Source organism: Liolophura sinensis, chromosome 7 (genome assembly GCF_032854445.1).
Source record: "Liolophura sinensis isolate JHLJ2023 chromosome 7, CUHK_Ljap_v2, whole genome shotgun sequence".
In the NCBI taxonomy this organism is placed as follows: domain Eukaryota; kingdom Metazoa; phylum Mollusca; class Polyplacophora; order Chitonida; family Chitonidae; genus Liolophura; species Liolophura sinensis.
Genome location: NC_088301.1, coordinates 22606743 through 22713850, shown reverse-complemented (window position 1 = coordinate 22713850; position 107108 = coordinate 22606743). Strand labels below are relative to the sequence as shown.

Sequence of the window (107108 nt, the reverse complement as noted above, 5' to 3'; positions counted from 1 at the left end):
ACTTGTATGCACCAATAAATCTGCAGGGTTCTCGAAACCAACAAAATCTGGATATGACTGCACTTTAGCCTTCTGATAAAACAAAAAATATGAATCATATCTTACCAAGTTTTCCCAGGCCTGGTGTATATTAATCTATAATTAAGTGACTTTCGGTGTATTTCTCTACAATAAACACGACACCACACTATATGCATGCACTGCACTACCGTGAGACGATTTCCCATCTGGTTACAACATGCCTTTTACGTACAGCGTACGGATGTGCTGTAAATGTAATTAAACATCAATTAATAACGGATCCTTAACAATTTCTGAGTCACACATATATGACGAAGAGGAGTGATTTGGTGTGTGTACATATACATGTGGTGTGTCTTGGTAGTAAGAGCCCATTCCGCCAAAGCGCTGCCGCCACTGATGTATCATGTCGATGACACCAAACATAACACCCCCCCCCACCCTTCCCCCGTCACATTACACTGACACTGGGCCAACCAATCATGTTGTCTTCTTGATCTAACCTGTGAGAGCTGAGTTCCAAGCATACCAAGCGAGGCAAGCAAACAGCTACCATTTTTTAAAGTCTTGACCCGACCAGGGTGTCATCCCAGGTTTCCCGACGTGCGGGGGGGTGGGGGTGCTCTAACCATTGGTCTTAAGGATACATATACACTGTATTGAATCACGGTTACAGCTAAAAGGGGTGTACATAATTCGAAGGTAATTCAATACTTCAAACACAGACAAGGTGTTCGCATGCTTGCAGGCTTGTACGTACCGCTATTGTTCTCCGTGTAGATCTACATTTATCTTTGTACAGTATGCTCCTACATGTATTTTTTTTTATCTACACCATTCACGTGTCTTTGTAAAGTCAATACTTACTACATGTTTCTCTGTGGTAAAATTTTAGTACAACAAAATACTGAGTATATGTACAAAATAGAGTATGGACAAAAAGATCAAAGTCATTACATATAGTGAAACGAAGCTCATGCAGGCTCATATTTATACACACGTGCCGGTACAGCGAAAAAAATCTTCATGACGTTATAATGGGATCACCATTAAATGTTGGCGATATCATCAGCCATTTATAATTTATGGCTAACGATCACAACAGAAAAGGTGCATGGTATCAGGCACAATTCTGGACGTGGTGACTCTTCCTATCACATGGCCACATAATAAGTCGCCAGGAAAAAACAAACTGTGGTAACTCCCACATCCAGCAAGGAAGAACTTGAACTTTGATCTAAAAAACACAAAGGAAAATGAAATACGCCATGAAAGACAGTTTTAAATCGCACGTCTATAAGGACGGCTACAATAAGAAGAGCAGAGGTCTAATAATGAAGTGAGTTTTAAAGAGAAAATAAAGTTGATAACTATTGTATTTTGTCGCTCGAAAAAAAAAAGTATCAAATTCAGTATGCAACACAAACAACTACGATATAACAGACTGGGTCAATTTAAAAATTAATTATTTTCTCTGTATCTATGTACATCTCTCACAGGTACGAACGCAAATTATGTAAAAACAATGAGAAACCAATCCGCAGTATATGCAGCATAAATTATTTTTTTTTATACTGTTATGAAAAATTTATTCGGAACGTAAAAAAAACTTGAATATATAATCTTTTTAAAACACCATTGTTTTCACCCGACACACATTGCTCTGGTGACCATATAACGTTACAAACACAAATACGTGGTATAGACCCCGAGAGGATATGTCAAAATTTGTATGCAAATCACGAGTGAAGTTAATTACACGTTCTCGGTGAAAGGCTTTACCGTTATATGTAGTGGTATACCATATCTAACAGTTAATATTAAGGTTTTCAAACTGATACTATACATATCAATACTGTTAATCGAACTCCGATGGTCGAAAAAGGCATGGAAAAACGCTTAGACAAATTGTAAGGGGATATCGTATATTTTATTTATGTATTTATTTATTTATTTGATGGTTGTTTTACGCAGTACTCAAGAATATTTCACTTATGCGAGGGCGGCCAGCATTATGGCGGAAGGAAACCTGGCCGAGCCCGGGGGAAACCCACGACCATCCGCAGGTTGCTGCTAGACCTTCGGGTATCGTATAAAGTGGTATCATAACTCAATGGGAAGGAATTCTGCAAAGGTAAACTGCAAAGATGCCTTAATGTTCTTCCCAGCAAAGATGATTTTATGCCTTTATTGTATAAAATGCACTTTACTGCAAATTCTATACCCCCATCAACTGCCCATGTAGGAAATTTGCTGTACACAACTGAGAAATATCAAAGCGTTCATTAATTCAACGGCGTTCACTGCATGCTTTTTGCAACTCGTTCAATACATGAGCCAAGAAGATTGTATACTTAGCCGGCGTTTATTTGTTTGTCTGCCTGTCGGTCAATAATTTTTAAGAGAAAAAGTTTTGGATGGATTAGATAAAAAAAGAAATGTGGACATAAAAAAAGGTTGCTTGTTCTAAGTCAAGCATCAGTCCATTGCATCTTGAAAGAGATCTATTTCAGAGCTCAGGAAATTTTTACACAATTCTTCACCATTTTGGTGAGGAAATATATGATGGCCTTGTAGTTTTTGTGCTAAATGTGACCGTACAACTATTTATAAAACAGTCATAATGTAGCAATTTTATATAAAGACTGCTCTCCAGTGAACAGCTGCATGTCACTGCTAACTGCGAACTGATAACATGGAATGTTCAATCACTTGTGGCGGAGGTTTTCGTTCTCTGAAAGCATCTAGTTTGTCTAATTACAGATAAGAAAAACAACTAACCGGTAAGAAAGACTCGTGTTGGTTCTGTTTGTGGATCTGTCAAATAAACAGAAAAAATATGTCGGCAAACGTTTTTATACGGCAACGGAAAATGACATCACTTGCACTAAAGTACTGTGTAGTATGGTACACTCAAAAAAATTAATCTCTTAATTTTAACAGAAAGCCTGTTGTCTGAGTGATGCTAGAATGTATTCTGTTATTATAACACAATATTTTGTCACATTTAACACAATATCCTGTTAGTCTAATAGAATCTTTATCCTGAATAATTTTGTTATATTTAACAGAACAATCTGCTGCAATATAGGAATACATTCTAGCATCACTCAGACAACAGAATTTTCTGTTAAATTTAACAGATTATTTTTTTTTGAGTGTATATAATGAATTGTCTTTTATGCATCTTAGTTGGCTTACTACTTGTTGAGAAGAGTTTGTTTGGGTTTAGGTTGATTCCAAATGGTCAGTACATAATAAGTACATTGAATTAGTAAAAAATATTCAATGTTACAAAAGGAATTTCTAGCGTACCAGCGTGAAGCAACGATCCACGAGCCTCTCACCAAAGCGATCACCTTGAGTTCAACTCCCCTTCGGCCCTACGTGTTTGTGGGATGGTTTTAAAGCGAACTGCGAATGGTCGTGGGATTGCCCCGGGCTCTGTCCGATTTCCTCCCACCATGATTATGGCCGCCTTTTAGTGAAATATTCTTTAGTAGAGGGCGTAAAACATCAATCAAATAAATCAAATAAATAAACAAAGCTTAAGCTTAAGTCGAATATACAAACATCATATTAGCTAAGATGATTTTCAAATATTTTGTTTTGCGCAGAAGATTAAAAGCATGGACTTGTGAAACAGCCCCAAGAAAATCTCGTCTTGTTAAAACGTTAAAACATGTATAACTAACCCCCATGTGTCACTGTATCTGCCTTGGTTTGAGGCTCATCTGGCTTTGCCGTAGTTACGTTTTCACAACTGTAACTTCCTTCATTGTTCTGGCAAACCTGGTCATCATTGCAAGGCCTTTGCTCAGTGCACTCATCAACGTCTAGATTGCGAAAAAGGGGAAATCAAAATTCACATCCGTTAATTTATTATGTTTGTGTTTAAACAATGATACTATCAGCTGAAAAGAGCACATTTTCTTCTATCTGTTGGTGCCTGCTGCATAATTTTGTGGTTTTTGAGCGCCATACATGTAATGCCAGAAAACCGCAAAGCTAGCATAAATTGGTGGGTAATGGCGTCCTCCGTCTTTAAAACCCTGTAATTTATGCTGGAGGTGTGTTGCCACTCAGCCGACGAGAGTCGTTTAAACTGCCGGGGTGTCCGTGTAAACTCGGAACTAGGTCCAACGTTCCAGTTTCCCGATCGTCAAGCGGAAATCGAACTGTACTGTTCGCTACCTTCTGGGAAGAAGAGTTCTACCAGAAACGTTCGCCGGCAATTCTCCTCATAACACAGAAGACTTCAGGACTAGTTCTTAGGCAAAATGGAGTCGCCAACAGCGGATTTTGGCGCTGACTTTATTTGTAATTTATCAACTTGAGGTAGGAATTTTTTATGGTATGCACCTGCGAGAAAATGCATACCCTTTTCAATGGTATTTGTTTGAGATTCAAATTTTCTTCTCTTTAAGAGAAACTACATAAACATCTACCAATCACATACAACAAAGATAAAGAAAGTATTAAGCAACCGGGAAGCATGTGGTCAGTGCATGAGGGATGTCATTGTAAATTCCGTGATCCGGCTCTCATTCTCCATGATTCATGTGAGATATGAAAGGATTGATTACTCCTTTGTGCAAAAAAAAAAAAATGTTCGATTACACTAATCAAAAAAGGCGGAAAATCATACCTCCAGATTGTTTTAATGTATGTGTGGCCTAAACGTATTATAGCATTTTAGTTATAATAACAACCGGTAAAGCATCAACCGACTGGTAAATTAACCGAATGGATAACAAGGCACATGGTAAATGAGAGTATTTTGTGGATGTGTGGATCTCTTTCTCACCACATTATCCCCTCCATGAAGGGTACGTTTATGCCGGCGTTTATTTGTCTGTTCGTCTGTCGACAAATCCACCGCAGAAGCTATGCACCTGGAATGAAAATTAAGTCCAAATTCTTCGCTCTTCCAGTCCAAATACTCCACTCTTCAATTCCAGATAATACTTCACTCTTTATTTCCAAATACATCACCCTTCAATCCCACATAATATATTCCACCCTTCAATTCCAAATACTTCAATTCCAAATAACACTTCACCCTTCAACTTAAAATACTTCACTCCACAATCACAAACATTACCTTGACAGGCATGTGTATACGAGGCATGGATCTATACCTTGACAGGTGTGTGTATCTGGAGAGTTGATCCTTACCTTGACAGGTGTGTGTATCTGAGGTGTGGATCTTTACCTTGACAGGTCTCTGTATCTGAAGAGTGGATCTTAATCTTGACAGGTGTGTGTATCAGGAGACTTGATCCTTACCTTGACAGGTGTGCGTATCTGGAGAGTGGATTATTATCTTGACAGGTGTGTGTATCTGGAGAATTGATCCTTACCATAACAGGTGTTGGTGTATCTGGAGAGTGGATCTTTACCTTGACCTGTGTGTGTATTTGGGGAGTGGGTCTTTACACTGACACATTTATGTATCTGTGGAGTGGATTCTTACCTTGACAAATCCCTTGGGCGTTCAGTGTGTATCCAGGCTTACATTCACACTTGTAGGATCCCACTGTGTTGATGCAATCGAAATTTCTCCCACAAGGTGGTGGTGTTGCAGCACACTCATTATTATCTGATACATAAACAAGCACGATAGCTTTTAAATCATAAATCTACGACAAAATAATGTATACATGTAAAATACGTGGTTTAACACATAGACATTTTCGCTCTACACTAAAAAAAAATGAATGTTAAAATTAACAGAAAGTAAGTTGTCTGAGTGATGTTAGAATGTATTCTACTATTGCCAGAGATTATTCTGTTAAATTTAACACACATATTTTTGTAATTCAACATAAAGATTCCACCAGACTAACAGAATATTATGTTGAATATGACTCAGTATTATGTTATAATAACAGAGTACATTCTAACATCATTCAGACAACAGACTTTCTGTTAAAATAAACAGATTTTTTGAGTGTATATTTTCGTCATTTATAGATTAACAGATCACCAGCTGGAAATCTTCAATGGAGTCGGCGGTACCTGGAGCTGGCTTTAAACGCGCGACCTTGATCGTATTGATCAAAGACGTGTGTATATTTCGTGATTTATTACATCGACATTTTCGCTCTATATTTTCATCATTTGCAGAGAAAAGGTTGATTTCATGTTGAAACAACCAGCTGTACATCTTCAGTTTCATCTTCAGTTTCAGTTTCATGGAATGAGATGAGCAAGGTTTTGTGTTGTGATTTCTTACATAAATAAATGACTGTTCGCATGGGCAAAAATTTCTACATATAAAGCATGACGAATATAAACGTCCGCTGGATTATCACAACATACTTTGACGGTAGTACTACTGTAAACTAACGAATATGTAATGCCATAACTTCTTCCACATAGCTTGCGTATTACAAACCACAGATGCATAATCTACACTAACAGGGGACCAACGTTCGCTGCAATTATAGAGGGAGTTATTTTCTAAAATAGAAAACAGGAAACATATACCGGTACCGATAGATTACTCATGTATATACAGTACTGCCCGAGCCTAACGACGTACTCTACGCGTATCATCCGCCCATCCTACGCGCTTCTTAATCGAATGCGGCGCGGATCAAACGGCCATGATGGGCGGCCCATGCGCAGATGATGGCACCATCCTGATAGCATCTTGATCTTGACTGGTATGGCCTGTACATCGTGGTGACGAGAAAGTTATTAGTGAAAGGTTTATCGTTTGCCTAACTTTCACTTATTCAAGCCAGTAAAAGGTGAGCTAGCCCAATGCATGACTTTCGAGTTTCGCTTTCCTGTTTCTCGACGAAGTCTATAAGTGTCAGTGGGAAGGTAAAACCGGTTCCAGGACAACCGATGACGTAAGTTTTCGCCAAACGCTCTACTAATAATACAAATTAGCCATTTGTGGTACTAAATTACAATGTATAATTTCTTTTATTTAACAGTGAATAATTGCGGAAACAATCAAATCTCGATCTGCGTATTATTATGATAATATGCAAATTAGTAACCGCGCCGGGAACTAGACCGTTTCCGAATGTTCTATAACAAGGTTGGATGTATGATCAGCGTATGAATATCTTCCTGTGATACTACACCCTTCCTACGTGGTTGTTCCGACCCACATCTGTGCCCGATATAGCGTTAGGATCGAACAGTACTGTAAAAGTGTGTGTGTCCATGCAAGTGTTTAAAATAAGTGTTATGTAACAATTTATGTGCCGTATTCGTCGATCATCAGTCTACATCCCGTCGCATGACTGAAAAATTATTAAGTACGACGTACAACCCCAAGCATAGATACATGATATACATGATACAAAACAAATTAGTACAGATGCAAAAATCCATGACTCGTTTTACAGAATATATAGATGCAGTCTTACGCCAGGTTTTGTTGTTGTTGTTGTTGTATATTTACGTCATGGTTTCTGTAACGTTGCTTTACACCGCTATACTGTACATACACAGTCATTTTCACTGAACAATTTCAAAATTACAAGCACTTTATAATTTAGCAGTTTTACAGTGTTAATATTTTACAAAATAAACAGTGATTTAGTGCACCACTTATAGATCCGATTTAGTCTACTATCAATTTACCTTCACAATTCAGCTCTTCTCCGGTCTGTTGCTCTATAGGAATGAACCCTTTTGCACAGACACAACCTCCCAGTTTGTCTTTACAATAGCTGGAGTTTAGACCGCAAGGAACTTTGAAATCACATTCTGAAAAGCAAACAATTTAACTTATTTTACTTCACAAGAACCTTAGGGGATGGAACGCAGGTCAAACCTGCTTCCATCGGGTCCAAAAGAGAAGTTTAAACGGTGGTAAGGTTTTGGATTAACGGCTTGTTTGAATGCGTAGAAAATTGGGAAAATAGAAAAAAATAGTTGACAAAACTGGACGAGAGTGTATTGGACCATATCCCTGCACAAAACAGTTTTACATAACGCTTGCATTAAAAGAAGGTATGGAATTTTTTGGAACAAAACTGGTAAATGGAATAATAAAAAGAGATGAAAGAAGGAAAGCAATCGTACATTTGCCAATAAACACGAATAACACGAAGTACTTGGTGGCGCGTTAACTTTCCCCTTGACGATTCTTTCACCTTTTCCATTGCCACTTATTTAACGCAATGAACTGAATTTTCTCTCTACTGACATAACTTCCCTTTTCAATTCAGCTCAAAATTTCATTTCATCTAATTCGATTCTGCAAATACAACAAAAGACTTTAAATTAGGTGCTGGCCCACAGAAAAAAGAAGGAAAGGGAACTGAGTTTTTGTTGGAACATCTTTTCTGTCTAACTATAAGGATGGGCATGGTTAAAATCATCACCACGCATGTGCACGGCTTATGCGTCCTATTAACGCAGATTTCTGATTAAGGCAGTTTCCGGAAACTTTTGAATCTTGACTTCCAGGATAACCCGGGATAGTGGAAAATGAGCAGGCGGGTTGTCGACGTGATAGTTTGTAATTGATGATCCGCATTCGATAAGAACCAAAATGTTTGTGTATGACTCATGTAGTCCACATAGGTGGTGTAATCTTACTGTGTCACCAGTAAACTGTGAAACACAGATGCACCAATCACACGACAGGCCTTCTATTACTGTTATACGACGAGGGCAAAAAATTTCCATACGTTGCTTTTGGAATTAATTAAGTTACTACTCTGACATTCTCATTAATCAAATTCTGAATAAATCATGCGCGAAGTTTCACAGTGATTCAAATATTCCATCAATCAAATGAATAAATCCAGTACAAAACCTTTATTTGTAATGGAACGCATTTCACATATCTCTCAATCAAAAATGCAAATTAGTAACAGAACCATTATTTGGAAGGAAAACTGAATTTCCCACTCTCTCACATCGTTCATCTATCAAATATACAAACCAGAAGCAAATCCAGCTCAAAATCTTCAGTTGTAGTGGAAAGAATGTAAACTTATCATACTGACTCACGCCTACATCTTCCGTCAATCACATTTACACACCAGAGTAGAACTCTTAATTGGAATGGAAAGAAAACAAAACTTGGCGTAGTGACTTAATGATTCACTTAGTACATTGTCCATCAATCAAATATGCAAATCAGCAACTCAGCCCTTAGTTGCCGTGGGAATGAAAACTAAATTTTCCACATTTACTTACTCTCAGATTTTCCACGTTTACTTACTCTCACATGTTCCATAAATTTCCATGCTGCCCTCAGCGCAGACACATGTGTACGAGCCATTTGTGTTTACACAGTCAAAGGATGGTTTACAAGTTCTAGTCCAGGTGGTGCATTCATCAATATCTAAAAAAAATACACGGCATTTATCTTTTTTTTACGTCTTCATAGTTGTCAACGAAGATTTCGGAAGAGAGCTAAGGGGATAAGTAAAAGGAGTTTCCATACTCCTTACAGCGCACGTGCCACTCTCTACGCTCGCTTCATATCACTGTCATCACTAGATAAGCTTGACCTTAGGAGCCTTTGTGACGCACGTATGTTTGTTTAGAGTTAGCCTCACCACTGGTGTTCTCGCGCAGAACTATTTAATCAGCATTCGGCAATAAAATTGTTTCAGGTGTTGATTAGAATCATGTTGCGCATGCTTTAGATAAAGAGAAGGAATGTGTTTAAAGTATTATTCGAAACAAAAATAGAGACAGAGTTTCTGTGTTTTCTGACATCACTTTCTGCCGCATCACCATGATCCAAGTGACCTCGGCGTTGTTAAAGATTTTTGTACAAAATTGGCTAGTGGTGGCGGTGATGTAAAGCGAACGTAGGTAGTGGTGCATACGCTGTTAGGAGTTTGTGGAGTTTCTCGCTTTTATATTGAAACGAGGCTACTTGCAATTTAAAGCTTACAACTGTATATCTGTATTTATGCAATTTCAAAAACACATTTTTACCGGCACCGATAGCTCAGTTGGTAAAGCGCCCACTTCGGGACGGTAGATCCACGCTCAATCCTGGGTCGGGTCACACTTAAGACCTTAAAAGAGGAAGCTGCAGGAATCCATCCTGCAACAAGGAGGCACATTACATGCACTCTAAGGATTCTTTCGTCGTCATATGACTGAAAAATTGTTAAGTACGACTTTAAACCCCAACACTCACTCACTCACTAACTCAAAAACACATCTGAAATACAGCTGTCTGTGTTTTTGACTTTAACCTCGTGCACTCGTACCTTTACACTTTATGCCGTTATTTCCGGATTTTTCATACTCCTCGTATCCCTTCCTGCAGACACACAATGTCGGATGTACCGACCCATGTGGGTTGCAAAACTCGGAATTCACATCACAAGGGTACGTTGGATAACTGTAATCACAACCTGGAACATTCAAATACTGTATGCATTAATGCATAATTGTAAAGTTATACAGACACACCACATACAATCTGCCTGACTTTAACTTCCGTTCTTTTGCCGGTGTTTTTTTTTATTATTATCTGTCTGTCTGTCGATTTTAATGTGATTGTATGTTAAATGTGATGACAACACAGTATTTTGAGTAATTCTAGACCAATGACATCTAATAATTTGCAGTTATCATCACTGCAATTTTTGTACTTAATTCTGCTTAAGCCATGGTGTTAATAGACGGCGTGTCAATTGCTACTATTTATGAATTTACGTGAACAATTAGAATAAAACCCTGACTGAGGTAAACTGACAAGAGATTATGTATCACTGGTTACGTGTGACCATTTGCCAGATATATTACACTGTCATCGCTGCTCTGGTTTTACTCTCTATACGTATGTATGTAGGCACATTTAAACTGAGATGAAATTTCGTAAATTAAGCGTCAGTCCATAAAGTTGATCTGCACTCGGAGAAACGAATTTTGAAACGACGCTTTTGGAAACATTTCGTGTATCCATCCACTGGCAAATGGACAACAACCTCTTGGTATGATTCACCGTGAGGACGCGCTGAAGCTTTTCTCAGATTTCATTTTCAGTTTGAGCACAAAAATAAACTCAAATATTAGTCAAGCTTTAGCTGCATGCCTCCGTTTGTCGAGTGTAAGTTTGAAATTTAAGCTGAGCACAAAATCGTTGTCAGAATTTTTTTTTCATAATTCCACGTCCATGGTGTGAATAGCTTTCCACCGCTCTGACTGTTTGTGAGGCCATGGTAAAACTAGGTGGTCGACAACGCTTGTATGACCGTCTTGGATAGTCTAACGTTGGTTGACTGTTGCTCAGCGCCATACACACGAATTATCATTTATACAATGGTAATCACTTAGAGGGTATAGGACAGCCGAGTATCTGGGGTAAACTACCGCCTTTGGTAAGTTATATAAGGCGAACTTCCATACATGTAACGTGCGGATATGCAGGCTATTGCCACACATGGGTCAAAAACCAAGCTCTAAAGGTTTAAAAGCTCTAAAGGTTTATACATTTTGCAAACTACATGAAGTCACGTGCTTCAAAAATCTCATTACATAAATATAATTAACATACTGTATTCGACAGATATCTCTTAAATACTTCGATTCCCTACACTTGCGATAGAAAACACTCAAATATATAGCTTACCTGGCAAGCAATACACGGTGTTCAAGAACAGAGAGAAGAGGAGAGCTTGTACAGTCTTCATCATGAACAAAAGTTCACAAGTCTTTGCTGGAATGTAGGTGTCAAATATTTACACTCTATATATCAAAAGGATATGCGATCTGCATCTCCAAAATTTAACGCGTGGAGGTAGGAACTGTTGACTTGTTATCCTGAAACACCACTCCAGTTAGCTTTTTGCCTTATTATAGGCCTATCTCGAATAGCTTTAGAGCTGCACGAAATTTAAGAAGATAAGATTGGCTGCTAGCTAGTGCAGTTTTGTATATCGTTCTGACGTACCACATGCGCACATGCACCCGATACAAATCACGTCTACATTTGTAAGTCGCGACCCTCTTCGCGAGACACGCATCCTGACTTGCATATGAACTGTTCACTTTCAATTAGCGGGGCGTGTCCAATATTGAAGGAAAATAAGCACACATGACCTAAATTTTTACTGTAGGTTGACATGGAAATTAAGCGAATTTTGCGCTTGCATTGTAGAACGAACCCAGCGCACATGACTGAATCCAAAAGTAAAATAACACATCTAAAATTTGTGGCGATTAGCCCATTTTCATGTTTTCGCTTTTCTATGACTTTAAGACTCCACAAAGCCATATCTGGCTTAAATTAAAAATTAAATCCTCTCAGTTTTGCTTATATTTAGTCTTTGTTTCTGTGAGTAAAAATTTGGGCACATTTGTATTGGCTTATACTAATGACGTGGACAAAATTTTAATTTCTAAAGCCGAAAAATATACTTTATGATCGTATTTCAATTTTCGACATAAGTCAGAAATGGCTTTATGGAATCGGCCCCAAGTCCTGGGATCACAAAATTGTCTTTTCCATAGGTTGGCACGAACTTGATCTTTACTTGTGTCCTTCTTCCTGACTTATATTTGACGGTCAAGGTTAACACTTATTTCCATCTCTGCATGATATGACGGTTTACACTTACTCATTTAGGATCTTTTAGAGTACAGTTTAACCTTAACGGCAAACTTATTCGACTAGAGCATTATTATTCTCAATCCCAAACGGATCGATGGACTCCGGGGTTATGGGGTCGCTAGTTCAAATCCAGGTAGGAACGGGCCTTGGCTTATAGTGGTTCAGGGTCTTGTCTTTCAGTTGTCAAGACACACAAGGTGCGCCTTCAAAACAGCCTTTTGTAGTGAATTTTTTCGTTCTCCCACTCCCACTGCTTGTTTCGTGTTCCTTTTGACAGCCTAACGTTCGTTGAAAACCATCTATCTACAACTAGTGTGATGCACAAATCTGTACGTCACATGTTCGAAAGTTCATCAGTATAATGCCAAATGTCACGGACTCCCACCATAACGCTGGCCGCCGTCGTATAAGTAAAATACATGTACTCTTGAATACGGCGTAAAACGCAAACAAATAAATAATAAATTAAATTTTATTAAATAAAATAAATAAATAAATACATTTTAAGGAATAAATGTTATGCTATTTCTTCATTTTTTCTGTGATTTCAGTCTAGCCTCCATACTGGAGAGCGCTGCATTTATTTTCCTTCATACACTTTAACTGGTAAACTGCCAAAGTTTTAAAATTGAGGAAGTTTTTTCTGTTAACTATTACCGGGAAACTTAATAATTAAAGTTCATTCTTCATTATTTCTCTGAAAAGTCATTTTTCCGGGTTTCAAAAATAAACTAATATGATGCAATTATCATTATGTTAATCAAAAAATCTGGGCCGTTCTTGTAACCATGTCACTGGGATGCATACTCATCATTATTATTATCATGATCATTTTATCGTAATGAACCCACATCCCGTGTAACCCACATGTACTGCATGCCAGATGTCTTAACCGTTCAGTCATTACCTGTTGTCCTTTCATTATTGCTTACCATGGTAATTGTAAAGACCTATAATGTTGCTGCGGTGAAACATTTTACTCAAGGAAGTACAAGAGGGGCGACCCGTTATAAAATTTACAGGGGCTGGGGCAGCGGAAGTTATATCCCAGCCCATGAGATGAGGGTTCAGGGGTCGCCTAGGCCTAGGATGCTCTCGCCATTTATATTGCTGGAGACCCAAAACCCGACCACCCACAGGTTCCACTGCCTATCGAGTACCTTAGGGTTTACCTGTATGGTCTCAGACCCGCATTAATTTTCCATAAACTACAGTGTTAAGGTTTAAGTGTAGTAACTCAGGCTCAAACGTTCCGTGGCCAATAAATATTGGTGCATACCTGGCACAGCCTGTGAGAAATCAGCTATAAGAATCTTGATATAGGATGGCCATCAAAATCTGTACCTTTCTAGGCACTCGCAGCCTTATCGCCACCTGTCTCCTTGTGTTCTCTCGACCTGTGTTTCAAACTTTCATCATTAATTTATTACAGGAATTCACGCAGGTTATCGCGAGATTTTGGGCTGTCTGAAAAAATTCTTGCAACCACTTTCTGGTCTTGGAATAGGGGGACCCAAACGTTCCGTGGCCCATAAATATTGGTGCATACCTGGCACAGCCTGTGAGAAATCAGCTATAAGAATCTTGATATAGGATGGCCATCAAAATCTGTACCTTTCTAGGCACTCGCAGCCTTATCGCCACCTGTCTCCTTGTGTTCTCTCGACCTGTGTTTCAAACTTTCATCATTAATTTATTACAGGAATTCACGCAGGTTATCGCGAGATTTTGGGCTGTCTGAAAAAATTCTTGCAACCACTTTCTGGTCTTGGAATAGGGGGACCCAAACGTTCCGTGGCCCATAAATATTGGTGCATACCTGGCACAGCCTGTGAGAAATCAGCTATAAGAATCTTGATATAGGATGGCCATCAAAATCTGTACCTTTCTAGGCACTCGCAGCCTTATCGCCACCTGTCTCCTTGTGTTCTCTCGACCTGTGTTTCAAACTTTCATCATTAATTTATTACAGGAATTCACGCAGGTTATCGCGAGATTTTGGGCTGTCTGAAAAAATTCTTGCAACCACTTTCTGGTCTTGGAATAGGGGGACCCAAACGTTCCGTGGCCCATAAATATTGGTGCATACCTGGTACAGCCTGTGAGAAAGCAGTCATAAGAATCTTGATATAGGGTGACCGTCAAAATCTGTACCTTTCTAGGCACTCGCAGCCTTATCGCCACCTGTCTCCTTGTGTTCTCTCGACCTGAATTTCAAACTTTCATCATTAAAACTCATACCTGTCCAAGTAACTCGCGCCTTTCCCACATTGAGACAGTTTCCATCATTTTGATACCAAGAAAGTCCCTGTACACCAAAAATGACAGGATGACAGCGAAAAATGACTTTACCCCCTAAAATACACAGAATTTCCGTACGAAATACGTGAGTGCTAATAGAGTACTGATAACGTATGATGAGGAGGGGGGGGGGGGGGAGGGAGTCACTTAGATGGTAATGACAGATATTGCCTGCATAAATGAAACTGACTATAGCTGTCACAGCCAGACAGACACACAGACTACTGCAGTGAGGTAAATCTACTATGATTACTACTGCAATGTACACCCTCCTCTACGGTGGCCCATACACGACATTTTCCTTTTTCCTTAACTTTTGTAACTTTTTCAAGGGGTTTCACCTTCACCCAGGTGGAAAATCACGTGATGACCGTCGTCGTCTAAGTGAAATATTCTTGAGTGCGGCGTAAAACAACCAAGTAAATAAATAATGAAACGAAATTATCTGCTATCTGTTGCCACAAGGCGAACCTGATGAAGACGATTTTCCGCCATTTTGGACCAGAACGAGGCATTTGGTATCACTTCAGTTTCCATCTTTGTGGAAAGGTTTCCACCCGGATGAAAACCTTCTCACCTGAATGGAAACCTTACAAAAAGTTACAAAGGTTTAGAAAAAAGGAAAATGTCGTATATGGGCCACCGTAGTCCTCAGAATATAAATCGTTGGAACTGGAATCCCTGCACTAAATTTTTATTACATGAGAGGCACACAATTAAGCACCGCCGATTTACAACAGAACACGATGAATGTTTACTTCGATTTGGACCTCTTTGTGTAGCGCATGCACCGAGTAAGGTGCACGACGCCAAACCGGGTTCAATCCCGGCCTTGGACAGGAATTTGTACATAGACAGGGGTGGTTGTGACTTTATAAAGCCATCGATGGAAGCCATTTGTGCACTCTTACATTTGTTGAAGATCACCGGGTTTCTCACAAGTACGTCACATGAAGCAGAATTAGGTAAAAAAAAAATTGCATTGATCTTATATAGTTGCAATTTAATAGACGTTAGTGGCCTAGAATTACTCAAAATGCTGTGTTGTCGTCACATTTAATATACAGTCGCATTAAAACAATGCTGTGACATGGCCTTGGGGATGCTTAGTGCAATGATCCTCGTTTATGCAATATGCAATACAATATATAAAGTACGGCCGAGTGTGCGTTTACTGTGACTGGGTGTAAGGTGTCTTGTTTGTTGTCCTTGGTCTGCCGTTCCAGTGAGACAGCACTGACATTGACCTTTTATAAAAGGAGGTATATGAAAAAAAAAATTGAAAGCCACATTAAATTCTAAATCAATAACCATGCTTACTCCCTAAAGAGTATACACATGAAAACATCTTTGGTATTCACGCCAGTATATACATGACATTTTTAAAACTTTCAAGAACGTGGAAGCTGTCTTTTCCCCTAGCTTATGTGATATCCTACTGCGTATTGCACTTTATGCGTCATCAGTATGGCCATCTGGTAAATTCATGCATCTTTAAACCCGTTTCAGCCACAAAGTTTCACTGGAAGGATTTTACAGCTGTGTCAGTTCCGCTTTAACATGGGATCAGTTTTTACATTTAACGTTTATTAAATTTAACAGAAAGTTTGTTGTCTGCATGATGCAAAATTTATTTATATATTTGATTGGTGTTTTACGACGTACTCAAGAATATTTCACTTATTCGACTGCTGCCAGCATTATGGTGGAAGGAAACCGCGAATGTCAGCCAGGTCATTGTCATCAAGCCCCAAGAGACCAATGACGGCCAGAGTTATCTCCCATTACCAGTGCCTAAACTATATTGTTTCTGGTAACATGTCGGGTGCTGCTTTTTGGTTTGTTGTGTTTCTGAGATGCATGTCGGTTTGTCGTGTTCTGGATTGAGATACTGGTTTGTCGTGTTCCTGAGATATTGGTTCGCCGTGTTTGTTCCTGAGATGTTAGTTTGGTTTGGCATCAGTATTTCTCACTGAGATACTGGTTTGCAGTTTTCGTTGCTGAGATGCTGGTTTATCGTGTTACTAGTCATGAGATGCTGCATTGTGGGTCATGTTTGTTCCTGAGATACGGGTTTATCAAGTTTCCGATCTGCTGGTTTGTCGTGTTCCTGAGGTACTGGTTTGTCGCGTTCTGGACGATGCTGCCTTGTCGTTGGTCCGGAATGCCTCTTGGATTCTAGAATGCTGCTCTCCTGAGATGTTGGTTTGTCAAGTCCAGTTAGGGCCTGTAAGTCTTAATTCTTATGCTTTTCTCTACCCAGAACCCTGCAGTAATTATCGCATCTGGGCTTCCATGGTTGCAAAGCTGTCTTTGTGTCATGTTTTAATTATCAAAGTTTCAATGATGATTTACATATCGGCCTATACTTTGTGTTAACATGAAATGTGTTTATTTGTTGTGACACCAAGACATCATTCCATTTATTTTTGACCAGTAACGACTATAAAACTGGATTTTTCATTTTACCTAATTCTGTTTCTGCTCTGGTGTTAGATACACTCTGAGTTGTTACTGTTTTTAGCATTTATATAAAGATTTACAATTAAGCCATAAGTGAAGTAAAGTGGCAAGAGGCAGGATTTAATGTCATTTACCTAATCATTACCAGATGGTCATCGTAGCATGCTCTTTACACCACATGTGAGAAAGCGTCACCATCTTGCCAAAGATCGGCGGTTTTCCATGGGCACTCCAAGAAGGAATTTTTCAGTAGGTCGTCAAACAACAATGAAATAAATAAATAAATAGCTTCGTTGTGACTCTTTACTTCGGCATTTCATTATACCTTCATCGCTCCTATTCAGAGGGAAATGAATATCTCTGAGTAAATCAAATAAACTTTGCCCCGTAAAAATAAAAATGGGGTTCAGTAAAGCCAGTTTATCTTACAAATATCTTCATCTTTCCTTATAGACGTGCCCCTCCTAAGCCATACTTTAACGCACCTGTTCATTCTTTATCCTATAAAAAGCATATATGACAAGATAGGCAAAAAACATAACCTTGCATTTCATACCTCTTGGCATCTCGTCTTCAAGAAGTTGAGGGTGGGCACATTCGTTTTAGCGGCATATATCAGAGGCATTTTACTGCAAAGCAAGCCTTTACTTCTTAGTTTATTTTTGTCTGGCAGAGTCCAAATTAAAAGTCATTCGTCTAGATTACAAAGATTATTATTAGAGAGTATCGCAATTAACAGTTAACTTTACACAAAACTGTCATATCATTTGCACCTCAATATAAATGTACACATGGAGGTGTTTGTCAGCCGAGGCAAGAGAACAAAATTACCCCAATCAAATAAGTAAATATAAATAGGAATAAAATGTTTAAAAATGTTCTTTCAATTACATAATTCAGTGAGATATCATATACAAGAATATTAATAAACGCTATATGTATATAGGCCCTACTAGTACATTGTGGCCATCCACAAAACCCCACAAAGGAGATTTCATGACTGCATGCGTCAAATTCTGTTTAACTTTATAGGGAAGCATGTAGTGGTTATATTTATTTAAAACATTATTTTTTTTATAAAACATATCACTGGTTTTACATGTGTATGGTGTTTATATGACAAAATGTAATATCTTCTCTACAATTTAAAAAAAAAATTGAAAAACAGACGTGCGTTCATTTCATTTACTACATTTATAGCAAACTATATCTTGCTTTTTAGGTATTTACCTCTAAGATGACCAAGGAGATATGCGGTCGCGCGTACTCTTTTGGAGAAATAGCTCAAATAACAATAGAAACCTACAAACAAGGCAGTAGAGATCAGTACATATTGCATAAATGTAAGCTACATGTAATTCTTCATATCCGACTAAGTCAAGGGAAGTAACCCGACCATGTGCTGAACCTAGACTGGGCGTTAACCAATTGAGGAAAAAGCGGAAAAATTATTGACGTGCCAATCGGATCTGGCGAAGATCTACATCCAGTTTCGGTTGACTATTACTACTTATTCCATATTTTAATTAAAATCGTTTACACACTTTTCCTAAAAAAAAATTGAAAGATATGGGTTTTTTTAATGAAATAAGAAATTGGACAATATGATTTTTTTAATGAAAAAAGAATAATGTTTAAACCTACATGTATGTTTAGCTTTAAGTGTCCGTCAAGAATACAGCCCTATATCTCTAGAATCTTCGCCGAGTGGTGACGATCGAATCAAATTACCTGTATGTACCTGGTGTTGGTCTAAATATACACTGTTAAGGCTAACCCTAGAATTGGGCTAGTCTATATGATTTATAGCCTTTATAGTCTATAGTAGATACATTTATAGAAAAAAAACGAAGGCTTGAAAATTAACTCTAAATAACAAAAACATTCGCGCCTGAAGAACTGTACACATTTTGAGACACATTTATCTATGTCAAACCCAGTGAATAATACTCTCAGTGCTGCGCTGTAGAGTTGTACTGGGTGACCGTTGGCACATTCACAGTTTACGTTTCCCCGCCGTTTGACGCCAGGCAAGGATGAAGTTTCAAGGAAAGGTACGAGTGTAATTTATTCCAGGAATTCACGCAGGTTATCGCGAGATTTTGGGCTGTCTGAAAAAATTCTTGCAACCACTTCCTGGTCTTTGAATAGGGGGCAGATGTAAAGGCTGTCAGACCGTCTGTTTTCCTGAGGAAACACAAAGAGCAGCTGAAACGTCCAGAGAGAGAGGCGGCTTCGAAACTAGACCTGTACAGGTAAGGACATTTTGCGCGACATTTCTGGAAAATTAGAGCTTTCCGAGTTTGTTGATTCGCATGGGGTTTCTAGCTATTGACGTCGTCCGCGTGGAATCGTCTGCGATCAGCTGATTCGGTTGCCGATGGCTGACACTGACAGAGATGCAGAGGCAACTAATGGCTCAGTACATATGGATTGTGTATTTCTACAGTCCAGCTTGCTGAATTACAACACTCGTGTCTGTACCAAGTCCAAATTCTCTTATTCATGAACACTGGAACTGGTTTTGGCCAATGTATCCAGTATTTATCGTTATATTAAAGCTACATACCGTAGACATGTAGTACACTGTACAGTGCGGTAGCACTGACAGAGTCTAAGAATGAGAATGACTGTGCCGTCCAGAAGCCTGTTCTAGCTTCATTAACACACAAAAGACACAGGCAAAATATGAAAGCAAAAGTTTAGGTTAAGATATTGTCATCTAGTTTTCAAATTGGTTCACTCAGGGGAATAAAGCAGCTAAACACATATACTTTGAATCTTTAGTGCCTTTTTTTGGCCAAACCAAGAAAATGTTGTTAGAGATTTACTATCAGGTGGAGTGAGCAGAGCTATATGTAAATAATGTGCTATTGAGTATTGTGTAAATTTTATATTGGTCACCATGAACATATTCAGAGATGCCTTGCACCTTATGGGTACAAGTAATATATTTAATTTGAGTAAGATAGGGAAGAAGACAGAAATTTGAGACCAAAAAGACAAAATGAGACAATTTTCCAGTGTCATTAAACTAAACTAGAACTGAAGTTTAATATAGAACTGAAACACAATCATGACTCAAAAACAATGATAGAGAATCATAGCACAATGGTTCTGAGACAATCATAGCACTGTAATACTAAGACACAGTCATAAGACTGAGACACAATCATAGCACTGTAATACTAAGACACAGTCATAAGACTGAGACACAATCAGAGCACAGTAATACTGAGACACAGAGCACAGTAATACTGAGACACAGAGCACAGTAATACTGAGACACAATCATATCACAGTAATACAGAGACACAGTCATAGCACTGTAAGACTGAGACAATCAGAGTACAGTAAGACAGAGACACAATCATAGCACAGTAATACCGAGACACAATCATAGCACTGTAAGACTGAGTCACAATCATAGCACTGTAAGACTGAGTCACAGTCATAGCACAGTAATACCGAGACACAATCATAGCACTGTAAGACTGAGTCACAATCATAGCATTGTAAGACTGAGTCACAATCATAGCACAGTAATACCGAGACACAATCATAGCACTGTAAGACTGAGTCACAATCATAGCACAGTATTATCGAGACACAATCATAGCACTGTAAGACTGAGTCACAATCATAGCACTGTAAGACTGAGTCACAATCATAGCACAGTAATACCGAGACACAATCATAGCATTGTAAGACTGAGTCACAATCATAGCATTGTAAGACTGAGTCACAATCATAGCACAGTAATACCGAGACACAATCATAGCACTGTAAGACTGAGTCACAATCATAGCACTGTAAGACTGAGTCACAATCATCACTTAGTATAAGTACTGAGAACGTCATAATATAGTAACACTGACACAATTCTTAATAAATCAGTTACACAGAGGCACAACTGTAGCGTCATAATACTGAGACACAATCATGTCACAATAACATTGAGACAAGCCTTTTACAATAACGAGACGAAGTTGGCACAATAACGCGGAGACAGAAATATGCACAATCATGTCACAATATTTAGCTCTTAGACATAACCAACTCACAATTGTACTGAGACACAGTGCTTGGGCCAGACATGTTTCAGAAGCCGTCACCTGTCCCAAATGACAGGTGAATAGAATTGCCACCTGTTCAGTCTGTTTACTTTTACCTGTGTCCATTCTGTAGTGATAGGTAATGCAATAAATACTTTTAACATACATGAGTAACAACATCTAAATATTTTTTGATTTCCTTTTGTTTAATTCGTACTCAGCTTTGATAGCATAGGACTTTGTGGTTGAAGGTACTTCAGAAAATTTGTGCTTTCCCAGCGTTCACCTCTTGTAGGGACTTGTAATAAGTTGTTGACTATGCTCATGTGGCTGTTTGCACAGTCTATTAAAAATGTTTGTCTTTCACATCTTTGATATATTTGTATGTCACATCCATCCTGGGTACATGTATCTTTCATGGCGCCATCTCTTTGAACTTAGATTTTAATTTGATTTATTTATTTATTTGATTGGTGTTTTGAGCCGTACCCAAGAATATTTCACTTCTACGGCTACGGCCACCTTTAGGGTGGAAGGAAACCGAGCGGAGTCTGGGGGAAACCCGCTTAGATTTTAAGGTGTGGTTACTAATCTGTCTTAATAGACACATATTAGGGGGCCAACGTGGTCGAGGTGGTTAGTGTGCCAGTGAGGCACAATGACCCAGCAGCCTCTCACAATTGCGGTTGCTATTAGTTCAGCTCCAGCTCATGCTGCCTTCCTATCCAGCCATGCATGGAAAGGTCTTCCAGCACCATGTGAATGGTGGTGGATTTTCCTGGGCCCAGCATATATTTCAATAAAAATGAAATTTATACAATAAATAAATGATGTTCATGTGTATGGCCTGGCACTTTTGTCATGTATAATATGTACGTGAACACCTGTTGTGTAGTCAGGCTTTTTTTCTGAACATTACATCTCCCTTGATGCCTTCAGTCTTGGATTACTGTACTTCACCTAAAATTTAACTTTTTCAAGTGACACAATCTGGTTGATTCTAATTGAATTATCTACGTTATAGGGGCCACTTTTCATGGAGTTTGATTAATTTCTTATCAGTATAACGTAAGTGTTAACATCAGCAGTATCATTTCAAGGCCTTAATGTGCTTCTGAAGGGCCGGGTTTTAGTGTATATACAGTAGTCGTTGGTTGTATACAGAAAAGTCAATTTTATTAAATATTACACAAGAGAATCTGCATTTACATGAGAGGCCACTGGCAACCTCATCTTCTGCACAGAAGGGTGCTTGGAATGAAATAAATTCAGATTTACATGTACATGTATAGAGTCTGTCAAAGAAAAGGAATTTGTGTGAAATCTAAACTTATATTGGTAAGCCATCATATTTTTGTCCAAGTTATATCATCATGTTTGTTTAAATACATCTTGATTAATTTGCATGCCGAACAATTTAGGAACCTAAATGTAAATAGATACATTTACATTGTACATTATGGACACATAAGTATGTATTTACATTATTTGTGTATTGGACATTTGTCATGTGGTATCAGATTGCTTCAGATAGAAGTACATCAGATGGATATTCAGTTGTGGTTAAACTTCATTTATTGTCCATTTGATGTATGAATACTTGAACAATTAGTGAATACATTTGATTATGAAGAATACTTTTGCATGTGCATAAGCTCAGTACCAAGTTAGCTCTTAATTCATACATGTACCACCAGAAACTGGGTGATGGCAGCAGGGCTGTAGCTTGCTTCATTCTTCATTGTTCATCGTTCGAGGGGGATAATTTTGCTTTTGCCTCGTCTGCGCTAAAAAAAATCAATATTTGGCATTGATCATAAGCAGCTCTCGCCTCCGCATAGCTGTATCATTAGGGGATTCCCCCATTTCCATCAGAGCTATTTTTAGATCTGATGAAAGCAGAAATGGTAATTCCTTAGAGTCTGGTGGACAATGAGAGTTGTGAAATCACCATATGGTTGTTGTGTTTCAACGCTTACCGTTTACGGGGATTATTAACCATCATTTTGGACATGTTGCTGTCTGGTCACCATTGGGAAGATTAGCATTTAAACTATACTCAGGGAGCACAGGTAACACTTTTTTGATAACTTTTTGGAAAAAATGGCAGTTTTGCTGCTAAATCCTTGTTTTTTGCACTCCATATGGGGAATGAATTGTAAGGCTTTAAAGTAAAGCGTACTACATGTAGTCAGCCATTTCTAAAATGCCAAACGGAATCTTACTGTTGGCTAAATTTGTATTGTCGATGTATTTTCTTTTTTGAAGAAAAGAAATCAGATCTGTTCAAAAGTTTGCATAATGTGTTGAACAGTCATGAATGTTTTACAATTTTTTTTTCTTCCTATTTCTTTGCTTAGAGTGAGTATAGCATTGTTTTTAACAGCACATTGTTTCAGTCATGTTTCACTGTCAATTTGTTTTTTTAGCAGGCTGGTATGTGGAACATTATGTTGGCACCTATACATATCTATATGTATGTATAGTGCTGCAGAGCCCCTCTGGGATATTTAGAGCAGGTACTTCTATCCAAACGGTCCAAATATCCAAGTGTCCAAGTAACAGGCCTCGATGTGGTGGTAATCATATATGCATTTATAAGGTGTGTAAAACTTGTTATAATTAAATTTTCAACAGAATAATGTTGAAAGTTTACAGTTGATCACTGCAATTAAACTTCTGACAAAACATCAGTATGTGCAAATCCAATAAAAGTTTTGCTCCTAAGTGTATTTTAGAATAGCCCAAATAATTACTTTTGGAAAATACCAGCCTTGTATGAGCATGCATGACCATTCAAAACTGGTAATAAAGTTCCAAAAATTTATGGTACAGGTTGCTTTACAGCTCTTTTTTTTTTTTTTAAATTTTAGAATTGTTTTAACCAGTTGGAAGTGTGATATTGTCTGAACGGCAATTGTGGTATTCTTGGAAAATAGAGAAAATTTGATTTGATCAGTGAATAAGGATTTCTTGGCCCAAATTTACGGTTTAGGTGTTTTTAGTTTCAAAATACACAAAGGTTTTTTTTGGGCATAATGAGCAAATTCATGAAAGTAAATGAATAAAATACACATGTATGATGACAGCCTTTTTATGGTACAAGAAAAAAAAATTGCATTTTATTTCCCGTACAAAATGTTTTAAAAAATCATATTTGGAAGCAAATTGTCATCCAAATCATGCATAGTTTGGTGGTCTGCACTTTTACTGATATCAGGTCTGAATTGTCAGATTCATATATCATGCATATTACTGGAGAATTTGCATTTTGGCATGCATTACTTCGGTTCGTGAGAACCCAAAGAAGGTTTTCAATGAATTTTGTTTAAAACACAATAAATTTCTTCACTTGAAGAAGAGAAAATTAAGAATCTAAGTGAAACACTTTCGTAGTGAGGAAGTCGTATGCAAAAGTGTCTCTCTCGGAAACCGTGTATGTCAGGGATTTGCAGCTTATCTTTTAGATAAATGGGTATGGTATCAAAATACACAGGTACATACATTCAAGTGTACAAAACATGTAGTAACCAAGTATTACAGCATAACCAACCATATATGTCAGGCACAGGGAGTGTATAGATTATATTTATTCGTGTTATTTGAAATGTTTGTAGATTAAACTGAATTTGGATTGCATGCTTTGCATACATACAATCAAGCACATTTTTGTGTGGATGTGTAGAGCTAAGCCCAGCTGTATACCCAACCCTTTATCCTCACGCATGCCCTGGATCATCCACAATCACAGTGTACACAGGAGAAATAGCAGCTTTGACAGGCTTTATATATACCATGTTAGCCCTAAAAATTTGCTAAAATTTGTAGATCTATACTAATGAATCATAAAATATTACTGTACTTTACTTAAAGCTTTGTATATAAAAATGCACTTTTCTTAAAAGTCCTTAAAATGTCACTCCTTTTTCTGATAAGAAATCAATCAAACTTTATAAAACATCTTAAGTGGTGCCATATTAGGTGAATCAGTCAATCAGAATTAAGCCTAATGTTCCATTTGAAATATGCTAAGCTTTAGGTCAAATAAAGTACTTTTAGTTGAAACTTGTATTTTTTCTGTAGGATACATGTTCTTCATCTTAGCTTTTATAAAACTGCCTCTGCAATCAATATTCTAAACCATTCTGACAGGTCTGTGGTGTAGAGAAATAATTTGCACAGTTTTATGAAGATTACATCTTTAGACACAAACATATCAGTTTAGTGCCATTTTCATAATGATTGTATGCCTAATTTCCACTGAAAAAAGGGCTTGAAAAAGTTGAAGATTTACAGTACTTGTACATGTATCGCTCCTAAGAAACAAATCTAACAACAGTTGCCCTCCTAGGATCTCTAGTCCTAAGGAAAGATAAGTATGTTAGCCCGGTACAAAATTTTAGGTCAAGTTACCAGACAGGTAACCCAGGGTATTGTGTGAACTTCCTTGTAGGGGTGTAATATGTTCACATTGCATGAGCAAATCTATGCCAGCTTGGGGCTACACCCTCTGATATTGGACAGGAAAGAATGCACACAGGTGAGGATTGCTTGTGTCAATCTGCACTTTTAAATCCAGTTGAACTATCATTACTGCATGTATATGCATATGAACTTGCAGAATATTAATCATGGGGCGAATTAATTCATATAATGTGACATGAACTAATCACCTTGCTGTACTATGGCAGTGCACATTCACACCAAGTAAATCTAGAGTATTTTTTAAAATCGTTCTGCACACATTTTTTTTTCACCAGCTATAAATCACTGTTCTGTTGATGCTGTGCAAGTTATAAAAAGGAAAATTTGTGGGTGAAAGCTTCAGTCAAATTGTACATGTACATGTAGGTGTATGTCGGCGTAGTGATAATAGAACATGTAAGTACATGTACAATGTACAACATACATGTACATGTACACAGTGTTACTGAATACAGATTATCAATGAGGGGGTTGAAAGAAATAAAGAGCCAAAGTTAAGCTGCACTTACAATTTTCCTGTCTGCTGTTAAAATTTAAGGCATGTCAGGTTAGGTCGGGGTGTGACCCCCTACCCACCCACCCCCTTTTCTTATGGGTCCATGACCGTAACCGACACTCATGCGCATGATCATTTTTGCAACCAGTGTAATGATGAAGATCACTTTCCACTAGTACTATGGTGTGCTGCTGGTCGCTGGGAGTTCAAGTCCAGCTTATGCTGGCTTCCTCCCCTGCCGTAAGTGGGAAGGTCTGTCAGCAACCTGCGGATGGTCGTGTGTTTGGCCCAGGGTCGGCCCAGTTTCTTCCCACCATAATGCAGGCAGCCGTCATATAAGTGAAATATTCTTGAGTACGGCATAAAACACCTGTCAAATAAAATTAAATAAACAAGATGTGTGCTGCAGTGCATATCTTCATGTTACATCGTACCTTTTAGAAAATGTATAAGTAGCTTGCTAAAAGTCAGAGGTTTACTCCATACACTTCAGTTTCCTTCATCCATGACAATGATTGCCTTTATAGAAGTTTTAAAAACTTTTTGAGCAACCATCAAGTAAATAAATAAAATTAATAAAAAGAAGAATGTGTGTATGTTACTCCATAAAGAGAGACTAGCTTGTGGAAGTAAAAGGCTTCTATTAAAATAATATGTGATTTACGTTCATGATTGAATATAGGACATTGTGATGATGATGATTGCTACATGTATATGTATGATACTATCTTATCTGATAAGGATGTACACATTGTACGTCGGTATTTGTGCAGGAGGTTTACACTCAAACATTTAAATGTATGTGCAGTGTATGTTGTCCCAAAACAGTGGAATTTTTAATATGCACAAGTACATGTAATTGCTGTAAACCCAAATTGCATGGTTTGATCATTCTGATACTGTATATATGTGTTATTGTAGTGTGAATCATCAATAAGATACTTGTATCATTATATTTTTAACTTTAATGTGTGGTTACCCAATAACCACATTATTGTTTTGAAGAATTTAACATTTTTAAAAAAAAATTTTGAAGATAAGTTAAATATGCCATACATACAGTATATGTACATGACTTTCATATGGCCTCTGTATCAAAGGCCCACAGATTGAGGATAATACTATCTTTTAGACTAGTATACTTTCCCTGTCCACTTGAGATTATATAAGTTGTGAGTCAGAACTTTTATGGAGTTAATTAAAAATGATGTCATTTTGAATGCATGTGATGGAAATAGAAAATTGACAGCCTGAAAGATTCATGTCCACAGTGATGCGGGAAGAGATGACTTCAAACTATTGCGATTTTAATTAAGCAGTAAAAATTACCCTAATTCTTTGGGACCGAAATTTGGGACCGATATTAGCAGTGTTGAAAGTAGAATCTTATATTTCTTTACAAGCCTTTTGGAAAAGGAAAGATGTGAGTACCAGTATGTTGTTCACTAGATGGTCTAACCATGTGAGAAAAAGGAAACTCAATATTTCTGCTTAAATTACATACATGTTGGCTAAAACAAGCAGACCATGTGTCCCAAAAATTAGAAGAAATAGGGTATGAACAGATATTGTTAAGATAGTTATAAATTGTTTCAAAAGGTGAGAGGAGAAAACTTTCATATGGTGGTCAGTGGTTTTACAGGCTTTCACATATTGCCAGGTGTTTCTTCTTCGCATACAAGTTGGAATAACTCTGGCGCATACATTGTGCAGATGTAAAATCCTTCCATGTGATGAATGTGTGCATTGTTTCTGCCAGCGGTATCAAAGCATACATTGGATAATCAGTACCTGGCCTGCCTGGGCTGTGTCCCATGTCCTATCTACATGTAATATACTCAGCGTTCCATGGGTATTGAATTAGAAATAAGGTGATCATGTTGATTGACACAGATTTTCACTTCCTGGTCCGTTGTTATATACATGTAGACATGGTAGATGAAAGCACAATGTATATGTTAAGATAGCTATTTACATACTATGATTTTTTTTCTGTATAGGCTTGGATTTGTTTTGCGTATTTTACATGCACTTTATATAAATATATGTGTAGGCTTTGTTGAAATAATTGTCAAACTGTGTCGTAAAATGATTTTGCCTCTGGAAATGTTATATACCCTGGTATTATTAGTTATGATGTGTGGTGTGTGTGAGATTTTTGGGGACTAGAACTCAATAAACTGGATACATTGTCTCTGAGAGACTCTTTATTAATTTCTATCTCTTCTTGTATGCATGCAATTTATAATGCTATAAAGAGAAATAAACAACTTGAATGCACGTAGATACGGTATCTGAATGTCATGAGGAGTAACTATAGCTTTAACGAATTTTAATGTGTTTATTTATGCACATTTAATAACTCATTTTTAATGAATACAGTGAACAGTGCTGTTGATGGGAGAATACTTTATCTATACCTACCCTCACAGTGTTACACCTGTAAAAACAGTCTTTTTCAGCATTTGAATAAATACATACATGTATGTGGCCTTCGTACATATACATTTCAGCTAACTGAAACGTCTGAGTAGGTTATTGTGACTAACACATTTGAAAGTAGGTATAAAGATTTTTTGCAACAACCAGAAACCAGGCATTCACTCCACAAGTAAAGGTTAACATCATTTAAAAAACTGTACGAAAATTTTTGATCGTAGTTCAAATCTGTTGACATACACAGCTTACATGTACCTGAAAGATGAAAGATGAAAGACCAGATCATTGGCTACAATTTGGTACATACAAGTCCTTTCATTCTATCTTTTATAGCTATCATTCTACATGGTTAAAGGGGATTTCTTTAAAATGATGGATGTTTAGAAATATAAGGACTGGAGAAAATTAATAATAACCAGAACTGCAAAGCAGTTTCAGTCGGGTCCATGTCGTTCGTTGTCATAGTTATCGCTGTATTCTGTCATATAGCAGACAACATAAATATGTCTAAACCAACAGTCACTTCTGAAAATCAAGGACAGTGCAGTAGAAATCAGCCAGTTAGAAGACATGTATCAGTTCAGTTGCCATCTAAATCAATCTTAAAGCAGTGGGCTGAAATACGTACTTCTGAAAAAACGGTGGTGTCATTTAAACGTTTCTAGTGAGAAAACTATTGATCATGGCTAAAATCAACATGCACTTCACAGAAAAGGACTACAATTTGCAAATTTCAGATTTCTAGCTCCAATAGCTTTTGAGTTAATGTCAATTAAAAATTATGTAACTAAACTAGTTTTTTGACTATATCTCAAAAAGTTACAAAGATAGGTAAAAAAATAAAAGCAGATTCAGAATGAGCAGCCCAAAATACACCAGAATATGTTTAAAAATTTGAAATTTCTAAACAAGGGGTGATGTCAAAAGTTCAACCAGCGAGCTTCCACGGTTTTTACCAGAAATCAATGCTTTTTTCAAAATTATTAAAGCTAGGATGAGTCTACCGGCATATCAGATTTTAGAACAATCCGTTCAGTGGTTCTTGAGATGAAGATGTTTAAACGATTTTCTACAAATCCCACAAATGAACCATAGTGTCCATTCTTATATCGGAAATGAATTTGGTAAAATTGGTAATCACCATCCTGCTTCATTTAATTACAGTAAGATTACAACATTAACATGCACCAGCTTTTATACGGTCCATGTCATTTGTCATTCTGGATTATGTTAATTAACAATATTTGATTTGTGACTTATTACTGAGACTGCTGAATATTATGTAACCAAAAACCAAAAAAAAAATGGATTTGAACCCCAGGCTGCTAGGACTGGTAGTCTGGGGTCTAATAATTTCAAGATAATTGAAGGAAAAAAAGGGAACAAAGATTGGCAGGAATGAACTGGATTTGAACCATTGACTGCTAGAGGCAATGTTCATTGGGGCTATGGTGAAAGACAGAAAAGCAGAAAAAACGTTGCTGTCAAATGGCAGTGCTGGACCACATGTATAGAGAGTGAGTGATTGCTTGGGGTTAAACTTCGTGCTCAACAATTTTTTAGTCATACGACGACGAAGGAATCCTTAGGGTGTGTGTAATGCACCTCCTTGTTGAGACGACTTACCAAAGGCAAGTAAGGTGCCCCGCCAGAGCCATTATACTGGTACGGGTCAACCAGTCGTTGCACTATCCCCTTCATGCTGAACGCCAAGCAAGGAAGTTACAATTTCCTCTTTTAAAGTCTTAGGTGCATGTATACAGAGATTGTCCCTTTAATCTACTGCTCCTGTTGCCAAACAGAATTAGAATGCATGCCCTGTAGCCAACACTCTACAGTGAACAAGTTTCATCGAAACTTTCGCGTTATTTGAAGGGGAGGTTTTATCAATTTTTGAATGTATGTACACTGGGGGGTTTTACGTCATACTTCATACTTTTGATGGTTTTTTGGTCATAACCTGAAAACTATACCAAGCACAAAAATAATTCTTACAGATTTGTAATCTTGACATAAAGCAGTACTAAGCAGCGTGGTTATTTAATCATTTTAAGCAGTATTTAGACGACCTACAATTTCATTGGCCAGTTACAGCACAACTTGCACACCAAACAAAAAGTTTTTTTTACAATATAGGTATGGCAATCCACATAAAACTTGCAAATGAAATTTCATCTAAGATTATTAGCCGTTTTACAGAAAAATGTGGTGTAAACTTACCAATAAAATTCAAAATGGCTGCTAAATCATGTGACTGGGCAAGCAACTTAAAACGTTAAAAGATACTTTATATGTTCGTTATTAGAAATTCCAAGTTTGGTTTTTCTGGCTTTACCGGTTTTGGAGATATTGCAACTTTACAAGCTGACTATGAATAAAAATGAAGTCAAAAGAGAAGATCTGTAGTTGATCTATCTACTGACCAATTTTCAGCTTCATAGCTATTACGGTATCAGATCACATTATATTTGAAAAATGACACTAATAATGGACCCTAATAATTTTAATGAAACTAACATACATGTAGGATTTCATGTCTGTTTAGCAGACCATCATACATGTGACCATCAGACATGTACATGTACTTGACATGATTTACCCATAATTGTAAAATAGTCAGTTATCATGATAATCTATGAGGGGTTTTCTAATTGCGGCTTTTAAAGTGCAACAGGTGAATTAATTCTGACAGACGTTTAAGGCATGAATACTATTCTAGGTGCATTATGGGTATACGTTTAGAATTGTTTGGCAGTGTGAATTTTATTAAATGCATACATGCACATTTCTTTATCCCACATCAGACAAAATACTCTGCTTTTACAGTGGTCATCTAGGGAACAGATATATGAATTCTCGAGCCCTGCAGACGACATCAAGTATCTTCTGAGTAGGTTATCTCCATTTGTTGGGCTGTGAATGCAATGGTCACATCGCTGAATCAATTCACCTATACATTGGTCCTTTGCACTGAATTGATGGATCTTTGCAGGATAAATTCATTACATAGTTACTCAGTGATGGGATACTGAAATATATGGTGTCAGTAACCTTCATATATGGCTCGGTTGATACCTCGCCAAATATGAGAATTACGGACACCATATATTTACGTATCTTATCACTGAGTAACCCTGTAACTAATGATACATAATCCTTTGAGGTTTGTGTTTGCAAATTATCAACAGTTAATTGACCACAAGTTGTGATTTGGAATATTTTATTGTCAACCGTACTTTAAAGTTTTGAATATGAAATAGTAAGTTTCGATATGATTTATCTACATGTACCTTTTTAATTTGATTTTGGATACACTGGTCAGGGAGGTCAGTATCCAAGCCTCACAAAAATTAATAAACCGGTAATTGTTTCAGCCTACACAGGATAATGCTCTCAGAAAATGCCTGAATATAGACACCTTTGCAAACATGCGGAAAGGTTTTAGAATTACACTGTCACTTTGTATTTCATAATCATTGTGTTCTCTTGCCCTCTGACTTTTATATCGAGTGCTGTCCTACATATGCTTTATAACCTTGATCAGTCTCATGAAAAATGCAATGGGGACCTTTGCCCCATTGCTCTCAGGGGCAGGACCGATACGCCAGTTAATTGACGTGAAATGTTCCTTTCCCCGAGCTTATCCAGATCACATTAAAGACAGTATGACGTTACAATATAAACTGATACAATACATTCTTGAGGTAACAATAGCTCTGGGTCCTGCTTCACACTAGCGCCACCTAGGGGTATTAAAAAATATCCTGCCTCGCGATCAGATCTCAGTTATCTGTTTTATTTTTGTTCTGAATAAAATCAGTACCAGTTGGTAAGCTCTAGTATGGCTGACATGTACTTAGTAATAATGCTTGTGTACATTATGTGTAGAAAACACAACCCTAAGTCTTCAACTTTTTCAGCTGCCTCTTCAACCGATAATTCGAACCATTCTGAGAGAACTGCGGGACATAGAGAAACAATTTGCAATGACACAAACATATCATTTTTAGCGTCATTTTCATGATAGTTGTATGCATAAATTTCACTGAAAAAAGGACTTTAGTGGTTGAAAAGGTTGAAGATTTACAGTAGTGATGTATGCATGAATAGCCTTGGTAATAAATACTGTGATATCCTTTACATGCACGGTCATGTAGGATAGGTTTATGTTGCCGATACATTACTGGTAGTATTTGACACATGTGTACCGTACATTTTACAACAGTCACCTTTTGTACACGCTGTACATGTACATGTGTGTGTATATAGTGAGTAGAGAATTTTTCGATTTCATATATTTATATATACATACATGCAAATGGGATACTATCAAAGTTAATTACAGTCATCATGAGGATATATGCATCATATAGACATGATTTCCTATATTGACAAATTAAGGTAATTATACAGGAAAATCCCTGGCTGGAGTGAGACTCAAACTCCTATTACTTTATGTTGTCGATTACTGCAGCCAGATTCCCAAATGATACATGTACTATGATATAGTATATAGTGAGGGTTCGTGGCCAAATGTTTGAAGATCCAGCGTGTAAGACTTGTTTATTTCAGTCACTATAATAGAACAGATGAGCTCTGCGTTCAATCCAGACCTTGGGAACAGAATTTGTGAATCATTTGGCGGTATGTTCAGTCTAACATTGACTGAAAACCACTTTTTTTCCACCAGTATCACCAGTGCCGTCACCAGTTCAAGTCCAGCTCATTCCCAGCAACGTTAACCTGCAGATAGTAGTGGGTTTCCCCCTGGCTCTGTCTCATTTCCTTTCACAATATAATGCTGGCTGTCGTTGTATACATGAAATATTCTTGCGTACGTCGTAAAACACAAATGGAATAAATAAATAAATCTTCCACTATTAGATGGAGAAGTTGATTATTCACACATGTGTGTCAAATTGGCATTACATAAATTTAAGTGCAAAATTCTTTAGTATTGTGGTAAACAACAATCAAATAAATAAATCATTTACCAGCTGTTAATCTATATTAATCAAACTTTTCAGTCTAATATTAATTTGTAAAACAGGTGTGAACCCATTAGGGTATAATTGTTATGAACCACAGATCATTTTTAAAGCGTGAAACTAGAATCCCAAAATATTAGCCTATATCAGAGATTCTTGATCGGGATCCTTGTGAAGAAGCATAAAAAAAATTGATTCTATAAATGATAAGTAAGGTAGATGTCTGTGTCTGACAGAAGATTAAGCATTTATATCTTATACTGCTTAATAGATTTTATTACCTGAATTATTTGCCCTAAAAAAAATTGAATATTCAGATAGTTATTTTTATTCTGGCAATGCAGTATTTCACAGAAATGAGCTGACATGTAACTGTAAACATATCCTTGTACATGTTGTCGGATGAGAATAGGGGAGTTCGAGTTGTCATCAGAGGTTAAAAAACAGTCCTACGGTGCCATGTAAATGGTGAAAAATGTTAGGCAACCTTGTTGAAATTGATTTACTGATCACCTGTCTCACCCTTTTCCAGATGCCCTAATGACACCTCATTCGTTTAGTTCACAAAACAGTCAGATTCTCAATTTTCTTTCATCGTCTACTCTAAATTACTTTTCATGACACTTTTTACAGATGCCCATGTTACAGTGAGTAGGGTCAAAATTAGTGGCCTGACATTTTGGACAGGTCACGACACTTTTTCCTACCTTCAACGGTAAAAGAGTTCGAATTTGAAACTCCCATATAAGGTTAGGATTCAGTCTGCCTTCAGTACTTGATAGGTGTAGTTGCACGTGCACATAGGTATACATACATACATACATGTACATGTATATGTACATATTATATGTATTTATCTCTTATAAGTGATAAGAGACAAATTTGAAAGTGATTTGAAGTCACAGTAAATTACCTTGAATAACAATCTGCTTTGTGCCTCATTTGCAGGTGATGAATCATGAGCAGCTTTCTGATTGGTTCCTAGATGTCCCGATGTTTGTGTTGACCTTTGTGTGAGTGTCCAGGCTGAAGTGTAGCCATGGGTAACACGTTCTGTAAGTGCCTAGAGCGGCGGGACTCGAACATCAAGAAGTCTCCACCCTCCATACGGGACATTGACCGCAACGGGGCTGCTGGGGTGGAAGATGTCGGTATACGTCTTCAAGATGTCAATCCCGGCTCAAGCCCATCTCATACTGATAGTTTGGTGCGCCCACTGCCGGCCTTGCCAAGTACCGATTCAAGTAAGCATTTTGTTTTGTTCTCAGCTAAAGTCAAATTTGTGTCAGTGATTTGTTGTATCTGGCCATAAAATAGATTTTTTGTTGTAAATATATGTGCTTTAAAACATTTTCTCTGTCTACCTATTGCTGGCCTAAAATGGAAAGAAATTAATTTCTTGAAAAAAATCTTAGGAAGTACATGTAGTTGACCAGTGGTTAAGGTGTTTGCTTTTCAGTTGTTAGGTTATACCTGATTTGTATTTATTCCATGCCATTTTTGGATGGGATTTTTGTAGTTTTTTTTTTTTTTTTGTGCTATTGCATGAAGTTTGCTCAAGACTACTTGACTTCCACCAATGTGACAACTATCCGAATTTGTCAAAGAATTTGCCAATGACTCACTAAAGTCAATGGTTAACTCTAGCCACTCTGGTTCCCTCTTACCATAAATTTGGAGACCATCGTATATTTGAAAATTCTTGAGCCTTGCATAAAACAAAAGTTGAATATTTATTTGATTTATTTATTTTATTGGTGATTTACGCCGTACTCAAGAATATTTCATTTATACGTCAACGGCCAGCATTATGGTGGGAAGAAACCGGGCAGTACCCGGGGGGAACCCACAACCATCCGCAGGTTGCTGGCAGACTTTCCCACGTACAAATATTTGAATAAATAAATTAAAAAAATGATCTTTTGTTAGAAAAGGAACTTTTCAGCGCAGAATGTTCTTGTTGAGAGGCCATACATGTTGATTTTTGTTGCCCTTATCACATTAATAAAGAGTAGAAAACAGTTATTAGAATTAGGTCTGTATTGAAAATAGTTCTTGCATAAAATATAAATGATTATGTTTACATCCCAAGCAAAATCTGATCAAATTTCATGCCTTTCAAATTGTGGCATTGTTTAAGTTGGTTATGGCCTGGAACTATCTAATGTCCAGATAAAACAAATGCATTGGACCCAAAAACAAAGCCAACTTCCGCTATTGTCTGAAAGATTGAAGTTTGAAGCAACATGATTGGCCAGAGATAAGACATCAACTGAGGCATGGATGTGCACATATAAACATCTCCAGTTACACTGTCATAGCATGATCAGCAACAAAGCCACCCTTGTTTTTTGTCAAATGTAACAAAAAATCTGTGTTACAGAGGTTTGTTACCTTTGACAAGAAACGATTGTGACTTTTTTGCTGATCATTTTCACACCACAGTAATTTCTATCAGCAACAATCAAAATATGTTTTCTTGTACAGTCCAAGCAAATGCTTGTAAAAAAGCCTATATTTATATGTGCATTTATGTCCTTGTTAGATTACATGCAAGTTGGTTTAAGTGGAGCATTACAGGAAACCTACCATTTTTCAGTAAATTTAGATCTACCCTAATTCCTCAAGCTTTTCGCACATGATAGAGCAACTTCAAGTGCAGTTAATTCATGCACATTTTAAGTTGATTTTGGAAACAAAACTACATTGGTGGGGTTGGCCAACTTTAGAAAAAGCATAATTTTATCAATCATCACAGAATAATGTCTTCAGAATATGCTTGAATAATTAAACATCTTGCAGTGATGCGAGAGGTTGAAGAATTGCTGTGTAATTTTATACTAGTGGTGAGATGATAGTGGTGAGGCTTGGTGAGATGAAGTGAACTGTACCTATACATGTAGAATAGACCATGATTGTGAAAGACTACCACAACATTGCTGCTAGGAGAGACAGGATATCATCAGTGATCACGGGCTAGACTGTGTTGCACATATTATAATTTTGGAGAAACAAATTATCAAATTCACCATAACCCGGAGAAAAACAAAGAACTTTCATAGACCATGGGTACTGTAATGACTGATTGATTACAACAGGAAAAAAGATGGCATGTGCTGTAAATATATCTGTATCTAGCTACTCCACCATCAAAGAGACCATTTTCAGCTCTACACACTGTGTAAATAATTATAAACATACAGTCATATACATGTACTAATGTATTTACACTATATATTTATGTAGATCTATACATGTATACATGCACATGTACTTCCTGGTTGTCAGTTTAAACATCTAGTACATGCCTGGATTGAATAACAATCTTTGTGTACACAGTTTCAAGTTGATTTGCGTTGAAGTCTGGGTCATGGGAAATTTGATTGTATAAAAGCTGTGTGTTTTTGAGTGTGGTGGTAATGCATTTAATCATGAGGAACCTGATGTGGTTTACTAGATTGTGCATGGTTTAATCTGTGCTCAGCCTCCTCTCATCCAACCGTAAATCTTAGTCTTGTTTTTCAGTCTATTAGGTATATAGAGTCTAAGAAAATAAGTGTTAATAAAATGTCCAGTCTACTTTATACACCTAAACATATAGCTTCTGGAGCTGACATAAATCATAACAGGGTTTAAGTGTAGTTCCATTATCGCCATGAGGGAATACTGTACATGAGTATTTAAAGATGTATTGCCCGAGGGTAATGACAGTTGCTTTCAAAACACTGATTGGGCTAATATTTAAAAAAACAATTATACCTCAGAAAGGTTTTAGGTGTAGGTGTGTAGTTAATATTCATGGCACGTGTTGGTCTTTGACATCTGATGAGCCATTCCCATCCAGCTGGGTATATGTAGATAGAACAGTGAGGTAGACATGCCTGGATTCGGGAGTTCAAATCTTATCTGAGACAGTAGCTTTGCTAGTCTCCGCATAGTTATATTTCCCTCTGTCAGAAATTCAGTATTAAAGTGTAATTCTGTTTATACATACAAGTTTCCTTGTTATATGCCAGACTTTAAATAGATGTTGTGTATTATAAAGGAATTACATGGAAGCTTCAAGCATCACACTATTCTTGGAATCTTGCTCTACAGTTAACAATGTTGAATTATAATACTTGCATGTAGTTGGTAAAAGTCTTGTCAGCCTGATTTATCAGAGTTTTGAATGATATAGTAGATGCCAACCCTATTACATGCAGATGTGTATGTTTATTGTTATTGTTCCTGATAGCTCAGTTACATGAAGTTGCTCTAAATTAATCACCGGCCCGGATAGCACCGTTGGTAGAGCGTCCGCTTCGGGACCGGTAGATCCAGGATCAATCCTTGATCGAGTCACACCTAAGACTTTAAAAGAGGAAGTTGTAACTTCCTCTCTTGGCGTTCAGCATGAAGGGGATAGTGCAACGACTGGTTGACCCGTATCAGTATAATGGCTCGGGCGGGGCGGCTTACTTGCCTTCGGTAAGTCGTCTCAGTGAAGCAGCACTAAATAAAAGAGCGGTGGAAATCCGTCCTGCAACAAGGAGGCACATTACACGTTTCCTTCGTCGTCATATGACTGAAAAATTGTTGAGTACGACGTTAAACCCCAAGCACTCACTCACTCTAAATTAATCAGATTAGTGGCTATTTAGTCTTCCATTTAGGTACACATGTTTAAGCTGGCTAATTTATTGTACAACTTGGTATTTACAGTTTGTATTAAAGTATTTGCTGTTCAAACAGTTTATTTGACCACAATTTGGCTTTATCTTGGGTTTTCACCAGGCAGGCTGTCAGATTGGCTCATCCCACTATTGTACATATACTAGCTCCTTCACCAGTTTGGGTTTGTGGTCTGAATAATCAGATCCTCCAGTAAACTGGAAGTGAAATGTGTTCTGTTAGTGCCATTAACAAAACCGCATTTGTAATAATTAGAAGTAAATAAATGAATTTGGTTTGTGATATTAAAGCATTAAAGCAATGTATTTTCTTGCATCATTCATCCACACTTGGCCGCTCAGCACTAAGAGATTAGAGCAAGGAAACAGGACTGGTTGGCTCAGTGTCAGTATAATGTAACTGGGTGGGGTGTCATGTCTGGTGTCTTCAGCATGGTACTTCACTGGCTGCACCACTTTGGCCACATGGACTAGCCCTGCCGCAAGAAGACACAGTATATGTACAGACGCCTAATTTGTCGCCTTCGTATGACTGAAAAGTCGTTAATATTTATATAATTGACTGAAAGTACAATTTAAAACCCTAGTCATACATGCATATATGTACATGCATGGTTCATCTCATCAGGTTTAAGTTATCAATAACTCTTTAATAGAAGAAGGTATTTATACACATACACCATGTACGCTAAATTTCAGTGACTGACCTAGCTAAGCTTCACTGTGGGAGTTTGTCAGTAAAAGCATTGGGTGCTTTATTAATTCTTTAAAGGATAGATATGCTTTATGAACCACATTTAATTAATTCTGGATTAATTCTGTCATTGGCTACATGTACATCATTAGGTCACACAAGGCCTTGGTCATCCAATGCCATTCTTGGACAGAGAAGTTTCTAGATTCCCATACTTGTATTTTTTCTTAGGGACTTGCAAGTAGGTGGCAATAAGCAGAACTTTACTCTTGTTTGGTCTTGCATGAAGTTTACAGCGCCAGCTTGTTCAAAGCTGTTATAAGATGTAGTACCAGATTTAACTTTAAGCTGTGTTTTTACTTTTGTACTTGGCCCAGAAATAATTGTGAAATAGTATATTAAATATTTACTAAATGTGCACTCTTATACTCTGATTTGAACAGGTGCATTGGAGGCTAAATTTTGCTAAAATCTTAAATATAAAATATGACTTAATACCAGTATAAGTTAATACAGTTTCGAATACCTGGGCTCTGTAGACTACTATACATGCACCATCCACCTATATGTATAAAGGGTAGTGACTATCTCAAGCACTCTGGTTTTTTCCAGCTATGAAACTGACTGCTATCCTAAAAGTAAACAATTCTTGAGTATGCATGGTGTTATTAAACAACTATCAAATAAATAAACAAATAAATATGAATTCTTTTCATGCTTTAATATTCAAGATACATTATTCAGCTGTGACAAAGTTGGCAGTGGCTCTAAAGGTGTTTGCTTTTCACTCGCCTGACACCTGAGATGCAGGTCTAAACCTGGCTTTGTACAGGGAATTAGTGGATAAGCAGATGACGCTTCACAGGTTCATTCAGAAGACCATTTGTATTCCATTATTGATACGGTATGCATATTTGTTTTGTCACATGTAGGAAAGTTCATCACTAACTTGCCAGAGGTCATTGGATTATGCTGGGCACTCCAGTTTACTCGACCCGTAAAATTAGCTGCAGAGGTATAGGTGTAAAATTCTTGAGTGTGTGAGACATTAAGACAGCAATGGAAATGAATAAATTGTTGTTTGTTTGTTTCAGGGAGGAGGATGATAGTGAAGGCCATATATGATTACGAGGCACGCTCAGATGATGATTTGTCGTTTAAGAAAGGAGACCGCATGGAAGTCATCGGAGACAGGTACAATTTTTTTTAGTGCTATGGTAAAAGATTTAGGCCTACCACTTTCAGTGTATATGTCGAATTTTAAGGAGAATCCGTGCACAAATATATATCTTAAATATTCAGTTGAATGTACACTGTACTTGGATTTTTCGAGGAACTTCTTTTTTGTTAGGTTAATGCTTTACCATTTTCAATGTTTTACTTGTATATGAATGTATAGTGTACATGTACTTGGAATTTCAAGGAGCTTAGCAATTTTTTTTGTTAGGACTCGGAATGGTTAATGCTGTACCATTTTCAATGTTTTACTTGTATATGAATGTATAATGTACATGTACTTGGAATTTCAAGGAAGTTAGCAATTTTTTTTGTTAGGACTTGGAATAATTAATGATGTACCATTTTCAATGTTTTATATCAATGTATGTTGATTTTTACACTGATTTTAAGCAGAATCTGCATGTATTCAACAGGTATGCAATGTTTATCGGATGTAATTTACAGGTGCATTTGTAAGCATTTCTTGGCAAGACTTATTTATTATTATGAATTTAAAGCAAAGATAATTGACATGTAATTTCAGTGAGAACTGTGATTGGTGGTTGGCTCATCACAAGAGGACATTGGAAGAGGGTTACATTCCAAGTAACTATGTGGTAATAGACGATGACTCTCCAATGGCCCAAGAGTAAGTGAAGAGATAATGAATGTACAATATAAGTATATAGACAATATACCTGATCTCTTCACCTAAATACCTGCCTAAAAAATAAGGACATGGGGAAAAAAATGAAAATTTTGTTATTATATGTTTTATAATTGCTATCAGTCTGATTAAAAAAATAAACAAAAAAAGAATGTTTTGTTCATCTAATTACATGTGTATGGGGGTGAATGGCATTATGGGTGAATGAAAACCAAGCTACCCCAAGGAAAAGAAAGTGCCCTTAGTCAGTGTAGAATTAAAATGAAGTAAGGAGAACATCTAGTACACATAGTAAACTGGTAGATTTAACCTTGTATTTCTTGAGGGTTACCACTGTTACATTGAACAGATTTTCCTCTGTGTAAAATTTGCCATTTCAGAATTAAGTCAAAATTTCTATACAATACTTAGTTTTTGGAAAGTACCGAAAGTTGAAATTTGGACACGTTTATCTTAAGATCACATTGATGAGGTGGACAAAATTTCAATTTCCTAAACCCCAAGATAAGTTTTAACATCATACTTGATATTTTGACTTTGTGGAATCAGTCTCGTGTGAGAACAAAAAAGCACTTCTGAGAACTAAAAGCCACTTCTGAGAACTGAAAGCCAATTTTGAGAACTGAAAGTCATATTTGGTTGCCACCTTTATACTTTATATCCTGATGTGCATGTATTACAATACACAATGTTTTTGTTTTATTTTGTGACACTTCAGTCTGAGCCCTGTCAGTCCAGTATGTCATTTCCTTGTTATCAGTTGACTGTAATTTACAGTATCTCATCCCTGTAAAACACTGAGATAAACAATACAACAACATGTGGTTGAGCTACATAATACTCATGTATAATCATGCACTTTGTAATTTAGTTTACATATTACGTGTATTTTTTTATAAACTGAGACTCATGATCTTTTATAAAACTTTGTCATTCTGCATATATACATTGTATGTGACTGTTAATAAAAGGTCGTGGTGTTCTTTGGTATCCCACCTTAATGCTGACCGCTGTCGCATAAGTGAAATATTCTTGAGTATGGCGTAAAACACAAATCAGATAAAGAAATAAATATTTTTTGGTATTATGTTAACTGTGAAATAAATAAAATAAAGATGGTGATATGGCAGTGTTCAGTACGCCCACATTTCGGCAGCTATTAGTACCTGTAAAACCCAGTATTATGAAGTATAAATGTCCAAGGATCTTTGCCAGGAAGACCCCTGGATCGTCCTTGGATCATCTATGGTTGAGGCCTGAAGTTATTGCAAATCTTCAACCTTTTCAACCACTAAATCACTTTTTTCCAGTGAAATTTATGCTTACAATTATTATAAATATGATGCTAAAATATTTTTTGTGTGTCACTGAAGATGGCAGCTTCATAAAACTGTGTTAATTATTTCTGGACATTTAGAATGTTTCAAAATATTGGTTGCAAACGTAGTTGACAAGGTTGAAAAATTAGGCTGTGTTAGTTCCTTATATGATATGATATGATATGAACTAAAGAAGGTCCGAGGACAATCGAGGTGGTTAGCAGTGCTTTCTAGAACAAAGCTTGGATAGTCCTGAAACTCTGAAAGCAGGTAGTGGAAGCTGGATTGCGGTCATATGTTCTGTACAAGACGTGCATGTATATTGATGGTCTTTTTCTACCCTGTGTAGATGGTGGTTTGTCGCAGACAGAAAAGAGGCAGATAAAACGTTATTGCTGGCTGGAAATCCACGAGGGACTTTCTTAGTGCGTGAAAGTACAGGTAGGCATGAAGCCTTGAAAAAGCACATAGATTTGCACAATTCTAGACAGAGTGCTCCTACCATTGGACATAACATTCGTGTAAAGATTACATTTAAACCTACGTTTATTAAGAATCAGTATTATTTGATGTGTAGATATTTACTTTATATAATGCATATATGTGCATGTTCAAGACTGTTGCCATTTTACTCACCCCAGCATGCTTTACTCCCGCAGACACAGTGGAGAAAACTCTTGTCTAAATCACACAGGAGTCAGTAGAAAACTCTGTGTGCCACAGTTCTCAGAATATCGTCCATTTTTTTCATCTTTCTATACCATCCCATGTTGTCTTTCACCTCATCATGAGCTTGCTGTGGCCGCATGCAAGGGAAATCCCCAGATATCTACGGTCTCAAATACAAAGTGTTGCATTGTCCATAGATACTTAGAGATATAAAGGGAGATAACTTTTATGTTACCTACAGAAAGAGTCCTGGGTCAGCTCACACATAAGACCTTAAAAGAGGAAGTCCTTACTTCCTCACTTGGCGTTCAGCATGAAGCGGATAGTGCAACAACTGGTTGACCCGTATCAGTATAAAGGCATCTCAGTGAAGTGGACCTAGATAAAAGAGCGGTAAAAATCCGTCCTGCAACAAGGAGGCACATTACATGCACTCAAAGGATTCCTTTGTCATCATAGGACTGAAAAATTGTTGAGTACTGCGCTAAACCCTAATCACTCACTCTCTCAAATCCAGCTACAGATGGTTCATAACCAGGTCTTTATATTTGTCTGGAATCTGGTGGCTGCTTTAAGTTGGCTAATGTGTCATCCTCATTTACCTGATGAGATTCGTAAAGCTGTCACATGAAGTGATAAATTTCTGATGTTTTTTTTTTTCAACCCAAGTCACCAAAATGGTGGTGATTGGCATTATGAGTGGATCAAAACCATGCCCATGTACCTGATGAAATTCAGTGGTTTCCCCTAGACTCTTGAAGCTGTCACATGAAGTGATAAATTTCTGATGCGTTTTTAGACCCCATCAGAAGAAATGAATATAAATACTGGTAGCCTCTTCTGCTTGCCTTCTCTACCTATATACCACTGAGCCCACAGAAGTAGATGTTGACTGAGTCTGATGGCCTGTGGGCCCACAGAAATAGATGTTGACTGAGTCTGATGGCCTGTGGGCCCACAGAAATGGATGTTGACTGTCTGATGGCCTCTGAGCCTAGTTTCTTCTCCTGTTGAACTGTACTAAACATTTATGTGCCCTTTGACTCACATATTGTGTGATGTGTGTGGCTGTAATAGTAAAACGTCATAATACCTCGGGACATAAATGTAAAACCAATTGTATTAAGACTTCAGCAGCGTTCAGAGGAAATTGCCAGTGAGCTAAAACGTTGAGTTGTTGTTTCAGATAAAGCCTCCTACGCCTTGTCTGTGCGAGACTTTGATGAGGTCAAGAAGGAATACTGCGTAAAACATTACCGTGTTCGTAAACTGGATAACGGAGGCTGCTGGATCAGTCCCCGGAGAACCTTCACCAGCTTAATCGAGCTCATCGATCATTACTCAGGTGAGAGGAGCATTAAACCATGATGTGGATGATATTAAACAGGAGAAATAATTAGGTGACACAGGAGAAATACTGACATTACACTGAAGAAGTAGTGACGTTTCACAGAAGAAATAGTGACATTACACAGAAGAAATAGTGACATTACACTGAAGAAATAATGAGGTGACACAGGAGAAATAGTGACATTGCACAGAGGAAATAGTGACATTACACAGAAAAAATGAGGTTACACAGGAAAACCAGTGGCATTACACTGAAAAAAATGATGAGATTACACAGGAGAAATACTGACATTACACTGATGAAATAGTGATGTTTCCAGAAGAAAAGTGACGTTACATGGAAGAAATAATGAGGTGACACAGGAGAAATAGTGTCATTACACTGAAGAAATAGTGACGTTGCACAGAAGAAATAGTGACATTAAACAGAAGAAATAATGAGGTTACACAGGAAAAATAGTGACATTACACTGAAGAAATAGTGACGTTGCACAGAAGAAACAGTGACATTACACATGAAATAATGAGGATACACAGGAGGAATAGTGATATTACACAGAAGAAATAAGGAGGTTACACAGAAGCGACATGACACAGGGGATGTTGAATAAATAGGAGTTACAGTTAAAATACAGTTACACAGGAGAAATAATGAGGCTAAAGAAGAAAGAAAGATGTCACACGTGACAAATGCATCCAGTAAGGTTTTCAAGTAAAATAATGCAAATTTAGGAAGTTCTGCCTGAAACCTGCGGATGGTGGTTTGTTTTCTCCAGGCTCTGCCCCGTTTCCTCCCACCACAATGCTGGCCACTGTTGTATAATTGAAATGTTCTTGATTATGGCATAAAACACTAATGAAATAAATGTAATATGAAAAATAATCAGTTTGAACATCTCAAAGGATGGGTTAATTTACATGTGCCAAATAATGGGTTTACAGATAATACCTGGATATTTTCTGTTTTTGAACTCCAAACAGGCTCTGCAGATGGGCTGTGTTGCCGTTTGACTCAGGCATGTCCAAAATCTCGTCCAGTTGTCCAGTTCAGAGAGATGGAGGTGAACAGAGACGCCATTAAACTGGTCAAACGTCTTGGTAATGGTCATTTTGGAGAGGTGTGGGCAGGTGGGTAGTGGACCAGCTGTGGATTAGTTTTCTATTGAATCAAATACAACAGACTAAATAGGGGATTTCAGTTTATAATCCATCAGATGCACGTAACATGTCATCATCATCAGTATGTACATTGACATTTCAGTTTATAATCCATCAGATGCACGTAACATGTCATCATCATCAGTATGTATGTTGACATTTCAGTTTATAATCCATCAGATGCACGTAACATGTCATCATCATCAGTATGTATGTTGACATACATGAAATCTTGTAACATGAGAACTGTGTTTTATTTAAGGCAATAAACGTTGGTACATATAGATGTTAGTATTAAAAGTGAGCATAAATTATGATGGAGCTTGATCATTATTCTAGCTGATTCAGCTGGCTTTGTATATGTAAATTGATCGACAGAGTCCCTTAACCAATGAAAGAGATGTTTCGAATTCAGCTCTTTTGACTGCGGGTTGTCTTCATGACATGAGGGTTGTAATTCACTTGGTGAAATTGTTGATCTTTCTCAGGAATCTGCCTGGTTTCCTCCACCTACTTGTAGCAAGGCATGGTAGATCACCACAGTATATTGTATACTACAGGCCCAGGCGGCTTTCCCACACTGTTTAATCATGTATGAGTGAAATATTCTTGATTTGTAAAAATAAAATTGATAAATAAACGAATGAATTGTACATGTTCTATAAATGTCATGAACAAGTATCCTTGTTGAATAATCTGCCTGATTAAGCAACCCACTAGATTTACCTCCTAACAGGAAAAAAAAAAAAAAGAGTGTCATATTATCAGGGGAGCTAACTGCTAAATTAGTAACTTGGTTAGTCTGTGTATGAACAAGCTACTTGTGAGAGAAGTGAGCTTAATATGTTGAACTATAGCCACTTTAGCAGTTACTACATGGAATTACTGTATGACTACTGTGTGATATCAAGTTCCACATTGTTAAAGTATTTACAAAAAATAACTCAAACAAAAATTATGGCTTTTTGAAAAATGAATATTTTGCCCCCAAAAATTAAAAAATTGGCATGTTCAGTTTTATTGTTTTTAATTACCTTAGTATTTTATACATATTTCCTGTCAAAGAGTGGGAAAATTTTGGACCTTATGTCAACTGTTATCTGAGTGGCATCAGTTAATGACCAAGGTGTAGAAGCTTTGTTTGCACATTTACATTTCGAGAAATTAAAACAAAGTGTGTTTCAGGAAAATGTTGTGGAACTTAATTGACATTAATTAATTGGCATTTATAGAAAAAACAAACGCACCTATTAGAAATGCTTGACATTATTGACTCCATGTTGCAGCTACTTGCCCAGAGATATTACTTAGCGACCACGATTATGATAAGGCATTTTTGCGCTGTGGGATCTGTGTCAAAGAGCTTACCCTTCTCAAACTTAAATACTCAGGTAGTGCCAGTGTTGTGACTTGATGAGAGCCTAGTGCATGATTGTTGTAATATGTGTACGTGTCAAATCGTTTGGTGGTTTTTAAACATCAGTTTGTGTGCTCTTATCCTTTGAATAAGTGCCATGATGTTATTTTCCTCTACATATGGGTAGATTGTTTATATATTTACATTATATATTATAAACTGTACTTTTCACTTTTTGTTAATTATTTGAGCAGGTGCCTGATATTTTTTCTTGTACATGTAGGTGGACTGTATTTTTTTATCATGTACTGCTGTTTTATATCTATTCTTTGTTCTTTATTTTGACTAGCATGAAATGTTTATTTCTAGTGTGGTATTTATTGGATTTTATTTCAGTCAGTGCAATAAATTTGTTAATATTGTCTCTAATTTTTATTTTATTTTGGGGCTTTTGTGCTTTGCGATATCATTTGCAATCTTTTCCTTTTCCTAAATAATTTATCACATTTACTTGGACATTTACATGAGTTGTCATTTGACATTCATTGGACAGTGCTTTTATGCATATATAGTTTATTCATTTACTTTCTGCATTATCTTCTTGCAATGATTGTTGCATAATTTGAGAAACATTTTGTTTTTTTGAATAGATATTGTACTTGATACATTTAAAACTTTGTAAAATACATAGATCATAAGTTTGTTCTTCTAATTTTTAAGTTTTGTTTCCATTTTTGTTTGATATATGGTAAAGTTTCAAACATTAATTCAAACTTATATGACTGAATTCTTCAACAAATTATCTGAAAAAATATTTTTTTTCATTTTCATAATCTTGATTTTTTAATCTATGTACATGTATCAAGACTTTTTATAAATTTTAGGTTTTCTTTTAATAAACATAAGTAAAAGCATGACCCAAAAAATTGAACACCAAAAAAAATCCTAAAATGATCATACACTTCCTTATACTTTCTAGGAAAATGGAAAAATTCAGTTGATGTCGCTGTGAAAACGTTAAAGCAGGACACGATGTCAACAGAATCCTTTTTAGAGGAGGCCAAGATTATGCACCGGCTCCGTCACAACAAGTTAGTCCAGCTGCTGGCCGTGTGTACGAAGACAGAACCGATCTGGATCATCACCGAATTGATGACAAAAGGGGCGTTACTGGAGTACCTGCGAGAGGATGAAGGAAAGACGCTGCGTGTGCCACAGCTCGTTGATATGATGTCACAGGTTCGTGTGTGCCCTAAATGACATAAACATTTGACCACAAAAGACCATTTTTTGGAGGCAAATAAATGTCATGAGGTATTACCTCTGGCAATACAATTTACCTACTCCCAGTAGAGTGTCATCCTACCCTCCAAATACCTTTCTAAAATTAATGGAACTTCCAGAGTCTGGAAAAATGAGCAACTATGCATTTATGAACTTTTAGGTAATTTAAGGTAGTTACAGTTACGTGCTAAAGGTCGGTCTCTTACCCAAGGAACTGATTTAGGGTAGTTACAGTTACGTGCTAAAGGTCAGTCTCTTACCCAAGGAACTGGTTTAGGGTAGTTACAGTTACTTGCTAAAGGTCAGTCTCTTACCCAAGGAACTGATTTAGGGTAGTTGCAGTTACTTGCTAAAGGTCAGTCTCTTACCCATGGAACTGATTTAGGGTAGTTACAGTTACGTGCTAAAGGTCAATCTCTTACCCAAGGAAATGATTTAGGGTAGTTACAGTTACGTGCTAAAGGTCAATCTCTTACCCAAGGAAATGGTTTAGGGTAGTTACAGTTATGTGCTAAAGGTCAATCTCTTACCCAAGGAAATGATTTAGGGTAGTTACAGTTACACGCTAAAGGTCGGTCTCTCACCCAAGGAATAGATTTAGGGTAGTTACAGTTACGTGCTAAAGGTCGGTCTCTTACCTAAGGAACTGATTTAGGGTAGTTACAGTTACATGCTAAAGGTCGGTCTCTCACCCAAGGAAATGATTTAGGGTAGTTACAGTTACGTGCTAAAGGTCAATCTCTTACCCAAGGAAATGATTTAGGGTAGTTACAGTTATGTGCTAAAGGTCGGTCTCTTACCCAAGGAAATGATTTAGGGTAGTTACAGTTACGTGCTAAAGGTCAATCTCTTACCCAAGGAACAGATTTAGGGTAGTTACAGTTACGCGCTAAAGGTCGGTCTCTTACCCAAGGAACTGATTTAGGGTAGTTACAGTTACACGCTGAAGGTCGGTCTCTCACCCAAGGAACTATGGTTTCCTGCACCCATAAAACTGGACACAGTGTTATAACAGAAAAATTCTTCAGAATGTGCTAAACAACATTGAATTAAATAAATGTTTTGTGAAAGGTGATTATTTTGACAAAAAATGGGATATGCTGTCTCTTGAAATAATTATGCAATTCAATTCAGTCAGCAGAATGTGTGATTTGCATTTTTTATGGCACCTGGCTACCTTAAAGGACTGCCTGCTTACCTCCATGCACAAACTAGATCACCATTTTACAGCCCGCAAAATTAGTGGCAGCGTTCAGCAATGCCGTCGTAAAAGCTGACCTGAGCTGAACTCAAGATGGCAACTTCTTGCTGTTGCAGTTTGACAGGAGCCAGTTAGGCCGCAATGATATGAATACATCAATAGGTAAAACAGAAAAAGAAAATTCAGTTTAATGTGCATGATCTGTCCCAGATAGAGTGGTGATACCAATTAACGTACAGCTACCAGGGTCGATAGATGTATAGGCCTACCAACGAAACAGTGGGTTTTAGATCCTCATACACTCATCTGCGTGCTATCCGGTTCGTCACTAATTCTTAAACCAGCACAGGTTATGTTCTTGTTCAAATAAACATTTTATTAATATTTCTTTAAGATGGTTTTTATGGTATATGCCTGTGAAGATGGAAAAATCGCAAACAGTTAAATATTTACCAATGCGGCAGGGCTGTAATATATCAACATGAGTCGTGCTCATCACAACAGAAATCTATGCACACGGCCCCAAAAGCCTCCTCGTTTCTTGTCTTGTCATTGACTGATGTCGTGGCAAAACTCTTCAGGTTTGGAGGCCTCATTCATAAATCTAAAGTAATAGCTATGTAAGGTAAACTGGGCAGTAGTGTATGTCTGTATGGCTTTATACTGATAAGGTTGAAATATTCACTCCAGTTTTTTTTTAGCGGGAAAACAATGTGTATTAATTTGAGTTGTGATTTGTTCTGTAACAGAGCAAGTGTGATGGGAGACTGATTTGTGGAATTATGCAATTCTCTGTTGTGTCCTTTGTTGCTTGATAATGGTTAAAAAAAATGGTTGACAAATGGAAACTGGACACTGTAATTGGGTAGGATGTGGACGGAAATGGCGATGCAATAAGACTTTACTGTAACTGTGCAGGGAAATTTACGGAGTAAATGAACTACTTTTATTTGGTGTCTTAAGCATTTTTAAAAACACCGCAATTTATTGCCATCGCAAAGTTTTGCAAATTTGAAGGCTGATTTTATAAATAGTCTTACTTATACAGTCAGATTTTCCACTTTCTCATACTGGTCAAATACAAGTGCAGATAAAACTAGACTGTCCAATCTTTATAAATTTGTAACCAGAAAATGTACAAATTATTAATAGATCATACTAACTTCTGTATGTACATGTATCTTCAACCAATTGGCCAATTTCAGGGTGTCATAAAAAGTATCACTTTATCAGTCTACACAGAAAAATGCCCTCAGAATACGCATGAATGAACATGCGAAAAAGTTGAGGAATAACAGTACTCCAACTTTCAGTATGACACAATGTATCACATTTTTTTTGTGGGCAATGGAAATCATTCTTAGTTTTTTTTTTCAAAATCTTTTTTACTCCTCATTGTAACAACCTTTTTGATACCAAGAAAAGGATAATATTTTTAATATTGTGTTTTGAATTGTTCTGAAGTACTGCACTTCTATAAAGACAGAGTGTACATGTTGCTCTTTTTTGATTTGTAGGTCGCCTGTGGTATGGAATATTTAGAGACTCAGAATTTTGTCCATCGAGACCTTAGAGCGGCAAACATTTTAGTAGGAGAAAACAATGATGTGAAAGTTGCCGATTTTGGACTGGCAAGACTGATCAAGGATGACGTTTACGAGGCTTCAGAGAGTAAGTCAAAGATAAGAGACACTTTTTTTTCAGGTTTTCATCATGGTTATGTGCTAGTGACATGTACCTTTAAAAGACAAGACAACAATAAATATAATGTTAGTTTTTTCTGAAGAGGGGAGGAAACATACCCAATCGACTACAGCCATCTTAGTCTTGTCGTGCATGGTGACTTTATAAATCAGCTTTTAGGCTGGAATTCTTACAAGGCCATGGGATATACCATGGTAAAGAAACTGGAAATACAGTAGTGCTTTACTTTTAGCTCACGGTCATTTGGCTTAAAGGCAAAGCACAGCTCGGATGACATCAGTGAAAACCGCTTAGAAAACAGTCTTAGAAAACCGTCATATCCTAATGCGGTCACTGTCAGTTCATGCTCCAGCTCATGCTGGCTTCCTCTCCAGCCATACATGGGAAGGTCTGCAGCAACCTGCAGATAGTCTGCCCGGTTTTCTCCTATTATAATGCTGGCTGCCGTAGCACCATCATATAAGTGAAATATTCTCGAGTCAAACAAACAAATTATTGTGTGTGATTTTGCTTACTTTGATCTGTTATATCTAGGTTATACAACATCACAAAAATAAAACTTTATGCTTTGTAAACATTATGTGAGATACATGTATTACACATTTGGTCTAGTGTGGTTTTGTGTTTAATTATTATACTTGGTGTATAATATCAGTCATCAGCTTAATGTACATGGCATACCTGTTAAAACTTGCTTCCTCTCCAGCCATATGTGGGAAGGTCTGTCAGCAACCCGCAAATGGTTGTGGGTTTCCCCCGGGCTCTGCTCAGTTTCCACCCTCCATCATGTCAGTAATGCTGGTCGCCGCCACATAAGTGAAATATTCTTGATTACAGCGTAAAACACCTGTAAAGTAAATAAATTAGGACTTGCAACCATGATAATTAAATTATGTTCCTTATCATATTTGACATCATGCTTTCAGCTGCCAAATTCCCCATCAAGTGGACAGCACCTGAGGCTGCTTTTCATCGTATGTTCAGTGTCAAGTCGGATGTGTGGTCGTACGGTGTGCTGTTGTATGAAATCATCACATTTGGCAGAGTCCCATATCCAGGTGTGTATCCAACTCCATAAGTGTTTATATAGTCGGGCCTGTACATCTGAATTCAGCCAGGGAATTTGTAGATTACTTAGCCCTCGCTGTTTGTGGGGCCCTGGTGACAATATAAAGCAATTGACAGTGCTTGTGGGCCCTGTTGACGATATAAAGCAATTGACAGTGCTTGTGGGGCCCTGGTGACGGTATAAAGCATTTGACAGTGTGTGGGGCCCTGGTGACGATATAAAACATTTGACAGTGCTAGTGGGGCCCTGTTGACGATGTAAAACAATTGACAGTGCTTGTGGGGACCAGGTGACGATATAAAGCATTTGAGAGTGCTTGTGGGGCCCTAGTGATGGTATAAAGCATTTGAAAGTGCTTGTGGGGCCCTGGTAACAATATATAAAGAATTTGACAGTGCTTGTGGGGCCCTGGTGATGATATAAAGCATTTGACAGTGCTTGTGGGGCCCTGGTGACGATAGATAAAGCATTTGACAGTGCTTTTGTTGCTAATTATGTAGTGTAGCATTCATGGAAGATCACTTGTGTTCCACCAGTGTGGTGCATATATTTGTAGGTCACGTATGAGAAAGTTTGTTAGTAACTTGCCAAAGGTCAGTGATTTTATTCGTGAGCGCTTCAGTCTCCACCACCCATAAAACTGATCATCATTGTATAATTTGAAAATTCATGGGAGTATGTTGTTTAGCAACAATCAGATAAATGTAACTGTAACAATACTATCAATTCCTCAACCTTTTGGCACATTGGCAAAGTGTTCATTCAAGCATATTCTGAAGGCATTATTCTGTGTAGACTGATAAAATTGTATTTGTTATGAAGCCTGAAAAGTGGCAAATCCAACAAATGTAGTTCTTTTACATGCCAAAAGGTTGAGGAATTCAGGTAAATCAGTGTACAACTGTGTTATTTATTTGTTTATTTATTTGATTATTTATTTGATTGGTGTGTTACGCCGTACTCATGAGTATTTCGCTTATACGACAACGGCCATCATTATGGTTGGGGGAAACCCGAGCAGATCCCGAGGGAAACCCACAAACATCAGCAGGTTGCTGGCAGACTTTCCCACTTACGGTCGGGAGGAAGACAGCATGAGCTGGACTTGAACTCACAGCAACCGCATTAGTGAGAGGCTCCCGGGTCATTACGTTGCGCTAGCATTGTGCAACCAACTGAGCCACTGAAGCCCCTACAACTGTTTTAAAGTACATTTGTGCTGTGCAAGGCTTGTGACAAGACTGGGATTTGATATTTTCAGGCATGGGAGGCAATGAGGTCCTAAAGAGGCTAGAGCAGGGGTACAGAATGGAGAAACCAAAAGGTAGACTGACCTGTCCAGATGCACTCTACGAAGTGATGCTCAAGTGCTGGGATAAGAGTCCCGAGAGCAGGCCCACTTTCTCTTTCCTCTACTCATTCTTCGATGACTACTTTGTTGCTGCAGAAAGCACCTACAGGGACGTTGACAACCAGTGATAATGTTGCATTATTGCAAGCCGTTTGCAGAGATGGTCAAAAAGTTTGTTACGGACAGTCGACCTTTGCAACTTTGACTGGCATATCTGTGACATCTAGATGTACATGTACATGCCCAGCCAAAATGTAGCTGCCTATCAAACAACTGTTGACACAATGCAATAATGCCAACAGACCTACGTGTTCAAGTAGCAACAAATTGCAATGGTGTGGCCACAAATTGCTACCACAGATTGAGGAGGAGGAGGATCGCAATTTTGTCTCTGGAAGCAAAGCCTTGTCTGAGATGAGTGATTTACCTCAAGTGCTGAATTTGTATTTTGAGAAACTTTGAGTGAATTACATTTAATAATAGCACTATTTGCCAGTTCAATTGATGCATAATTTATGGTGCAAGGAGATGAAAAAATGGCAGGTACATGGATGTCCTCTGGATTAAACAAACTTCATGTTTTAAAGAATGCCGCATCATTTTAAATAAGGAGAATATCTGTATTTTCTTGAGGAAAAAAAAAACAATTTTGGTAGACAAACTACAATTTTGAGATAACTTTTTTTTTCTTGTTGCATGTAATTGGTATTGAAGTTACATATGTTGATGCTGAAGTTTATTTGGAGCGTCCCATTTTTGGATGGACCTACTGTATACATGTACAGCTAGAACTGAAATGCCTTATGCTACAATAATAGCTAGAAAAGAATCAGTCGATCTGAAATTTTGACAGTGTCAATAAGTACTGGGCATTTTGATAAAACTGTCGCACATTATGACATGTTCACTTGTCATACAAAAAAAAAAGACAGTACAGACAAAATTGTCATTTTGTTTCCTTTAATATGTCAGGAACTGTTACTTATACATGTGTAATTTGAGCAGTGAATTTGGGAAGAATGTACCAGTTCTGAACAATATTTTGTTGCGATTGATCAAACTTTTGTCTTCTCAAGAAGTACCGGTAATTTTTGATATTTTGGTTTCAAGTTAAGATGTGGTTAATTTTATGACACCAAATTTTTTGATAGTGTAAATTGTGTTTTCTGATTTACTGAATTTTCAGAACTCGTCATATATTTGTATGTTTATTTCAACACCAGGAACACTGAAGGGTAACAAACACATGGGCAATAATATGACAAGCTGTCTTTACATGTTAACTAACTTCTCACGCCACATGCGAGTGCTGAATAAGCTATCCCAACACTATGTACATAATCGACAAATTGTTCAGGTGATCTCTCTGTTACTTGGGACCATCTTTGTTGTTCGATTTTTTTTGTTTTTTTTTTCTAAAACAAAATTTTAACACTTTCACTTTTTTAATGTTGTGGGACACAGAAGACATTCCCTCCAGGCCTTCTTTGTGCCTGGCTCCTAAACAAACGCAACAAATGAACTATTGTTAAGGGAAATAACCCTGTTGACAATGTGTAACTTGTGGACAGGCTGCTGGTAAATAACACCACTTTGTTAAATGTTTCTGTAATACTGTACAAGCTAAATGACCATACCGTAATAACAATGAATATGCATGTGCAGATTATGAAAGCCATTCCAAACATCGCTGCCAGAACTGAAATGTTTTCCCTGAACGCGAATAATGTCTTAGCTCTGAAACCTGTATTGTTGCTAGAAAATTCTTTGGTTGACTGTTCACGTGTCTGAAAGTATTTTTTTATGAAAATGATATTCAGAAGAAGGTAATTAGGCTATGGTATGGTAAATTTGATGTGTAAAATAATTTTACATCACCAGAAATTTATCACCGGCTGCTGCAAAAACAGTTCAGTTAAAACATTAGGTAATGCTGAGCTGTTTCAATCTGAGTTTACTTTTTTGAAATTTGAGAGAGAGAAAATGTCAATATGACAAATATCATATGTATAAAATATGTATATTGTAGCTTATGTTTAGTTTACATAAGAATAGATTTTTTTTCTTCATGATAAATTGTTGTGAGTTTAGGATTTAACTAGAAAAATTTGTGATGCATGGGAGTACGAACAGAGGAGGTGAATCTGAAGCCATTTTGCTACTGTATTTCTGGAGAGGGTGATTGTGAGGTGAAATTTGTATATACTTGTAAAATGGTTGGGTGACATTGAAATGGACTTTTCCTTTTACCTTGTAACCTATCACCTCCACTCAGTATTCAGGTGTTAAACCTATATGTGATACGACTTCCCTACCAACCATCTCTTCTCTGTGATGCTTAGAACGCTTAGCCAATGGCCACTCCCAGCACAGCCGCAGTAACAGTGTACAGTGAGAGATACCTCTTTATTCTCATGAACACAGGCCCAGCAAACAATGAGAGAGCCCTTTGTTCTCTTGAGTACAGGCCCATTGATGATGAAGAGTTAGAGAGAGCTTTTGTTCATTAACAGTGAACAGTGTCTGTGAGAAAGCTCTGTTCTTATGAGTACAGAAACAGTAGACAGTGAGAGAACTCTGTTCTCATAAGAACAAGCACAGTTAACAGTGAGAGAGCATGCTTTTGTTCTCATGAGTATGGACATTTCTAACAGTGAGAGAGAGCTCTTAGTTCTTGCGAGTACAGTAACGATGAACAGAAAGAGAGAACTCTGTTCTCATGAGTACAGGTATAGTTAGAGCTCTTTGTTCTCATGAGTACAGGCATAGGGCTTTTTGTTCTCATGAGCATAGGCACAGTAAATGGTGAGTGATATAGAGACAGCTCTCTTTTCTCCTGAGTGCGGTATGGATGAGCAGTGAGAGCTGTTTGCTGTCATGAGTACAGTAATGAACCGCGAGAAGGAGCTCCATGTAGCTAGTAATATATCATCTTTAAGGTTGAACATTGAGAGTATGGTGTAAATCACAACGACTGAAGGATTTTGATCATTTATTTTTTTGCCAACTGTACATAGCCAAAATAATGCCAGTGGAATACTACATATTTCATAACACAAATATGAACCATAGCTTTTTCTTTTTTTTTTTTTTTGTGACACCAGTTTTACATACTGTAGTCCAGGCCTGCCATCTGCTTTTCCATGCATCTGTAGTTTATGTAATTCACATTATTTCAGATTTGCCCATAATACAGTATGGACATTTTTAACTGACTTACACACACTTGCAGTTTGATTTTCATTTTTTTTTTTCATAACTATTTTTGGTCTTTATTAGCATATTTAGAGCATCAGTGTGGTGCTTATCTCATTAGGTGTGTAATTGCAGCTTTGTTGTAATTCGGGAACAAATGTGCTGGCGTACAAATTATTTTATTACGCATGATACTTTTAGTACATGAGCATTTAATATTACAGTGCTCTGTGGGATAAAGTTTCTTTCATATACCCTGATTGTTCTTACTTTTGGGACGTGATCTGCTCTTTGCAACCAGTATACATGTAATTGTAGCAGCAATATTTAGTTGTTGTTTATTTGGACAAGGTTTATAGTCCATCTCGTGAATAACATATTCAGAGAAATGTGATTCTTTGCTTTTAGCACTACTAATACTAAAAGTTAGAAGAAGTAGGGCACATCTTTGCGCATCTTGAATGTTTCCATAACACTCTTTCTGCTTGTGCGTTGCTATGTAATAACCAACAAGGAACCCATTTTAACTATATTTTAACTGTATTACATGTACAAACAATATTGTGTGCAAATATGATCTTTTTATCAGCAAATATTTTTAGCTGTTTCAATCTTTTGTTTATGTAGATAACTGATAGGTAAAAAAAAAAAGTAGAAACAGGTCCATGAATCTGCAGGCTTTGTTTATATGTAAGTACCTGTAGGCATATTATATTTTGGAGTAAATCATTTGTGCTTACATTGTAATTTGTTTATTGTGCAAATTTTACAAATGCATAGTCTTAATCTTCACTGTTTCCGAACAGGGGACAATGAATAGTTTCCAGTAAATAGTTCTACAATTCATGTACATTCCATTTTGTTATCTGTTTTCCTGTTTTTTTTTTTTTTTTGGTGCTTATATGTGTAGTAAGTCCTTTAATCTTACTCTTTTTCAGACCATTTAATCAAATTTTGCATTCCTTCTATTGTTAAATTTCATGTAGAATTTTAGATCTTGAGTTTAAATTTTATAATTGATTATAATTTTAATTGCCGCTTTAGTTGGAGGTGCTTTGTAAAAGTTTTTTTTCCAGTGTGGCTGTTTCTTGTATCTTTTGATCTGTTTGTGATAAAAGATTCCCACCAGGAGCAGAGTTTAGATATGGTTTGCAATGAAGAACTGTCATCTGTGGAAAAGAAATAAAACAGGCAACAGTTACATTTTAGAAATGAATTTTTTAAAAAGATGATGACCTATTGTGAGCTGGACAACTGAATTCTTGGGAAATGGTAAATCAGTTCATGAAAAATGTCAACCAAAAAAAAGAAAAAATGCCTCATTTTTAAAGAGTATCTTGTCCTTAATAGTTTGCCATTTAGTGTTAGATTTCCTGATGTTCCCTCGCTTTTTGTCTGAGGAGTACAGTATTTCAAAGTTTTTGAAAGTTTCTTGACTGAACTAAGATATTTTTTGAAATCACATCTGCAGTTTGAAAACCTAGTGGAATGAAGACAGAATTTTTAAGGTTTCTGCCCTGGTTCCAAAGTCTTCGGATTGTTGGAGTAGCACGGAGACTGGTGACTTGAAATTTGTAATTTGTGAACTCTGACAAATCTGTTTAAGTAGTTTTATGTTTGACTATATTGCAGCCACATTGTTTTGAGAAAACAAAAAAATCTTCACAATTTGCCTTTTGATTCAGTGTTTTGAAGTAACCAACCACAGTTGTATTGTTTGAGGGAAAGATATGACTTTTTACAATTTTGTGGCAAACAAATTGAAGTTGGATAGAATTATTTCGCTTGTCTAGACCGAGAGAAAACTGCAATGGTCAGAATTGAAATGAAGAGGAAGAAATTGAGAGTGGAATACAGGGGTGAAAATGTGACGGATATCATTGTGGATTGGATTATCTGTACGAGAGTTAAACGTTGATTAATTTATATTGGTTTGCTTATCTGAGATTTCTGTCATCTTGGGAAATTATTTGCAGACATTGTTGTTTATAAAAACCAGCCTCCAGATCAAAATAGGAACTCAGAAAGGCATAGGTTAAGTCAGAGATTGTCAAGAGGTCGCAGTGTTTGTGGTTATTTGAAATGTGTACAGAAAAATGTTTGAACTGAACACACTCTTTGACACTGGATGCTCTTAAGGATCAGAGGATGTGTACACGTCAAACACAGATGAAATGGCGCTGTCGGGTTAAGTTGGGATTTGAAATAAATTGTCAAGATTTGTTTTATGCAAAAAAAAAAAAACAAGACATGAATTTTGATGAAATATATACAGCACCTGATTTAAGTTGTTTTTGTAAGTCTGTTTTCTTCCAAATTACATAAATCGGGCCTTAGGCAGACTTTGTGATATCACTCACTTCCAGTGTTCTCTGCAATAGAATGTGGTACATTGCGCTTGTTAGGATGCTTATGTGGTCCAGTATGAATTTCGATGGAGCTCACTGGTACCTAATTCCACCTGTATGAGGTACTGGTTGAGCCCCATCTGGGAATGGAAATATGTGAAGGGTATTTCAGTGACAGTCCGTGCAGAGGTGAATGGCTTTCTCAGGGCTTTCTTCCACCCATGCATGAAACTTGCATGACTCTTATAAGTGAATATTCTTTTGCAAATTAATCATACCAAAGCACAAAAGAATGGTCGAGTGGTAAAGGCTAGAGTTCAAGCCTACGACTTTAACATTGGCAGTCTCGATACAACATGTAAAAATATGGCAAGGCGTTCAGCCTTCTGGAGTTGGTCATACACTGTACCGTTATACTGCATTATAAAGGCATCACCGTGATGTCGATAAACGGACAATCTGCTACAATTACCCTAATTCCTCAACCTTTTCGGATGTGAAAGAGTAATTTTCAGTGCAATTTATGCACATTTTTAAGGTAATGGTTGGATTGCCATTTCAGGGCTTTTGCATAGAATAACGTCTTCAGATTATGCTTAAATAAACACCCTGCAAACGTGCGAAAATGTTGAAGAATCACAGAAGTTATCGTCATGATATAACCGAAACGAAGTTGAAAGTGACGTAAACCCTCAGTTTCTGAGTATAACTGCCAGACTAGTGCCGAAATGTCGCTTAGAGTAAGCCCAAAATTTGTTAAAGATATATAAACAGTATATTGTTATTAGGTGTGTTTTACGTAATATCGTCTATACAAACGACAGTTAGTCAAAAGAAATCACACAAAGAATTAATCAGTTAATTAAAAGTATGTTGTCTGGGTGAATCTAGAATGCATTCAAGAAATTGCAGCAGATCTTAAATATAACACACTCATTCTGTGAATTCAACATAAAGATTCTTTTAGATAATTATAGATATTATGTTGAATATGATGTTACAGTAACAGAATACATTCTAGCATCACCCAGACAACAGACTTACTGTTAAAATTAACAGATTAATGCATGCACAGGGTGTCATGTCTGGTGTCCCGGCTTGGTACTTAAGTAACAGGAGCACTTTTATGGCACGGATACGCCCTGCCACAATAAGACACAGTATATGTACACACACCCGAAGGCTTCTCGTTATCATATGACCGAAACATTGTTGCGTTTGATGGATGTTCCCATCCAGATACGTCAATCACGCGTCTTTGATTACAAGCATGATACTAACGGTATGTACATTGTATACATAAATCATGTCAGACTATTACATCTAGACTACAAGTCACAGAAGCAAACATTGCTCATCACGATGGGTACTCTGATTTGATTTACGCAGGTCAAATCTGCAGACCCTGGGTCGCACATCATTGTGATTAAGTCGGCGTTTTTGTGCTACCTTATTATCGCCACGATTTGACTAAAGTATTTCCAGTGCCCCGTCAGACTCACTATCGTGCATGCACGGGTGAAAAAAAATAATGCCTCAAAACAAAGGACAAGGGTTAAGCAACCCACTGTAGTTACCAGTAGGCTACTTTATGCCCGACAAATCTATGTACTGCTGTATCATGCGACACAATATACCCAAATAATGTATCACAAGTATGTTTATGCTAGACGACTGTAAATGTAATCAGTCTTATCACGGTGCTTTTGGGTGCATCGTCCGTCCCGGCGGCGACCAGGATTCATTAAAGAATCCTGTCAAATACTGGAATTTCTAGATTTCCCGCCTCTCACTGTTTAATCTTCAGTACGGCGTGAAACACCACTCAAATCAAATCAAAATCTCACTGTTAGCAAGGCCTCGTTGACAATAAGCTGTCTTCGACATTCGTATGGCCATTTTCGTAGTCCTATCGTTCGCGGGAGACCACTTGTCTTTCACTGATATGGTGTGCATATCTGTACGCCACTTGTGGAAAAGACCATAGGACCTTGCCAAACGTCGCTCGTTTGGTACAGTCAGGTTTCCTCCACTCATAAAACTGACCGCTATCGTATAAGTGAAATATCTTGAATGTGCTGTCCAACAAAAATGAAATAAATTGACAAGCTGTGGCAAATTCGCCCAGACAAGGGAATATATGAAGAAGTGCTTGGTCAGCTGAAGAGTGTCGTATCTGGCGTTGTCGACATGACGTTTCGGTGAGCTAGCACCGACCATGTTCTATGAGACAAAGTCGAAATATTATGAAAATCGCGTTGAAAGCCCAAGAAAACAAGGAGAGAAAGATAACCATGTTATCCTAAAAAAAGTAAAGACTAGTTTTCGATCTTATCATGGCACAGAAATAACCCAGTTTAATTTGCACCACGAATAACCAACGACCAAATATTATCTCTCGATAACTCCCCACATTAGCTCAAGCTGGTTTGGAAGCCTCTACATTCATTCTTAGACAGCCTTACTGGAGGACCTTTGTATAAACTCTGCGAACCCTCGTCGACCGTGTATCAGGTGGGGTATACATACATCTTTTCTTGTTTGAATAAGTACAGCACGATCACTGAGTATATAACATTCAGTTGAAACCTTATCTACAGTGAGTCAGTCATATACTTTGTATATACCGGTAGTTCACTTGACCTACTTCGTGGTTTTAAATCATTAAACCGCTGTGTAATGTATCACTCCGTCTCTAAGCTACGGAAACCTAGAAGGGACAATCAAGCAAATTTGAAAAATTCCAACGCAAAAAGACCATTTTTTCCCTATCATTTGTTACTATTACGGAGATTTTTACCATTTTCTTACTTCAGGCAGAAAGAATAGTTGTACACGTGGTTGTTATCCCTGCATATAAGAAGAAAATATAGCTATTTCTTTTTGAAGTAAATTTTTTGTTGAACGTGCCTTCCACGATTCCCTAGCGTCTCTAAACCTTTCATCTCTGATTCATTTGTACACCATTCACTGTGAGCTATGACCCTATACCCAAGTCTCTCTTTGAGCTTTTGTATGCATGTGGAAAAAGGTTATAATTTCTTGTGCAATATATTCTCACCCATGCAGCCAGCTTTTATTTCGTCGTGGATTTGATACCATTACATTTTTACATCAGCGTATTAGTGGAGTTTCATGGGAAAGGATCACGTAGAAGCCATTATTGACAACTCCTATATACATTTTTCGGAATTTGTTTCCGTGTATAATTATTTCGTTTTATTTCATCCTATATTCTCGATACCAGTTAATACTCTAATACTGCTGTTTTGTAGTGGATATATGTTGGTGCAAGGAATGGTTGATTAAATGACTGATTGCGTTTTACGCCATACTCTAGAATAGTTCACTCTAGACGGCCCTCTGATTAAGTAGTGCTTGCATGTATACATCATTGAATAAGGAACCAAATATTCGACTGTATGGGTTGGCTAGGAGGTATAGTTTAAATAGGGGGTGTTGTTTAATCTATCAGTGATAGAACGAGGAGCCTTTGGAACATTGAATAGCTGTGAATAATACTATCATCTGCTTTTAATTGTTACCGAACATGATTTATAAGAGACTCTTTCATGCAGATTTCGGGAAGATAGTTTCGTAATAAATCTGACCTTGATAACAGGAAATGATGCAAAGTCACAATTATATTTTTCTTCAAGCAATGACTCTCCCAAGGCGGTTTTCTTGCCAGCTCACCCTGACAAGTTACTGCAATCTCTTGCCCAACATGTACGTTTTGTGACAAGGGCAGCCGTTCTCAGCTCCCTGTTCATAAATGTTCGATCCAAAATGCACACTGAAACCACACTGACAATCGAGAGCTTATAGGTTTTTTGGCGTGACAGCCAATTATCAGGTGACGCTTCCAGCGTTAGGGATTGGCCTAGCTCAGGAGGGCTTTCCGTCAATGCCATATATCCCCAATGCCGAATTTAACTTCTCGCCTTTCAAAACTTTATAGAATTTTTTTACATATTTTTCTGTGATAACTGTGTCCTATATCCCTTTTTCTAATGTATATATAGTGGCAGACTTCATGTTATCTTTAACAGAATAATCTGCTGCAACAGCAGAATATATCCTAGCATCACTCAGCTACAGACTTTCTGTTAAAATTAACATATTATTTTTTTGAGTGTAGTCTTTTAACTGTTCCTTCTCGCTTTTCCGATTACGATTTGTGGGTAAAGGCCTTAGTATGGCAAGAGAACAGTGGTCAATAGTTCTTGGGCCGGAGGGACAACTGCGCGGGAAAATATACCCAGTAATATATTTGTGTTTTAGAAAAACTGGATTTTATTATTACTTTTTTTTTCTTTCTTTCTTTTTCAGGCCCTGCTCAAGAGTAGGTGGCCAAACCACAGTCCTTTGGCATGTTACTGACGAACTTTCCCACATGCATGTGGCGTACAGACATGCACACCGCATTAGTGGAAGACAAATGGTTTTCCACGAAGTTTAGACTGCGTAAACGGCCTCATGAGGTGTCGTCCGCTGCTCATTGTCATCTTTTAATTTAATTTAATTCTTTATTTGTTTACTGAGGATAACCCACAACCCATGGGTCACTAGGGGGTCTCCTCAAACTTATATACATCATACATTTATATAATCAAAACTTGATAGTGAAGAATAACATATTTACAATACACATAGGCGTCCAATACTGCACACACTCATATACTTCATTAAGTACCGATTATATAACAGATTTAAGAATGGGTTTCAGTCTTAGCACTTTGTATCTTAAAAGGAGCTTGTTTGAACTACTTGGTGAGTACGATGGATAAATCTTCGAGTATCTTGAATGAATTTGTGCACAGAACAAAATATGGTTTTATTGTCTTCAAGAGATAGGTCATTTGATCCAAAAAGTAAAATATTTGAGATATGTTTTGAGCAATGCGGAAGGAAAATAGATAAGTGAGCATTTGGAGAAATCGTTTTAGTAAACCTGTCGAACATGTGCTTCCTTTGAGCGGCATATGCGGGACATTCAATAAGAAAATGATGAGAATTTTCACATTTGTAATTACATTTATGACAAGACTGGTCATCTGAAAGGCCATTGGTAAATAAGTCTGCGTGAAGAGCGCTCAGTCCCATCCGCATCCTACAATGCAGTATCGAGGAAAATGTTACAAAAGAATCGTACAGTACGGAAATAGTAATGCTGTCAACAAAACTAGGTTTGAGATAGGATTTAAGCTTTTCTAAAGAGTCGTGACGAAAGTGGAGAGGTATTGAATTCCAAACTTTAATTGTTTGGGGAATAAATGACGACATGTACAACTGGATACGACCTTTAGGAAGACGGATGTTGTGCTTATTTCGTAGATTGTATGTACTGGCGACAGCTTCATTTCTTCAATAAGGAGGCGAAAGCCCATTTATAATTTTATGGAAGAGAAGAATTCTGTGGGATCTACGTCTCACATAAAGCGGTTCCCATCTTAGTTCATTTAATAATTTACTATACGATGTCCGACCTAGGCCCCCAGAACAGAGAAGAGCAGCTCTTCGCAGAATTGTTTCAAGTTTTTGAGACAACACTATACCGCAATTGTCAAACAGGATGTCACCATAATCGATGGTAGATCTTATTTGACTGAAGTATAGAGTTTTCAAACATTTTCGGGTAAGGCATTTCTTACATCGGTTGAGAATACTCAGTTTTTTGTTACATTTATTAACTAAGTTTCTAATGTGTTCGTCCCATTTCCCATTGTCCTGTAAAAAGATCTCAAGGTGTTTGTGGGACTGAACGCTCTTCACCTCCGTGCCATTAAGATACAGTTTGGGATAGGAAGGATTTCCCTTTAATGATACAAGTAAATAAACTGTCTTAAGAACATTGAATGTGACACACCATTGATTTGCCCACAATGCTAACTTGTTAAGGTCACGGTACCAGTTTCTGAGACTGGTAGTTCTTTAATTTCTTCTAACAAGGATGTGTCGTCAGCAAATATATTTATGTCACATTCAGTATTAGTATCTATATCATTTATGAAGATAAGAAACAACAAAGGACCAAGTACAGAGCCCTGGGGAACTCCTGAGTACGTAGGATTCGAGCTTGATTCTTTACCATTGAGGCAAACAGAGATTGATCGATCAGATAAGTAATCATTTATCCACGCCGGTAACATTCCTCCAATACCCATCTGCCTCAACTTAAATAGTAAACCTGTGTGCCAAACCTTGTCAAAGGCTTTGCTCACATCCAAGAATACCAAACACATATCATTACCGTTGTCTAAACCTTTATAAATATTATGGACGATTTTAGTTAGTTGACAGATAGTTGAATCACCACTTTTGAATCCTGCGTTGTGAGGAATAAGAATATTGTTTATCGTAAGATATTGATATAAATGTTTATGGACGATTTTTTCAAATACTTTGGATATCGATGGTTGAAGACATACTGGTCTGTAGTTAGAAATACAATGTCGATCACCTTTTTTAAATACTGGGCAAACGCGGCACCTTTTCCACGCGGACGGAAAGACGCCGTTTTGTAATGAAGTGTTAAATAGTTTAGTAAGCGAGGGTACTATACTTCCCGCTGCACTCTGCAACATAAAATCACTGATCCCATCCGGACCTGATGCCTTCATCAATGATCGACAAACAGTGACAGCGGGAGAGTGTACAAATTCCCCCAAGGCAGATTTTGAACTAGCAGTTTTGTTCTCCAGCTATTAATCGAAGTCGGGAAACCCAGGATCAAATCCTGCTCGGGTCATACAAAAGACTTTAAAAACTTATTGCTGCTTCGCTTGGCTCTCAGCATTGAGGGGTTAGAGCAAGGAGACAGAACTGGTTAGCCCGGTGTCAGTATAATGTCACTGGGTGGGTGTCATGTCCGGTGTGTTCGGGGTGATACTTCAGTGGTGCCAGAACCTTGGCGGTATGGACTGGCCCTGCCTCAAGAAAACTCAGTAGATATACACATATCTAATGACTTGTCGTTTTCATATGGCTGAAAACTTGTTAATTGGGACGTTAAACCCCAAGCATTCATTCAATCATTCACTCATCCATTCATTCATTCCAGCGATTGAAATGCAAGCGCCTCTAACCATGCACTAAAAATTGGCCGGCCCCCAAGTGCTCTCTGTCCCAAAGGTGAGTAGTCACCATGGAGTGATCAACCAGATGACTGATTGTCAGAATGACATTATCCCTTCACTAAACTTCTTCTCGACAACATTTATTTTGAACCTGTTGTATTTTGGTGCTATACATGTACACATTTTTGTTTTATTTCAAACAAGGCAATAATATTAATCTCTACACATATATAACATTAGACATTTCTTATCTGTTCCACAATACATCTCATAAATACTGTCAGTTGATTTTATGGTAAGATCTGAATCATAGTGGGATCATAAATTTGATGATCGTATGTGTAAAGCACGACCGGTTAAATGCAATATCATCAAGTCATGGAAAAAGTATTTGGTCGTAAACCATAGGCTTCTGAGTCACTTTTAATGACAGTTAGATTTAAGAAAACGTCCGTGTTCTCTCAAAAGGAAAGGATATACCAATTCTATGACTGGGCATGCACGGATGCACATACATGCACATGCACATATAGTAGGCCTATAAATACTTAGTACATGTATCCTGTATTTATTACATATATATATATATATATATATATATATATATATATATATATATATATATATATATATATATATATATATATATATATATATATATATATATATATATATATATATATATATACATATTGTATATATTATATAAATGTCATCATATAACTGATAATGTTAAATCCAAAATTTGGTGGAGGAGAGAATTAAGCATTTCCAATGCTAGGTTAACACTTCATCGTGTATTTTTTAACACTTTAACATTAACATTTATCTTAATTTAACACTATATCTCCTGTCAAATTCTTAATTTCAAGTGTCACATTCCCCATTATAAATGTTAACAAAATTTTGTAATGTATAACATTATGCTAAAACCTGTGAACAATTTATCATTACGCGGCGTGTCGTTTAAACATAAACATGTAAAAAGGCGATATAAATTAAGTTAATGAATAAGAACTGAACTGACTAAGAATATGAATAAAAGGGAAGGGACCACTACAGGCATCGTGGATCCAAAAGCATTTTTCCTATGAAAGCTTGCATAATTTCAAATGTTTTATTCACTTAAATTAATTCATCACATTTAATATTACGTCACCTTTATATTAATATAGGAGGACAAACTGTGAGGCCATGCCTACAAAAGGCCTTGTTTAAACTTGATGACACTCATCAAAAACATTTATTTATTTGCTTTCACATGTTACACCCAATGTAAGTTCATTTACACAAAGCGGTTATACGCATGCGTACGTGTATATCATTCAATCACTAATTACGGAGCAAGCCTGAAATATAAATATTGAAAATCAAACCCGCCACAGTGTGCATTTGAATTTTACCCAGACAATACAAACTTCCTCGTAAATCCATAAAAAATGTTGTTTAATTTATTTTTGACTGTTAAGCATTACTCACCGGCCAATGCCGCTGATCAGTATACGCATGACAATAACAGGTCTACACCTGCTTTCGTTTTCCAGCCTGAGCTAAGTGATCTACTAGACCGTGTATGCCTGTACAAAGCGATCGTGAGCCTACATACTGATTTCAAGTGGTTAAATAAAACTCCAGAAAACAGGAAATAACCTCAACAGTAAGCCTATTAATACATTCTAGCGCCATTCAAGTCAAAAAAATTTGGATACCTGTAGTATATTCGTGGGGCTTACGCAAATAATCTGATGACGAAGTACTGTGCCACGCTGAAACCTACAGAGCATGTTTTTTTTGGGGGGGGGGGGGGGGGTTGACGTCTGATTTTAGACATCATCTGTGAATATTTCATCGATGATTAAAAATCAAAACATTACCTAAATCGGCTATTGGTTGAGAAAGGATGACGTACATGTATAATTATTTACGCTTGGTTTATTAGCGAACTGGAACGTCCATGCATCGTCCACAGTAACTTATAGATGGGCCTACTATAGGTGAGGGAACTCCTCGGGAACTGACAGGAGATTTGGCTCTCAGGCTATGGAGCTATATGTATTTTGATATACCTAATCAAGTCCACTTTGTCTTTAAAGACTTTTTTAATAACGTGTAATACATTTTCTATCTCTGGTATAGCACTGGGTGCGTATAATGACACCGTCCACTGGCAAATAGTATCATTATTTATACCCTGTGCTGTACTAGAGATGGAAAATGTATTATACGCTATTAAAAAAGGTCGTCGCAAGTTGCTATACGGTGATCTGTTACACCTTAACTATGGACAAAGCGCGCAGAAACAGGTTTGCTAGCTCACGGTGTATACAGAAAACATTCCACAATAGAACGTTAATGGGAGCTGAAGACAGTAAGCAGGGACAGTAACAAGTGTGACAGATTTCAGATTGCAAATTTTGTATAGAAATCCGCGGGGTGTCACATCATAAAGACGCCTTTTGCCCGGTCTCAAGACCTGTGTAGTGCATGTACGTGTATACGTATGTAGGTGTCTTAATTCAGTTCGCTTATACCTATAGGTACTGCTCGAATGGCTTGTCGGGGCTGGTATATATACATAATACACTCTAACCCCAGGCCTTTATACAGATGGAGATTTATTTTACTGCTCTTAAAAAAGCCTGTCATTCCCTATCCAGTAAGAAGCAGGCTGACCATAGGTGAACAATGGCACGAGGAAGATATATTCAGATATATGTATATTCTAACGATATTTGGGTCAGCGCACTACCTGCTCTGACGTCTCTTGCTGGGTTTTAGGTTAATCTACACGCATACTGTAAGGGTAAATCAGGGACACAGGGTAACAGAGAGGATCGAAAAAGCCCGAATCAAAGTATCACGGACTATCCGTTGTGGCTAACACGGCCTGATTGAGGTAGGTACATATCAGGCTTCACAGTGGCTTAAAGTATTAGGGGTTCCATTTTGATTTTATACAGCCGTTTACTGTTTGACTTAGGATTTTTTTGGCTGTATAGTTGTGATTTATTTATTCATTTAATTATTTATTTATTTATTCATTTATTTATTTATTTTTTTATTTAACTGTTGTTTAACACCATATACTGAGCTGAGAATATTTTATTTATACGATGGCTGTCAGGATTATAACTAATTATATACATTCTGTGCAAAAATCATTTCATTATTTTTTTCTCTAATACAGTAGCGTGAAATTTGATTATGGAATAAAACCCTAAGTAAGCTAATTTGACTATTACGGGACGGATTTCATCGGTTATGCCAGACATTTGTTAACTATCATGTTGTCCATTGTGTTTTGGTTTTTACGCTCCATGCTGCAGTCCTCTTAAATAGAAGTAACTCGGAGAAACTGAAATCATAATTGATCTACGTTTATATAACGTATGTTTTTGTCGTCATGATGAAATATTGTTTTCTTTACTGTACATATTTCCAAATGATAACTCAAACATAGTAGCCGATATATAGATCACGGAATCAAAAAGAATCAAGATAAGTTCTTGCGCATGGTATCTATATCCATTGATTTTTGTCAACAAAGACAATATCCCGTTTCGTAAATAGACTGGTCTACTTCATTTACTTCTTCGGTCGAGCGTTTTGCGTGCGCAAAAAGGAATCTAAAAATAAGATTAGTGTTTGGTCGCCTTATTTATACACATATGCAATATCAAAACGACAATACGGGTTATAGCCTATAGATCAGCCATGACTTCAATACTCGAAGTTACTTCCTTTTATTTTTGGTAGAGCTGATCAATAGAACCATTGTGACCTTCTATGTATACTTCTATGTTAACATGTGTTAATGTATTTATACACATCTGTTAATGTATTTATGCACTTGATTAAGCTAGGTTTATCAGGTGTGTGGTGAAGCACACTGACGTACGATGGATGCCTCTAGGCATTGCGCAGCTTCGTTCATCCATATACATTAACGGCGTTATGTCAGTGAGATATTTTCCACCTTTGCATTGAATTTCAATAACTTAGAGATAATAAATTAACAAATCGGTTAATCTGGCCCGTTCAACCGGCAAGTATAGTAGACACATTGACCTCTCTATATTTGTCCTCCTATATACTGGTTATGGCAAAACATTTATGGTTTCGTTTCCGTTATTTAAAACTTATCATGACTGTGAGAAAATCATGTCTAAAATTATGAGTGAAAGATTATGGTGTATGGCTTAACGTCGCCTGGGGAATATTGCGATCATGTCGTGGCGATTAAATTTATAAAAATGCCTCCAGAAGAATGGTTTTTGAGCCAAGATATATGCTTTCATATATATTTCTTATTCAAGCCGTGTGGTATTTTACACCCTTACTATATATGTATACTGTAATCGGCTTGGGTATATGTTCAACTTTGATTCGTTTCTCTAGTTTAATATACATGTGTATGTCTTATTATGTTTTCTCTTGATTACATAATTATGTATTTCCTTAGCTTTTGGTTTACTTCTGAAAAAGGATTCATACTCACCGTTTATTTTTTTATTTATTTACTTGTATATTCATGTTAATAAACAAAATTGGCGTCTTAAGGAACTGTTATGTATACAATTTCAGACGTAATTTATCACACATATCTCAGGATAGAAGCTGTGATTATGAGAGTACGTGTGTTTAATGCCCTGCAGAAAGAAGCTGTGGTTATGACGGTATTTGCTTTTGTCAACAGGTTGTCAACAGCTGTGACTGACTTGAGAAACGAACCACAGGCTGAGGCGGAAACGAAGAATGTGAAATTCTTTTGTGTATTATATACCTCCAACACGACATGGGGAATCGTATGGGAAAACGCGCCAAGAAAATGTCGGCATCTTCCCCAAACCTGTCGACGCCAACCAATGGGGACAGAACCAAGAGGCCTTTACCTAAAATAAATCTAAATGACTCCACCCCACCAGGAACTCCACCTTTGGCTTCCTCAACCCCCTCCAATCTGTCCACATCCTCATCTGACCACCCCTGGACAACCCCTAATATCTCACACTCTACGATCTCCCCGGCACCATTCACTCCAGAGCCGCTAACAAGTAAGAACACTATTTCATATGTTGTTGTTGCTGTTGTTGTTGTTGTTCTTCTTCTTCTTATTATTATTATTATTATTATTATTATTATTATTATTTTAATGCATAAACATGTATCAAGTTTGTCGATAGGGCTTTCCTCTCATTTGGTTATTTCATTTATTCACCATATAAATATTAATAAGGCATACAAATAGGCTTGGAGTTTTATAGCGGGAATAAAGTTCCTGTAAGGATTTGTTCTATCCAAAGACCAGTGATAGAAAACGTTGACAATTATACATGCAAATCTAATACAAGGCGAATAAGCTTCGTAAGAAACAATAAAGCACAGTGTCGGAATCTCAGGAGTGATCTGCCAGCCTAAAGATTTGATTGGTGTTTTACGCCGCGCTCAAGAGTGTTTCACTTATACGCGGTCAACCAGTATTGTGGTGGGAGGAAACTGAGCAGAGCCCGGGGGAACCCACGAACCATCCACAGGCTGTGCGCGTATAGATTTGGACAATGCTGTAAATGTGGACTTACTTAATTCCAGACACTTTAATCGCTACTCACACACTCATAAGTTTCTTTAACGTTAATTTCGGTAACTTTGGAACTAAAAATCGAAAGGCAAACATAGTCATCAATGAAATCTTATTTTGACTACAACAGAGTGATATATTACCATGTACTGTATTTTTTTTTCACTAATTCTCTTGGTTTGTTATATTACTGATATATGTGTATGTTGACTAGAATTTACAAATGACCATAAATAAATTCATGCTTGTGAGAATATCAGTCATCTCAGGGTGTATTTACATAATGCTTTGACCATTACTATTACTCTCTGTGGCTCATTAATCTGGCTGACCAATGAGGTTGTGGAGTCGAATCCAGCTCTTGCATGCTTCAAGTCAGCATATTAATACCCGTATTTTTATAATACGAGGAAATTATTTAGTATGGTGTTAGATTTCATGCAGTCAAGTAAATAATTAAACGTTATCAATATTCAACAGAAAGCATGCTCCTGAAGTCGGTTGTCGTCGCTATATACACGTATGAGTCGCGCCAAAATGACGAGTTGACGTTTAAACGTGGGGACAGGATGGAAGTTGTCACAGATAGGTAAGATTAATAAAGCTGCCACAGAGGAAGGCCGTAAACGTGAAAAATTCTCGAGTACGGCGTAAAACACCAATCAAAAAATAAAATAAAATAAATAAATGAATGAATAATGTACACGTTTATGTCCTGACAATCTTGCCTTCTATATGTCGTGGGATACCTATCGAATAAATAAATCAAACTGCCTCGGTTTTTATACAATGTAAAGCTGTTTGTATGGAATAAGTGCGTGCGCTTGTAGTCTTCATATAAAACCGAAATCTCATTAATATCTTTATGGCCTATAATAATGTTAAATATTTTGGCATTGGGTGGGTGGGTGTGTGTAGGTTTGTGGGGGGGGGGGGGGGAGTATTTGTAGTGTTGTAGGTTAACTTTGAAAGTTTTTTTTAAATAAAATGTAAAACTCACCCAACACCCTCTAAAAAAGTCTCACTTAGACGCTTGCACAATTTTTACGTTTTCTATAAGACTGGCGTATACTATCTGAGAAAACTAGGCCATCGGAACTGCCAATCGTCGCTCTTTTGATTGTGGTGTCGTGGTGTAAAAGCAAACTTAATGCGGGAAATGAGAAAATGATAGATTTATTTTGTATAAGCCTGTCTTTGAAGCAATGAATACAACAAAATGTGATGTGTGTCAGAAAAAAAAATCTCTGTCTGGCGCATAGAAAAGAATGATAAAGCACGTCGAACTTTCCTCGATTTGGTTTATGGTAATTTTCTGGCACTTATGCGTGCCACGGAGATAACTGATTGTAACAAATATGTATCTAAGTGTGTAGTCTTTTGAGACTCAACTTTCGCATTACCACATGAATCCTACGCTTTATAATATATAGAATCATAGTGCGAGGTTAGCAAGAGTGGAAGGCCCGAACCGAAGTTGCTTTCATATACATGACTATATTAAAACGCTAAACACAAACTATAAATTGTATGGCGTCACATGCCTGCTTACGAATGAAGCTGTACAGATACTTTCTGAATTTCCTTGTAAACGATTGTGTGTATGGTTGTGTAAACTCCCATGTACAGAATATAGTTTGACTTGTTCAAATAATAAATCTTTAAAGTCGCAAAGGATATAGGTAATTGACAAATGGGTAACCTAGCAACCGATCGCTGGTGTCTCAAAGAGCACATACGAAGGGTAGCGAAATGGATACTTCAGCTAATGACGTCATCCACTGTCGAAGGCATATAATGAAATACTGGTTTGAGAAAATCAGATCAGTGAAAGCCTACACAAACTGAAGCAATTGATCAAGGTTTTCAACACAAGCAGACACGAGTACATAGCCAACATTGTAAAAATCCATCCAACTTTTGGTTTATAAAGCATTATAGATATTATAAAAGTGTTATTAACATTCATAAATACATGCACACTATATATAATAGCGGTAAAACTCCTTCATTGGCATGTGCCATCGATTAAAAAAAACAAGTCCAGGACACCGCCCCCCCCCAAGAAAAACAAAAACAACCAAAAACAAAAAAAAATTCATCTATCCAGATGTATATCAATCAAGCTTTACACATCAGATATAAGCCTTGTTATTAACTTTTTGAATGTTAGGAATGTGGATAATATATGTTGAGGTTTCCACGGCATTTACATAAATAACTGAAAGTGACAACTGGATCATGAATCTGTCGGCGAATCAACACCAAAATTCACGGTCTTTATCGTAACTTGTCAAAATGGCGGAACAAGCAAAGTATGGTGTTATAAACTAAAAACAAAAGGGAAAATCTGCCGGTATTATAATAGTTATATAACTGACAGCGTGATATCCTTTCACTTTCACTAAATTTTGTATGAATCATCTTTTCGGACCTCCTCTCGTGAATCACGTCGTCTTACGTCTCACGTCGTCATATCTGAAGGAAAAGTATGAAGTCTTGTGAAAATGACTCCTTACAGGCTGAAGGATAGCCTGTCTGTTAGATCCTTCGTGTCGCAAGTTTGCTATGTTAGTTAAAAAAATTACGTCACTCTGATGCCACATTAAACAATCACAGCCAACAATTATAGAGGAACTTATAATTTTAAGGGTACAGATTCGATTCTGTTCGGCCGGAGTGAGAGATAGGCAAGTCCAGGCTATGCTTAGCCTAATCTCAATTTTAGGTATGGCAGATTTATTCAAGCGTGACCAAAGCTGCAGGGTATAACCCAGGAATCCCTATGTCCACTGTCGGGCCAATCAATGTCGATTCGGTAGGTTTAACCCGGGAAACCCAATGTCCACTGTCAGCCAAGGTCGATTCTGTAGGTTTAACCCAGGAAACCCTATGTCAATTGTCAGCAAGTGTCGGTTCACTTTAACGCAATGACAAAAAACTTAACAAAACTTAACATTATTGTGCATTATGAAACACTACATGCTAGGTTAAATAGAATTTTGTTCCTGGTCCTGTAGGTCTAAACAATGAATTATTTTTTTTTAAATTTTACCTACGCCTACTTGCTTACATTTTTTTTCTTTAATTGCAGCGAGAACTACGACTGGTGGTTGGTTAAACATCTGAGAACTGGAGCAATTGGTTACATCCCCAGGAACTACGTAACGTTGGAGTCTAACCCCGTGCAGGTGGAAGAGTAAGTTTGGGCTTTTTAATTCATGTTGATAGAGCATGTGCGTCGGTGATATCCATATTGTTCTTTGTCAGTAGTGGCAAAAAAAAAAATAGTAAAACGCTTCCTATTTCACACATCTGAAGAACATTCAGCGTCCTTCTTGTATTGTCATATGGCGAATTGTCTTGTATATATTTATTTGTTTACTTATTTATTTACCGGTATTTGATTATTGCTTAACGCTATACTCAATAATTTTGCACTTTTATGATGCCCTCATATATATTGGTGGAGAAGTTCTGGGTTCATGGGGTAAACCACCGACTTTTGGCAAGTTACTGACGAACTTTCCCACTAGTGGCGCACCGAAATGCACACCATTTTAGTGGAAGACAAAATTAGTGGCCTTTACAGAACGTGAGGGTGTCCAGTCGGCCACACGAGCGTCGTCGGCCGCTTATTGTCATCAAAACCCGACATGCAGTGTGGCAATGAAAACGGGGCAAATTGTCACATATATTTTGATTGCCCTACCCTCTGGCTTCCAAATATAAAGCCAATTCTCTTCTTCTCGTGTTGTCCAGTTGGTGGTGCCCTCTTGATAGGGGGGATGCGGAGAGAACCCTTTTGAACCCTGACCTGGGTCGGGGCACCTTTTTAATCCGGGAGCGGCCAGGTAAGTCCGGGTATTAATGATTTTAGGTAGACACATCTATTGAGGTCTTCATGCTCGATTTGCTAGACCATAACAAACTATTAGGCCGCGGAGTCTAGAATAGATTTGCCCATAATAGGTATCAATGAGTACAGTAAAGGGAAAGGACAATAGGTATCATGGTGTGGAGGTCTGTACGATATCGTACCTAGGGCCTATAGTATTTTATCCGTTTTAAATAAATATATGGAAGTTTTGTGTCTGTTGCAGTGAACCATGGAATGAAATTAAAGTGCATGTATAGGTTTTCAAGAAAAGCTGTTTTTTGAATCTCATTTCGTGTAAGGAAAATAAAAGCTCAAGTTTTCATACGTTTTTGGACATTTTCAACTACTATACTTTTCACACAAAAGTTATCTCGGTTATAATATGTAGTACTTTAGACTAAACACAACCTACATATACTCTCCGATATATTTGCACGGATATTCATACAACTTAAGAAGACTGAAGACTTTATAACTGTGGGGAAAATTCCATTAAGTTAAACTAAATTGAATGTTTCATACTGAAGTAAGGAAAGTATTGAGTACTTTGGTACTCTCAAAAAAGTAATCTGTTAAATTTAACAGAAAGTCTGAGTGATGCTAGGATGTATTCTGTTACTGCAGCACATTATTCTGTTAAAGACAACACACATATTCTATTAATTCAACATAAAGATTCTATTAGTCTAACAGAATGTTATACTGAATGTGACAGAATATTGTGTTATAATAACAGAATACATGCTGGCATCAAACAGACCTTCTGTTAAAATTAACAGATACATTTTTTTGTCGTACCAGCGACTCTGAGTGTATACCTTATTTCTTCTAAAATTTGGGACACTTGGTCTGCTCATTTTAGCCAATATATATGTAATTCTAAGAGGAATGTTCAGCTTCTTTTTCTCATTTGGTTAGACCATATAGTGAACAACATTCTCATATCTTTACTTTTCCACAATGCTGGTAAAGAAATGTAATGTTCAGCTTCTTTTTCTCATTTGGTTAGACCATATAGTGAACAACATTCTCATATCTTTACTTTTCCACAATGCTGGTAAAGAAATGTAATGTTCAGCTTCTTTTTCTCATTTGGTTAGACCATATAGTGAACAACATTCTCATATCTTTACTTTTCCACAATGCTGGTAAAGAAATGTAATGTTCAGCTTCTTTTTCTCATTTGGTTAGACCATATAGTGAACAACATTCTCATATCTTTACTTTTCCACAATGCTGGTAAAGAAATGTAATGTTCAGCTTCTTTTTCTCATTTGGTTAGACCATATAGTGAACAACATTCTCATATCTTTACTTTTCCACAATGCTGGTAAAGAAATGTAATGTTCAGCTTCTTTTTCTCATTTGGTTAGACCATATAGTGAACAACATTCTCATATCTTTACTTTTCCACAAGGCTGGTAAAGAAATGTAATGTTCAGCTTCTTTTTCTCATTTGGTTAGACCATATAGTGAACAACATTCTCATATCTTTACTCTTCCACAATGCTGGTAAAGAAATGTAATGTTCAGCTTCTTTTTCTCATTTGGTTAGACCATATAGTGAACAACATTCTCATATCTTTACTTTTCCACAAGACTGGTAAAGAAATGTAATGTTCTGCTTTCAATACTAGTAATATCTGTACCAAATTTCAGAAGAATTAGGGCATTACATAACAAGTAAATCGTGAGGCCATGTAGACGGAATTCCGCTAAATGTATTAAAAGTTAGAGTGAGACTTTGAAATAGTGTTTTATTGATTACCAAATACATTTAGCTGTTACACACGATCATATATACAAGGAATATGAGATAAAAGGGATTGGCAATCGTATTATCTATGGATACAATCTTGTAAAATTTAATGAGAATCTGTTAATTATGTGCAGTATTCCAGGTGGATTAATCCGGATGTTCCATTCATTTCAGATCACATTTACCCATATGCCTTATCGATCAAGGATTACTCGGATTCCAAAATGGATTACACAGTGAAGCATTACAAGATCCGAACCACAAATAACGGTCGTTTTTACATCAGTCATACCAATGTCTTCGGTAGTATTGTCGAGCTTGTGGCATTCTATTCAGGTGAGAAAGCAAAACCTGCATAAAATCTTTGTATACATATGAACAATGTTTTGCTGTATTTTTCAGACGAATAAATGCTGCAGAATATATCTTTACAAGAGCAAAGGGAGTAGGTCTGCAAAAATGCATGACCATTGGATTATGTATTACTATGTGACTGCTACTACATGTATAGATCGTATACTATTAAAGCACCTTTACTGCAAACAAGAATAAAAAAAACAAGGTGTAATTGCACTTTTTATGGCGCCTTATTTACGTGTTGGCGGTGAATTTGCAAGCTGTTTCTTTAAGAAAAGCACTATAGCCCAAATTGCCAGGAAATATTACTGAAAAAAAAAAAACCATTTCATATTGCAGTTTCCATGCAGGTTTAGTCGTGTTCCAAATCAGTACCCTCAATATTTACATTGAATAACTCACGCAAGTTCCATTCAACCAACATTCACACGGCCATCAGCAGTTTGCTGGCAGACCTTCTCACGTACGGCCGGAGAGGAAGCCACCATGAGCTGGACTTGAACTCACAGCGACCGCATTGGTGAAAGGCCCCTGGCTCAATGCGCAATGCTGTCGTGATAACCCCCTCGGGCACGGAGGTCCCCGTCGTCAAATGTCGTTTTAACCTAGAAAAAATTATTTCCCCGCAAAATTGCGACAAAGTCATTTTGGAGACTTTGTATTACGTGACATTGTTATAAAGGCTGTGTCAGTAACATTTCTTCGAAATCCTCTTGTTTACTGTGTTCATGTTAAGAAAAACTTGTTATTAATTAATGTACGAGATTTGCGAAACTTGATTGTGCATGGTATTGTTTTAAAGTTTGGGGTCATAGCTTTTTTTTTTCAAAATCATCTTGCCTTACGTTTTAACCTAGAAGAGGTTATTCTCTCAAATGATTTTACGGGAAAATGCTTTATGCTGATATTGTTTAAAATGTGTGTCCAAAAATGTTTTCGAAATCACCCTGCCTAACATTACAACCTAGAGATGATTGTTATTTCAAATGAGTTAGGAGAAAATGATTTACAGACCTTGACATTACATAATATTGTTTTAAAGTTTGCACTTTAACTCCAATTTTCTGTATTTATTTGACTTGCACAGAAAACGTTGACTCTGGCCTATGCTGTTTACTAACAACACCCTGTCCCAAGAAGAAGCCATTCGTTCCCTTCAGAGAGATGGAGGTATCCAGGAGCCACGTGACTCTGATGCGGAAAATGGGAGACGGGTACTTCGGGGAAGTGTGGAAAGGTAGGGCTATAACAGAATAAGGCACTATAATGGATGTTGGTGATAGCTTAAGGAGAACGTTGTATTTACAAATCTGCAATCAATGTTTATATGTGCTGTTATGTACTTGGCTGATCATAAAGGACACAGCCTGGAAACTTCAACGGTCTTCAGTTTTGTTTAAATACGCAGGATGTAAAATTCAACCAGTTTATAACATTCCAAGCTATGATGACATGTTTCCTAGTCGGAATCATCATTGTTCTCTTTTAATACGTGGGTACAAAGTTATCAGTTTGCCCACAAAACGTCATTCTGAAAACAGGAAGGAGCGGTAGACTATAAGGCACAAGGCCGAAGCATATACTTTGAATTGGAAACGTTTCCCATAATTTACTACATGTTTTTATTACAATCTCAGCTACTTTTGTTACAGGCGTGATGGCGGGTCGCGGCGAGGTTGCAGTTAAGATGATGAAAATGGGCAAAATGTCGGCGCAGAGTTTCATCAAAGAAGCCAAGGTCCTGCATAACCTTCGACACCCGAAGCTGGTGCCTTTGCGGGGAGTCTGCACTAAATCCCGACCCATGATGATCATCACAGAACTGATGGGGAAGGGCGACCTCTCTAAGTATCTACAGGGTGACATAGGGAGGAGGCTGAAGACTCCTCACCTCGTCGACATGGCCTCTCAGGTATAAAATAACAGTCCGTGTTTTTAAAGTCCCTGATGAACAGCGCATAGAAGAAATAATGCTTAAATATGATGTCTGTAATTCATGTAAGGCGAAATCACGCTTTGTAGCGAGAGATTTTTTTGTTTATTTGTTGTTTTTTCTTTTTTTTTTACTTTTTCTTTTTATGTACCTGGCTAAAGAATTCCATGGGCACATACATTCTCACTTTTTTTTAAAGAGAGAACCAAGCACTATCAAATACAATAAGTATTTGGCACAAAGTGAAACTAACGGGGATTGTTTTTCCGTCACTAGATTGCAAGCGGTATGAGCTACCTGGAGAAATGTAACTATATCCACCGAGATCTGAGAGCGGCTAACGTGCTGGTGGGAGAAAACAACACGGTGAAAATTGCCGACTTCGGCTTAGCCAGACTCGTGCTTAACGAGGATGACATATACATTATGACGAACCGTAAGTACAGTTATTTGTCATTTGTTAACAATAGTTTATATGTGTCATGTCATTACATGTTGCTGGGAGATTCGATGACGAGTTACGCACACGGTTCAAATGACGTTGCAATGAGTGTGTACTGGACGTATGTTTCATGAGCACAGATACACCGATAACTGTGACGTAATGAAGGAAAGCACAAATGAGTTCACAGCTTTGGACCATCTTTACACAGGCAGAAAGCAGTTTTACGAGCTCCCCATTGTCTCTGTTTTCTACATAGGCCTATATTTGTCTGTACTTGGACTTGTTTTCAAAGCAAACAAACTCTTCCATAAAAAGAGATATAGGCGTATTATCCCCGTCTGGATAAGCTTTACATTCAATGTCGTACTGCTTTTATCCTGACAAATTGCTGATTTTACTAAATCAAACAGTCAACACGATATACTTACTTCTTACAGAGTCCAAAGTGCCTATAAAATGGACGGCCCCAGAGGCTCTGTTTAAAAGGGAGTTCAGCATTAAGTCAGATGTTTGGTCGTTCGGGGTTCTCCTCTACGAGATATTCACATACGGCAAGACGCCATATCCTGGTGAGTGTGAAGTATGCAAGATGTTTTTATTTCTTAAAGGAGAAGAAAACTTAAAAATATGACACTATAGGCTGAAAAGAGCACATTTTTTTTTATATCTGGTGGTGCCTGCTGCATAATTTTGCGATTTTTCATCGCCATACACGTGAAGCCTGAATACGGCAAAGCTGGCATAAATCGTTGAGTACATCGCGTCCTCCATCTTTAACACCCAGTAATTCATGCTGGGGGTGTGTTGCCTCTCAGCCAGTGAGAGTCGTTAAAACTTCCGGCTTGTTCGTGTAAACTCGGAACCTACGTCCAACATTCCGGTTTTCCGATCGTCAAGCGGGAAACGAACTGTACTCTTCGCTACCTTCTGGGAAGTAGAGTTCTACCGGAAATGTACGAACTCCACTTCGGTGGTTTCTCAACACAGAAGACTTCAGTACTAGTTCTTAGGTTCTTGTGGAGTCGCCCACAGCGGATGTTGGCGCTGACTTTATTTATTATTTATCAGCTTGAGGTACATATTAAAATTTTTCATGGCATGCACCTGCGAGGAAATGCATACTCTTTTCAATGGTATTTGATTGATATTTAAATTTTCTTCTCCTCTAACATCTAGCTTAGAATGTGTGGTACGTTGATAGATGAAGTGATTTCCGAAAACTACCGATCATTCACGGGAAGTATGCATAAAAAAACATGAAACATCAGTTTCTTTATGCCTAATATGTTCTGATTAATTTCTTGTCACGTTTCGATGTACATTCTATCATCGTTATCAATAATGTGAAGATGCAACCAAAAATGTTGTAAGAAATGAATCAGAAGTTGTTACCCATATAGAGACTTAGTGATGTTACTCTGTCAACTTACATATGCCTCTTAAAGAATTGATAAAATATAAATCACAACTGATATCATCCCATTTTTTACAGTCTGATTATTTAGAAACAATTTTGATGGGATTTGAGAGTCGAGATTGTTCCTTGATGTAAACTATTCCGCTGAACTGTGGTCTGATATCCGAAGGTTTTTTTTTCAACCCACAGGCATTAGCACAGCCAATCTTCAATCTTTACTACACTCGGGCTACAGAATGCAGAAACCTAAGAATTTTCCCGTTCAGGTGTACAACATCATGCTTCAGTGCTGGCAGGAACATCCGGAAGACAGACCCGAGTTTGCGTACTTGCATTCTGTCTTTGACGATTACATCATATGCACAGAGAACAGTTACAGAGAGAGAGAATGCTAGACTGGCTTTGATTTTTAAAAATATAGTCTTGCACAATTCCATACTGTCTCTCTGTATCTGACGCACAGTGGAAAGGCAGGCCTACCAGCACCCTTAAAGCGTTTTAGAGGACTTACATTTGGCTGACCATGGTGCGTAAATTAAAAGCCATACGAATAGACTTATCGGCTTCTAGTCTCGGTTCTGTTTTATTCCCGCCACGCAAGACATCAAACATTATGGGTCTGAGTTGGGGAAAATTCATTTTGTGTGAGTGTGTGTGTGTGTGTGTGTGTGTGTGTGTGTGTGTGTGTGTGTGTGTGTGTGTGTGTGTGTGTGTGTGTGTGTTTTATTTCCTTGCGCACATGTGCGCTTGCGTGCGCGTCTGCGTGAGGGAGGACGTTAATGATATATATGTAGCATGGTATATTGCATAACATCTAACATTTTGTATAGAGGATATTATCATTGGTATTAGTCCACTCTGAATAATTTCTTCAAACAAAAGCGACTTACACATTTCACTACATCCATATCTGCACCATAGCATGGCATGGTCATTTTGGGGTGAATTATTTAACTTATCGATGTATCGATTTGGTATATCCAATAAGTGGCTATATCACAAAATTGTTTATTTATTTTGTCCTCAATGTGATACCATCTAAATACAACTGTGTACGAAAAATACACAACATGTGTACCAGAGGTTAATTCGACAAATTTTAACAGGAACGTTAGTGTGTACGTATAGCTAGACATGTAATATGCACCAAATTTTGCACCTGTGGTAACATCTTGTTTACATCGCGGGCTAAACAAACCGATACAAACGTGTACAAAACGATACACATTTTCGTTTTGAGAGTATTCAAATGATCTATATACATGTGGGATTCCAATGATCTGTCTCATGTATGATGATGTTAAAACGGGGACAGTGGGAATAATATTCCAATGATCTGTACCACATATTATTATGTTGGAACGTGGACAATGGACATGTGTGATATTCCAATGATCTGTACCACATATCATTATGCTAGAACGGAGACAATGGAAATGTGTGATATTCCAATGATCTGTACCACATATCATTATGTTGGAACGAGGACAATGGACATGTGTGATATTCCAATGATCTGTACCACATATCATTATGTTAGGACGGAGACAATGTAAATGTGTGATATTCCAATGATCTGTACCACATAGCATTATGTTGGAACGAGGACAATGGACATGTGTGATATTCCAATGATCTGTACCACATATCATTATGCTAGAACGGAGACAGTGAAAATGTGTGATATTCCAATGATCTGTACCTCATATCATTATGTTGGAACGTGGACAATGGACATGTGTGATATTCCAATGATCTGTACCACATATCATTATGTTGGAACGAGAACAATGGACATGTGTGATATTCCAATGATCTGTACCACATATCATTATGTTGGAACGAGGACAATGGACATGTGTGATATTCCAATGATCTGTACCACATATCATTATGCTAGAACGGAGACAGTGAAAATGTGTGATATTCCAATGATCTGTACCTCATATCATTATGTTGGAACGTGGACAATGGACATGTGTGATATTCCAATGATCTGTACCACATATCATTATGTTGGAACGAGGACAATGGACATGTGTGATATTCCAATGATCTGTACCACATATCATTATGTTGGAACGAGGACAATGGACATGTGTGATATTCCAATGATCTGTACCGCATACCATTATGCTAGAACGGAGACTATGGAAATGTGTGATATTCCAATGATCTGTACCACATATCATTATGATAGAACGGGGACAATGGACATGTGTGATATTCCAGTGATCTGTACCACATATCATTATGTTAGAATGGGGACACATTAAATATGAGAAATTCGACCACCGTCTGGTTATTATAACATGTTCAGATGTTTTTTTTCCGTGTTCAGGATAAGGACAAACGTCTGATATAAGCACACTAACTGGTACCTCCATTGTAGAAATTTATGTTGGTGTATCGTGAAGGCATGCTGGAATGCTTAGATTTTATGATGTCATTGTGTATATCATCATGTTTTTATGTATTTGACTTTCCACGCTGGAACGTGGTATAAAGTCGAAGTCTTAATAAAAATCAAACATACTAATCTGTTTGCTGTTATTGTAAATGATTCAAATACTGTATTTTATAACTGTTTTAATGAGATTCTGTATTTTACAACGGTTTTAATGAAATGCTGTATTGTACAACCGTTGTAACGAAATATATTTTACAGCTTAAGCAAACTTAAAGTAAAGAAGAGGACCACAAGAAAAAATCAAACAAAAAAAAAATTTATCTGAAGTATTTAAAGTGTTCCGCAATCAGACCATTACAGCATCTAAAGAGTCCCAAGCATCTCGTCTTCCAGTATAACACCATATGGGTTTCAGTTTTCCTTTCCTCCATATATAGCTAGCTGGTCATAACGGAGTTCGTTGTTAGTTGTACACACCGAGGCTTTGAATCGTTTTACTCAGTCTCCAATTTGCCGTTTTCAAAAACAAAGGTTTACATGCAAATAAGCAGAAGTTATTGCGCCCGTACTTCGGGTACTGTTTTCTTCTCAGTCAAATGCATGTAAAAATACAGATTTAAGTATGTAACTTCTAAGTCTAATTAACAATGGTATGTGTAATAGTTTCCAACAGAGCGTTATAGTTTTGACCAGCTCGACGAAGACGATTCCAAATTAAGTCATGTCACCATATCCTGTAGATCCTTCAACAGCCGCAAACGGAAACGGGCTAATCCATAGACATACGTCATTCTATCGGAGATAGACCATTGCACCTCAGGTAGTTGATAGCTATAGGGGCTATTCAATAGCATGTCGCAATTTTGCCAAACGGGAATTCCCCTGTGTTTCCCAGCTAATGACATAGTGATATACTATACCTTCACGGAAACACAAGAATCTACTTCAGACCGGATACAGTATATCGTTCACATTTTTTCGACACTTCTCACCGCCAGAGCTATGGCAGATTATGCAAGGTTTCAAGATACAACGTCTCTTAAATTACTGAAGTCGAATATATAGAGAGAGATTAGGCATTACAGACACGTGCACTGACCTACATCTACATGTGCATGTATTAAGAGATATACAATTGCGAAATATGTTTTAACATATAATATTACATCCGCTGGCTACTTCACGGCAAAGAAAACACTAACACGAAATGTATGTCAGATGAAAGGTCAAACACTCTCCAGGAAAGTAGTTCATTTTTTTTTCTCAATCCAGTAAAATGGTTTTAAAACTATGGCAGCGTAATGACCTAGGAGCCTCTCGCCAATGCGGTCGCTGTGAGTTTAAGTCCAGCTCATGCTGGCTTCCTCTCCAGCCATACGTGGGAAGGTCTGCCAGCAACCTGCGGATGGTCGTGGGTTTCCCCCGGGCAGTGCCCGGTTTCCACCCACCATAATGGTGGCCGACGTCGCATAAGTGAAATATTCTTGAGTACGGCGTAAGAAGCCAATCAAATAAATAAATAAATAAATAAAAACTATGGATTTTACGGTAGATTTTCCCGATATACTGCTATCAGAGATGTAACATCAATTTTTTTACATATAAAACTATAAATGCACTCTCCAGATACTGTATATCTTGATAACGATGTCAGCGTGGCCACTGATCAAACAAGAGATCAAATGATATTCAAATTGAAGTTTTACTTGGTTGCAAAAGTTATTTAAAGAAATTGTTTCAAAAATTTTTCATTTTGGTTGACGGCCCGTACTCGAATGTCTGTTGTGGCACCCGGGATCAACATCACGCAGATCTATTTATTTATTTGTTTATTTATATGATTGGCGTTTTAGCAGAGCCCGGGATAAACACACGACCATCCGCAGGTTGCTGACAAACCTTCCCCCGTACATAAATTTCTCCGGAAGATAGGGGAACTAACTCTTTAGGCCGGAATGGAAGCAATGTGGCTGCCTCTCGAAAAGCAAACTTTTCTACTCACACAGATGTTTGGAGATTATTTAATAGACATAAACACAAGCCAATAATAAATTTTACACAATGAAGATCCTCTCAAGACTATACCAACACAATCGCCTTATGCTGCCGACTGTCCTCTTTACCTTAATAAAACGTGTAGATAACATTTTTTGTGTAAACTGTAAGTACACGTACATATATATTCTTGGGGTTTTACGTCTTACAGTTTTTCAGTTATACGACGAAGAGGGTCATTAGTTGAGTGGACATATACTGTGTCTTCTTCAGCGCTACCGGCAGTGGCATGTCATGCCGAAGACACCAGATATGACACAATACTCCGTCACCCTAGTCAGTGCTCTTCCCTTGCTCTATCCTGTCAGTGCTGAGCACCAAGCGAGGCACATGAATTAATTCCAGGATATCCACGTAGAATACACAAAAAGTGGGACAAAGATTCCCCTCCATAATTCCATACGCTAAACATAAAACAGGATAATGAATCGCACCAGCCTGAATGCACTCCTCTTTACCCTACGTCACAAATTCAGACTTGAATTTTCATGTGAGTGAGTGAGTGAGAGCTGAGCGTTTAACGTCGTGCTTAACAATTTCTCAGTCATATGACGACAAAGGAGCCGTTAGGAACCTCTCTTTGTCTAGTGCTGCTGCGTTTAATGCGAAAATGAGTTTATTTAATGTAAAGGCTATAATACTTTACAGTTATATAAATTCCCTTTGTGCGGTCCAAAAAATTAATGTAATTCAAAAAATAAAGATATTAAAATAAACTAAAAATGATTTCTTATTAGAGAAAAATGAATAATTCACTGAATTATGATTGGTCAAATGAGTGATTGATTGATTGACTAGCTTCTTGTAAGTTTGCTTTATTCATTCATATTTCCATTCATTCACTGATTATTTTCTTTGTTCCTTGAATTTTGTCATTGAATTATACACTGACACATGTATTGCTTCATGAATGTGCACAAGCCGCCGTAAGTTTACACTTAATACTATATGACTGATCCTTTTGCTAAAAAAACAGTGCGATTCAAGTGACTTACTTACGGATTAAATCTTGGATCCATTAAAAAAATGATTGATTAGTTGTCTCACTGACTGGATGACTTATTGACCCATTGATTGATTGATTCACTGTTTATTTTGATTACAAGTATTTATTTATTTATTTCATTGGTGTTTTATGCCGTACTCAAGGATATTTCACTTAGACGACGACGGCCAGCTCTATGGTGTGGGGAAATAGGGCAGAACACGGGGAAACAGCACGACCATGCACACTATGGGTTGCTGACAGATCTTCCCTCGTACGACGGGAGAGAAGCAAAACTCATCCATCATCTGTTTATTTCATTTAATCTTTAAATCTATCTCTGAATCATTCATTGCTTGATGATTTAATTGTTTTACCAACGTGTTGGTGGATTGTTTAATGTTTTATTGGCTGTTTTGTAGTTAGATCTGCACATGCGTGTATATGGCGGAATCTCTTTACACAGCTAACCAACTGAGCAGACCTAAAAGCCTAGGTATATATTTGCCTATAGGACACATAAGACGGCCCGACCTTCATATAATAGCCACAGTACGACTCATGTGTCTGAATTTTTTTTTCTTCCGGGTTGTATACAACTAAGGCTGTATGCATCTGTCATATTAAGTACTGGTACGTAAGCATATATGTCTGTCTAGGGACTAGAGCGTTCGAACGGAGAAGACTGAAAAGATCTGGAACACCAAAAAGCCAGAGCTGTGTGTAAAGATTTACACTGGTAAGACATATTGTGGTGGCTTAATTTTCAGGTGAATAACGTACCTTTAAACTTGCAATGTATTCAATGTAGACTAGATTGTCAGCTTAAGGTGAGTTTCTGAACTCCTTCCCCACCACCTAGGGAAATGATCGTTCTCGCTGAAAGCAAATGTATGTATTATCATTATACGGTGTTGTCTATAACTTAATAAGAAAGGCCATGAAATCTTGGAATACATTCATACACTGGAGTATTGACAGGAACGACATACTGTTGATTTGCAAGTGGGTCTTGTTTTGACGTGTTGACGTCACTCCTTCTCACGTACTGTGAAAGTTGTGCAGATGACGTATGCAAGAAGCGTGATCTGATTATAGGCTACCATGTCCATTGCTAATATTTACCACGCTAAAGCTGATGTGTTAGATATGTAGTATATCACACTGGCGCGACACTTTGTGCCATCATACGTGACACTCATGTTATCACACGGCTGGGTACATAGAGCTCATCTGTGAGGAGTATGGGAGTGTGTCGGAAACTTGGAGTTGCTAAAAGCACTACTGTCAGGAGTATGGAAGAGTGATCGAAAGACACATATGGTCGATACAGCATTATGGTGGGTAGAAACTGGGCAAGAAACCATCCGCAGGTTGCTGTCAGAGGAGAGGCATGAGCCGGGCATGAACTCACTGCGACCGCATTGTTGAGAGGTTCTTGGGCCATTGTGCAAACCACCTGGGCCACGGAGACCACTTCAAACAGTTATAACAGCGTCGTCGACCGCTTACTGTCATCAGGACTCCTCGAACACCGAGACCAAGTGAATGTACAAATTTCCTGTCCTTGGGCAGGATTGAACCTGTACTTTGTGTGTTTTTTGACTGAGATGAGCACCTGGAGCTCTCGGACAAGACCCGTTTCCAGCCATATGTATTAACGTTGTTCCATGCCAGCAAGAACCCTAATCGATATGTCCACATGAAGTTGTCAGTAATTTACAGCTTTCTAAACCCGTAATGTAATAATCACTACAGCTATACTTTGATTCAATACTCCCTATAAATGATATAATCCCTATGATATGGACGTATTCAATTTGGTATTCTAAATTGCTTACAAGGCTGTTATCAAACCGCCCACTTGAAGTTTCCCAGCAATGTTACAGAAATGTAACTCATTGTTTATCAGTTATAGTACAAAAAAAGAGTATAGTATGAAAAGTATAGTATAGAGAACAGTATTAAAATAGTATATGATGTAATAAAATCTTCCATTCTGGCTAACTCATAAATCGATCATGTGCATATGTTATTGGTCATATGTATGTATTTTAATTTACTTTGTATCGTAATCATTAACCATTGGGTCATATTTTTAGTTAGCTTACTTGATTCGTGTGGGTAGAAGCAAGTCATCTCGATACTGGGGTCAAGTCAGGACAGATCAAGTCGATGGGTCAAGTCAGAAAACGAGTCAAGGCAGTAGAGGGGTCTGGTCAACACACGAGTCGAGTCAGTAAGCCTATACAAGTAAAATCAGTAAATGAGTCAGTAGGCATGAGTCCAGTCAGTGCATGGGTCGAATCAGCATGCGTATGATCCAAATCAGTGCATGAATCAAGTTAGTAGGCTCATATATGAGTCAAACCAGTATATGAGAGCCAATGGGCCTATGTGTCAAGTTATTATATGATTAAAATTAGATTCATCTTGGGTTTAGACACAGCCTAAATATGCCTGGCTGCTTATAGCATGAGTGAGTGAGTGAGTGAGTGCTTGGGGTTTAACGTCGTACTCAACAATTTTTCAGTCATATGACGACGAAGGAATCATTAGGGTGCATGTACGTGTAATGTGCCTCCTTGTTGCAGGACGGATTTCCACCGCTCTTTTATTTAGTGCTGCTTCACTGAGGCGACTTACAGAAGGCAAGTAAGCCGCCCCGCTCGAGCCATTATACTGATACGGGTCAACCAGTCGTTGCACTATCCCCTTCATGCTGAACGCCAAGCGAGGAAGTTACAACTTCCTCTTTTAAAGTCTTAGGTGTGACCCGATCAAGGATTGATCCTGGATCTACCAGCTCCGAAGCGGGCGCTCTACCAACTGTGCTATCGGGGCCGGTGCTTATAGCATGAAGTTGTCTCTCAAAATACTTGCTGACCATAACGAGCGAAGTGATCCCGTCTCTGGATCTTATTAACTTGCTTTAAAGGTAATAAAGACGGTTAGTTGAAATTATCATCATTTTTCTACACGTCTCACATTACTGTCTCTTTCAGTGACGCTTGCTAATCTCCCTGTAACAAGGTCCTTAAGGGTAGTCCACTTGGGAAACCACGGACTGACTAGATGTTCTACAGGAGTTAATGTATTTCTTGTCTGAGACTTTTATTTGCTCATAACGTCTTTCTTTCAGACATATACTGACGTCACACAGAATTACCAAGCCTGGGTTTAGCCGCAAGATGTTATATGGAGTAAACATGGAGTTCAACATCATATCATTTTTCATCGATCAACGAATGTAACTAGTATGCTACATGGTAAGCTACGTTCAAACTAAACTGAAGCGAATTAATATTTTATTTCGTGTATGTTGGGTGGAGGTGGGGGTATTGGGGGAGAGGAGCCGTGTTTTACCAGGTCTTTATAGTCTTGGGTCTTTATGCTCAAAACGTAACAGGAAGAAGATACACTTTCAAATCTGGGCTCACATATTTGTACTATACAAACTAAATAATAAATCAAAATGCATCGGAATTGTACCCCGCAAATTGATACACGGACAAAAGACGACTCGTAATAAATATGAGCCTTCTATCCCGTTCACTTCCTTCCTCCATTTTTCTTTGCAAGAACACACTGAGAACTGATATTCAAACTTCAGATCCAAAACGCCTTTTTCATTTTTTTCTTTAAAAGCTCATATTCCACTGATATCACTTTAAAAAGAAAATATAGGCTCAAATATACCAAGGATAAAGATGGCTCAGTTTAAGTATGGACAATTGCTCCTTGTCATAAACTGGATTTTTTCTTCAAAATCAGTAACTTTCGGATGGTCGTGAGTCTGCCTGCAACCCGCACCCCACCCCCACCCCCCATCAAGATCTGCCCGGTTTCCTCTCACCATACTGTTGATCAACGTTAAATAAGTAAACATATAAAAATCAAGCCTTATAGTGAAGCTAAAATGTATGAAAATGCAGTTGAATTATTTTTAAAAAGCCAAGCATTGGCGATGATGTTTTCACGTTATGGTTAACCTAATATATTAGTTTATTTTCCAGTATGAGGAGAGACTATTTAACATAGAGTCCCAACAGCAAATCATTATGGGGTGTATTCAAGCGTCACCTAAACGACCAGACGAGTATCTTACACCAACACCTGAAGATACAGACCCAGGTGGAAATACCGGCGATTCCCCCTCAAGTCGTCCATTACCACCACCGCCTCCATCTCCAAAACAGGACTGTAAGTCAAATAACAAAAGTGACGTTTGTGCCTGTGTGCTGAATATTGCTATATGATCCAAATCAGATATCATTTTCTCAAAATTTCTTCCGTATTAAATCGAGCCCACCTATTTTCGGAAAAAATTCTCCGTAATTGTCTCTGATCCGAAGCTCATGTGACTCATCAAATTGTAGCATGGATATAGTTTCCAGAAGCTATTTAGCCATTATGCATTTATTTATATTTTTTTATGTATTTGGTTGTTTTATTTAACAGTAAAATGTACACACATTAAAAAATAATGAGTTTAGCCTCAACTATGTAGTTGTTTTGGAAATCTTAAAGCATCTGATGGATTTCCTTAACGGCCTGAGGTCGTGTAAATTGTTTATTAAATGTGATGAATCTTGCGCGCTGAGTAATTCTGAAACTGTGAATATGTGACGTGTGTGGCTTATGTGACATATATTAAATTGCAATTAACATTACTGCATTTTTACCTACGTGTAATTCCACTCCAGCGAAATGACAGGTGTAAGTTCTACAGTTTAAGTGTATACATGACCAGTTATGAATAAAACCCTATAGGTAAACTGATTTCAGCGGTCACTTGTGACCATTAGCCAAATAGCACACACTCGTCACTGTTCTGGTTTTACTCGCCGTGCTTTAGTCTTTTGTATTGTCAAGTTTACATATTTATAGTTTACCTATATGTGGTTAGATATTTTGGATTGCTGATGTCTTAAGTTATGTAACTGGAAGTGAAAACAGACGATAAGGCATAGTATTGATTTGGTCTGCGTTTTACGCCGAATGTAAGCCACTGGCTGTTATGTCTATAGATATAGATGGAAGAAATCTCAACAAAAACTGTTTTTCATGTATGGCTTCCTCTGGACATCCATTCATCTATATCCAAAGCTCACTTTGTGTAGTAAATAAACTATGACATGACTAGACGTAAAATAAACAAAGAAATAAATGATATTTTCAGCACGTGAAGTGAAAATGGTGGTCGTGGCACTATACGACTTTAACGGTCTGAGCGAAGACGATCTTGCATTTCGTAAAGGAGACCGCTTAGAAATCTTCAACGGCAGGTAAAAACACACCATGCATGTATTTTTTAAAATGTAATCTTAGAGAGATTGCACTTCAATCGTTTGATAACATTAGAGTTGTGGAATTACTGGTTGGTGTTAAATGATATTGCAACCTTTTACCTGACACGTGATAGGCTCCATATGCAGCACTATAGTCTATTTCTTTTAGCCAGTTGCCTGCATTCAGCTCTCTGTAAAATCAGTCACACCCTGCCCAAAAATTGCTTTTAGTCAGAGACACAAGCTCTTCACGTCGAAATGTTGAAAGTTTATATCCTTGCAAAGAAAATGTTAGAACACTTTTTCTCATTCGTAAATTTAAACTACAAGCTAAGCTCAGTTTCTTCGGCAAGAACCCATTGCCCCGGGTGACGTCGTAATTATTCAAAACCAAGTGACATACCGCGGAGTCCAGTGTGTATAAACGAATTATATTTTATATCTTGTAGTGCGGTCGCTGAGTTCAAGTCCAGCTCATGCTGGCTTCCTCTCCGGCCGTAAGTGGGAAGGTCTTTCAATAACCTGCGGATGGTCGTGGATTTCCACGGGGGCTCTGCCCGGTTTCCTCCCACCATAATGCCGGCCGCCGTCGTATAAGTGAAATATCCTTGAGTACGGCGTAAAACACCAATCAAATAAATAAATAAATATCTTGTAGTACATGATATAACAGCAGAGTGATTTTTACAGTGGTACGTCATGAAATTCTGTAATAAAAAAAATAATCTTGGTGTCGAAATAAGGCTTATGGACATTATAAATTAGCAAAAAGCGTTCTAGCTTCGTTTTCTTCGCTAGAATATGAACCTCCAACATATATATGTGTAGAACTTGTCAGTTGTCACTGACTAAAGGTCATTTTGGAGTGTGACTGATTTTGCAGGTAGAGTAAAATATAGGCGACTGGCTAAAAGGAACAGACTATACCAAATTTGCTATATTACAGAAACAATTTACCGTTGAAATACATAAATATCCATTGATATGTTTTCAGCGACATAGCCGGCGATTGGTGGCTGGGACGTCACAAGAACTCAACTCAAGTTGGCTATATACCCAGCAACTACGTGACCGAAAACGTCGACAACACAGAATCCCAAGAGTTAGTCTACTTTTATGATATAATGTATACATCTGGAGATGTCCTGGAAATGTGTTGTATTTACTGGAAAGAAGGTGGTAGGGGCTCCGTGGCTGAGTGTTAAGGTGCTATCGCAGCACAATGTCTCAGCACCTTCTCACCAATGTTCAAGTCGATCTCATGTTGCTTCCTTTGCGGTCGCACGTGAGAAAGACTGCAAGACATCTGCTGATGGTTGTGGTTTTACCATGAATGACAACAATATGACCTATAAATTACCCAGTCAAGTGCGGCTACTTCACACTGTGTTTTTCGCCTTCTGGTCACACATAACCTTTGAGGTTTGGACACTATAGTGACATTTGGTTTCGTTCAGGAGTTTATTCTAAGTTAAACATGTCTCTTATAGCACAATTTACCATGAAAAGCGTTTTAAACCAGCCATGGAACTCAAATATGTAAACACATTTAAGTTCCGTGTTTAAAACAGAAAACATATAAAAGTATGGTATTTTACATAATAATTTTTTTTTCGCATTTTTTTATCATTCCCTTTACATTCAAACGCTCAGGTGAGTGTGGTTCCAGTGTAGGACAGCGAGTTTTCGAGATCACGATGCTTCCTCTGCTTTCGTGCTAATGGTAGCAATTTTGCTGCTTTCGTGATAATGGTGCCAGTGAACCCTTTAGGTCGCCTTACATGATGTTTGTTTCACGTTACTTGCTTGCCACCTACGCGGCATACGCAATGCCCTCGGTCAGCGATCGAGTGACAATCTGTGGGCCACATTTTGGAAGGTCAGACACATGCTTACTAAAAGCTGGTGGATTAAAAAATCAAGGCAATCTGGGTTCCTGAACCTATGAAATCCATCATGTAAATAATGACGTTAACCCCCTGTCAATCAAACCAAAGCATGACCATATTAATACAGTAATACAGATACCTTGGATATACCTATTTGGGAATAGCACACTTTAGACAACGTCAAAATGGCAACCATTTAGTCTGCGTTGACATGCAAGTGACACGTAGGCCTAAGTGGTCTCTGCCAGTTTCCAGGACTAGGTTCTTTGCAAAAAGCAGAAAGTGGGAATCAACGATAGTACTGCTGTCTAATACAATTTCTAAGTGATATCCACCAACATGACCTACCGTGTCCTTGTTCGCCACCAGATGGTTTGCTGCCGTACAAAGGGGTCAATGCGAGAGAATCCTCCTGGCAGAAGGCTTAAGGCGAGGAACATTCATGGTTCGCTACACCAAAGGTAAGTTTACCCAAGAACTGAACAGAAATGTAAATGCTTTATTTATTTATTTATTTATTTATTGGTGGCTTCCTCTCCGATCGAGGGGAGGTCTTACAGCAACCTATAGATGGTCGCGGCTTTCCCCGGGCTCTGCCCGGTATGTTCCTACCATAATGCTGGTTGACGTATAAGGGAAATATTCTTGAACAGAGCGTAAAACTGAAATCAAATAAATAAATAAATAAAGAAAGAAAGAAAGAAAGAAATAAGGCAAACTGATGGCATGAAGTAGTTATTGTGTCTGTCATACTGTGGCAATGGATGGACGCGACTCAACTACATGCAACCATGCATGTTAAATTCGATCGTATTTAATCATTTAGATATCACCTTTTCGTGTATTTGAAAATGTCTAAGCAAACTGAAATTATCACATTCAGATATGAAAGAGAAATATTTTTTATGATAAATTATTATATCATTTAGCATGAAGTACATGCGCAACGCAGAAAAATACATGAAAAAAATTAACGTGCATATTGTTTCTCTTGCTCTTCAACCTATATTTTTTTTATAATTATAATTATATTTTTAATATATACTTATATTTTTTTTAATGTTGCAGAAGAAAATATGTATGCCCTGTCAGTTAGAGATACCAATAAAACAAACGGAAAAGCGGATATTAAACATTTCAAGATAAGGCGAACGGACACTGATGGGTTTTGGATCAGCCCTAAATACTGCTTTGATGAGTTATCCAAACTCATCGCCCACTACCAAGGTAATTCGTATGAACAATTTAACAGATTAAAGATCTGCCTATTTTTTGGCAATCGACAGATGATCGTGGGTTTCCCCAGGACTTTCTTCCCACCGTAATGTTGGCCGCTGTCGAAAAAGTGAAATATTCTTGAGTACGACATCAAAAACGCCAGTAAAATAAATAATAAATAAAACTTATACCAATTTTTAATACGTTTCCTCCCACCATAATGCTGATGCGGTGGTATAAGTGAGATATTCTTGGATACGGCAGAAAAAACCAATGAACTAATAAATATTTAAAACAAACAAAACAGCATGTTGTATCCGGAAACAATTACGCTTTCCATAGACTTTCTTCTTAACTTTCCTTTCCAAATACTGTATAACTGGTTCGTAGCCCCTATTGATAGCTCAAAAGATCCGATATTAAAGACTCTTATAGCTTAAAGGTTGATTTGTACAGATATATTGATGAAGAGTATTACTTCAAGACCTTTGCCTAGAAGGTCAATATCTATAAAAGCAGGTTCGCAAGAAAAACACTTTTTAAGAGTATCGAGCTTTAAGCTATCAGTCATGATGTTGCAAAGATGTCCTATCAATAGAGCTACCATTTCAAACGTATCTCCGGAATAAATGGCAATAATGCAGATGATGTGTGTTTGTGGTTTCAGAAACTACGTCAATAGTGAGAATTAGACCTATACACTGTAAAAAGTCATCTGTAAAATTTAAAGTAATTCTATGTCTTTTGAGGGATGCCAGAATAGATTATGTTACTACAACATAATAATTCTGTGGTGGACAACATAATACCCCATGTACCCAATTACAAATCTGCCGTATATGATATAATAGTCTGTAGCAGTAATATAATCTATTTTGCTACTATGGAAAAACTACTAGTATAGCATTCTTTCAGTCTAACAGATTAGTTTTTAGAGTGTATTGCTGTACGGCTCTGCGGAAGTATATGTTATATGATAAGTGTGGCATGGATAAGAAATACTCACTGGTCAGTCCGGGACTTTAATCAAAAATGAAATACCATGCTGTATAGTATTGTAACAATTTAGTTTATTTGCATGTTTGTACATTTTCAAGCGGCTGGAGGCCTTTGCTGTCTCCTCACAAATCCTTATCCCAAACAAAAACCTATCATCCCTTTTCGAGAAATGGAAGTACCGAGGGAATCTGTGATAATTACCAAAGAGCTCGGAGGAGGTTTCTTCGGACGAGTCTATGAAGGTATGTGGGTTATGTTTAATTTCATGTTTATGTCAAGGTTTAAAAACGTCTCTTTACCAAAATACGTGGCGCTATGTTGAGAGAAATCGTATATTTTATTACAGACTATAGAGCAACTGTGGTATACAGTTCCAACCCATGCAAGATATGCTTAACGACCCAGTATGGAGGAACGAGGCGAGAGGGCGAGCACAGTAACCGTTGGCTCGAACGGTACCCTCGCCTCAAACTCCCGTCGTATGAGGGCAGTACAAATCGCACGATGTCCTCATCGATGTTTTCATAACCCAGTGCAATTAGATTTTATTATCATTCACTTGAATTTATCTTATTGGTGCTTAAAGGGAGTATATACCAATGATTATTTGGCAACAAGATTGATCAGCGCAATTGCAATCGAATATTCACTGTATGTTAGGTTAGAATAGCTCAAATAATTACCTTTCAAAATATATCAGCCCCATTTCAGTCGCCTGTCATGCACGGTGCATGTAGAAATTTGCAACGTACATGTGCCATCTTTTTTTCCCCACCGTTCTTGTGCGCAGTGTACGAGTCGCGGGTGCGCACGTTCCACGTTCGCGACTGCTGTTTTTTTTCGTTTAGATCCATACGAGTGTGCATTTCCTCCTCCACCACGACCAAAATGTTGGATTTGACCTTGTGAAAGTTATATACAGCATTTCAGCTTTAGCAGAGTATCTTAACTTGTACCTGGAATTGTTTCTGTGTGCAGGAAAATTGAAAACCCAAGACGTGGCGATCAAGTCTTTGAAGGAAGGGAAAATGTCGAAGAAACATTTTTTGCGCGAGGCTAAAATAATGCATGAGTTGCGACACCCGAAGCTTGTACAGTTGATGGGAGTATGTACAATCGGGGAGCCCTTGTACATCATCACAGAACTGATGGTTGGGGGCGATCTGTTAACCTATTTAAAATCCGGACCTGGGAAGGATACGGACTTAGTACATCTGATTGATATGGCTGCGCAAGTAAGTCATCGAGTCAATCATCAAATCAGTCATATTTTGTAAGCTGATATTTCATAAGGCACGAAGGAATTCATGTAAAACTGATGCGAATTGAGGAGGAATAGATAGTGTTTTAGATTAAGAATGCGTATGTATATTTATTTATTATGGGAACATTGCACTCAAAGAACAAATAACGTATTTTATTTTATTATTGCTGCCCGACCTTCCGAACGTGGCCAAGTGCTCCACTTGGCCACGGAGGCCCCTGTATTCTGATATGTCAATAAGGACGGTTTTTCCTGATTGGTCTTCAGTATATATATCTATGTACAACATTTTCCTCATTCGTGTGTTTTGAAAAGGTTGCATCCGGAATGTCGTACTTAGAGTCCCATAACTACATCCACAGAGACTTAAGAGCTGCCAATATTTTGGTGGGTTTAAACAACGAGGTGAAGGTGGCAGACTTTGGCTTAAGCCGATTGGTGAGCAAGGCAACAAACGACGTCTATTTAATGTCAGGAGGTATGCAAATGAAACTAAAATTCCTGGCTGTGTATCTATAAATTAGGTACATTTTCCAGAATCTGGGATAGAACCTGGAGTGTCACTGTGCACTGTTTCATGTCTGTAGTGAATTACACCTCTGTAAACCTCATCGGCGACCCTGATGCTCCGATGCCCATGTGTGCCTTGGTTTCCAGCTTGATACATTTCCTGATAGGATAGCCTACACCTTCTTGTCTAACACCTTCTTGTCTGTAAGAGGGCACATATTTTCGTTTGTAATAGAGCATCCTTTCTGTAATAGGATAGCCTACACCTTCTTGTCGAACACCTTCTTGTCTGTAAGAGGGCACATATTTTCGTCTGTAATAGAGCATCCTTTCTGTAATAGGATAGCCTACACCTTCTTGTCTAACACCTTCTTGTCTGTAAGAGGGCATATATTTTCGTCTGTAATAGAGTGTCCTTTCTGTAATAGGATAGCTTACACCGCCTTGTCAAATACCTCTCTGTCTGCAGCATGGCATACATTCCTACTTCTAATAACATAACTTAGAATTTCTTGTCTAACACTTTCATAGGGTACACATTCGTGTTTAATACAGTCTTATGTGTTATATAGCACATGTTTGTGTCTCTAACATGATCCACCATTGTGTTTTTTGAAGGGCACACCTTTATGTGTAGTGTGCACATTTTATACATTATTGACCGTAATGGGATATGCATTCCTGTCTGTAATAGAAAAAACAGTGCTATTAGTAATAGCGCACACATTCCTGTCTGTAATAGGGCACACATTCCTGTCTATAATAGTGCACACATTCCTGTCTGTAATAGGGCACATATTCCTGTCTATAATAGGGCACTCATTCCTGTCTTTAATAGGGCACACATTCCTGTCTGTTTGTTACACATCATACATACACATAGTACATGTACACTTTTTGCCTGTAACAGGATACACATTTTTGCGTGTTAAAGGGTACACCCTCCGAACTCATTGTTGATCGGTGCTATGGTGTGCACGTTCCTGAAGGACGCGCTCCTATCTTTAACAACATACACCTTACTGCATGCCTGTATTAAGTTACATCTTCTCTTCTCATACAGTGACTCTCTTCCAGTTTAGCAGTGGACATTGCTTTTGTGAGTGATACATCCTATCTGTAATAGGGCCCGCCTTCCAAACCTTTGGGTGACTGTAGTGTGCATTGCTTTCCTTCATCGTACATGTACATTGCTTTGTGTAATAGGGTGCACCTTGGTGTTGTAATGTACATTGCTTTCCTCCATGACACATGTACATTGCTGTGTGTAATAGAGTGCACCTAAGCTCATTGGTGCTGTAATGTGTATTGCTTTCCTCCATGACACATGTACATTGCTGTGTGTAATAGGGTGCATCTTCTACGCTCATAGGTGACATGACACATGTACATTGCTGTCTGTAAAAGGGTGCACCTTCTAAGCCCATTGGTCATTGTAATGTGCATGGTTTTACTTCATGACACTTTACGTTCATGTCTGTTATCTTTTAATTATATATACCTTCCATGTCGCGGACTCCATAAAGCGAGTTTTGTAGTAAGCTAGGTAGTAAATTTCACATCATTGTAAAGTTTTAAATTTTTGACTTTGACCTTTTGTGGAATCGACCCTTTGTGCATTGGATACTCTTGTCCAGTTACGTGTATGTGAATGTGGGTAAAAATTAGAAATAAATCTAAGTATTGACTCCTTGGAATTAATATTATGAAATGAAAAAAAATGCTTCAAACATTACAAGCTCTTATCTTTAAAACCGTTAGCTTATTGTGATTCTCGAGATTTTCATTTTTCTGAGATCGCAATCCTGTATATTAGGTGTTATTCGGTGTTAACGAGTTGTGTGAATAGTTATAGTGTTAGCGAACTGTATAAATATATAGTGAACTGCGTACCAGTAGACTATGCTGTATAGTGTCAGCGAACTGTATAAATATATACTGCGTACCAGTAGACTATGCTGTATAGTGTTAGCGAACTGTATAAATGTATAGTGAACTGCGTACCAGTAGACTGTATGCTGTATAGTCTTAGCGAACTGTATAAATACATAGTGAACTGTGTACCGGTAGACTGAATCCTACACTGCGTTAACAAACTGAGTAAATATATAATGAATCGGACAAAATCTAATTTGATGGACTATTGTTATCTTACAGATGCGAGGTTTCCGGTTAAATGGACGTCCCCCGAGGCCGGTTTAAAGGGGACTTTTAGTATCAAATCGGACGTGTGGTCATTTGGCATTCTCATTTATGAGATGGTTACATTTGGTCGGATTCCATATCCAAGTAGGTGGTTTTAATTCTTAATTACTCGATAGTTCGGCGTCCGCCTCGTTGCCGAGAGACCTGAGATCAAACCCGGGTCGAGCCATACCAAAGACTTTTGAAATGGTGGTTGTTGATGCATTGCTTGGCACTTAGAGTTTGTCCCGGTGCCACTATAATGTGACGGGGTGTCATGCCTGGTGTTACGATACTACAGTGGTGGCAGCACTTTGCATGATGACATGGACTCGCCCTTCCGCTCTGCTATAATTATCACTCTTAATCTCCATCCAGCAAATCTCGTTATAAAAGTCTATAATGTATCGTACATCACAAGGAAGTCCTTAATTAGATATTCTTTACAGTTTCCCTTAACATCTGGGGAAAAATATTCAAATTAAGGTCACATTTATTAATCTATACATGCTTTTCCATTTATTCCATTTTAGCCTGGGGTGGCAAGCAGACTTTAGAAATGACGGAAGCGGGCTACCGAATGGAAAAACCCACTGAGGAATGCCCGGATGTGGTTTACGAACTGATGCTTAAATGCTGGGCACGTGAACCGGAAAGGCGCCCAACGTTTGCATTCCTGACTGACTATTTAGAGGACTTTATGGTATCATCTCAAGCACCCTACAGGGAACTTGATGACTGAACAAACAGTGTTGAAAGAAAATTTATACAGAATCATCGCAATCACGTACAAGGAACTGGATAACTTAACAAACAGCGTTCAAAGAAAAATATACGGTATCATCTCAAGAACCGTTTATGGAAATTGATGACTAAACAAACAATACTGAACAGTATCATCTCATTCAGCGTACTAGGTATTGGATGACTAAACAGTGTTCAAAGAAAAATATACGGTATCATCTCAAGAACCGTTTATGGAAATTGATGACTAAACTGAAAGTGCTCAAAGGGAAACTACGCAGTATAACCGTTATAACCGTATAGGGAAATTGACCACTAAATAAAAAAAAGTGTTCAAAGAAAATTATATAGTATCATCGAAATCACCATACAGGGAACTTGATGACTAAACAAACAGTTCCAAAAGTTGACTGTACAGTATCATCTCAAAGATCGTACAGAGACCTGGGTGATCAAACAAACCATTGCCATTGCATTTGGTTTTGGCACATTCTGTGATGCATGTCGATGCATGTTGGCCTTTTTCAGTAAAATCTCTAGTGAAAAATCATAGCAATTCTTACTAAGAGTTACTCGATCGACAACCTGGCGATCTGTACATCGGTTACCATGCAGGAGGCGTGGTTTATTCTTTTGTCACAAAAGTCGAGTTTGTATAAAGGAACGAATTCCTGAGATATACGTTGTGGGCAAATTCTATACCAGTACATATTCTTTGGTTCAGTCCCATTTTGTACATTTTTATTATTTTTGTGTATGTAAATTAAATGTCGAGCTTAACATGGGAGAATGGGTGTGAACAGAAATATTCTTGGTGTGCATAATAATCTCTTGCGTATGATGTGTCAGTGTAAATTTCCAGTTATCATGCAAATGAACGTTCTATATTACGGGAGATGCGCAATTTACAGCTGCAACAACAACAAAAAAACAATAATTTTTGTCTGTCTCCGTGCAAACTTCAGGTTGTGTTCCCCTTATTTTTCAGTGTCAGTTTTTGTACTGAAAATCTACCCAGTAAGATGTATCCACGTAAGTTTTCTGCTATATAAAAATATAAATAACCTAGCACTCCAAAAATTAATCTGTTACAGAAAGCCTGTTTCTGAATGATGCTAGAATGTATTCTGCTTTCTGCTATTATAACATAATACTGTGTTCATATTCAACATAATATTCTTGTTAGTCTAATAGAACCTTTATGTTGAATTAAGAATATGCGAGTTACATTTAACATTCTGCACATTCTGCAACTATATTATATAAATAACTGGAAAGTTATATATATATATATATATATATATATATATATATTATATATATATATATATATATATATATATATATATATATATATATATATTAACTTTCCAGTTAATTTATATAATATAGTTGCAGAATGTGCGGAGGACGGAAAATAGAATAGCCATATAACTTCTGAAAGGCTTAGCCTTTCATCAAGGTTGAATATGATACATTTACATGATCTCACATTGTCTCATTTTTATATGTTTAAGTGTGATTGCATAGAACTACTTTACCATTCCGAAACTTTCAAGCTTGAAAGAAAAAATATTTCTACCGTTTATTAACGGTGTTTTTTGTTTTTACAGTAAAAACTGCTCATATTTCTCTGTTAAATACGGTATGACTTAAACTCTGTTAAATTCGTTTTACTATTTTAGTTGTATTTTTTGGTTGTTGTTGTTTTTTTTAATGTGTCTCTTCATGTTATACAAAGTCTAAAACAGTTGGATTGATTATAGAATATGAATGGTAGGGTTAATTTACCTGTGCTTTGGACCTAATCCTGGATCAGTGAGGTCGCATGTTCGAGTCCAACTCTCGTTATAGTTCGACTTTTTGTCACAAATTTTGTTAGATACATGCATGTATACATGACGAAGGGCGGTAGTTTAATACTCCAGGCATGCGTTTCGGTTTCCTCGACCCATAAACCTGTACACTGTTGTATAAGTGACAAGTTCTTGCGCAGGGTCCTAAAAACCAATGAATCAATAAATAAATGAGTCTAAATAATCACCATTTTTTTTGTTTTTGTTTTTCTAGAATTTATGACAAACATATATCGATTCACTTAATAATAAAAACGGTGGGGATTTCGCAAGTTATTGACAACGAACTCGACATCCTGACAGATACTTTTTACATGTTAGCATCCTTGTGAAAACGAAATTGACGTATATATATTTATTGCGCAATCAAAATGTTAATACTTGAAAAAATAAATAAACAAAAATTTATGTGCTAAATATTTTTTGCCGGAGAAATGGCGTTATTTAGAATGCATCTTGCCCATTGGTTCACAAAGTTGGGGGAATGTACTTTACCTCGAGTTAGCAGACTTTATCCCCGTGTTAGTCACCCAAATGGCATCACCTCTTGCTTTAAGACCGAAGAACAGCTTTCATACTGCATTATGGTTGATATACGTGCTTGTAAGACGGATTCTACTAACAGAAATCAGCTTATTTTATATGTATTTTGACAAATAAAATGACAAGGTCATCTGGGTAGGTCTGTATATAGTAGGCCTAAGGATGTAGATAGACCCGAGAGAAAATGACAGGCATAAATGTAGGCCTACAATTAAGGAAACCGCATACAGCATATTCAGCACGACTTTATAATGTTTGTGGGTTGTCATTACCGAATAAATATGAAAAACAAGATTATGGGAGTTGATCGCACCATGTAGGTAGAATATAATACTCTGGGGAGATAATCGTTATTGCCCGAACGGTGTTTAAAAGAAAAATTGTGACTGGCGGCTAACCCGGCGATAAGTCTACTAACTCGGGGTAAAGTTTGCGTGTCCTAAACAACACAATAACTCGAGGTGAAAGAACACTGCATCAAAATATTGGTAATTTGGATAACTTAAACAATAGATGGTCCCAGGATTTGGAAAACTTGACATGGATAAGCTCAGTGTTGTCAACAGACACTGTGAATTCAATGAACAGGGCACTCCGCGATCTTCAAGGCGAGGTACAGGCCCGTATACGTTTACGATCTGCACCATTATCATCATATGTAGGCATTACAGAAATGGTCGGCGTGGAGACTGACTTACCTACACCGCGTAAAAGTAATACTAGCAAAGGTAAGCCAGTCAGCACCATTGCGCCATGATACACATTTCTCAACAAAACTTAACTTTACAGGTAAAGTACGTGTAGTCCTTCGTCTAATATAGGGTAAATTATCAGTTTTTGGTTTACCAAGCGAAAGAGAAATAAACTAAAAGTGTGTTTTAGCAGTAGAAAAGAAATTTTTCCTGTTCGTGTAAATGTGTAATAATCCGCTGGCCGAAAATGTATATGTGAAATATTCTTGAACAAATAACTAACTAACTAACTAACTAACTAACTAAATAAATTCATCTTGTTACTGGAGTTTACTGATGGAGCTTTATGTCGAAAACGGTTGATCACACAAAGGTAGTTTAAATGTAATGTACCAATAATCTTAAATAAGCCTCGGTTTTATCTAGCGTAACAACGTAGGAGGAACAGTCATTTCCATTGAAACTAAACCGGAAACACTATTTATCGATATCGCTAGTACATTTATCGATATCGCTAATTCATTTACCGATATCGCTAATTCAATTTTATCGATATCGCTAATTCATTTATCGATATCGATAAATGGCACACAATTATCAATATCGATAAATGAATTATTGATATCAATAAATGAATAATCGATATCGATAAATATTTATTGATATCGATAAATATTTATCAATATCAGTAATTCTTTTATCGATATCAAAAAATCAATTAGTGATATCGATAATTCTCGATTAAATGTTAGTTTGGCCCTCCATAGTTACGCAGCAAACACCGCTACGGCGGTGTTAAACCGTAGGTCCATTTAAACCTTGACTTAAGAAATCAAGAATTCTAAAATTACTTTGTGGAACTGGACCAGGGGCCTGATATTTAACGTTGTATTTAAAAAGTTTATGTGAATGGAATTAATGATCGGTGCCGTTCCAGACACACGTCCTAACTTAAAACCACATCGGCGAGACAAAATTAACGCTTTGGGGGATTAAAGCACTAGTGATTTAAATAAATCACTAGTGATTGATATTAAAGTTATCTCTCTCCATATATACAGGTGCCAAAAGCTTTGTATAACATAGTTAGTTGGTAATCGTTTATCTCAAACAATAAAGGTTCATTTGTTGTTTTTTTTTATCTCAAACAAAGATAAATGCATACAACCTATGCAATAAATGTGATAAGAGGCATTAGCATATATCTTTGTAGACAAGCTGTTGCTATATATGTATATTTATGTGTAATGATCATTTAAAATGTACACAACAAACCGCTTAAAAGACACGACAACAAATAATATAATCTTGGCTATTTCGGAAGAGGTATAGTTTTGATTTTTGATTTGATTGGTGTTTTACGCTGTAATCAAGAATATTCACTTATTCGACGGCGGCCAGCATTATGGTGGGAGGAAACCTGGCAAAGCACGGGGGAACCCCACGACCATCCGCATCTGCACATTGCTGTAAGACCTTCCCACTTACGGTCGGAGAGGAAGCCAGCATGAGCTGGACTTGAACTCACAGCGACCGCATTGGTGAGAGGCTTCTGCGTCATTACGCTGCGCTAGCGCGCTAACCGACTGAGCCAAGGAAGAGGGATAGAAACAAATCTAAACGCCAAATTCACTTTGTTTTTACGCGCTTGATAACCCTTTAAATCAGCGTTTAATATAGAATTATGGCGAGATCCTGATATACGCTATCTTAGGGAAACCCGAAACACGATATCGCAGCAGTCGTACCCTACGCTCCATACAGCACATGCAGGAGTCACTCTGTTCGCTGGCTTTTCATCCCTATATCACCGCTAGGTAAGCTTGACCTTTGAAGCCTGAGCGACACACGTATAGGCTTTTTAGCCTTAGCCTCACCACCGCTGTCCTATTTATAAGCAGCATTCAGCAATAAAATCGCTCTTACGTGTTGGTTTAAATCAAATAATGAATACTTTAGGTAAACAGAATGTATATGTGAAAAAAAAAAAGGTTTTGCATTTTCTGACATCACTTTTTGCCTCATCACCGTAACATCAGTGACCTCGGCGTTGTCCAAGATTTCTGTGCAAATTTTGCAAAGTGGTGGCAGTGATGTACAACGAACGTATACTTTGGATGTATACTTTGCAGTGTGGATACCGGTATACGGATTGAATGGCGATAAAAAAAAAAAAAAAAAAAAAAAAAATGGACGCTATCAGCCAACATAGTCAACTGCATAATAACAAATACAAAACAAACTTTTCATGTATATACGCAGCCTTTAAAGGATATTCTTGGTAAATACATCTGAGGTGAGCACAGGCCGCCTTAGATCAATATAGGGGTATCTATGAAGCTACCACTATACGTAGTCCTACATAAAAGGTTTTTTTCTCAACAGGGAAGTGGCTCTTTCAAATCTGAATGTAAAATGTAGGCTGTTCTATTTGACTGTCCTGAATAGCAGGATTAAGTTCCAATCTTTTTGGCTGGAGGGTTGAATGTTGTAACTCATAGCCAGGTAGAAAAATTACAGTTAAGCCAAATCACGCGGAATGGACAAGACAGTGCATAGGGGGCTCTTTTGCTTTCATAAACCCGCGCCTGATATTGGTGGCCAGATATCTAGGCGTTAATTGGTGTTTTACGCCGTGCACAAGAATATTTCACTTATACGACGGCTGCCAGCATTGTAGGCCTATGGTGGTGGGAGGTGGGGGTGGGGTGGGGTGGGGGGACCTTGCAAGGCGTGCAAGCTAACCACCCCGACCTTGGAACACAGTGCGGATCACAAATTGTACCTGGGAAGTTGGAACCGAACCTGCTATTTCATTCGGCCAGTTGTCCTCCTAAACTATTATTTGTCAATTAGCAACTTATGATTTAGGTCATAACTTGCAAGTGCTTAAAGAAAACAAACAAACAAACAAACAAACAAAAAAAACACAATACGAACAGGAAAGAGTTTAAAC

General features: G+C 37.5%; 4 protein-coding genes and 1 long non-coding RNA gene across 10 annotated transcripts; 3 read left to right on the top strand and 2 right to left on the bottom strand.

The window, feature by feature from the left end:
• Positions 1 to 634: 634 nt before the first annotated feature.
• Positions 635 to 5614, bottom strand: LOC135471750 (uncharacterized). The gene is made up of 4 exons (XR_010444468.1): positions 5498 to 5614; positions 3717 to 3857; positions 2803 to 2838; positions 635 to 1258 (listed from the first exon to the last, which is right to left on the bottom strand). It is a non-coding gene; the product is annotated as an uncharacterized LOC135471750 (long non-coding RNA).
• Positions 5615 to 7609: 1995 nt separating this feature from the next.
• LOC135470742 (adhesion G protein-coupled receptor E2-like) lies at positions 7610 to 11906 on the bottom strand. The gene is made up of 4 exons (XM_064749781.1): positions 11600 to 11906; positions 10233 to 10379; positions 9224 to 9346; positions 7610 to 7755 (listed from the first exon to the last, which is right to left on the bottom strand). Exons 1-4 carry the CDS (start codon positions 11661 to 11663, stop codon positions 7610 to 7612), a joined length of 480 nt encoding a protein of 159 aa, XP_064605851.1. The 5' UTR covers positions 11664 to 11906.
• Positions 11907 to 19485: 7579 nt separating this feature from the next.
• On the top strand, positions 19486 to 58997 carry LOC135471825 (tyrosine-protein kinase SRK2-like). The gene is made up of 11 exons (XM_064751193.1): positions 19486 to 19599; positions 34756 to 35051; positions 40269 to 40368; positions 40937 to 41041; positions 42728 to 42819; positions 44234 to 44392; positions 45379 to 45525; positions 47892 to 48151; positions 50915 to 51068; positions 52028 to 52159; positions 53432 to 58997. Exons 2-11 carry the CDS (start codon positions 34847 to 34849, stop codon positions 53647 to 53649), a joined length of 1572 nt encoding a protein of 523 aa, XP_064607263.1. The 5' UTR covers positions 19486 to 19599; positions 34756 to 34846; the 3' UTR covers positions 53650 to 58997.
• A 9368-nt stretch (positions 58998 to 68365) lies between these two features.
• On the top strand, positions 68366 to 82163 carry LOC135470038 (tyrosine-protein kinase SRK2-like). Its single transcript, XM_064748740.1, has 11 exons — positions 68366 to 69039; positions 70840 to 71197; positions 72202 to 72310; positions 74816 to 74920; positions 75484 to 75575; positions 77535 to 77696; positions 78805 to 78954; positions 79370 to 79629; positions 79927 to 80086; positions 80533 to 80664; positions 81702 to 82163. The coding sequence occupies exons 2-11, from the start codon at positions 70939 to 70941 to the stop codon at positions 81905 to 81907; spliced, it is 1635 nt and encodes a 544-aa protein (XP_064604810.1). The 5' UTR covers positions 68366 to 69039; positions 70840 to 70938; the 3' UTR covers positions 81908 to 82163.
• A 5315-nt stretch (positions 82164 to 87478) lies between these two features.
• Positions 87479 to 102214, top strand: LOC135470039 (tyrosine-protein kinase SRK3-like). Of its 6 annotated transcripts, none has more exons than XM_064748743.1 (13): positions 87479 to 87701; positions 89065 to 89197; positions 90105 to 90231; positions 90967 to 91165; positions 92145 to 92250; positions 93248 to 93355; positions 94512 to 94603; positions 95211 to 95369; positions 96458 to 96601; positions 97338 to 97594; positions 97939 to 98101; positions 100291 to 100422; positions 100851 to 102214. In XM_064748743.1, exons 3-13 carry the CDS (start codon positions 90229 to 90231, stop codon positions 101057 to 101059), a joined length of 1572 nt encoding a protein of 523 aa, XP_064604813.1. In that variant the 5' UTR covers positions 87479 to 87701; positions 89065 to 89197; positions 90105 to 90228; the 3' UTR covers positions 101060 to 102214. The 6 variants fall into 6 exon arrangements, with proteins under 6 accessions (XP_064604813.1, XP_064604811.1, XP_064604812.1 ...); XM_064748741.1 differs by having other exon boundaries at positions 89065 to 89201; XM_064748746.1 differs by having other exon boundaries at positions 87480 to 87701; positions 89065 to 89201; positions 90979 to 91165.
• The last annotated feature ends 4894 nt before the right edge of the window (positions 102215 to 107108 follow it).

Coding starts and splice junctions, on each gene's coding strand:
- LOC135470742 (XM_064749781.1), bottom strand. CDS start 11,663: ATGATGAAGACTGTACAAGCTCTCCTCTTCTCTCTGTTCTTGAACACC. Junction 10,380..11,599: donor CACCGTGTATTGCTTGCCAG/GTAAGCTATATA, acceptor TGAATGTTCCAG/GTTGTGATTACAGTTATCCA. Junction 9,347..10,232: donor TAACGGCATAAAGTGTAAAG/GTACGAGTGCAC, acceptor TATTTTTTTTAG/ATATTGATGAATGCACCACC.
- LOC135471825 (XM_064751193.1), top strand. CDS start 34,847: ATGGGTAACACGTTCTGTAAGTGCCTAGAGCGGCGGGACTCGAACATC. Junction 44,393..45,378: donor GCTCATCGATCATTACTCAG/GTGAGAGGAGCA, acceptor AACTCCAAACAG/GCTCTGCAGATGGGCTGTGT. Junction 48,152..50,914: donor TCGTTGATATGATGTCACAG/GTTCGTGTGTGC, acceptor TTTGATTTGTAG/GTCGCCTGTGGTATGGAATA.
- LOC135470038 (XM_064748740.1), top strand. CDS start 70,939: ATGGGGAATCGTATGGGAAAACGCGCCAAGAAAATGTCGGCATCTTCC. Junction 72,311..74,815: donor ATGGAAGTTGTCACAGATAG/GTAAGATTAATA, acceptor CTTTAATTGCAG/CGAGAACTACGACTGGTGGT. Junction 78,955..79,369: donor CTTCGGGGAAGTGTGGAAAG/GTAGGGCTATAA, acceptor CTTTTGTTACAG/GCGTGATGGCGGGTCGCGGC.
- LOC135470039 (XM_064748742.1), top strand. Junction 91,166..92,144: donor TCCATCTCCAAAACAGGACT/GTAAGTCAAATA, acceptor TGATATTTTCAG/CACGTGAAGTGAAAATGGTG. Junction 96,602..97,337: donor CTTCGGACGAGTCTATGAAG/GTATGTGGGTTA, acceptor TTCTGTGTGCAG/GAAAATTGAAAACCCAAGAC.